This window comes from Neolamprologus brichardi, chromosome 20 (assembly GCF_056152115.1).
Source record: "Neolamprologus brichardi isolate AB-2024 chromosome 20, ASM5615211v1, whole genome shotgun sequence".
NCBI classification, from domain to species: domain Eukaryota; kingdom Metazoa; phylum Chordata; class Actinopteri; order Cichliformes; family Cichlidae; genus Neolamprologus; species Neolamprologus brichardi.
In genome coordinates, this window is record NC_142123.1 from 4,832,846 (window position 1) to 4,959,801 (window position 126,956).

The 126,956-nt window shown below is 41.0% G+C and overlaps 4 protein-coding genes across 5 annotated transcripts; all 4 read left to right on the top strand.

Annotated features, from left to right (window-relative positions):
* Positions 1-44,933: 44,933 nt before the first annotated feature.
* Positions 44,934-46,176, top strand: foxl2l (forkhead box L2-like). Its single transcript, XM_006785775.3, has one exon. The coding sequence runs from the start codon at positions 45,035-45,037 to the stop codon at positions 45,836-45,838; it is 804 nt and encodes a 267-aa protein (XP_006785838.2). The 5' UTR covers positions 44,934-45,034; the 3' UTR covers positions 45,839-46,176.
* An 864-nt stretch (positions 46,177-47,040) lies between these two features.
* tmem201 (transmembrane protein 201) lies at positions 47,041-60,112 on the top strand. Of its 2 annotated transcripts, XM_006785538.2 has the most exons (11): positions 47,041-47,229; positions 47,651-47,771; positions 47,874-48,068; positions 48,152-48,331; positions 49,212-49,576; positions 49,667-49,867; positions 55,139-55,335; positions 56,123-56,185; positions 56,312-56,602; positions 56,795-56,923; positions 58,320-60,112. In XM_006785538.2, exons 1-11 carry the CDS (start codon positions 47,102-47,104, stop codon positions 58,415-58,417), a joined length of 1,968 nt encoding a protein of 655 aa, XP_006785601.2. In that variant the 5' UTR covers positions 47,041-47,101; the 3' UTR covers positions 58,418-60,112. The 2 variants fall into 2 exon arrangements, with proteins under 2 accessions (XP_006785601.2, XP_087689479.1); XM_087833353.1 differs by having other exon boundaries at positions 56,123-56,602.
* A 6,705-nt stretch (positions 60,113-66,817) lies between these two features.
* On the top strand, positions 66,818-88,855 carry pik3cd (phosphatidylinositol-4,5-bisphosphate 3-kinase, catalytic subunit delta). Its single transcript, XM_087833695.1, has 23 exons — positions 66,818-67,091; positions 67,908-68,105; positions 68,823-69,051; positions 70,389-70,615; positions 70,930-71,106; positions 72,247-72,402; positions 72,874-72,963; positions 73,971-74,192; positions 78,153-78,249; positions 78,464-78,594; positions 78,915-78,965; positions 79,068-79,235; positions 80,331-80,452; positions 80,542-80,685; positions 80,801-80,900; positions 80,992-81,158; positions 83,123-83,232; positions 83,400-83,478; positions 83,571-83,738; positions 84,841-84,964; positions 85,156-85,301; positions 85,567-85,699; positions 85,786-88,855. The coding sequence occupies exons 2-23, from the start codon at positions 67,965-67,967 to the stop codon at positions 85,921-85,923; spliced, it is 3,120 nt and encodes a 1,039-aa protein (XP_087689821.1). The 5' UTR covers positions 66,818-67,091; positions 67,908-67,964; the 3' UTR covers positions 85,924-88,855.
* Positions 88,856-90,090: 1,235 nt separating this feature from the next.
* Positions 90,091-116,849, top strand: ctnnbip1 (catenin, beta interacting protein 1). Its single transcript, XM_087833354.1, has 4 exons — positions 90,091-90,232; positions 103,321-103,435; positions 103,940-104,030; positions 115,646-116,849. Exons 2-4 carry the CDS (start codon positions 103,340-103,342, stop codon positions 115,702-115,704), a joined length of 246 nt encoding a protein of 81 aa, XP_087689480.1. The 5' UTR covers positions 90,091-90,232; positions 103,321-103,339; the 3' UTR covers positions 115,705-116,849.
* Positions 116,850-126,956: the final 10,107 nt, after the last annotated feature.

Below are 126,956 nucleotides of genomic sequence, written 5' to 3' on the forward strand. Positions count from 1 at the left end.
GAGATGTATCGCTCCTGTAACACCTGTAACATTCAGCAGTCGCCTCATTGTTCTGACACACACAACAAAACTTTTGACTACACTACACACTAACTACAAAAGATTTGCGCTAAACGTCGAAAATCTCTCACATCTCAAAACACCGCCGTCACTCCTAAAACTTCCCCCTTCCTAAACAACTAAATGCCATGATGCCATATCATTTTTTGATTGGTGGACATGGTACATTTTTCCACCAATAGGAAAGGACGGGGGGGGGGGTTGTTTTGTTTTTGCTCACAGGCAGAGAGTGCTTTCCTTATAAAAAGCGTATTTACCGTTTCTTCCCGCAGTAAATATAAACAACGACAGTATTCAGGAAGAAAACCAAACATTGCATATTTTTATCATAACTCTGGTTTTATGTGGCCGATCAACACAATTTAAAAACTGGTATAAAGTCCACACTTTTTCCGTCAATTGTTCCGTCTGTCCTGCTCACATCTCCAATGGTTGTACACGTTGTCATTAACATGGCTTCACTCCACATCAGCCACGCCGCTTTGCTCTCTGTCAACAACGTTGATTAGCTGCGTATATACAAATGTGAATCGCATCATTGGCTGGACTATGGGATAAAGTGGCATCGTTCTAATCCCATACGGGAGCAGCCAGTCACTCACTGACTAACACTGCAAAACAGAATTGTTAAAGTTTTAATTTTAATTTCAATTCAGGTTAGATTTTTTTTTGTGAGCAACACAGATTTTCTGGGCGCAGAGACCGTGCCAACAGTGCGCAATTGCGCACGCGCGCAGTTTAGAGGGAACATTGACTATATCACAGAAATCATCGCAGTCATCATAGATGGTTAGAAATCTTTGCCATTTGAGTTTCTCCACAAGAGCACATTTGAGGGACTTTATAGATCTCTAAAGCTAAGAGGGAAGTATACTTTATGTTTATAAGTCTTCTTTAATGTAGCTAACAGTTAAAGATTAAGAGTATAAATATTCTAATTAGTATATTCACAAATTGTGAACAGAAAGTAATGAGCAAAATGTTCAAGCCACCCTCCATTTCTTTATATTTTGTGTAATTTTTAAAGTGGTCTTGAGCAACAGTTCTCGAGGTTTCTTTGGATGCTGGCTACTTTTTCCACTCATTTTCTGTCAAGTCTTTGCACCTGACCATTTTCAGAGGAATCTTCTTTGTTTGTTAAGCCTCTTAACACTGACCTATGAATTATTCAAGCATTAAAAGTCACTTAACTCAAGAGATGAAACAGTTTTGTTTCTGCACATTACAGATAACTTAGCAAAGAGCAACCTTTGAATTCTATCTTTAGGTATCTATGTAAAATGCTAAAGATAAAACAGTTTGACAGGCATAAAATAATATTTTTTTGCACCAAGAAGGTGATTACCAAAGCGCTTTGAGCCAAAGACCTTCGTGTGCAGCATGTTCTTAAAAAACATTAAACATTAGATAACACAACAGGTGGATGGTTAAAAGAAGAACCTGTCTGCAGCAGATTAACAGTAACAACAAAACTCATGTCCTGAGAAAGAGGGTGCAAGTCCAGCAAAGACCTGAAACTGTGGCTGTCAAGAAGACGTTCTTAAGAAAGAAAAAAAGCACAGGTATACCAAATTAAATAAGAACTGGACTGAAAATCAGTGGTCTTGGCAAATGTGTACAGTCACCTGTAAAACACTGTGGATGCGTTGTCATTTAAAAAAAGGCAGCCAACACCTAAAACGTCAGATGGCCACAGCCCGTTCGAAATCTCAGAACCTTCTTAAGCTCACTCAAACCTTTAGACACTACTTTGATCAACACAAAAGCCCAAAAGAATCACTGTAAACTCATTCTGATCATTGGATATCTAAATGTAACGATTCAATAGCAATTTTAAGGTAAGTTACAAAATCATCCGTATTTTAAGCTAAACGACCAGATGAAGAATGTCTCATTGCCTTCAGTTCACGATAACAGTTTAATACTCATATGGGTCATTCAGCATGATAACACTTAGTCTTTCACTTCAGTCATAAAGCAGAACTAAAACTCGAAATGCAGCATTTTATTTATTTAGTGCGATATTAACCTGAATACTTCTTCCAGCACTGATTGATAAAAGTGAGGACAAACTCATCTGAAGGTTTCCAAATCTGAGATGACAGCAGGACTTCAGCGGTGCTAGTTAGTGGTGTGAGGTTTCTGAAACAAGTGAAGCCAGAATCCCGACCAAAGCAGATCTAAGCTCGCAACTGAAAGGACACCTGCAGCTGCTGCATTCACCTCTCGCTTCGGGGAGGCGGATTTACAGAGTACTGAAAACACTGGCTGGATAGTTTATTATGGAATGTGATTAAAGCAAATATTAAAGAAGGAAGGTGTGTAAAAATATGGACCTGTGTCCTCTCAGATACCGCCAAGCAATGTTTAGGGATTTGCCAAGTTGAGATATTTCATGCGTATTGTTGCTGGGGATTTGTCCGGTCTGGGAGCGGCCAGATGTTTTTCTTTAACACCAACTAATTGTGCTGGTATTAAATCAGCTATTTCCCTCTTCAGCTATTCTGTGTTTGATGTATAACCACGACCGCAGGGTGCCTTATAAGAAGTCAGTATTTGAATAAATTAATATGAATCTGGAAATATTTCTCATGGCATTTCAGGCATGGGTGCATTTAGTCAAAGGCTTCAAAGCTGCATGTTTGCACCACAAATGTGAGGGAAAAGTGGTATTTTCATTTTATTCTTCCTTAATCTCATTACTCCCTTAGCTGTTTTCATACCTGCAGAAAGGAGGAAAAAAAAAACCCGAGATCAATTATATTTGCCTCACTTTTCAAGCGGCTTGTTGTCATTTTGCCATCTGCAGACCAGCATGTCCAGTACAATGTGGTGTATTCACTGAGCCTCTGTGGCTTTCTGAACAGAGAGAGAGAGACCCTTTTCTCTTGCTTCTCGCCCCAATTCAAGGCTTTCTTCTCCCTTTTAAGTGGGCTGTTGATGAGGTTAGTCTAATCAGATTAAGTCAACTCACATTGGTCTCCGCAGTTTGTTTTCCTTCCAAAGGCGTCCTGACATCTCCTATACTTTTTCTTTATCCTCCTCTTTGCACTTTTCATCCAGGCTTCCACCCCAAAAAAACCCCTTTCAGCAGAGGGCCCAATGGACTCTTTTATAAACAGCAGTTCCCCAATGATATAGGTTATTTAGAATGGGTCACTAGGCTGGAATACATGGGAAAGGCCTTTAAAGTTGTGCAGTGACGCATTTGGACATTTCCACCGGTGTCTGTGTGAATGCCAGAGATTAGGTAAACACAAAGCACCAAATCAAATTTTGGAAATCGCTGGAACCTTTAATTTGATTCCCGAATAAATGTTCGAGGGATGTTTTGTAAACTACAAAGCTAATGCAATCTCCACTTTTATCCTGACGCTCGTACTTGAGCAGCAGTTTCATGGCTAACTTGTTAAATGGTTTTTAAGTGAAATAAATAAGATCTGATTGTTTACATAGCTCCAGACGTGACAGTTGTACTCAGTGGATTTTAGCAAGAGATTAAATTACGATTACGGTTCACTGTTTCTACGGAAGAAAACATAGCCAACATTTGTGCTTCGTAAGAAAAGTGTTTGTTTTGTTCAGGATAATTTAGATTATAAAATAATGCACTAATAATACTGATGTGAATTCACAGTCATGTGTTGATTATTGTTAAAGTCCCTAAATAATTCATTAAGAATCGGAAGAGATCACTAAACTAAAAATTATTGCTTCACATCTACGAGGGCAAGGTATCATTTTTTGAGTGTGTAAAATCTCTGGAGTTGTTGTCAGCAGAGGGCCGTAACTTGATTCCCCTCACTAATAACAGGCTTACAAAGACAATGAGCACAATGAGGACAGAGGAGGTCTTTTCAGATGACTTCAGAAGCCCCCCTGCTAACACCCCACCTCTTAGAAAAGACGTGGTTGCCCACTGACTGAATGAGGAGGGGGCGTGGGGCTGTAGCACCATTTCAAGCTAATGGATCTGAGAGACTGTCCACATAATTACATTACAGCATTTCAGCAGGCCTTTGAGCTCTCCACACTTGCAGCTCCGGCACACCACGGCACTCCACTCACGGTCCCACAGTGGAATGCGCCATGACAGATATGGTCGTCCTGGGCGCTCTGGAACAAGGCTGCGCTCCATGGGACGGGCAACCCCCACCCCCCCCCTCCTCATCCCTCTGTATACAAGTTGTTGGATTTGAAGCAGAGGGTGGCTAGTGGAAGACAAAGGATCAAATGTGGGGGACAAAGAAAATGTAAAAAGTTGACTTGGTGTCTGCTTGAGTGCTACAGTTAGCACATTTTCCTGTTAACCTTTATTATTCTTACTTCATGTCTTTGCACACGACTAAAAAGAGAGAGTTTCTGATAAATACTGCAATACATGACTTTTTCACTGTTTTACTTTGGTTTTAGTTCACACTTTACCATTATGTTTGTCTTTTATGGTTTGCTTTCCTTTCATATTCATTGTAAGATACAAACACTTTTACTTCATGCAGTTATCAAAACTCTAGGTAAAAAATGAAGTTTTATGCACTTTATTAAAAAATTATTTAAAAAAAATGCTAGTTCCATCACAAACAACCAACACAAACACAGATGAATCAGGCATAAAATTAGCCTTTTTCACTCTTTAGGCTTAAATTGAGCTTGTGTCCAATCCATTCCAGCCAAACCAAACACAGCTACAAGGAGAACAGGATTTTTTTCACAGGCCACGGTGAATGCCACTGAATGAGTCGAACACACACAAACACAATGTGGAAAAGAGAACATTTGTTTGCTGCATTAACATACCGACTCTTCAGTCAGTTTTTGATTTATAAAGAACCTTTTTTTAACCTTCCCAGGCCAAATTATTCAAATTTAGACTGATGTTTTCTTAATTTGTGACCGAGAGCGTAATTTCCACACAAAAGTCAATGTCTATCTGTGACTGCAGACCAAGTGGAAAATCCCCCCAAACTAATAAAACACAAAAGCACCAATTTTGCGATTTCTCTTCCCATATTAGAAAGTGCTATTGATCTTTTTGTTCAGCTTTGTTGGATAAGGAAAATGCTTTGCTTTCTGGTTCGTCTTGGGAAAAAAAAAATTACTTCTTTTATGGTGGATCGAAATCAATGCAAATTAATCCTTTATTCATTTCCCTGTGAATAATTCGAGTCTTTGCACTTTTGTTTGGGGCCCGTGAGCTAAACAAAATCATAAGAAAGGTGCAGAATGCGAACGTTTATTGGGCAGTGGGAAAGAGAGATGACCCTGCTCATGGGTGACAAAGAATCCTTTATGGCGTTGGTGTGAACCCATGAAACAGGGGTATTCCACTCTGACTGACCAGCACCGCAGGAGTTCCAACATGTGCTGAAACGGTGCCCCCGTAAAACCAACTCTTTTTACGCACGCATAAAGGAGGAGACGCCTCAAAAAAAGCAATAATCTTCGCCCATTCTTGAGTGCACGCTCTGAGGGACAGGGGCTGTGTGGCAGCTTGACACTGACATATTCATTACGAATTACTTTAGGACTTCTTTTTTTTTTAAATGGAGAATTTTAGACATGCTTTATATATCCTCTTGGATTACTGAAATCCACTAACAACTTACCTTAAAGCGTGTCTGCAAAAATCCAAAGGTTTATTAAAAAATCTGGAGATGCAAAGCTTGAAGGAATTATGAAGCACAAGGCCTGATTTTCTGTGGGGAATCTTTTTTAGAGCCTGTGACGTAACCTACATAAGTGGCTGATGTCACTGCCAACATTCGTATCCAGGTCCAGGTGTTTTATATGGGGTGTCTCCCTTGACAGACTGCCCTCAAGTTTTTCCACTTAGATGTCATGGTTTACCTCATCTCATATGCCTCATATGGACACATATGCTTAAGTTGCAGTGTCAGAAAGGGTAGATGGCATATTTAACCTCCTAGGACCAGGCGTCCATATATTTATTATGTGGACGGGTTATTTAGACCAAAATACTCAATTTTGCTCTACAAGGGCCTGATATCCACTTACGAGGACATTATACTGCTACTGTTCTATTTAAAATTTTAAACGACTCATATGTGGCTCTCATTTTTCTTAGAAATAAAAATTAGGTAAAAAAAAACAAACAAACTGGTAATTGTTTGTTTTACATTCATCCGGTCCCAGTCAGCCCAAATATCAAAGAGAAATTAAAAATGCATGCCATGAAAGAGTTCGGGCCAACAAGTTGCTAGTGACCAAGTAAAGTATGAAGTACATTCAGACTCCTTAAATCTGGGACTCTCCACCATTTGACCCAAGAAGCTTCTCGGATGAGAGGTGAAACGTCTTCAAGCAACTTAAAGAAGTCCAGACGCTTTTCTTTCCAAGCTCCTTAGACTACGGTGACCTGGATGACTGAGAACCTTCACACACATCCAGACTCCTTCTGTGCCAAGAACGATTAAGTTAGGTGGCTGATATGTATTTACACGTAAATGTGTTAGTAACATCTCTTTGGATGTTTTCCCATTACTGTTTTCATGTCTGCTTAAAATAAAATATACCCTAAGCAGATATTGCAGCTTACTGCAAGTTACATTTCTGGGGAGGTGCACATTGTGCACAAGTTACGCTGTGGGGTTTCAGAGAGGTTTGCGGTCATGACGAAAACACAGCCACACTGTGAGTAATGGATGCAGATACAGGTTTTGCCAAGAAAGAAAAAAAATGCCTCCGTTATAAAAGATGATATCTGAGCTTCTGCTGAGTTGGTTTTCATTCTCCTTGTTTTAAAACTGTATGTAATGCTACAAAGTGAAATCTACAACTCAGCAGCCAGACCACCGACCAAAGCACCAAAAGTTTTCCCCTTACATCAGTCTTGGTGTCTTTGTTGTTGTACAAAAGACGAGATGGTGACAAACTACACTTTCGCTCTCTTTCCAGCAGTTTGAGAGCAGAAGATGCTGAATTTACAACGCTGGTTGATTTTAATGACAGATTTTATGTTGAGGCTATAAGCTCAGCACATTCCTGCACAAGGCCAGAGTTTAAACACAGAACGCACACCATTAAGGACAATCTGACGAGATATTATTCTTCCAGACTGAAATGGCACAGGGAGCTATTGTGTGGGCTGCTCATTGTTGAAGTCATCTGAATGCACCGCTGACTAGCATTCACAACGGCTGAAGCGGGGGCAGAGGGATTATCGCATCTCCATGTTTGTGGTCACCTCAAACATCATCCCATCATCAAAGTCCCCTTTACACCCCAAACATCGCCGCCCTTCTTTTTTCCCTGTGATGTGGAGACACCAACAGCACGTACCCTCCCTTTAAGCTTTATTTTGGGCCAAACACTGCAGAGGAGATGATTTGTGTCTTTGAAAGCACACGTTTCAATCACATCAAAAGCCCGGGAAACAAAAGTGGAGGCTGGCAGCATCAGACAAACACTCTCATTAGTCACTGCTTTCTCTTGTATATCGTCGAGGATGAAGGAGGGGTTGTTTACTCTGGAATATCTCATACTGTAAAGGCAAAGGGAACCTACCGCCTGGCCCATTCAGCCGGCGTGCAAACAAGTGGAACAGTGTGTGGTCAGTCACAATAAACACAGATCAAAGAGCACAAAATGCACTTCTGTTTCATAATGCACCCTGTGGCACAACCTTTTTCCTCGCATGGCCCTCACACTCGATCTTCCCACACTCATGTACAAACTCACCATTAATAAGGGCTGAAAAGTGTGATTTTCAGCTCTCACTCTGGTGTTCCTCATCCTTGTCCCATCCTCAGCCCCCTGCCTGGTGCTGACCCTGCCAGCAGACTCTTTCTGCCCCCCCTCCCCTCCACAGCCCCCTCCAACCCTGGGAAGAAGAGGCCCACACCAGCGCTAGAGCTGGGGCTCATTAGCAGCGCCCACCTGGAGGCTGGCTGGGGGCTGACAGAGAAGCGAGGCCTTGATCTGCTGGCTGTGAGCAGTGCTGTGGCACTCAGTAAGGACAGGACCACGTGCAGCGTGGTATACAAGCACAGGGAGCCATCAAATATATCCAGCGCTTCAACAGTCCTGAGCTGATCACATTTAATCTGTTTAATTGTTCAATCGGACAAAAAGGCACAGCGCTCTCTGTCAGGAGCACCGTTTCATAAGTTCTCTCACAGAGACAGAAAACGAAGAACTCCTTGTGTAGATTATGAAACTGTTTGCAAAACAAGTATGGACGTGGATACCCTTTGTGCATGTGTTCTTTGAACTCTAACCATCTTATCTTATCTGCCCTTCCCTCTTCATTCTTATTTACAAATCTGTTTGTTTGGGGAAGTTGTTTGCTATGGATGAGTATTTGTTATGACAGCTGTTGGGGTTAGGGGGAGTGATGCTGAGGTATGCTAGTGTGTAATTAACTGGTGTAAAACGAAGGTATGGAGCCCCTGCGGATCTGCTGTCCCTGCTCTGGGAGGGGGCACACAAAAGGATCCTACTGAAGGAACAGCAAGCCTCCCGAGTCATGCGGCTCCGGTCACACAAACTGCATCCAGAGATTCATGTCGCTGTCTGACAGCACAGCATCTAAACGACAGCATTTTAAGGGATGATGGTGGTTAGAAACATACAGCACTGTGCAAAGTGATGTACTAGCTTTTTTTTCTTTATCTGACCGCTGACTGACTTTCTCATATTGAGGTTGGGGCTCTAACTGGGCAATACCAGTTGTTGGGATCCTCATTCTTTGTGTTGCTGAAGATATTTCTTAATTTATATACGGGGTTATTATCATGCTGAGAAAAATAATTTAACACCAGTTAAATATCTGCATCCACGATATATATAAAAAACAAAACATATACACACAGACATGCATGAGTTTAGTTAGTGACGCTTTGTCTTGCTTCACAGTGCTGTGCAAAAGTCTTGAATCCCCACTCGTTCCTTTGTGAGAAGTGGCTGTTATCTCTGAACAAGTGGAGGACAAAAATAAGAGATGTCAGGCCTGGAAAAAAAAGTTTTTTGGTATGACAATGATCCCAAACACACTGCCAATGAAGTAAAAGCATACCTGTTAATAGAAGGAAAAAACACAGTCATGGATTGGGCTCCACAGCTCAGACCTCAACATTAGTGAAGCAGTGTGTGCTATCATCTTGACAGAGAACAGAACAAAAAGCAGCCAACAGCCAAAAAAGATCTTTGAATGTCCCTCAAGAAATTTGGAGAACTATTCCTGAAGACTTCTTAAATAAATTACAAGAAATCTCCCTAAGTGTCATGGGCTGGGTCGTGTGACCCAGTGTTTGAGTTTTATGTATTTTTGTATCCATTTTTGATCTAGTTAATTTCTAGGTGGCTATTTAGTCGTTCATTTCTTAGTTGTTTCTCTCATCTCCCCCTGTACTCAGTCTCCCTGATTCGTGCGTCTACCTGTCATGTTTCATGTCTGTGTGGTTATGTTCAGTTCATGTTCATTTATCTTCATGTCTCTGGGTTTCCTGTTTTATTTTGAAAGAGTCTGGTGTTCTTTGTTCACTGCATTTAGGTTTACTCTCCCCTGTGCTGTAATTATGTTTCATTCTAGTCAGCTGTGTCCTCATGTGTCTCCACTTCCCCTGATCACCTCATGCGTGTATTTAGTCCTCAGTCTTGCTGTGTTCAGTGTCGCGTCGTCTGTGTTCTCACCTCCATGTTTTCATGGTCAGTCTTTGCAGTGATCATCATCGTAGTCTCTGAGTCTTCTTAGTTTGTCACAGTATTAGTTTTCCCAGTTTAGTTATAGTCTAGTTTAGTCACGCTATCCCTGCTTTGTTTGTACACTTTGTCTTCAGCCGTAATAAAGGCTCGCTTTCTGTTAAGTTCACTCCCGTCTACTCACTTGTGTACGCACCTGGGTCCGTCACACACACCACCGCACGGCCTGTCTCCGCAGACCGTGACACTAAGAAAGTTTGGGCTGTGTTGAAGAATAAAGACAGTCATACAAAATATTGACTTTTAATCTCCTTAAAATTCTACAAACTCAATTTTTGCATTTTTTACTTTCTATATATCTTTCCACATTTTGCAACAAATCACTGCACCTATTTTGCATTTTATTAGCAAAATGTTAGAAAAGGACAGGTGACTCAAGACTTTTAGTCACACTACAAATGTTATTTGTTAGAGGACCCTTGTTGTTTGGTGAATGATGTTCTCAAACTGTTTTTTCCATGTTAATATGATTCATATGATCGAACATTTTTGACACATTTGTTATCATCAGCCAACCAAGATTTTAAAGTGTATCTGTAAGTGTTGAGCTGAACTAAATAGTAAAGTGGACATTGTGGTTTTGATTGGCCAGTAAATGGAAGGTGTGGCTCTAAGCCCCCCCCCCCAAACTCTATATTGTTTATCCTTGATACACTGTAACTGACTGTCTTTACACTCTTCCCTCTTTTTTTGTGATTGTGAAATTTTGGCAGTTACAGTGACATTTTGGTTTGTCAGATCAAAGAGGAATCTGAGGACTCTGGGTCGCTTCTGATGAACACGAACAATGGGTTGGTCGTGATGACTGGTAAATCTCAGTCACGGACCACCACATCAAGGACAATTAGCATTAGCTTGACTCTCCAGGCTCAGCCCTTAAGCAGGATGAAAAAAAGGTGACCTGCTGACTGAGCGCATTCCACCTGCAGCCTGCAGTTCAAAGGACTCCCATGATGATCACCCTCTGCACCTCACTGCTCCACTGCTATCCAGCCACAACTTACCCTGAGGCAAAGCTCACCCTCACTCCACACCACGGGTGATCCAATGCTTCGTCAACACCATTACAGCCCATTCATAGAACTGCTATGACCGCTACCTGCCAGCTCACTGCCTCAGGTGATGTTTGAATAGCTTCACTCCAGAATTAGCCACACCTCTCCCCCCCTCTTGAGAGAAGCAGCATATGGCCAGGGTGGATAAATTCCCCTACTGTTTCAAAAGGCGCTCATAAGCCTTCAGGGTGATCGGAACGTCACGCTCCTCTTTACTAGATTAAGTCTAATAATCTCCCAGTAACGAGACTTAAAATCCAGAGCGGTAAAACACTGGGCCCTGGGGTTCACTAGCACACAATGCATGCTGTTTTGCCTTTAACACTTTATTTTATGACTACAAGTAAGAGTATATGTTCCTCATCAACTTTCCCTTTATCCACGAGCAAAGAGGAGGATTTAGTGACAGTTGGCAGAGACGGTAACTACAATCTCAGGGGCATCCTAAAAATGTCTGCAAGGATCTAAACAGTGGTAAGAGGTTTAAAGTCACAGATATTTATATATGTGTTACACTGGGGTAAAAATACAGTATGTTGTCATGGAAATAGTATAGCAGAAAATGACGGTTTCTATGGTAGGAAAACCAAAGGATTGCTACAGCAAAGTGTTGAGTACACATGAAAAAAGCAAGATTAATTAATATCAAGCTTCTCGTGTTCCTTTTTCCTGATGTTGCTATCACTCAGTATTGCTACATTTATCACTTAGGCCATCTTCTTTTGCTTGTCCACCACTACTATGTCCTTTGGTTAGCCATCACCAGTTTGTCTCTCTTATCTGGAAATGCAACAGGATCTTTGCGCAGTCATTATCAACAAGGCCATAACTGACACAGATGTTTCTGTATACTATGTCGGCCACTTGGTTATGGCGTTCCATGTATGCTTTGCCTGCTAGCATCTTGCACCCTGCTGTAATGTGCTGGATTGTCTCAGGGGCATCTTTACCTGGGGTCTTGCCTGGTAGATCCCGGCCTCCATGGATCGTGTGCTCAGAGCTTGTTCCTTTGCTGCCATGATCAGTGCCTCTGTGCTGTCTTTCAGTCCAGCTTTGTTCAACCACTGGTTTCTGGATGTCCTCTATCTGCCAGCGGCGCATACATTCCCAGGTACTTGTAGCTGTCCCCAATGTCTGCAATGTTGATTTCTGGTAGTACAATCCTCTCTCTGTCTTTGTTACCATTCAACTACACGTCTTCAATCTGAACGACATTCCAATGGCATTGCTGTAGATCCTGATGGTCTAGATAAGTGAATCAATGTCTTGTTCACTTCTGGCATTCAGCTTGATGTCGTCCATGTAGAGTAGGTGTTTGACGATTGCTCCGTTCCATAGTCGGTATCTGTAGCCAGCCTTTTGAGACTTCTACATAATCAGAATGATTTCTTTCCCCATAAATAAATTGTATAATTTTTTTTTTTTTTTAAATGTGCAAATAAAAAAAAAATGTGCAAAAAAACTGACGTGCAAATTAAATTAAGTTTCAATGAACACTCAATTGTCAAAAAATACAATTTTCTGGCAATTATTTCATGTGAAGGAATTGCAGGTTTTTTTGTTTATTTGCTTATTTGTTTAGTTCCACTGTGGCTTCATTTTTCAGGCCTGGATGTGACTCTTGATTACGTAACACTCATTTTCTTGAGTGATTTTAGTCTTTAGCACAAACTGCATCGATGCCTCTACTGCATCGCAGATTAGCAAAAGCAATGTGAGCTGTAGTTGAGAAAATGTGTGTGTGTGTGTGTGTGTTTCACATTGTTTCTCATTACAAGTTAGAGTTATTGTTCCCCATTTGTGTAGTGCATTGTAAATTGATGCAACCTATAACCTGACAAACTTTTAATACAGTTTTTAAACCTTTTTTCTCTTGTACCAAAAAGTGCTGTGTGGCCTGTTTTTTCTTTTGTGGAAACTTTTAATAAAAGCGTGAGTCAAAAAGGCACCAGTGTAAAAGTTACCAGTTTCCAAAAGGACTCCCACTGGCCCGCTGATTAAGCAGATGCCTTCACTGGGTTACGGGACTGAGCGTCAGTCCCATCTCTTGCCCTCCAGGGAGTTTATTCATTCACTGTAATTCATGCTCAACAAGGACACTGCCCAGGTTGCTGCACCCTCTCTCCCTTGAGCTCATTTAATTTCGTCTGAAGCAGCGTGGAGGCAGGAAGGATCCCCGGAGACGGAAGATATTGGATCGCGAAGGTCGGCCTCAAAAACGAAATCCACCCTGATGACAAACCTCACCTTCTGTGATGTTTAATTGATCGCACATTAGCAGTTCAGACTTAACATGAACGAGTTTCTTCTGAAGATAGACATCAGCTGTTCGTCAAGAGCTTACTTAAGTTTCCAGAAGTGTTACAGTGTATCTGTTTGTTACAGGTTGAGCATCCTCTGTCTTGAATCGCTTGAACTAAAAGACTAAAGCCAATGTCAATAACTAGAAAACTAATAATATAGTTTACTTACATGATGACTAGTCACTAATATTTTCCAATTAATTTGTAAGTCACCCAGTCCGGATTGGGAACCCCTGAAATATGTATTTTTTTTTTTAGCTTTCATGCATTTATTAAGAAAAGAGCACAACATTTTTAATTATTTATACTAAATAATATCCAATGAAGACTGAGATGGAAAAACTGTCACCTTTCTCTTGTCTGTTGTTCCCTAACAGAGTGCTGGTCTCTGAAAGGCCCGATGCATAATAGCAAACAACCCTTAAACCCCACATGCATTTTATTGTTGCCAACTATTCCTGCTCATTCTTGCACTGTGTGCTGGCCAAAATTACCCAGTGTAATGCTATTTTTTTTTTTAATTTAAAAAGTTTGTTTGTGTGTTTTGGGGCATTTAAAAAAATATTAAAGATGTTGGCACAGTGGTTTAATACTTCTAGCCCCTCACTGAAAGCCAATCAAATAGAACCTGTGAATGAGGCTGAGGAGTCCCCATTGAACATATACGTAGCCACATCTGTTATAACACTCCAGATCTAGTTCAGTGTCCCCATCACATTAAAACAAGTGTGCTTTTATTACTTTAAAACACACGTGAAGACAATAGCATTCCAGCGTAGAGACAACCAAACCCTCCTCACCAAAAAAATGGACAGAAACAAGGTTTCCAGTTGGCTCGGTGGTGTCTCTTCCGACCTTATGCCAGACAGCCGACTGGAAATCCCAGGAATGCTAGACTGCTGCTCGATAGGAGACCATGTTCCACTTATTGGCTACTGGTGAGCAGAGCCACGGGGACAATGTCCGAGATGAATTCCCACACAATAGGAACAAGACATTTATGACTCTTCGGCCAGGGAAAAAATGAGAGGTTCACGCTTAGGCCGCTCAGGGCTCTTGCGCTCCCACTGACTCTCAGAGAGAGATGCTGCTCTCGGCTCACACCCCTCACATTTTTGGGCTGTGTCTGGAGGGCTGAAGAAAAGGTCTCCCCTGAATCCAACCACGCTGTCCCATTTGAGGTGATTTAAATGGCCTCTTATTGCATTTCTTCTCCATTGACTCTCCGCTGGCAGACCTGTCTTATGATGCCTTTAATTATTAGTTTCACCAGTGCTCATTACACAGGAGCCAGCAAAATTCTGGCGTGGTATTTCCCTGGCATGTAAAAAATAACTACTGAGGCAACCAAAATGAGAATATGAGTCTTACTTGCTCGTTGGCTTTTGAGCATCACTGAAAAGTGACTATTAGGAAGAAATGAGCAAGTTCAGAAATATGAAAACGTTTCATGTTTTAATTATGCAATATTATAATATGGAAAGCCAATTGTGTTAAAGTGAGGGCTGGATCAATAATGTTAACAAAGAATGAGCAGTTTCAGCATTTTTTTAATAAGCTGTGATGATTATTATGAGTATTATTAGTATATACTGCATATAGTCGTGCTTGTGTACTTTTCTCATTTTCCCAAAAGACATCATATAATAATAATAATAATTAAAATGATCTAACTATTAATTAAAATCAAACTAAATACAACAAAAGCAGGAAGTCATTGAGAACAATCTAAAAAAACTTGTTAGACAAAGCAGAAACAGAGGGCTGCTGGAGGTTTCTGCGCACTTAAAACTCCTGTTCAGGCTTTAACTAGCAAATAAAATTAATTTGACTTAATTTGTTGATTAAAATTGAATGATCACAATTTCAAACTACTCAGTCGGTGGTTAAATGCAACAGAAAAAAAGCATAGTAAAAACCAAAAACTAACCTAATACATTGTATATATTAAATGGCATCATATATACAACCAGGGCGACCAAATCTCAACAAACCAAGTGTGAGGCAGATGTTGTTTATTTTAGACAAACTATGAAATAACGTAATCTAGATCATCTAAATGTCTGAATTTTATTTCACTTTTTTAGTCTGGATGTATCCATAGATCAACATACTTCTTGTTTTTAGCCAGATCTGACAGTTTAAACCATTCTGATCCAATTATGAAACACATATAATGTGTCACTAACCAACACATATTCCATCCTGAAGGAAATATAAAAATAAAAAAGACAAAAACTCGGTTTCTCTGACTATACAGCCACTTCATTTTCTCTGTGGTAGTTTTCATCACATTTAGCCAAATCTGCAAATCTCGTGACTTTTTGGTGACTCTCCCAATGAGTATCAGACAGGCTGACCTTCATCTGACTATAACACAAAGCCTTCCCTTCATATGGACCGGGTAAAAGCCAGACGTGAGAAATGCAGGAAAACAAATGTGGGAGAGTGGGACAAGGAATAAAAAATGCTGTCCATATAAAGAAAGATATGTGGTCACTCTACACACACCACTCTGACAGAAAAGAAGGAACTTTAGGCAACGGCAACATGTTGCAAATACTAACATTATATAAATAAACCATTTATTGTTTCTTCAGATTATTTTTAATCTTAGATAGATGATGAGCCTCGATGTCTGACCTCAGAGGGATCCTTGCTTATGTTGCCTTACAGCCTTCAGGCCTGGAGTGCCACCTACTGGTGTCAAATCATAAAAGCATGAAAACATATCTGGAGTCAGCCGACCAGGTTATCCACACATACAATATGCATTATCTTGAAATGCCTGCAGTTGTTGCAGCAAACTTCATTCATCCTTTTTCTGGAAATGTGAGCAATTAGTTGCAAGAAATAATAAAAAGCATTTGCACGTTTATACCGCCAATTAGGAGCATAGGTACCAAGCTCTTTTCATGCATCCCCCACTGATAACCATTGTCACTTCAGCTTGTCCACTGCTATTTGAACCCCATATCCAGACCATTCCCAATTAGGCCCACCTTCCACTTTGAGGTTTACTTACTCCGATGAGTGAGAAAACGGTCTTTTTAAAAGTGGGCCCCTATTCTCTTGTTCACATGGGGAAGTTTACCCACATCTGTCTCCTCACCTAACCCCTGGAAGAGAGAGGGTCAGTGCCAAGGCCAGAGGTCAGTGCTTGTCCCTTTGTGAGCTAGAACCAACATGAACCCCAATCGAATACTGCGGTCAGCAGGAAACAGTGCCCGGTTGGTTTTTAGGGCCACGGATGTGTGAACCGAACAGGAGTTGTGCTTTGAGGTGGCTTGCTGCACGGAAGCGTTTGAAAGGGACTCTTTGGGTTTCTTAATTAAGTAAAGAACAAATAGCTGTCCTGCTTTGTTGCTTCTTTTCTGCGTCATCAATGGCCCGGACACAAATAGAGAAATAAAGCTGCAGTTTGAGAATTTGCAGGTGTGCACGGATGCGTGTGAAGTTACTGGAGGGACTCCCGCCATTCAAAAAAAAAAGAAAAAGAAAAGTTTATGTGGCACTCAAGGGGGAGGTCTGTGTGAGAACAGATCTAGTTAGGAGCGTCACAACAGATGTGACAAAACAGGCGGTCGGGTCAGGCCGGGCTGGCTGCACTGGCACAGCAGTATTCAGCCAGTATTCAAGGTGGGAAAAAAACAGCAGTCTCACTCCTTTCCCCTGGTACTCCCTCTTTCTCATGCTTGCGCTCTTTCACTCTTATCAGCAAGCCACCGTCCATAATTGACCTGATTCCCAGATTTCTGTTCCTCTGACCACCCTTGCCGTAGCATAAAAGTGGGCAGCATAGGTGGCAGAAGAGAGGCTGGCTGAAGGAAAAAGGAAAGTAAAAGAAAGTATTCTTCCAACATCTTGAAAGCAAAAAAGAAAAAGGAAAATCAGCATAATGACCGTGTTCTCCTGCCACACATTCACTCTCTCACACTGCATACACACTCTCTGTCCACGCGGGCCCTCCTCCTCCACACCCATCCACATCCAAATCTTGATTAACCTCCTCTCTCACTCCTCCTTTCCCACCCACTCACATTCACACATACACACGGACACAAAATGCCTCGGAGGGCCCCCTGACAGATGGGGTGAGGGGTTTCGGGGGGTTCCTCTGAACAAATGGCACCCTGGTTTAGTGTGGTGTTGTCAGGGTTTGAATTGATCCCCGGGACTACAGAGGCTTCTCTCTGCCAGCGTGTCACAATGGCAACAAGTGTGCAGAGCTGGGAGCAAGCTTGTACAGGCATGGGACCCATACCTCATGAATGATAGCTTAGCAAATGGCCCTCCTTTCACTGGCTTTCATTGTAGGGCCATCTCTCGTTCTCTTTCATACCCTACTCAAAAAAAACCCTTGCCCAGCTTTGTTAGTTTTATTGGGTTTGATTGGTTTGGGATTCTGAAACGTGTTGGTTTTTGTGCGATTTTGTATGTGTGAACTATGGAGCAGGGCGGAGTGGTATCTGTGTATATGGGTGTGTTCGGCCGAGGAGGGTGGGTGGGGGGTGCATTTTTGTACATTTTTGCTTGTTAAATTGATGGGTGCCGTGGTCTCACGACAGGGGCCGTGGAATGATGTAAAGCTATCTGTCACTGGCCCAAACCATTCAGTGTGATTCAGTTTTATATGAATGGCACTTCCTGGGAGGTCGGTAGGATTTTTCTTTCTTTTTTTTTGTCACTCAGCGAGGTAAACACCATGTGTGCAATTTTCACAGCTTACCATAAATTCAGATACACAGTGATGAGACTTTCACACAGTTATAACAATACGTCCTTTCTCGTCAGCTCGGCTCCCGCTTGAGAATCTTTGCGTCGGTTCTTCTGCAAGTCGCATCCAGTTTGTTCAGAAAGAGCCCACAATGCAGTGCATTTACTTTTGTGTCTTCAGCTCTAAAGTCATATATTTGTCTGTTATGGTCTCCTATATCAGCATAATGAGCGCCTGTCTCATCAGCAGATAAAGCCCGGCTGAAAGTGTGACCCCTCAGCTGACCCTGGGTAGCGGTTTACAGGCTCAGGAACAATCGTCCCATTGGCAGATAACATCGGCATCATCCCTCCAGGCTCATTTCATCACTGTCACTTCTCCTCTGTCTGGTTAATGTTTCACTAGTCCTCCATTTTTATTTTATTTTTTCTTTTGCTACTCAGCTTGCAGGAGAGGGGGAGATGGACCGGCAGCACAGGATGCTTGGTAATTCACAAAAGGAAAACAAAGGTTGATCGATTGATTGGTAAACAAGCAGGCCCCGGGAGCCCGGGCCTGCTTATCTTCCACATGTGGCATCTCCATCCGTCATACCTTATTATCAGAGCTGGGTCGAGAGGCTTGATGGGGATGATTACCACTACTTAAATGCCTACTTTCAAACCTTAAGACATTGCAAACATCAGGACAAAGTTTTAAACTTCCTCAAACATAGAATGGAAAATAATTTCTTAGTAGAAAGTATTTTTTTCCTGCTTCTTTGTGTGCACTCAAAAGAATATTTACGCCCAAAATGCTGACTTAAGTCACTGGATTACATGTAAAATTCCCATCTAATTTGTTACATAAGTAAAATAATAAATGTAATGGAATCTGATCAAATAAAAACTACTTGATTGGCAAACATGATGTTTAAATAAAGCATATTTTCCTTAATGATTTTTGTTAAATGAATAAAGTTTTTATTTTAAATATTTCATCTGCAGTTTAATCAAAGTTATTGCTTCATGCTAATGAGGGTCATTAATATTGTCATAATGAGGGTGGAATGAGGACCCACATATGTAAATGCAAGGGAAAAAAATAATAACCCTACAAAAATAAAAGTTCACAAAAAAGTGCTATGACGGAAATGCAAAGAGTATCACAAGAGACAGGAGTTAAATCCAGAATGAGGCACGAGACCTAATGAGGAGATAAGTAATAAATAATATTAATAGCAATAACAATTTTGGGGGGACTTTAATCAGCACTCTGCATATTACAAAGAATAAAGCTGCACATGAGAACTCTTTAATATTTTTTTAATTGCTTTTTATTGATATTATTGCATATATTTATTGAGCTTTTAAATCAGTTTGTCTTCCAGAAGGTTGAACAGCTCTTCAGTGTACAGATGCTGCAAGACAAAAAGGCAGCACTAGCAAGAAATGTAATGGATTACTATGTGTTTGGGAGGAAAGGTGTGGGTAAATGTGTTTTTGCGATTATTGTGAATAAAAGTGCTGATTTTATTCCAAGAGGAATCATGGTGTGGCACTCACTCACCTGTTTTGCTTTGTGTCCTTTCTTGTTCAGGTAAGCGTGTCCCTGGGGGTCTGAACCCAGTTTAAAGCTTCTGGGAGAGACACATATAATACGCAAAGTTATTCTGAGAAGCTAGGAAACACCCCGGGCCAAATGTATTGAACCACATGTAGTTCATCAGCAGCAGAAGTAGCTGTGCTCAAGCTGTATATTTTATAATAATCTGAAACTCATCTTCACCGTGAGTCCTACTGGACACTTTTGCTATCAACGTGTCTTCATGTTGCTGCTGAACAGCACCACAGACACGGGCTGCACAAAGGAAAAGCTACATATAAAACTAGATAGTACATAATTATGATCGGTACATGTTTTGGGGAAATCCACACAGCAGGATGTGACTGTAGGGAACAGTGTGTGTCAGCAAATTTTATTTTTCCCTTTTGTGTTTCATTTGCTTCGTAATTCAGTCCAGTGCACAAGAAACACTTTTTTTAATCAAAGAAAACTGTTTTGTTAGCCAAATAGGTTTTGTGAATGTAGCGAACTGAGAAAATCAAGTAACAATGTTTAAATCTGTCACGTGTCAAACTGAGTCCGTTTCTTCTTTTCTTTCTTTTTTTTAAAGAAATCATCTCCCTAGCCTTGAAAAAAATTGCACATTTGCAGATGTGAAATAAATGTGCAGAAATGATAGTTATTCATTATTTATTTATTTTTACTTTTTTTCCAGGCTGTAAAGCTGTGGATATGCAACTCATCCCTGCTGATAACCTAGTGGATCATGTCCACTTCAAACAAATACATCAGCGAGGGACCTTTTGATCTCTACAGGTCCATCAGCAGTCGCACTCTGGATATTTTGGGTTTCACAAAACATTTACCACATCTGTTGATTCGTTTGCAGTGGTTTCTGGTGCAGATCCTGCCGCTGCTGACTTTCTGTGAGATTGGATTGTCATTAGATTTGTTCTACACTCGTTCAATCAAAGGTAGTGGCAGCACGGAGTCACCTGACAAAAATGAGGTGAAACGCACCAAGACAGTTAGCCATGGTCATGTGACATGTAAGCGTCAATGCTGACAATCCCTAGTAATTCCCTACTGATCCTCACATGAAATGTTTGATAAATTTAAAAAAAGGTGGTCTACACCAAATCCTGCAGTGACTGTAGCCGATAGCTGCATAATGGTCATTTGTCACAGGCTTGATTATTAACACTTAACAAGGGAGTAGGAAACACAGGAGGACCAGTAACACGGAGGGAGGAATCAGACAGACAAGGAAACACTGAAGGAACAAAACTACCACAAGACTAGAACCCAAACTGATAAGGTAAAAGCAAAACTCTTCTTAATAATGCTAATGTCAAACTAAATCTCATATTCTACTAGAATAATAAAGGGATCCAAAGTTCACCAAATACAAAAATTAAACCTCACTATGACAAAGAACACCAAACATAAGCCAAGACTCAAATACATTATTTTATAATCCAAAAAAGAAAAAGATGAAAACCTCCAGGACCACATCCAAGGACCATGATAGTCACTGATGAGCAGCTCATATGGAACATGTGTATTTAATAAAAACAAAATGTGGGTCAAAATTAGATCTCCGTGGTTCTTTTTTATTTTATTTTATTTTTTGTAAATCAATCACCGCAGAATCACTCTTTTTTTTATAGGTGTAACACGAGTAACCTAAACTTCACATGTGACTGAGAATGTCTCATAGTGTCTTGGCCCCAGTAACTATATATAACTTAGATGATAAGAGGTGTTTATAATGTGGAATTACAACCAGCTCCAGGCTAAAGATCTGCTGAACTCGACTAAGAATTGTGTAACATTTTCACATTGTTATAATGTTCCATATTTATATGAATGATCAAAGTTAGTGAAAATAGCACACATCAAATAGACACGTATTGCACATTCTCTTGTAACACTGGAGCCAAGCTCTGGCTTCATCAAATACAGATGCCTGGATGATCAACTTGACAATATGTGTGTGCAAAAGCACGTCTGAAAGCAGTAAAAGAACCTCTGTGATTGAACAGATCTGACACTGTTAGGCGTTGGTTGTGCAAAAACTACTAATAACATCTACGCTGGCAGCTAAAAGAAAAACTTAAGTTTGAGATACAGTCCCAGGATCTATGAGTGATATGTAATGGTTGCCTTTCATCTGTTTAACAAGCAGGCCCCACCCCAGGCTATGGTCCGGGTCAGAGAGTAAAGATAGTCATCTCTTACATACCCAGGTGTCAGGATGGTGTAACCCTCCCTTTACTCTTTTTGTGCTCTCCCCTGCATAGCAATGAGAAGTAAATTGCAATATGTTTGAACTGTCGATGTGGGCGAGCGAGGATTGTTGAGGAGGTGAGGTCTGCATATTAAGAAAACACGGAGCGAGAACAGGCATCTGAAAAGACCTTTGAAAGAGAATCAATTAATTTTCATTTACCTCCATTAGCACTGGGCTGGGATTTGCATCTGTGAACCCATTGCCAAACTGGCAGTGGTCTTTTTAGCTGAGGGAGAGGGCCACATTAAGCTAATGATGGGGGGCAGAGGCAGAGACAAAGGGCTGTATGCGTGGGAGGGCAGGCCTGGCCGTCCCCTTCTCTCATTAGCACCTCAGTGCCCTGCACTGCTGTCACATGGTGAGCCCTCACAGGCAGATCATTAACCGCTAGCTTGAATGTGAATCTTACATAGACTGAGAATTTTTTTTAAAAAGGGGGAAAAACAGAGTGTTCTCAACTACTGAGCACCAGAGGTTTTATGGTTTGGTTTGTGGTTCTTTCTGCAATCATATGTGCTGTATTGAACATATTATGCACAGAAGCCAGCGATGCAACAATAAAATTTGGATCTATGTAATCATACGCACTGTTTCAAGACTGCTGCAGTTACTTCAATGCTTTCTGTGTGCAAAATAAAAAAATAACCTTGTGTCATTTTATTAAAAGGGACATCTGAGTCAGATATATGGTTTGAAGTGAAAGTGAGGCATCATTAATCAATAATGTGGAAATCTGGAAAATGGTAGTTGCTGACATTGAAGAAAGTGAGTGATTAAAATGTCACAAATCTGCATATACACTTAAAAATATTCTTCACACTCAAATATGAAGCAATAACTTTGAGTAAAAGGCAACTGAAATATATCAAATCAAGGTTTAATTCATTAAAAGTATGTAATGAAAATTACATTTACAATTTTATGTAATATTTTATGTAATTAAATTGTTTAGAGTCAGCATGCTGGGCAGAATTTCAATTACACAACTAAAAAAAGACAATTCCAGCATTTTAATAATTCCATGACTGCCGTGGAAATAAAAAGTATCTTAACTGAGCGTGTTGATATTCTTCAGAAATACCTTATAGCATGCAGACATGCACCACAAACATGACGTTTACAAAAGGCTTTTTGAAAGTAAGTGATCGGAGCAGCAGTAGGTGACAGTAAAGCGATGCTGTAAGGGTGGATGCCTGCGGAGGAGGGTCATCTTTGCAACACCGCTGCGCAGGGCCTTGCCTCCACGTGCTGGGAGGAACCCAGACAGTATGAAATTGAGCGGAAAGCATGAGCAGAGAAGAGGATGAAAGGAAAAATGGGAGAAGGGAGCAGACAGGGTCACAGATGTGACATTACATTAACAATAGGAATGGCAGGGGTGAAAGTGTGCAGACAAGCAAAGCTGTCTCGCAGCTGCTTGCTTTACCTGTCTATTAAAAGGGAACATATTTCTTCCCTTCTTTGCAGGGAGAAACATATTTATTAGCCCTGAAGGGTCGGTGGGTGGGTGGGGGAGGCTTTTATAGCTGTTTGATTGTTAGACAGAAGCCAATAAACTTTTCATTTTGCATACATATCAAGTATTCTATTAGGGCAGAATGCATATAAGTATTAGTCATTAACAGATTTGTGAGCAAATTAATGTTAAGGAAAAAAAAACTCGACATTTGGATGGACCTCTACCCAGAGTTTTAAGATATTTATGAGCACACGGTGATACATTAAAAGCTCAGACAGATATTGAAGTGACCTCGAGCCCTTTCCTGTACTCAGGCAGCCCCGTTCTGAAACAAAGCAGACATGACCAGAGGAGAGGGGGAGAAATCAGATGGCTTAATTGTTCCTTGACAATTAGGCCATCACTCAAGAGAACACTGAGAAACCCAGCAAAAGTAGCAAAAAGGAGGAGGGGACTGAAGAAAGGGATGAAAGAAGAGGGCTCTAAAACACCCACTGAGTGAGAGGGAGTGAGAGGGAAAGAGGGAGAGGGCCCGGCTATTGAGGACCCGACAGGGCAAAAAGGAGCAAAAAGCAATTTACAATACTGTACAATGCTGTTCTGCACCATTAAGTGGCATGGAGGGCAGGGCTGGGACAATGGGCTTCTGTCCCCAAGGAGAAGGCCAGCCGCTCCAGAGGAGTCCTCCTTTTCAACCCATATGTCTGTGGGTGCCTCACAGGATGCTCCTCCTGCCATGGCCGCATGCTCAGCATCTGGACACATAAGGTCCACCGTCTCTCTGCAGTGACCGGTGCAGCGCTGGGGAGGGCAGCAGGGTTTCCCCGGTAACATAGTAGTGATACACAAGGATTCAGGGCAGCACTCGAGAGATTAAGGAAAGGAAGTACTTCTAGTCCGATTGTATTGGATTTAGAGCCAGAAAAATCACACCGCAAACACCAAACACGGATGAATCCCATGGCAATGACAAGCTCGGCTTATTAAAAAAGAACGTCGCCTACACAGTGACAAAACACGAGTAATAAAGTTTTCTAAAGCGCTGCAGATGAAAGGCATCAGAGTGTGGATAACAAAGTTCCTAACTGCAAAACCCTTGGACATCATCTCTGATTTCTTCGTTTTTTCAGGGTGCTCCTTCACACGTGTTTGTAACACATTTATTTGCATCAGTGTCACAGTTGGACAGTTTATAAAAGGACCACTCGCACCAAAGCTTTTGTCCAAAAAAAGAAGTGTTTTTTTCAAGGAAAAATCCAATTGCTTCTAAACAAAAGCAGATGCATGTCTAAACCATTTACGTTACTTTAGCTAGTGTATTTTCCTTCATGCCCAAAGCAACTGTGACTCCTGTCTCCTTTGGATTGGTGACAAAGAGCTGTCAGAGTGATAGATTATGAAGCTGCTGCCTGAAATTCAAACAAGGAGCCTGCCTTAACTCCTGTCCACCCTTAAACAGACCCACAAAACCCCCTCCAAAGGAGAAAAATATAAGCAGAACGACCACAAGAGAAAAGAAGTTGGGGGCGAGCCTGGAGAAGAAGAATCTTAACAAGTGTTTACCCTCTTTCTGTTGCCAGGCTGTGGAGCAATAACCTACCGTAGCGAAAGGCAGTGCCTGATCCAGGAAGAAAGGCTTCAGTCTGCGGGGTCAGGGGTCACTAACTCCACCATTGTGTCTGACAGGGCAAGCACACTCCAGCTTTTCTCCAGCTTTGAAAGACCCATGATGGGGGTGGAAAGATAGGCCTGAAAACACTGGGTCAGGACCGGGGACTTTATGGTAGATGAGGAAGAAAGATTCGGACCCCAAAGGTTAAATGAAGAGCGAAAGGGCCCTTCTGTCCAATTACCGAGGGACAAATGCTCTTCGCGACCCATCGGGGTCAAAGTTCAGCTGAGCCATTGGCAGAGGCACACTCTGGTGTTTTGTGGACCAGATGAGATGAACCTCCACTGTGTTTATCTAAGTGACACCCTGACCGATGGTAAAAGCATAAATAATCAGGGTGGTGAGGGGTGATCTGCCACTTAGCAGAATTAATTTATAGTCCAGTACTTTGTGGCAACACTCGGCCGCACTGTGGAGCAATTCATGCAAAGGCTCTCGCAACTCTTTCACAGACAACATGAGTAAAAATATTCAAGAGGAAATTTGAAGCGAGGAATGCCAAGAATGAGGATATTCGGCTGATAAGTAACAGAGTGCATAATATATGCTGAGATTTAACCGCGGAAAATAGAAAAAGGGGGCACATTAATGAAAAAGCCATCCCACCCCTCCCCTTCGTCGAGCACTCAGTCAACCCAGTCAATAGTTCTCCTAATCATGTGCCCATCTCAGTCTCGGGCGGCACTTGTGGTGTTAATACCTGCTGATACAAAGGCCCAGTGGAGCAGCACGGTGAGAGCGCCCCATATCCGGAGATGACTGGATTAGAGTGTTTGAGAACCTGTGGGCCGCTGTGGATTAAGTCTGTGAGTTTAATCATTTACATTTGTTAGGTTAACAAGCACGGTACAGTCATAAAATGTATTCAAGTACCGTTCTGTAATTTCCTTTTTATACTTCCTTAAACCTGAAAACAGTACGTTTCGTGAGAGTGATAGAAAGATCAACTCTGTGACTGAACCCTTTATTGATTCAATTAAATACAGGACATTCATTAGAAAGCAGAATTGAATCTGTGGTCATACAAATGCCCGGATGCCCTGGCAGTGCTGGGTAGTTTACGTCTGATTTTGCAAAATCTCTAGAGGATCCAGAATGAACCTGAGAACAATCCATCAAAGGCCTGAGATGCGGCCACCTGGAACACACTGAGAACTATGAAAGCTTTAAATCCCTTCCTCTGCAGAATCCATTTAGCATGGCTTTGCCACACTCGCAGGGGGGTGCTTCGGCTGGATACCAGGCGCGGTACTGCTAGGATAAATTATGCATCCAGTGTTTGTGTGTGTAATTCCTCACTTGTGTTTTCTGTGTGTGTGACTGTGGGTTTGTGTCGTGAATGTAGAGGATTTTCCCCCCTCTGAGTCTCCGCACTGCAGGTCCTCTCCATCCCTCATGAGCCAGCATAAGCTTGTTGGACACACATCGGAGCGGTGAAGGGGAGTTACTGGGAGTGAGCCTGGCTCCCAGGGTCTTACAGGCCCTTAGAAGGAGTGGGATGACCTATAATCAGGGATCAGGAGTCCGAGCTGCAGCTGGAAGCCCACAGGAGCACTGACTATGGCCAAGGCCCCCAGGTCATACTACCAGCTGGGCTGTCCACCTTGAGCCACTTCACTGAGGCAGACTTAGGCCGGATGAAGTGCTCAGTGCAGGCATGAGGTGTACTTTTATTACAGAGTCTTAACATTCATCTGCAAAGTCTTCATCTGCATCGTCTGAACGACATCAGCAGCATGTTGTACCAGCAGTCTCACTCGCTTCCACCTAAATCTCTCCTTTTTTCCTTCTTTTTTGCCTTTTTGACCCCTCACATCTGAAACTTAAGGATCAAAAACAATAAGTCAAGTGTTCTGGCACTGACTGGTGGAAAACTTTTGGGTGAACTTGCTTTCATTGTTATCGCTACTGAAGGTAGTGCCAAGATGGAATGATGAGATGTCAAACTGAATGACGTTAAATGCTGAAAGCTTCTCTGCTTGGGGTCAGTGCATTTGCCAACACTGAATTCTCAAGGACTCAGTGCACTGAAAGGGGTACTCCATTTGTTTAACACTGGACATCTTTACCATATTTATATTTAATATTAATATTAGATTCATGCAACAAAGAATGATCCAAATCAAATGTGCAGATGACAGTTTTAAACTCTTTTTTTTATCATATAACCCTGAAAAAAGATCATACATTTTCCATGTTAATCTTCCTAAATGCCCGGTTTTCTCTGGAAAACTTCTTCCAGGATTTCACAAGATGTTAAACTGTTGTTCACAGCTAAAAAAAAAAAAAAAAAAAAAAAAGAGGAAAAGGACAAAAAATTAATCACCCTTTCAACCTTAAACATAAAGTCACATAAAGTGCAGTGAAAAGGTTTTGGTCATATGTCGAAGTTGCTTTTAATCATATTTTTAAAAAACGCATTCATAAGCTAATTTTGAATTTGATGACAGCAGCAAGTCTTAAAAAAATTGGGACATGGCCATGTTTAACACGGTGTGGCATCCTCACTTCTTTCAACAACGGTCTGCAAAACATCTGGGAACTGAGGAGACCAGCTGCTGGAGGAAAGTTGTCCCATTCTTTTCTGATATTGGATTGTAGCTGCTAAACACTGCTGGGTTTCTTTGTTGCATTTTACATTTCATGATGTGCCAAATTCTTTTGGTTAGTGAAAAGTCTGGACTGCAGGCACTGGGACGCTTCTGCGACAAAGTCATGCTGTTGTAATAGATGCTGGTTGCAGTTTAGCATTGTCTTGTTGAAATATGCAAGGCCTTTCCTGCAAAATGCATCATCTGGATGGGAGCATATGTTGCTTTAAAACCTGTATACACCTGTCAGCATTGATTGGTGTCCTTCTAGATGTGCAAGCTGCCAGTTCCACAGGGACTAATCCATAGTCCCCCATACCATTAGAGATGCAGACTTTAGGACTGAGTGATGCTAACAAGCCAGATGTACCCTCTCCACTTTAGTTTAGAGGAGGAGCCATGCTTGCGCCCAAAAATGAATTTTAAATTTCAGTTGGTCTGAACACAGAACCGTTTTCCACTTTTCCTCAGTCTATTATAAATGAGCCTTGACCGAGAGAAGACGTACAGCCCGATATCACTGTGTTGGTGTTGTGCATGTAATTTGACAGTGAGCCTAACTTTATAATATATTTATTTCTTTATTATATTGCATAAATTGACAAAGAAGTATCACCAGTTGATCCAGAAGAGAGTTTTGTATGAACTCTTTTCCCCACGTTGCAAAGCTATGACATCACAACACTGCGAAAAGTCAGTTCCAATGATGACCCTGACCAACATGATACTGCAGGAACAACACCGACATACTGATATCAGATATACCGTTCACAGGATTATTTTTGGAAGTGTTCTTGACCCCATGCACTGATTTACATGACAAAATCATGCTGTGCTTCCTGTTATGTACTGATAAGATATTCAAAGTCTTTCCAATTTTAATGTTGAGAAACACTGTTCTGAAATAATCCCATCTTCACTACTGAAAAACTTTCTCTAAGATGCTCTTTTAACGGAGAGATCACTTAACATCAATGGATCCTCTGTAGGGGTCGTCAAGAGCCCCAAATTTCTTGGTATTCACCTGGCGGAGAACCTCTCCTGATCCCTTAACACCAGCTCCATAACTAAGAATTGCCAACAGCGTCTCTACTTCTGAGCTGAGAAAAGCCCATCTCCCAACACCCATTCTCGCTACCTTCTACAGAGGGACTATTGAAAGCATCCTGAGCAGCTGCATCACTGTCTGGTATGGTAACTACACCGTATTGAATCACAATACCCTACAATGGATAGTGAGAACAGCTGAGAAGATCATTGGAGCATCTCTTCCCTCCATCACAGACACCTATTGCACCAGCTGCATCTGTAAAGCCACCAGCATTGTGAAGGACCCCACGCACCCCTCACACACACTCTTCACCCTGCTGCCTTCTGGCGAGAACTACCAGAACATTCTGGCCCTCACTGCCAGACTGCAAAACCTTCTTCCCCCAAGCCGTCTGACTCCTGAACACTCAGTGACTGGACTGACACACACACACACACACACATACCTTCGTACATGTCACAACCTCAAACACTTATCTGCACAATTTCAAACATACACACACACACACACACACACACACACACACACACACACACACCTTCATTTTGCACTTTTTGCACAATGCTCAATTTTTTTTTGCACAACCCACTGTCATTGTTGCACTCTTGTGTCTGCACTGTCTTTGTTTTTTTGCAATTTATGCAATTTTTGCACACTTGCACTTACATACTCTTGTGTTGATTGTCTGTTATATGTTGCACCATGGTCTTAGAGGAACGTTGTCTCACTTTACTGTGTACTGTAACACTGCACGTGGTTGGAATGACAATAAAGCCACTTGACTGACTTGACTTGACAGATAGCTGATCATCTTACTGACCTGTTTCCAGTTTACCTAATTTGCAAACTACTCCTCCAGGTCCAACATTTTTTTTGTGATATGTGACTGACATGAAATTCAAAATCAGCTAATATTTTTCATGAAGTTTTCTATGCCTGTTTTCTATGTTCTGTTGTGAATAAGATTCATGTTTATGAGATTTGCAAATCACTGCACTGTGTTTTTGTTTACACTTCAAACAGTGTCCCAACATTTTTGGAATTGGTGTTGTCCACAAATTTAATGGATTTTTGCTCATTATCAGAAAGAAACATTTTGTAATTTGTCCTGTCTCCACAGTCTACTTTTACTCTTTGGTTTCCATATTTATTATATTATTTTATTATACAATTATTATATCATTCAAGACAAAGATACAAAGATTAACATACACTTGCCCACTGGGAGCATGGGAATAGCTGGTTTCACACATGAACTCCAGACAATGTCGAAAGAATCAGGTCGACACCCTGTCTGCAGACGGCCTTTCTTACGTGCAAAACACAACAGGAGATTCTCTGCTTCTAAAACGGTCTCACTACTGGAAATTTTTGTGTGGGAGTTGCCTCAGTGGGAGGCGTGCAGAAAGCAACACACAGGGACAATTTGCTTGTTCTGAATTCACGGGACTATTACCTCCTCTGTTCTCACAAGCACAATCGGACATCACGCTGACTCTGCAATGGGGAGCTGGCAGGTTAAAGACCATTTAATGCCCAATTTGACTACACTGGACATTAGAAAACTATGCTATGGACACACACACACACAGACAGGCAACCACGATACACTCTCCTGCCACCTAGGGGAATGCAACCCCCTCCCCTCTGTCACCCACCATGAGGATTAGCCCCCTGCCCCCACCTCCCTGTGCACTACCATCCCCACTTGCCCTATTATCATATTTGATCCACACTCACCCCGCTTTACTTATTTCACCCTCCAATATACACCACCAGCAAGGCATGCCCCCTTTTCTTTGGCCACTCTTAGGGAGAAGAAGAGGAGGATGAAGAGGCAGGGGCTTTCATGGGGAACAATCTGCCAGGGAGACGAAGAATGAGCGGGCACTCAATTAAGGGCTGCCCATTGAGACTGCGGAGTGAGCCTGAATGTGGGCCCCTCCAAAGGAATGGAGTCCCATGAATAGATTGTGGGCCTTCATGAAATATTAAAGAGCGGACGGATTTCCCACAATATTTGTACACCTCCCTTTGTGGGGATTTCTCCCTCCATTGAGCCTGAAACTGTTAACACATCCGCTCTGAAGCACGGCCCGCAGACTGTGCTGAAGAGCCCCACGGTCCAAGCATCAAACCCTCCCCACCTTTAACTCTTTCTCTCTTTCCCCTTTACCACATTTGTCTCTTTCCCTTTGTCTTTCTTTCCCCATCTCTCACTTTTGCTTTCTTTCTTCCATAGCCTTGCCCATGAGATATTCATGGAGGGGATTACAGCAGTTTTAATCACCACCTGTTCTCGCTCCAGCACTGTGTTGTGGCATGCCAGGCCAAGAAGCAAGCACCCCTCCAGTATTAAAGGGTCACGGTGCTAACTGGTGACCCCTGTCTCCACTAACACAAGCCTGACGGTGAAAGCCAGACGGCTAACAACTCTCAGCATTTCTTATCTCAAAAATACCCACAAATAAGTGTGCGGGAAACGCAAAACTCAAAGGTGCAAAATATCAAATAAGGTGTCTTCAGCTGACCTTAATCAGTCATTATTGTATAAGACACCAACTTACTGCAATGCAACTCAGCAAAAGTTAGATTCTCCTGCATACACACACTCTCTGTCTCTCTCACACACACACACACACACACACACACACACACACACACACACACACACACACACACACACACACACACAGGGATCAGGTTGAGTGGAGCTGTATAGAGAGTGAGAGCTATGTGGTTAAGTAGGTGGTTAAAGCTGCCATTAGCATCAGAATGACCACATATTCTGCCATGAGTCAACATTAGTTTGTGTCAGAATTGAGGGGTTGAGGACAGGCCAGCGACTCTCACTGACAAGGGTACTTTGTTCATAGTTTGATTCATGGGGCTTAGATGATTTGTAAATGTGTGAAAGTGTAAATGAGGATGTTACTGTTGCCCAGGTTTTTGGGTTGGTTGTGGGGGGTGGGGGTATATTAGTGACTAGGACACTTCAGGCGATTATGACCTGATAATATTTGTTCATATCTGACCTCTTGCACACACTTTTAATTTTCTAAATATTTTACAGGTTAAGCATTCAACATGAAGGCCTGTTGAGTAGCTTCATCCAAGTAAAACACTCTACCGGAAAATGCTAAAAGCAAGCAAGGCATCCATGCTTCTCCAGCTCTTTCCTGCTTGAAAGCCGACCAGGAGCAACCCTTGAAATCCTTTTCTGGACTGAGCAATTTCTGTAATATCTCAGGCCTGCTTATAGAACAAAATGACTGAGTGTGCTTTACTCTTGGAAGAATCCAGAAACTATTCTAATGGTCATCAAACCAACTATTTATTGCTACATACTGTCAAAACTTGTCCTTAAGGGTACTGGGGAGGTCGTCAGATGTTGTTTTTATGGGGGAAAGATCTAGAATAGACTGCACCGCCATCCAATACGCATACCACATACCAGCTCTTTTTGGATGAGATAGTTTTGTCTTTAATTTTGCTTACAAAGAATTGCCCCAAAAGGCTTTAAAAAAGGAGAGCACGATGGTGTGGTGAATAGTCCTGGGTTTGAGTCCACCAGCTAGCCCTCTACCCCATCCAATCTGGGTACTCCGGCTGCCCAACCATAATCAAAAGATATGTTAGACTAATTGGCAATGCTAAATCTGCCATAGGTATGAATGTGAGGGGTTGCCTGGCTTTTTCTCTGCTGGGTGTATCCTGCCTCTCACTCTATGACAGCTGGGATGAACTCCAGCTCCATGCAGCCCCGAACTGGACGAGCCAAAGAAAATGAATGGATGAAGTTCTGATTTCAAACGTTGCCCTCGATAGCACACAAATTGGTGTCTCTAGAAACATTTAGAGCTTCTTGACCACTTCTTGTAGCTCTTTGGGTCCAAATGATGTTGGTGTTATTTTAAATAACTCTTCCCTGATGGACATTTCCACATTTAATATGTCATAGAATAGAAGAAAAGTTGTAAATCAAACAGGTAATGAATTTATCCTACTTATTTTCAGATTTTTGTACATACACGTGAATACAACAGTGCAGTTGTTATTATTATAAATACACCCTGTGGTCTCCCTTCTGTGCTTTATCCTAAAGTAAGAGCTCTAAGAAAGACCATCTGTATTGGAGATGTGACAGAACTCTAATAGACAGATTCAAAATCTGTTTAAGTAAAAGTATGGCCTGATATCGTTAGAAGTAAATAAAACAAGAAGCTTTCTTTTTTGATGGTTTGTTTTTGTTTTGGAATAATCTGGATGAAATGACCTTATGAGCAACTTGTCTGTGTTCATCCAAAAGTTTAACTCTCCAGGTTAAACTTCACTATAGAGCGTGTTGTCGCACTAGACTGCTGCCCACTCCAGCAGAGACCCAGCTGTGGAGCGCATTGGAGAGTAGGCCGCTTGGTCTGGCCTCCATATGCTAGGGTCTGGGGTCCAGGCTGTCAGCGTAGCTCCAGCACATGGAGGGCTGTTGGGGGTGTTGTGAGGTTGTGTGTGGTGGTCGGGGGGGGCTGCCGTTCCACCAGCATTGTACCATGAGGACAAGAGCTGAGCACTACCCAGCAGGAGAGTTGGGGGGGTTTCTAAAGAGAGATCAACTGGAGCTCCTTTTCTCACACCCAGCTCACTTTGCCCTGCTCTGCGTCTCCTCCCTTTCGTTCCTCAGCAGATTGATACACTGGCTGAAATGTAATTTTCTTGTGTGTCTCATATGAAACTGCGTTCCTCTGCTTGCTTCGCCTTCCCACCCACTCATCTGACCGATTCTCGAAGGGGAATTGAGCTGCTTTGTTTCTCAGGCATCTTGTCTACATCTACATCAAAGTCAGTCGTGAGAAGATGGTTAAAAAAATAAAAGAAAGAAAAGGAGTAGGGGGCCAGGGACGAGACAAATCTCTTTGGCTTTCCCTCCACACAATGGTTCTCATTTGAATTTCCCCATATATTGCTGATCACCAGTCTGAATGGTGCCCCTGATGAAGTGTTGTTTTTGTGGTTCCACACACGAATTCCAAAAACCCCAGGGATACATTTTCCTCTTTTTGTCTTTGCCTTCAAAGTTATTTGGAACGGGACGTGATGGAATGAAGAAATGAGAGGTCAACAGGTCCAAACGCTCGATGCTGCTTACCAAACTTCTCATCATGTCAAAGAGCATTTAAACTGACTGCAAACGAAACTAAACAAATTTCAATCAATCAGACTTTGACATTTTGTTTTAATGAACTTTCTGACGGGTTACACCTACAGGCAATCCATGCATGAAGCTCCATCCTGTCTACATCTTTATTTTTGATGACTGAAGTTAGTATTTTCATAAACCTGAAAATGCATCAGCTTATGCCGCAGTCACTTGTTTGAAGCCTGTGAAGATATATTCCAGCATTATTTCTCTGTTTATCTTAGTCTGCTATTTAATATAATATTATCTCATTTTAATTTTAAGAGGCTGTGTAGGTAAGCTTAAGATATTATATAGCATTAGTGATTCTTGGCTCAGTTTAATATATATATATCACTTCACAGTGTAAAGGTATCCGCACATTCATTATCCTTAAGTACCGGGAGGTGTCACCCAATTTCACGTTGCAGGCTTGAACGCGTCACTCTGCTGCCCCCTGCTGTCAGAACGTAGAAGAACCGTGGAGGTGGATATTTTTTTGATGTCATGTATCAGTATCTACATTACAGGCTTTGCCGTGACTGATATACACGTATGCATCTGCAATCTTCTGAATAAATGGCACGCCTAAATTTTTTATTCTTAGGTTTTCCTTTTTTTGGTTTGCATCTTATTTATTTGGTTATTTACAACCATAACTCAAAAAATGCTGGGACTCTAGCAAAGATGTACAAAAGAAACTAAATGCAATTATTTGCATATGTTATAAACCCATATTTTCTTCAGAAAGAACATTAAAAGCTTATTAAGTATTTAAAATGAGATAATGTAAAATTTTTAGATGATTGATGGGGCAGTGCCATGTTTACCACTGTGTAACATCCTCTCTTCTAACAGCAGCCCATTAACATCCAGGAACTGAGGAGACCAGCTGCTGGACGTCTGGGAGAGGAATGTTGTCCCAGTTTTGTCTGATACGAAATCCTAGCTGTTCATAAGTCCTGGGTTTTCTTTGTTGCATGTTTTGTTTCATGATTTTTAATTTGCTTTTCATGAGTGCAAGCAGGTCGGTTCATTACCCAGACTCTTCCATGAAGGATTATGTGTTTTAACATTATCATGCTGAAATAAGCACGACACTGTCTAAATGACACATCTGGATGTTCCTTCCCGCTTTAAGATTTCCAAGTTTCAATTGGTTTGAACACAGAACAGTTTTTCACTTTGCCTGAATTTATTTTAAATGAGCTTTGGCCCAGAAGCTGTGGATGTCACAGTGAACCGTGTTCACAGAATTATTTCTGGAAGTCTTCCTGGGCCTGTATAGTGATCTCTATGACAGAATCATGACCATTTATAATGCAGAGTTGCCTGAGGGCCTGAAGATCACAGGCATAAAATACTGATTTTCGAACATGACCCTTGTCATGACCCCCATGAGAGAAATGTCTCCAGATTTTCTGAATCTCTTTTGATGAATTTCTTTTGATGACACTATGCACAGCAGACAGAGACATATTAAAGATCTTAATAATTTTACATTATTTGAACATTATTCTGAAATAGTTTCATAATTTGTGGAGACGGCTTTTTGCAGAATGATGAAGTTCTGCCCATATTTACTTCTGGGAAGCTCAGAAGTCCTTTATCCAGTCATGTTACTGACCTGTTGCCAGTTAGCCTAAATATTTGCACATTTTTCCCCCAGTTATCTCTTTTTAAGACAACTTACCCTTCTACAGTCCCAACTTTCTTGGAATTGGGGTTGTAATTTAATGCTGTTCTAATTTTATTATTTTCATCCTGTGGATCGGTAAACGCTTTTTAAAGATGGAAATAACTTTTTTTGTGTAAACTTTATTGTTTATTAGATTGTGGTTATTACTTTTCTGTAAACTGACCCAAAACACTGAGTATGGTGAACTTTGGGTGATGATGATAGAAATTTTTCCTACTCGTTTATGTTAGTGTAAGCACTTTTGTGACACCTCTACTGTAATTTGGTATAATTCTGCATGCATATTTGTCTTCTCCTTTTCAGCCGTCCAGTGAAAAAGCTGCACTCATCAGTGAAAGCATTTGTAATGGTTATGGCTAAGAAAAGGAATTTTAAAGTCCACATCTGTTTTGGTGTCATGTGTGCAATGTATTGATCCATACAGGTACTATATTTGTATTTTAACTACAAGCTACAAGTGTGAACTTTAGAAGCAATCAGCTCATGTGATAACCGTGACAGGGTTATAGGGTTAGCAATATCTCTGGTCCAAAATTCAGCCAGTCCATGAACATTTTTGTGGTTGACTGGGTTTCTGCACACACCAAGAGTTTGATCTAGATACTATAAGTTGAGGCATTTACACTACAACGTGTGCTTATTTTCTATAAACAGAGAGTACCATTAAAGAGACAATTCCTGATTTGGTTTAGTGCTTCCAAAAAAAAAGACCTTAAAAAGATCAAAGAGCCAGCTCACTTGAAACAGAGGTGTCAGTCTCACTTTGCACTTGACACTGTCCTGGATGAGGGTTGAGGACAGGCTGGCGTGCAGTCTGGTCTTTGTTATAACAAGCACTGTGTCTTGACAAGACCTACACATCTGTATTCACAGCCAGTATGCATAAAAGAGAGTGTGTGACATTTTACTTTACCTTTAACTGAAACCAGTTCAGGTGTAAGGCCAAACTGGAACAAAGGTCCTTTCTTTTTCTTATTTTAAATTCAATCAATAATATTAAAAGTTTTTAAAATAAATTAAAAGCTTGTTTTCAGAAGGAAAAAAAACTACATAAGATATTCATTTGTATGGGATAATTGTGGTTTAAATATTGCGTCACTGATGGCTTCTAGATTCTGAGGTAGGTTCTGGGGTAGTTCTACATATTATTTTGATCATGTCGTTTCCTCTTTAGTTCACCCAACTTAAATGCTGGTTTAAGCTGTGTTTATACCTTACATTTCCATTCTGCAATTTTGCAGACAACTGAGAAGTCAGCTGTTTGGTAGTCAACTGGTTACATGGTATGCTACATAAATGCATCCTTCAAGAGTTAAGTCTTGCCTGACACTTCAATAATAGTTTACTCCCTTGTTTTTGTTTTTATTTTATACTGTACAAGCAATCAAAGCAAAAGACAATAAGCAAAATAACCCAAAATTGGGGGAAAAAATCTGCCTCAGCTTGCTCACAGTAATCTGTCCACACGATGGCGAAGGAGAGTAAGAAAGGGATAACGAATGCCTGTTGGTGTGTGCCAGGACCAGGTTTTTAAAGGTTTTTAAAGCAGAAAACGTGGATCATGTGCACATCCAACCGAGCTGAGACATATGGAGAATTACTCTTCTTTCTTTTTCAAATATGTGTTTAAAATGTATGTTAAAAAAAAGGTGAAATGGTCATTTGTATTACATTTCCTGTACGTGCTGCAATCCTGTCTTTAAGAATGTGTGTTAATTGTTTAGGAATGTACTATCTTAAGTTGATCTCCTGTTTGTACAGCAGGTAGAGGTGAAATTGAGCAAAGAAGAAGAAGAAGAAGAAGAAGAAGAAGAAGAGAATACATTTTAATTGCAAAAAAGGACAACTAAGGTAATGCACAAGAGCGCTAAGAGGACTAAAGCACAGGGAAAAATGACAAAGTATTTTCATGTGGGAACATGCTTAGTGATCATTCAACCATGGCTAGAATCTGGCAGTGTCCTTATCACATAAGTGAGATCGAACTTCAATCACTCATCTCATGCCAATGAGGAAGAGCACTGAGTCAGGCAGAAATAATTTATCATTGAGATGTTATGATCTTTGCTTTTATTTTTTTATTGGTCTTATGTAGTCATAGCTCTTCTGTGGAAAGGGAAAAAAAAGGGAAGAAAAGGTGAGTGTACTGTAGCAAAAACAGCTTCAAACCAGGAGCGCACATGTGGCAGCAGGCTAATCTAGAAAACAAGAAAGAAAACAAGTCAAACAGGACAGTTGTCAGTTTGATTTAGTCCAGTACTTTTTAGGTAAGATACTAACAAGTTCCTGTAGATGACTGATTCCATCCCTGTTTGAAATTCAGTGGTTTGAAAAGTCAAGTGCAAGCTGAACACTAACTATACGACTGTAAGACTATTTAATGCTACACTGAGGCTTTTAGCCTCATCCCAGTGACAAAGGAGTTTCCACTTTCAATCTGTCATTGAGGTATTCATGTTGACTTTGTCTTGGCAGAGTTCTTATTGTAATATCTGACAGGAGGGTTCAACAAGGTTAATTTAGCCTTGATGCATTCTCAATCATCCAGGAAAGGAAATCTCCAAAAGTTGATTCTGTTCATCTGGACGTAGCGTTTTGTGGGAGAAACGTTTCGTCACTCATCCAAGTGACTTCTTCAGTCTCAGCTGACTGCAGGTTTCCCCAAATCTTATAAACAGTACATTTGCATAATGACTGAAACCAGCCCACTGAGGGAACAATGGGCTGGGACGTCAGAAACCTGCAGTCAGCTGAGACTGAAGAAGTCACTTGGATGAGTGACGAAACGTTTCTCCCACAAAACGCTACGTCCAGATGAACAGAATCAACTTTTGGAGAAGGTTAATTTAGCTGTAGACCTGAAGCCAAGGGATACAAACGACAAAGAAAATGTGAAAGAAATTTGCCAGATTACCTGCCAGAGTAAATCATGGATTTAAATATATGTATATGTTTAACAACCAAGAGCACTGGCATTCACTTATACCTCAGTAGTGTTGGTTGGAGTTGGGAGTGGTTTGCTGGAGATGTGGGCTGCAGGACCAGACTGGCACAGGGCTGGCTGTCGGGCAGTCATGTAGAACCCAACAGAGCAATGTACTCTGGGAGGTGGTACAGGTCAGTGGTAGTGTGAACTGAACGGGGAAGTGGTGTAACCCGTCTGAGAGCACGCCACTCCTAGTGTGAGAATGCAGCCAAAAAGCAATAGCAGACAAGCGAACGACATGATGGTAATTATCACCTGTCATGTGACACATACAGCCATTCTGTAAACACAGAGGATTATCAGTGTTTCACGTGGTATTACATTTGTGATTTAGCACTGTTGAATCTGATTAGTTTTGAAAAAATGTGGACTTTTTGGTTTGTTTGAGAGCCAACATTGTCTGGTCTGTCACTACCAGAGCAAAGTCAGGCATCTTGTAATCCGCGGATTAGGAAGGTCTGGGAGTGGTGCCTGAAATGACTACTGTAAGTAAAGGAGCAGGCTGCGGTTTACCATATGTGCTTGTGTTCAGACAGAAGCCTCAACACATGCAGTTATTTCCTTTCATCACTGATGCACCTTTGCAGGTGCCCCAATGACAAGTCACTTCCAAACTGCTCTTCCCACTGTACTCAAATATAGACATGCGTAACACTCATTATTTTCTCCACACAGTTTAGCGGTCAGCCCCTTGTGCTGTGTTATGGTTATGAATTACTCACAAGTCAGTTATTAATGGAAACTAAAGCTATTTGGTTTTCTCATTTTTTAAATGAAATCATATATAGCGTGTCAACTCTGAAGAGCATCAGCTTAAACATTTTAAATTTTGTCTTTTCTCAGAGGGTGACAGGTAATAATCAGAAAAGAAAAAGCACACGTGTGAATTAATGAATTGGTTTGGGGGCATGGTCTTCACCTAGCTCACTGTCACTCTGTCAGCACTGACAGCCAGAGCGATCGTTAATGCGAGTAACATCTGTGTTTTTCCTACTATTGCAAACCAAAAATATCAGGTGTGAAAAAGGGGTCTGCTGTGCAGGGTTATCTAGGCAATGCATAGCCCAAAGCAAATTCATTCTCGTGCATTGATGGTTAAAGTATGTAAAAATGAATGAATAGTGATGGCAGCATGAGAAGTGTAGTGGTGGGAAAACGTGGGTAACTGAACATCACTCATCTCACTTATAAACGTCAGAGTATCGTGTTTCACAAACCTGAGCAGGTTCAGACCTTTTTTAGTCTCTTAGCACATACAGCATTGTACTGTGTGTCAATCACTCTTTATACCCATGTCAGCATACAGGAAGAACAGGAGGAAAGGTGTTGAGCCACCTGATCTGTTACGAGAGTTTGGTTTTCTGGACTAGTACAGTTCTGTAGCCACTGTCTATGCATAAAAGGTATTCATGGTATGACTGCAGGGGAGTTCCTGATTGTAGCAAGGTGAAAAGTCTCTGTTTTTCTTTCAAGTACCTGTCCTGGCAGCTGGTACAGTAGCTTGCCAAAAACCGGTGTTGCAGAAGCATTCTACAGAGCAATGCTTCGATGTAAAAGTGCTCCGACCACTTTACTGCTTTGACTTTTCTTTATTGTTGCATTGCTGATCTCCAGGAAAGAGGTTTCAAGCACAAATGAGAAAGACTAGCTTTTCTTAGATTGTTAAAATATGCATCTTATTTATATTACAAAACTTTAACTCCTCTCAGTGAGCTTACAGACTAATCAATCAAATTACAGTTTACATCCATATTGGTCTGGACTCGTATACAGTTGTGGTCAGAAGTTTTCAGATAGTCATCATGGGCATGGATTTTTTGGTGATTTGTAGGTTTTAATAACTTAATTGAACTCTTCTTTTATGAGAGTGGAAAGATTGTACATGATACAACTTTAGTGACTTTAGAAAACAAGAACTGGGTGAAAAGGTTTTGAATTTATTTTGGACTTTCTCTAATCCACGCAGGATGAAAAGTATACTAATACTGGGTTAAATGTTCCTTAGTAAGTTACACATTGACTCTGACACATTTGGCACCCATCAACAAGCTTCTTGTATAACGCTCGCTTGATATTTGACTATTCTTCTTGGAATAATTGGTAGAGTTGATTTAAATTAGTTGGTTTGTTGGCATGGATTCTGCTTTTAGGCAAATTTTAGACAGAAGTGACGCTGAGGCTTTGGGAAGGGCCATACATCCAGCAAAATTAGAAATATGATCAGTCTGTCCTTCTGTTCCTCAAATCATTATGTCACAATTAAATTTGCCTTTGGGAAATAGCTAGTCACTTTATCCTATTAGACATTTGTGTGGAATTTTGACATAAAAAGCAGCGCGTAGCTTGAACCAATCCCACAGGGCAAGAGTACTAAGTGCCACCATTGCACACGTTCATATCTGGGGTCAATTTAGAATTTAACTCACGCTAACTGTGGAAAAAAGTTCCTGGAGAGAACATGGAAATTCCACACAGAAAAACCCCAGACTGTTAGTAGATTTGAACTCAGGACCTTCTTGCGTTTGGGCAACAGTGCTAACTACTACATTACCATGCTGCACGTAGCATGGAAATGTGTTTCATGGTGGTCACAGTAACCTTCATCTATTACCACCGAATTCAAACCAGTTCATCCTCGATTTCATTTCTCACATATTTAAAGAAATTCTGTCGTGGGTTAGATGAAATATCAGGGTCATGAGAATGGAATAGACCGTAGGAAAACATAATAATAAAATAAATGGAAAAGATTTCTTTTGGACTTCATTGAATCTGCTTAGTTGCTTTCCATCCTAAAGTAATGCTTCCGCACCCATACGTGAATGGTACATTAATGATGGTATTATTTATTATAGGGTGGCTTTCTCTGGTGTCTCCGCTTTGAGTGCTAGGTGTGTGACTGTCCTGCCTACGGTGTGGAGTGGTAGGAGCAGTGGGGAGAGGTTTCTGGTGGTTTTCCTCTGTGCTGGTCAGTGTGTGATACTGGTCTAGGTGTGGAAAAGGCCTGCTGTGTGTGACCAGCCCCACCATGTGTGGCTCATTGTGAGTAGCTCTTAACTGAGCAGTGGTTTTCCTTAAGTGTCGGTGGCCTCCATTATTTTGTTTGGCCTGCCTAGTTATTGCTAATAGTCTTTTTCTGTTGAAGCCTTATAGTTGTTTTCTTTGTTGAAGTGGTCACCATCTCTTTGGGTTGGCCTGTCTGATTTATCATTAAAGCAGCGTTGCTGTCTCTTTTTGTTGTTACTGTTTATATGAATATTGAGTTAATTGATTATAATAAAGATATATTTTGTGTAACATAGCTGTTACTACTTTGTTGACTGATGCATGTATTTATTGTTTATTAGAAAGTCATCATAGTAAAAGTTGCTGAATTGGCTTACAGGAAGACGTTATCTAACACCCCAACAAACTCTTAATATCTATTTGTATCTTCAAGAGAGCTGAATTGTGAAAAAGTGAAAGTACTCTGCACAGGGATCATAATCTATTGTGAAACACCAACACTTTAAATGAAGAAGTATGGTTGGAACAGACTGCAACAATCTCATTTTAAAGTCAACTTCAGCATACTACTTTAAATCTGAAGGCTGTTTAACACTTGCAAACATGTTTGCAGTTCTCTGGTGCAGGCTTAAATCATTTTTGCCTCTGTTATTGTTCTGGGTCAGAACTGAGAGTAGTGTTCATGATCTTTGTTTTTGGCAGTTTTGTTGCATTCTTCTTTAGTCTCAGATAGTTTCAGGTACACAGATTGTGTTTAGCCTGGCGCCTGTCTTCACTCATGTAACATCAGGAAGTAAATCTATCTTTTTCTCTGAGAAAATGCACAGTAGGCAATCTAATTTCCTTTTGACGTTTTTACATCTCTGCCCAGGGCACAATAATTATTTTTTCCATTACTCCATTCTGTTGACACCTCAAAATTGCCTTCAGGGGATTTCTTTAATTTTGTCAAAAAAATATATGATTAAGCTACTTTCACAGAGCCCTGAATTTTTCTACACATTTCTGAATATGCATATGCAATAATGAAAGTCTGTATGATGTCAGATTAAAGCTACGGTCAAACTGAGTAGCGAGCAGCTAACATTCTGGTTTAGTCACTGCTTGTGAGTCATGCCTGTTATCTCCTCCGCAATATATCCGTGCAGCTACCTTGCCTAAACTACAAGGAGTATTTCCAACACTGAAAATGCATCTGAAAAACATTACTTCCAGGTGTGAGAAAAACTGAGAAAAACTGATAACGGTGTAGAATATTCTAAGCTGATTTTTCCTGAATTGCAAGAAGTTCATGTGTTTGGCTGGCATCAGTGGTTAAACATCAAATTCATTATGACCACACAAAACACATGATCATTACACAAGAACTCACACATATTATTATTATTATTATTATTATTATTATTATTATTATTATTATTATTATTATTATTATTATTATTATTATTATTATTATTATTATTATTATCAATGGTAGTAGTAATAGTAGTAGTTTTACTATTTTGCTTCTGGGGATCCCGACTGTTGTCATTCTTTAAGCAATAGTTTTCCAGTGGCAGGCCTAAAAAAACAGCAGATTAACAGTATCTGAAAGTCATGTCCTTAACAGCTAAAAATAGGTCTAGCAAAGACCTGATACATGAGCTATATCTGACCCTTCATTTAATCCCTTTACTGTTCACTAAAAATCCATCAGAAATAGTTTTAGTGGAAGGGTGGCTGTCAAAAAGACAAAAGGCTTTGGTATGCCAAATTACACAAGAACTGGACTAAAAATCAGTAGCAACATGTCTTATGGTGTGATTAATCTAAATTTAAAACTTCTGGCTCAAATTATCATCAACGCGTACTGAGGAGGTCGGGAGAGAAACACAACAGCAAGTTTCTAAAGGCGTCTTTAAAACAGGGTGGAGGCTCTGTCAGTGGTTTTGGAGTCGTGTCAAAACTGATGAAAATATAAATGAAGAAAAGTCAGATTTTGATGCACCATGCAGTACTATCTGAAAAGCTTCTGATCGACATCGACCTCATATTTCAGCACCGAAATTACCCCAAAGTCATTGCCACTGCAGTTAAAGCAAACCTGGTTCAAAAACACAACAGAAGTCTATCAAACCTCAAAATCATTAAAGCAATGTGGAATCATCCCAACAGAGAACAGAACAAAGAAGAGAACTAATGAAATATCCCTTAAGAAACCTGGAGAACTACTTGTTTAGAGTACTTCAAGAAATTACAAGAAACCTTGCCTAAGAGAGTTCAGACTTTGTTGAATGCTTTTTAGAAATATACAAACTCTGTTTTTCCCCCTTTGAAACTGTATTTCCATGTATGTTTTCACATGATTAAATAAATCACTGCACCTTTTTAACATTTTCCAAGTAAACTATTAAAAAATAAGTGTGGACCATTGCACAGAAGACAATCTATTGCACTCATATTTGATCACGTACATGCAAACTATCTAGTGGTGCAAAATGTCGTTTACAGTATATGGTGCCCTGACCTGCAGACTTGCTCAGTGTAATACATATTTTCATAACTTTTAATAGAAAACTTCAGATGTGTTGTGTTTATATGCACTATGAGAATTAAAAGCACATTTTAGACAGTATAAATAATCAAAATATTATATGAGGAGTGTACTTAACTTTATTAAACAAATATAATGGTGAAAGCACCATTCATTAAATATTAATAGATTTACAGTGACAACAGAAGCCAACTGAAATACCCTCAAATCCTCTGCAAACACATACTAGTTTTCTTTCCACTGGTTGCTCTCCTATTGAGATCAGTGTTTCCCTATCAGTTCAGGGGAGACAGACTGTCTGGTGAGAGTAGGCGATCATTATCTGCTGTCCTCAGCGGACAGACAGGCCTGCTGTTCATGCCTCACTGTATGTGGGTGGTATGCTGAGCTCTGATACCTGTGCTGCTAGTACCTCTGTGCCTGTAGCAACATTAGGAGCTGGAAAGCCCCAACCACCACGTGTCTCAGAGCTGAAACAATGTGTAAAACTGTAAAAAGGCAGCTGCCTGTAACAGATCACAGATCAATGCAAATGTGTGCACGTTTGTGCTGTTGTTAAGACTTATTTTAATAGTACATTTTGTCATTATTGTGCACGCAGATATGTGATATTTCACAGCATGCTTTAACGTCTTCTACAAGTTCAAATAAAATGGTAAAACTATGTGAAGAGCATTGCTTTTAGCAAAATGTCATATATAAACAGCTTTCTTGAGTTGTTAGTTTAGGGAAGATCAAATCTACAGTTTAATATTACATATGTTTTCCCACCTGTTGCCTTTCCTGAGGTTGTGGAGATCCGATGTAGATAAGATTTTAGGATTGCTGTGTGTTAGAACATTACTTGTCACTCACGTAAACTCAGTACACCTAAATAAGTCTTTGATCGCCCTGCTTCAAAAGGGGGAATATTTTTTGACTGCAGTTAAAACACAGCCTCTTGACCCCTGCTTCAACCTAAACAGCCTCCACGGTTTCACACACAACGGCATAAACAGTGTGAGAAACCCGGTGAGATCAAAGCTGGCAACAACAGCTGCGCGGTACCTGTGGGAGGAGTGTGTGTATGTGTCCGTGTGCACCTGCAGACACAATCATAGAGCTGCCTTGCTTACCGGGCAGATAGCAGTCGCAGCCGGACCCACAAACAAACCGATAGCTTACCTGAGTCATGGATGCAGAGGAGAAGCCCCCCCAAGGTGCGCAGATCCTGGATATCGGCTCAAACTCTTGTGAGCCTAAAGGTGCGCAGGAGACCGGACAGCTGGAGAAGCCGCCGTATTCATACGTGGCTCTCATCGCCATGGCCATCAAGGACAGCGACAACAAGAGACAGACTCTGAGCGGGATCTATCAGTATATAGTGTCCAAGTTCCCCTACTACGAGAGGAACAAGAAAGGCTGGCAAAACAGCATAAGACACAATTTGTCTCTCAACGAGTGCTTCGTCAAGGTGCCCAGGGACAGCGGAGGGGACAGAAAGGGCAACTACTGGATGCTGGACCCCGCATTTGAGGACATGTTTGAGAAGGGAAACTACCGACGGCGGAGGAGGGTGCGGAGACCCTACAGACCCCCGAGTGTGCCTTACCTGGGCGGGAATCCCGTGGAGTACTCTGAGTCGCTCTACCTGCAGCCTTACGTGAGCAGCTCCTGGAGCGTGTGCCAGCCCGGCTCGACCCCACCGACGGGATATGCGTCAGCTACGGTCAGCACGGGACACTGCCGCAGCGTGTCCCCGGGCACCACCATGACCTCCTACTGCACCCCTCCTCCCCACTTTCACCATCCTCACTACGGCGCTTACCGCCGCCACCCGCCCGTGCTGGTCCCCCACAACGGGTATCCTTACGGCGGGGTGACCCAACCAATGAGCCCGGATGGAGGCACCGTTTCCGTGGCTTGCAGCTACCAGCAGTTCACCTCCTACGGCAGGCCAGCGGACCCAGCCCTGGCCTATTTAATGGACCAGTAGGACTTTTGAGTTATTCTGTGCTTTGATGGCAAGTTCACATCTGAGTTCGCCTCTCACCATTTCAGTTCGGCTGTCACTGGTTTGTCAGGTACTTGGTTTAGTTTGGTAGTTTCATATGACTGTTATAAATAATGCTGTTGATGATTTTGTTTGTATAGATTTTATACAGATTTTTTATAAAGTTTGGGTTTTTTGTAAGAATTACAGACGGCAGGTCTACCATATACCATGTCATTTTACTTCAAACTTGCCCCCATCAAGTGTAAACGGCAGGAAGACAGCTGATCTAAGTCTGAGGTTTGAGGTTTGCATTTTTATTTTGTAATTTTTTTTTTACTGCGGGTTATAGGCTTACAAATAAGCAAACTTTTGTTCTTTTTCTCAGTTTTTTTATATTGGTATATAATTTTGAATAGGCCTGTACGTTTGCTGTAACGTTATTTATTTGTTTTCTCCGGATTTATCCAAATGTGTGAGCTGCTATAAAAGATGAATGACATTCAAGCACTGACCCGTTTTCTCATTCGATTGTGAATGTTTGTTTGATGTAAAATACATCACGTTTGTTCAAATAAAGTTATTTTTGCATCAGAAACTCCACCCTCTCCAATTTGTTATCATTATTATTCATTTATTCATGATGATTATTATTATTATTATTGTAGAACACTTGATACATTTTAAGCGAGGCTACCTGAAAATGCAGGTTTTAAAATGGATATTAGCTGTAATATTTCACAGATTTGTATGCTTTATTTAAACTGTTTCTAAGTATTGAAGGTTTTTACTTGTGTAAAGTGATGGAAACTTTTACAAGCGGAAGTACTTTGATACTGAGGAAATATAGGAAAACCTGATATTTCTAAGAAAAGTTCGGAAGCCAATAACAATAACAGTTAATAATGTTTTATGTCCCGAACAGGCTTTTAATCTGGGTTAATGCCCTGTCCCGCATTCCAACACGATCATTGCATGTATCCTCTGCACAGCTATTTACTTACCGTCGAGGAAAAACATACTTAGTTTCTTTCACTTTTAATTTGTTTTACTTTAATAAACACCGCCACCAAAATGTGTTATTTGGCGCAAATGAAAAGCAGCATCGTAAGCGTTAGAGTGGACAGCAAGGATTTAATGAACCCTATTGGAACGCGTCCAGGTGTTTACGTACTTTCCGTTTCCGTTACAGGGGCGTGAACAAAAGGAATCGTTTGCCGCGTGCGCGCTCGCGCCGTGTTTTCCAATCTTAAAACACTACGTTTAATGTTTTTGCGAAAAAAGATGGAGACGCTTAGCAAGCTTCTGCTGGAATACCCCGAATTAATGTACAGCGGAGTCGGAGCTACGGCGTTTGTCGCCGGCGGAGCGCTCATATATAAAATTGCCACCAGGTAACTTCTCCGACTTCTGGCACCGCAGCGGTGTGTTTGTAGCTAACGCTACATTTACGCTAGCACAAGTTAATGTGTGTGGAATAAAAGAAACACACCAGTTGATTTTTAATTGTGACATTAAAGAAATAATGCTTCCTGTCCTGCTCCTATTGCTCCTCTGGAGAGATTTGTGTATTGACGCTAGCCCGGGCGCTCACTTTAAGAGCAGCTGTGCCGCTAACTAACTTGATGCTTCGCAGTTTTGTGAGTCCAACTTTAGCTAACCCTGTTTGATGTTTACAGTTAGTATTTATAATGTCACGTGACATCAATACAACGGGCATATTCAGATGTCTCAGGCTAGGTTAAGTATTTTTGCATAACTGAACAGCAGCGGTTGCCACTGAATAACACGCTGGATTTACCTTGTTGCTTACAGAAAGAAGCCCACCTATGCAAGTGTTAACTGCTGGTTCTGTAATCAGAACACAGTTGTGCCCTATGGGAACAGGAACTGCTGGGATTGCCCCAATTGTGACCAGTACAATGGCTTCCAGGAGGTAAGTATTATACACTATGTAACAGCTTAAAAAAATGTTTCTTAAATGTGGTAATTCTTTTTCTCTAACGCATATACATTTTTTTAAACTGTCTGTTTTCAGAATGGGGACTACAACAAGCCCATTCCTGCTCAGTACATGGAGCATCTAAATCATGGCATATCTGGAAGCCTTCCTTCATCAGAGACACCTAAGACTCTGCAGTGGGTCAACTGTCAGATGCTGCTTTGCCGGAAGTGTAATAACAACCAGTCTGCAAAGATCAAACAGCTGGCCTCATATATCCCGAGGGATGATGTATGCACTTTCTGTCACATCATAGTATTGCCCAACATGCTGTTCTGAAGAATAACACCAAATGTTGTTTCTTTCTCCCGTAGGAGAACTACGATGAGGAAATTGAAGCCTACAAGCACCACCTGGAGCAGACTTATAAGTTATGCAGGCCATGTCAGACAGCAGTGGAGTACTACATTAAATATCAGAACCGTCAGCTTCGTACGGTGCTTCTTAATAATCAGCTGCGGCGCACCCGGGAGTCAGACATGGGCTTTGTAAAGGTCAGTGCAACCCGATCTCACCCATTCCCAATCCCGCATCTCACCCAGTCAGGCAAATATTGTGAATTATTTAATAAAAATAAAAAAAATCACATATAAAAGACACTAAATGACCAAATGCTGTAGCATGCAGGGTGTTTGACCTTTAGCCAGATACTAAATAACATGATTATTTTAGCTGAGACAAGCAGGAAACTGCCTTAATTGTAACTTTTTTTCTGTGATACCATCTTGTTGCTTTTTCATGTTTAACATAATTTGTTAATCTTGAAATGTAAGAGGGAAACTTTCATCCTTTTGCTCTTTGTTGTTACACCTAATGACATAATGCCTTATCAGTAGCTACTTAGTGTGCATTCGGATCCTCTTTGACCTACTCAAACAAAATAGTCAAGTGTTCAAACAGTGACGTGATCCACAGGTTTCTTGTTTTCATGGGTCTGCTGATAAGGATTAGCGCTTTGACACAATCAAGTCCTGCTTTTCAGCGTTTAAAGTGATTAATCAATTGTTACCGCTTCTGCTCCAGTGTGATCTGTGACGTTAGACGTCATGTCTAATTTCAGGTTGTGTGAGGATACGAGTGAACGATATTTAACCACTGCTGTGGCTTTAATGAAATGCATTAAACTTTGACTTTCTTATTCACACTAGTGATTCATTAAAGTGGTGCAGTCCTGTTACCCGTTTCTTGGTAAAACACTGAACTATAACTATAAGTGCTTTCAGTTCGTTTAATTGGCATTCAGACCCCTGTTGTAGACTTTATTAACACTATGTTGACATTGTATGCTATTAATTTCAGTATGCTGTGAAAATGTCACAATAACGGCCTGTTTCTTTTGTTTTCTTTGTTTGGTTTGTTTTTTCCCTCCTGCAGAGTGCCCAGTCCCTGTCCTCTCCCATGGGAGTCGTACTCTTGCGGGCCCTTGCCTTCCTAATATGTGCTTTCCTTGCTGCCACAATTTTCTGTGAATTGCCAGACCAGCCTTTGTCACCTGATGGCTCGCAGACATTAAGTGGTGGGGTTGTTCCTCCAAAGCCTCAAGTCCACAATGAGTCTACCCACACTGATAACAGCAGCAGAGTGTTGCCTGTGTGGCAGAGTCTCCTGGAGCTGATCCCAGACAAGGCCATAGAAAATGCCGAGCTTGCGTGGCAGCATGGGAAGGACAACCAGCTGGCTGTAGTCTCTGTTGGCCTGTTAACTTGTCTCACTGGTATCTTCTTAGCTGGACCTGGAAGGTAAGCAGCCACCATTTTATTTGCCTTTGGCTTGCTGTTTGTAGTTCCCAGTTGAATTAAAACCAAAAAACAAATCTTGCTGCATTTCAGGTTGAGGAGAATTGATGCTGTAGCCTCTGTCCTGTGGTTCTTCATCCTGTGCCTCTACATGGTCGAGAGCTACATGACCGATGCCTTGAGCTGGATGTACACAACGAAGCTTGTTGGCGTCTCCCTCTGTTGCCTCGTCAGCTTTGCTGCTGCCGTGGCAACTCGTAAACCGCTGGGCGCACGGAGAGCCAGATACCGAAGGTCAGAACCTGAGCAGTAATGTTCACATTGTATTTGAAACCGTGGATTATACAAAAACATGTCGTCTTTCCATGAATGCTTCCCATTCATAAGCATCGGATCGAAAAGCATCAATCTAACAAGTGTTATTGGTGTATTTTTAATGTTGTCATTTCTTTTCATTTCTGTCACTGTCCGTTTTTAAACCTTCAATCTTCCAGCTCTGTGTGAGAATGACTGTGATGTTCTGACATGTGAATGATAATCTCCAGATATGGCACACGACCTGAAGCTAGTCCCTTCTCCTTACCTTAGCCACACAGCCATGTGCTGAGCAAGTGCTTGATGCATCAATTTTTGGTAGTTAAAACAATTTTGCATCAGATAATATTGTTACCTCATAGTAGTGATTTGTCCTCCTGCTTTGAATAATTGTTATTGTCATTGTTTTTTATCTATTCACTGAGAGAAGCAATGAGGAAACATTTCATTAATCATAATATCATAAAGGTATTATTCATAAGCTTACTCTAATTATTATCAGTTATAAAGTCCTAAGAAGGTTAACAAGTAAACTTTACAGGACCTTCTGACATTTCAACCTATTGGTGTTCTCTATTCAAATGACTGATTATGTATTTAGCATCATTATTACTGCACCATATATGTGAAAAAAATGATGTTTAAATAAGCTAATTTTTGCAACCAGTATATTGGGTTGTTAACATTTTTGGTTTTAGCTACTATTAACTGTGCTTTACACTTCACTAGATTGTTTAAAGGTGTTTTGAATGTACTCGTTTAACACTGTTAAAGCTGTGGGGCTTCTAACTACAACTCACTGCATGAAATACTAATTTGTGTAAACACTTTATACCACACATAAGATGTGGTATTTGCGTAATCACACTCTTTCTCTATCGCTTTACATCACCTACAGTTTTTATTGGCGTTGGATATTTTCTAATGCAGCCTGTTCTGGTGTTTTTACCTCATGTCATTGGCAGCACCAGGAGGTGACGTGGAGCATGATGTGTAGTGATGTTAGCTGACAGAAAATTTGCATGCCTGCAAAATCTGCAAATTTTAATCGACATTTACTATTGAAGTTTATTTATTCATTTATTTATTTATTTTACAATGGTTTAAGTATTTAGCTGCCCGAGTTTGTTATTCCCAAATTCTGCAGTTTTTCTCCTGTCTCCATTATTATTGTGACCTTGTACCCTTTTGATTTACTTTTAGAACATTCAGTATTCGTCTAAAGTTGCATGATCTTGACTTTAAGCAATTTTTGCAAATACACATTTTCTTTGAAGAGTATCATGCAGAATTGGCCAATATTTGGCCTTGCAGTGGCATTAGTTCACCTTGAGACAGTAGCATGAAGTTTCTCAGTGTACTTGGCAGATACATTGTTTGTTTCTTAAAGCTTCTTTGAGAACTTGTATCAGTTCTTCTGTAGATTCCCTTTGTTACTTGTCTCACTTAACACTGAGTCCAGCATTGAAATCAGTGCTCTCCGGTGGTTATTCATTCATCAGCAGGGCTCCTTGCATTGTCTTGAGTTTTAGATACTCTTACTGGTCACTTCATTACTTACTGATTGCTAGTACCAGTTGGACCCCCTTTTGCCTTCAGAACCATGTTAATTCTTCAAAACAGATTTAAGAGGTGCCGGAAACTTTCCTCAGAGATTTTGGTCCATATTGATATGATAACATCACACAATCTCCCGTTTCTCCTCATCCCAAAGGTACTCTATTGGATTGAGCTCTGGTGACTATGGAGGTCATTTGAGTGCAGTGAACTCTGCGTCATGTTCAAGAAACAAGTTTGAGATTATTTGAACTTTTTGACGTGGTCCGTTAAGATGGCGACACTGGTCATAAAGGGATTGACATCCAGCATAAAATCTTGGCCAAATCAAACATGCAGATCATGAACACATTTAGTATTAGGCCTTTTTCCATTACTTCCTACTCGACTTGGCACGGCTCGTTTTCCATTACTAAAGAGTACCAGCTATTATGGGTGAGGTCGTTATAGCAACGCGGTGGAACATCCCATGACATCATTTATATGCGACATAACGATGTGAATACCTGCTGCTCGGCCTGTGGCTTTTTGTCAGGCTTCTGGGACCATGGTGTTGTTTCTCTGTCGTTTCCCTTGTTTCCAGGTTACAAAAATGGCGGTTTTCAATTTCGTGAAGGAGATGCTCTCCTGACTCATCATGTGACACCACTGACTAGCTGATCAGTGGTATGCAGTCTGTTGAAATCACATTTTCAGATCGCCTCAGAACCCTGGTCGCTTGGAATACTGGTCAAGTAGGTGCCAAATAAAGTGAGCCCATGCGAATCGTAGCCTCAGTTTATGGTTCTTAGCTGTTGGAGATCAGAGATGCTGTAGCCCATCTGCTTCAAGGTTCAGTGGGTTTTGCATTCAGAGATGCTCTTCTACATACCTTGGTTTCAACAAATTGTTGTTTTGGTCACTGCTCCCTTCCTATCAGCTTGAAGAATTATGGTCATTGATCTCTGATTTCTGGGGTTCAACAAAGCTTTTTCACCCAGAGACCTGGTGCTCACTGGGCATTTTCTCTTTTTCACACCATTCTCTGTAATGGTTATATTGGAATATCCCAGTATATTAGCAGTTTCTGAAATACCCAGACTGTTGAACAGGTTTGTGTGTGTGTGTATCCGGCTGTATGTTTGGGCTCATTGTGACATCGAGGAATGATCAGAGCCCATCAGAGGCCTCACTGATGGTGCAGCATGATAAAGATCTGCATATGCAAAGTGTTCAAAGGTTTTGGAGAGTATTTATGTGTACTTCTTTGTGTCATATTTTTATGCTTATAGCTGTGGGCTCAAAACTCAAGTTCAAAATAGCCTGTAGGTGACTACCTGACAGGTACTTGGCTCGTTTCAGCATTTGAGGTATCTTGTGTAAGCATCAGTTCCTGGTTTCCCCCCCCGTTTCATTTTTAATCGGTGCTCCACTCAGCAACATCTTGTAGTCTTTTCTCAGGATTAATCCTAAATTGTCCTGCACAAACTCTAAATGAGGCGATTTACAGCTAAAACGACGACCTTACAGCACTCACAACTGTATTAGCTTCCATTATAACTAATGCTACCTTTGCCAGTATTTTAACAAGTTGATATGTGATAAACACTAATGACCGTTTGAAGTGCACGTGCTAACATTTCATCTAACTTGTTTATTTGAGTTTCATAGTTATGTTTTACTTTTGTTGGATTGTGTTGGATGTAGGGGTTATTTATTTTACTCTAGTGTGAGAAGGTGTTACAAAATAATGGGAGACAACGTGCATAGATTGCGATTGCTCGTCAGTTTTGGAGTGTTGTAACTGTGGGTTTAAACTGTGTTGCACTGTTCTGTTGACAGATTTATGTTGTCAAAACAGCGCCTGTGGTGTAGTACACTTCACATGCTTTGAGTCTAAGATGGTAGATGATTGATCAAGTTATGAACCTGTGTGACTTTTCACACCTGATATACATCAAAAAAAGCCACAATGCAATGCTGTATAGTGCCGCAGTTTAAAAAAAAAAAAAAAGTCAAACTGGCTGTTTATACTGTGACGTTAATTGCTAATAACTTGAAGGCTTTTTTTGTTTTGTTTTTTAAACTGCCACATGTGACAAACTGCATCTTAAACTCAAAAGTAACGTTCATCACAGAACAAAACAAGCTGTATTGGTTAGAGTTGTGTGACGTACAGGGTGTATCAAAAAGAACCATCCCGAATTCAAAGCGCTTTAATCCTGCAGCCGTTCACCGATAACGGCCAAAGCGCATACCGTGGCCCCAGACATGCTCATACAAATATGAGAGTTTGACTATCGTTTGGACATGTGCCATGTGTCCCGAGGGGGACACATTAAGGACCACATTGTATGTAAAACCTTTTATATTCAGCCATGTAGTTTAAAATTTACCGCAAGCTTTTATGTCCAATATTTAAAACAATAAATAAATAAATTAAAAGTGAATGATTTCGTCTTGCTACACCCTGTATTTGGACCATTGTGTGTACTAAGGGTAAGAAAAAAAGTATTTTTACCTTTTGGTTTGTAAGCTACAGGTTTAAAATGTGTTGTTTCTGCCAAAGTTTTACATACTCTGCCCAAAAGTTTGTTTGCTTTAAGCCACAGTTTGCATGTTTTTTAAATGATATTTGCATAATGTCTGGTTTGAGTGTTTCTATTTCTGCGTGTTATTATTTTTTTAGAACTCCTGTTTCTACCTGATGAGCTGTATGACTGTAGACCTCTTTGTGCCAAGTGTCTAGCTCTAGAAGCACTATGTTCAAAGTGTTAACTGTAGGTTTAAGCTACTATATGTGACAAATTATTGTACTTCATTATTATACTACTGTTACTATTTATCCCAAGTATGTTTATCTAATTATTTTAGTAGCGTCTGTTGGAGAAACACTTGGTAGTTTTTAAAAAAGGACCCATTATTATGCTAAATCTTGATACTTTTTTACAGTTTATCACAGTTTGATCACCGACGATGTGTTTATATATTCTGTAACAGCCTCAGAAAGGAGCTCCATCCCTGCTCAAAGGTTTCCTGCAACATGCTCGATGAAACACTTTGCGTTTTGGGTGCTTAAATGGTTCATTTGGGTATCTTGCTTTTCATGATGTGCTCCATTTCGGAGGCTTTGTGGTAATGCTTGCTGTACATGGAATATAATAAACGACTGATAAAAGGAAATGTCTTCTGCTTGTTTTTCCACCAGCATCCTGTCTCCTTCTGCATGTCTCTTTCCAGTCTGTAAAACTTTGTTACTCAACTTTGGAGGCAGTGGAAATAATCAGAAGTGACCTGATTATACAAAGAAGCTTTATGTCGCTGCTCTGTGTGGACCCATGAGTGTGTGAAGCGTTTCTCTCGTCTCTCCCCGTCAGCTGCTGCGTGCTGTCACACAGCTGCTGCAGTGTTTCAGCGACAGCCTTGTCGTAGCCTGCCTCCATTAGTGCTGACATTAAAGGGTTGTCAGAGCTCATTTCTAACTTTGTCCCCAGTTTTCTTCTCGTACTTGGTCTTTAAATCAGCATATATTTAATTGTGGTAAGCAGGTAAAATTCTTAATTGCGTTTACACTATTTGCTCTATCAGTACCCAATTTCCCCTCCTCAGAAGTATTATGTTAGACTTTCTATATGTAAGTATTTGTATGTTTTTGCTGCTATGTTACAACTTTAATTTCAGGTAGTAGACCATTCGGTTGCTCTTGTGTTGCAGATACCTTGCAGGAAGCTCCACAGTCCCTCCTTTGACCGATGTGGCGGACACTTTCATCCCCACTCCACCCCCTAACCTCTCCCAGCTCATCAACCGCCACCACGGTCGTCACGAGCGGAAGGCTTCCCCCTCCTCTCTGCCCGGGCGTCTCAACAGAGCCCTGTGCCTCGGCACCATGCCCTCCCTCACCAGGACAGGTAGCGCGGGATGTTTTCCCTTTCAGTTTGTGCTCGTGCTGACAGATATTTCTGTGTAATCCTTCTAATGGCTTGTTGACGTTTATCTGCGGTCTAACGGCTCACAAAATAACATTTCAGCAAAGGGAACCGACACATTTGTGCAAATTAATCATGTAGCTTCAGGTGTAGGTTGGGCTTAGTATTTGGAATTGTTTGTTTTTATAGTCAGTTACACTGTAGCACTTTGCATGCTCATGAGGTTTCTAATTACGTAGCTCCGTTTTTATGGAATATCACCTGAAATATTGCCTCTGTTTACACAAACATATCTAAAGTATCGCATTTCTTACCAAGAGGTCATTTAGGTCGTTTATGCTGAAGTGTTTGCATAAATATACATTATTTTTTTAGACACTATGCAATGGATGGAGTTTCTAACAGGATTTTTCAGAAATCTCTGGCACATCTGTGCTTAAATTTCTCAGTTTTATTTCAAATGCAAACATTAAAAAATGTGTGTTTGCAGTGTAAAGCGTATGTTTTTAGGAGCAGTCGTGGTCCTACAGTAGGCGGCCCATTTGCAGCTGCTTAATCTGACAGATTTGTCACTAATTATTTACTAGTATTGCAGATTTTTAGTGTGAAGACTATCGATTTTTCTTTGAATGTGATAAAGTAAAACCTGATCCTCAGCATGAAGTTGTGTAGTTTTAGGTTTATGAGAAATGCTGATGCAGATTTAAGTAAAAACATCAGTTTGTGGTTGTGGTGAAAAGTTTTATTTATTTATTTTTTTAATTTTCAGATTCTGGTTACCTGTTTAGTGGAAGCAGACCGGCCTCACAGTACAAAGATTCACAATCTTCAGGTATTGAAAGTCCTGGCGATTCTGTGGCCTCTGTTCAGTTTTTCATTGTAAGCAACAGCTCGGTGCTTTTTTCACTAAGATGTTGCTTAGTGAAAACATTTTTCACCGCTCTCTTTTTTGGCACAGACTACTTTTCGCTCAAGTCTGGGAGCCGCCCATCATCCCCGGGTCCCTCCCCAGCTCCTTCGGTAGCTGGTTCTGTTACATCCAGTTCAGGTTCTGCCAGACAACGGCGTCCCCTCATCAGCCCCGCTCGTCTCAACATTGGTGGCCAGAGACTCCGGCTTTTCTCAGCAGAGCCAGAACCCACGCTCATGTTCCCACCCGCGTCTCCATCACATTTCCTGTCTGAGCCGACCCCTTCGGTTTACAGCGGCTGCTTTTCACCCGATGTGTCACCCTTTCAAAGTCAAAATGGCAAGTATACATAAGGCTGACTGTTATAGGAAGACTTCTGGCAATATTTCTTATTTTGTTTGTCTGTTATTCCTGAAACTACCACCAGGTGGCAATATAAACTTTTTTTTTTTTAATGAAACAAATCAACTTGTGAACATGTTTAGATGGTTTGGTTTGTGGTTTAATGATTTTACTTGATTGGCCTTGCAGATTTGAGCTCCTTGTTAAGAGACGATAGTGTGATTGAAGAGGAAGAGAAGCGAAGCAGCTCCTCAGGATCTTCTGCTTGCCTGGTCGGTACTACAACTCAGTGTCCAGAGGGCAGGCGTTCTCCAAAAGGTAAGCAGTTTGATTTCAACCCTGCAGGGAGATGGATGTATCTATGTCAGAAAATTTAATATTTGTATCATGCCTGTTGGCTAACTGGGTTTTAAAAGATCTCAGTCTGCTTGGGCTGATACATCAGAATGTATGTGTGTATCATTTGAAGCTGCTTTTGATCTCTGCAGATCTCTACAGTGACTGCAAACAGATTTCTTCTTAAAGCAATTTCAGTTTAAGTGACGGGAACTAATGCAGCACCCCATGTATGAGGGACAGAATATTAAGAACACTGCTACCACACAGCTACCTGTGGGCTTCATTAAAATCAATTCAATGAACTTGATTGTAGTTTCTGTTAGGGCTGCTCAATTAATCGAATTTTAATCTCGATTACGATCTGGGCTTTCAACGATCATTAAAAATGACTGAGCCGATTATTAGCCCCTCCCTTGTGCTTTACTCTCGCGCTGCTCCATGTGGCAAATCGAGCGCACCTCTCTGCATTTCGAACACGTGTCACAACAATTAAGAGCAGCGGTCCCCAACCTTTTTTGCGCCACGGACCGGTTTATGCCCGACAATATTTTCATGGACCGGCCTTTAAGGTGTCGCGGATAAATACAACAAAATAAAACTAGTACCGGTACCAAAAAAAAGAAAATTTATTCATAACACACGTGAAAAGACCCAGGAAAACAGAGTAAACGATAAAAACGATAACAAAATAACGCTGAAAACCGATAAAAACCCTGAAAACTATACATTTCACACCTGAGCCTCAACTCTCGCAGCCCGGTACCAAACGACTCACGGACCGGTACCGGTCCGAGGCCCGGGGGTTGGGGACCGCTGATTAAGAGGATCTGAGGGAAGCTCGGAAAGCTAAGCAGAAGTTATTTGGAGAGGAGAGTGACTGCTGTTGGTTGAAAAGAGGTAAAAAAAACTTCAGTGGTGTGGAAACATTATGGGTTCGTGGAGTCAGACGTGGATCAAGTAGACACAGTGTGTAAACTTTGCTACAGTGTCGTAGCTGCACCACAGAGCAACACTGCAAAGTTCACTAAACATAGATGTTTACATTTTTCATTTATTTTTTATATTGCAAACATTTGCACTGTTATCAGTATTTGCACACTATTTTATATCATTGTTTGACAATCTTTAAAGTCATTATTCAATACATTGTTATTGTTAAATAAATATCGTCAAATAATCGAGATCTCAATTTCAGTGAAAATAATCGTGATTATCATTTTTGCCATAATCGAGCAGCCCTAGTTTCTGTAACTTCTTCTCTATTTGTTCTGATTTAAAGGGGGGAAAGTATTTTGTGACGCAGACACAAAATGTAAAAGCAGATGAGGTGGTTTGATGATAGAGCTCATGGCTCACGTTTGCCTTTTCTCTCCAGATTTTGCGAAGCGTCTCATATGGCCGGGGCTTCTGTTTGCAAGCCTGACTGCCAACCTGTTCTTCGGCTGCCTCTACTTGTACAACAACTGGAGATGAGTGTCGACAGAGGAGCTGCTAGCCCGTACAGAGCAAGTGTGCCTCTGGCCCCTTGACTAACCTGTTGTTCCTGCGCAACGAGAGGACATACAGCAGTGCAAGAAAATATCACCTCTCTGGTGCTTTACCTACTGTTTGCCGATGCAAATTGCAGATGTCAGAAGAACTGTGCAGTAAAATCAGATCTTATATTTGTGAGTCATTAGTGCTCAAACGTGAAATGGGTTTTGTTTTTGCCTTTTGATCACTGCTCCTCTTACACAAAGACAGGTGCAAATGATAAGAAGGAGCAAAAAACAAAAAAAAGATGAAATTGCACTGATGGCTTTTTAAAACCTGCGCTGTGAATTGTGCAATAAACATGTACTGTTCAGTCGACGCTGCTTGGGCACAAAGTCGCGTCTTACCTACTTACACTGATCGAGTGCATTACCTCCCTCAACTGAACATCGCTGGATCTCTACAGCAGCCAGAAACTGGTAAATGTTAAGCGACATGTTTTCTTGTGGTTTAGTTTTTGTTTTATTGGCATTTGTACTGGTGCCATTACATGTCAGCTGAGGAAAGTAAAAAGTGGTGCTCCGTTATTGTTGGCCTATTTAGGGTCAAAATAATTCCTAACATTTCCATCTCATAAACATTTCTCAGCAGTTCACTACAAAAAGGGTTCTCACCAAAGCGATTCAGTTTCGGTTCTTTCTTACTGTAAAGCTATTCATAAGCAAGTTTGTAAGTGTGACAGCTCCTAAGGTCAAGTGTGGTTTAAAAATAAAAATAAAACATTTCCAGTATATGGAAGAAATCATGTTTGCTGTCTCCCTCAGTCTGCACAAGCAAGCCGCAGAGAGGGAAGTTTTCCTGCCAACTCAGCTGTGAACTAATTTATGTTACTTTTGTTATTACTCATAGTCAAGCATGTACGTTATTACAGATTGGAAATATTTTTGCACTTGTTTTTCTGAATTGGCGGACGTGTTCTACTTTACGCGATTTAAAAAATTGTTTGAAATGGAGAGCACGGATGTTTGATTGTTATTTGTGTGCATGTTAATCAGCCGATTCTCAGAAAACTTGTACATTTTTAGACTCGCAAGCTGCAATTTTGCATGTGATGCAAAACAAAAATCGTATGAAATTTGGAAAGATTTTGTTCTGTTCAGGTGATTTTTGAATTATTAAGTGAGTAATTTGACTTTGTTGCAATATTAAGTTTACTTATTGGTTTATGCAAAGTTACTTTGAACCAAAGTTATAAATTATTACATTTGTCTGGCAATAGTTGTAGAAAACTATCAATGGACGGCTTTCTAATGATTTATGGTATTCATTTTAATCATTCAGTGTTGTATGCAGATGTTTGTGCTTGATTTTTTTTTTTTTTTTTTTTCCTGACTCTGAATCGACTCATTCATTGAAAAAGTATGAAATGTGCTAAAATCTTGATGCTTTCTTAAATCCCAGTTCATTTTCTCTGGAATGGACAAGCTATCATTATTTTATTCACTTGAAAGTCAGTTTGTTTGAACATGTATTTGAACTTAACTGTTTTGTTTCGCAGCCTACGTCATCAGTTTTTAAAATCAGAGGTTGTCTAGTTGTTATTCCCTTGTACTAAGCAACACATTTGATCTGTAATTGTGGAACAACAGTGGTTTCATGTGGACCTGTGCTTTTTTTTTTTTTTTGCTTTTTTTTTTTTAAATAAATAAACAAAATTCTTTCCCTAATTACCGCTGTGTAATTACACCTGCTCTATCAAAACAGATGTTACAAAGTATTGCCAAAAGAAATTAGCTCATCTGCTCATCTTCACACACACATATGAACTTGAGTGACGTGCCATTCTCAATCCATAGGAAAAGCTTTCCATAAAGTTTAGGAGTGTGTTATAGGAATTTTTGACGTTGGATGAGAAAGCCCGGCTCGCTGCCTTCACGTCAATTCATCTCAAAGGTGTTGTGTCGGGTTGGGGTCAGGACTCTGTGCAAGCCAGTCAAGTTCTTCCACCAGACTTGCTCATCTGTGTCTTTATAGACCTTGCTTTGTGCAGTAACGGCGGTCATGTTGGAATAGGAAGGGGCATCTCCAAACCTTTCCACAGTTTGAGAAAATATTCTGCATACCTAGCTGCTCCATTTTATACACATGTGGCCATGAAAGTGATTGAAACACTTGTGTTCAGTGTGCTTCCAAATGTTGTGCCTTAAGCTCGCCCCCTTCTGGCACCATTAGGCATTGTCCGAGTCTTTAAATATTCTGATCTCTGGCCCACCTCAGCAAACTGAAGCTTGCACTGAAGTGTTAAAGATAATCATATGTTTTAAGGGTTGCTATGGCAATGAAAAGCTGAATTTACACAGCTGATGAGAGATTAACCGTAAGTGGACTGCAGGCAGCTGTCAAGGGTGAAGGAAAGAGTCTTGTAGGAAGGAAACGTCGATTTTATAGCCACAAATTCACTCCACTATAACCATGATGGGTCTCCTCCATGGGTTGGGATCTTTTGTTTTTGAGGTAAATGTGTGTACCCTTACATTATAGAGCCACTATATACTTCTTTTCATCAGAACATTTTCTTTTTATTAGTTCTAAAAAGGCTTTAGGTATAAAAACAATTATTTATGACTAAATAATACCATAAGTCATGCCATTATATCTTTCTGACCTATCATGGGTAACTTTATGACTCTTTCTAAAATAACTTGCACATAATAACAACGTGAATTATGTTTGCGCTCTGATCTTAATGTGTTGTTTTCTTGTCCAAAGTTCAGAAATGAGAAATCTTCATATCTCATTATTCATCAGTTCTGTGTAAGGCTTTATTTCCTTCCCTTTAAGCCCTGAGCTGTACTCCTCCACTTTTTTTTCCTCCACTTTCATTGCAAGTTAAGTTTTGATGTTATTTTTGGTTCTTCCTTTTTCCAGAGAATGGACGACCCATTCTGCGTTAACGTCAGATAAGTTAAGTTATTTTGTTTTTTCCTCTCTGCACATCATCTCACATCTTCATTAATCGCATTATCACCTTAAGGAAGGGAGCCTAAGCTTAACACTGAGTCATTGTTTAGAATAAATGGTGAAATACGGCAAATGTTAACAGCAAACGTGTTCGAGATTGCTTATTGCACCCTCTGTAACAACCATGACTCTACAAACCTGAATGCTGAATTAATCAAATTAAATTGTGCAAACTTGTTTCAAATGTTTTAAGTGATATTTTCTCCTTTTTGAATTTTAGAAATTCAATATTTTTTGATTAACTTCAACCATTTTGCATTGAAGTTGGCATCACTCACAAGTACATTTTCACTCTACTTACTGAACGAGCGAGAGGAAAGCAATCGACATGAACCCTCTAAAGCAGGGACCAGACTCCAATCTGGACGCCAGTGATCAGTTATAGTACACCAAAATAAATAAGTTATAGATTTCTGTAATTTTAAACATTTACTTCTTAAAATTTAAGCCAAAAGAGATGTTTTGACAGATATCTTTGTGTTGTAATAGCACTTCATTTTCTAAATAACATATCTCAAAGTGGGTCATATATGACCCGTGATATGAAAGGAGTTTAACCTCCCTGCACCACTGTCTATGTTCACTTTTTTTTAAACAAACACAAAACTACCCACAACATTTTTTTATTTCAATTCATCATTTGTAAGTCATGCTTTCTTAATCCCGTGGAAAACATGAATGAAAGTAATATATTTTTCATTGAGCTGATTTCATCATTTTAAATCCAATCAAAAGCTCCATGCAGAAGCAAGTCAACATATTTAAACTGAAACACTGGAAGTTTGTTATGCTGACTTGATCACTAATTATGTGCTGATGTTCTGCAGATATGATGCTTAAAATGAGACGCAGCACTGCAGTTTAAGTAAGGCGGAGGTGATGAGAATCGCATTACATTTGCAGTTTTTGAATATTTTTGGAAGAGTGAAATATTTTCACCAGCTGAGATGAAGAATCGGGTGATCCCTGCGGTTAGTAAGATTAATAATCTGGGAAACAGATGACTCAAATGTCTGCACAACAGTGTCATTGCCAGTTCTTCCACTTGGAGCTAAAATGTTTAGCTTTTCCATCTAGAGCAGAATCTGACTGGTTGCATTAGATCAGACACTTTTAGAAATAAATGCATTTCTTTGAGTCACTGTAATTATATTGAGACATTTTGTAGATTTAGGAAATGAAACTTCTATAAATTACTAAAATCTAATTTTAGTTACTAATGCTGCTGTTTTTCTCCCGTGACACAGCACTTCTCTGGACTTATATTAATTGCAAAGCACCGGACTGGCTGTGCAGCTGTCCTATACATGGCACGCCAATTGTTTGTAGGGGTCTGCGAGTTACCCTACAGTGCCTGACAGAACATTTTCAGTCAGCAAGAGCAGTTTCTCATCCTCTTTGCTGGAATCCCCTGTGCACTCCCTCAAAGATTAATCTTAGGTCCAATCCTTTCACAGCACGCTTCCTCTTTTTCAGATCATTCAGACACAAAGCATGAATTTCACGGCAAAGGGTGTGAAATACATGCATCAAAAGCCCCCTTGAAACTGCAGGTGGGGCTAACCGAGTGAAAAATACTAAACTAAACTAAACCGAATAGATATGTTTGCATCCAAAGAACAAGAAGATGAGTTTCCTGATGCTATTGTGCTTACCTTTATTTAATTCAATCCAATTTGGATCCTGTTTTATTCTTGATAACTAAAAAAAGTGCTATCATGAGCTATGCTGCCTTTGTTTGTACTTGCTGCTTATATATCTGCCTAATAAACTGTAGTATAATATTCTACAATAAGCTATAATAAGTGATTGATGTCCAGTTATTTACTAATCAGTATCTCTCAACTATTCCCTACCCCCAAATAATGTTATTATAATATTTGGAATAAAATTCCAGCTGTAATTAAAAAAAAATGTACTACTAGCTATAGTAACCATGTGCACATAATATAGTATTTTGGCTTTTTTTCTGTCTTTTTTTCTGCTTCTATTTTTTAATATATCTCTAATTGACCTTTTCTTCCTGTGCCTTGTGCTGCTGTAACAAGTGAATTGGCTAAAGAGGAATCAGATCTGTTACCATTAATTTTATACTGTTATGTGTCATCTTTGATGCTGTATGTTTTTATATTTATTTGTTGTTATGTGTTTTCTTCTTGTACTGTGAATTTTCATGTTGTAATTTTACATATTGCTGTCTGAACCATACTGCTGTACACTGTCTGATTTGTGTTAACTTTCCTATTTATTTTTTTGCTCTGACCTGGCAGGTGAAAAGTGGCATGTTGCTCATTAATATGCACTGTTCCCTTTAAATAAATCAACTGAATTAAAATGTATATACAAAATACAACACCCTTAATGTAAGGTTTCCTCTTCTTTCCGCTTCTTTTTAAAATGTTTTACTCAACTATTGCAACCAAACTGGGCTCATCTTCAAATCTCTTCTCATCTCTTACTCAATTTTAGTTCCACAAAAACTACATTGGGTGTCTGGAGAAGTCACGAAACTCACAGGTAGCATTTAAATCTCTTTTCATCTGTGTCTGATCTCACGTGAGATGATCTTTAAGGGCAGCAGCAGAGTTTTGGCTGCACACTGTAAAAGCATTTGGGGAATCGTATGAGTCAAAGTGATGCAAAGAAGCTCTGAGTATCGTGACTAGACGGCGAACAACGTGCTTTAACGTGGGTGAACTCAAAACCAAATGTGCTAAATTATGCCAGCTGGAAAACACGACTCCTTTTCAGCACATTTTATTACATTTGAATCACATCTAGGTGATAGACTTCTCTAGTGGATTGAAAAAAAAGAAGAAAACTTTCATTTTCTACCTGAATGTGAAACTGGTGGGGATTTCTGTCACATAAATGAGCCAAACCGATGTTAAACAGCGGCTTTCTCTGAACCACAGAAATGGGGACCTGATAGTACTGACAAGCCACCTTGCTCTGTCGTATATTACACAACCCATTAAGAAAGAAGGTCGAAGGGACAATAAGAGAAAAAGCATATGAATAAAAAAAGAAGCGCGAGCTCTTAAGAACGCACAGACAGGAAGTCAAGACCCTTTTCCTGATGCACCACAGAACTGTGGGTAAGCTTAAAGACGGTAAACAAGGCACACACGTCTGATCACGTGATCAAACTACATGTGTTTATATGATGACTGTAAAAGTTTCCTGTCTAAACTTTGTTGGTGTTTTTTTTTTTTTATTGTGCCATGTGTTGGACTGCCTGATTAACGGCTATACTTTCAGTTTTATCGAAACTGTAACTCCAATGCTTTCTTAATTTGAGTTTAATCTTGAGTTGCCATCAGATTCGAGATGAATAGCGCATTTATCAGGCAGCTACGAGATTCATCTCTGCAGCTTGTTTACTGTCGAGGGGTTTTTCTGGCTCGTAGTTGAAAAATAGTTCCGTTCGGGGCAAAGGGTGGGAAGCATTCATGCTTTCAGTCTGCCGATCTGGCCAAACAGTTTCTCTTCTGCACAATCACTTCCTGTTTTTTTGTTGTTTTTTTGTTGTTTTTTTACCAGCTGGTCTGAGGTGAACTCACAAACACATATCTGTGTGTGTTCTCTAAGCTACAGAATCTTGTAGCTCTTGAGTGCTCAAGACAGTAGCCTCTCATTAAACAGGAAGCCAACGTATCTAGCAGCACCAGACCACAACTCAGAAATATCAACACCTGCAACCCAAACTGAACAAACACAACTGAGATCATCTATTTATTTGCATGTTATGTGACTTGCTAAGAAAAAAGTCTGGCACAGAATTCAGAGAAAAGAAAAACCTGTTTTGTCTGTTTGCTAACGTTAGTTAGTGAACAGTTGTAAAGTCACGCTGCTGTTGTTGTTGTTGGCCCCTGCATTTCCCCTTTCTATGGTAGTACAACCGCCGTGGTTCGGGATCCACTTCCACGATGAGCGCGGTGTCTTTGTTCACTGATTGTGGTAAAGCTTAAGTACAAATAGTCTTAAACAGATATAAGAAAACAGGAAGGCAGGCTTCCCAGCAAGATTTTCACTTTGACAGAAGACGGCAACATTTTAAGAAGAAGAAAGAAATTGTCTGAAGAAACACGATTAATTTTGTTATTTAAGATGTTTGACTGGCTGCCAGCTGGAATCTACTGTCTTTCCTTCCCCACAAAATATCTGCTTCTTTACATTTATTTGCAGCTATAAATTCAGACATAAATAACTGGGAATGTACTGAATTAAACTCTGTGTGAATTCCAAAAACTAAAAGCCTCGTCTGATCTATTTTGGCTCATGAAACTCGCAAAAGTGGAAGGAAATCAAAAGAGGAAATAACCTACTTTAATTTATCTTTGTTCATTTAATAAATTACTTATGTTTTATTACTCTCACTGACGGGTTGGCAAAGCTATAATTTGATGATGTTGCCAAATCAAGAGGCAAAATTATGATCTATAGGTCTAATCTATAGATTTATTACATGAATAACTGGTTAATTAGTTTGTCTATAGAATAAGTGAGACTGTTTTTTTCTCCTTAAAGCCAAAAAGGTTGCATTGGACTCCTCTTTAACGTCTATACCATCATTGAAATTAAAGCATCAGCTTACAAACTATGTCCTTATTACTCAAAAATATGCCTCGTTCATGTCACTCATTCATAAAATGAAACAAGCCAAATGTTGCATCCCTCACAAGATTTTCAAATATTTCCCCTCAGGAGGGGAGGGGAGGGGGGGGGAATCGTTTTGTGGATCCACATTGTGGTATTGCTACTTTGAAAGATTTCCACCACTACCGCTACCTTCCAAATCCCACGTTGCCTTTGTAGTCACGTGTGACAACGCGTTGTAATATATATATATATATATATATATATATATAGATAGATAGATAGATAGATAGATAGATATATATAGAGATATATAGTTTACCATCGACTCGGTGACGTACTGAGTCCTCCTCTTATTTAACATCGAGAGAATTATTAAACATCTCTTTCATCACAGGCTTTTACTCACGCAGGTGCTCCCCTGCTGCCTGTATACGGAAATTAAATCAGCGTTAATAGCGTGAAAGTTCCAGAAAGTGACTCACTTTTCAGACACCAAACATGCCCTCATACCTGCTTGTTACTAATTCGGCTTCTACTTAAATTCTTATAAATTGGTTTTAGCTAATTGTTTCATTCTTTAGCTTAAAATATTTTTTTAAAGTCTCCTACATACATCACCTAAGACAGGAGGAGGGCGGGAGGTGGAGAGCGCGGTGTACTTTCACTTCGCGCAAACTTTTGGCGGACGGTCCCTTGGCTCGCGCGCAGAGAGAGAGAGAGAGAGCGAGAGAGCTGGTGAGGCAGCGCGCAGCCGCTCATCCGTCAGGGTCAGCGCAACATCAGCGCCTGACTGACTGACAGCGCACAGCACCGAGGCAGGGAGGCACTCCACTGCTTCTCAGGAGCCGTACGAGCGCTCGGATTTACAGCCCCTCACCCTGCTCATCTCCTCCTTACGGATAGATCCTGCAGCCGCCGGATCTGAGCGACCCACGTCTCCGTGATGTTCCGTCTTCCATCTTCACTGCGATAAAAAAACAACAAAAAGAAGAAGACGGGGGGAAAAAGGGGGAAAAGCCATGAAGAGATGACCGGGTTGTAGAGCTGACAGGCAAGTGTGTGCGCTAACAGGTTGGCAAGGCTTTCGCCATGACACAAGTTTTACTGACAACGGCGCAGCGTCACGTTTGCGTGTTGGATTGGATGCGCCGTATCTTTTTATTTCCATTCTAGCCTTTCATTTCAAAATATACAGATATATCACAGCGTATCTGACATCCATCCGGTCCCGTGAGCTTCATTTTAAAAGCTTAACATTTATTTATTTATCATTGTTTAGGCTGTGGGCACAAGTCAGCCTACATCTGTTATTCACATGCAGCGCACACAGCGCAAGTTTCCTCTTACCAAAGAAAATCAATAGTGTAGAATTACTTTACGTTGCAAACCCTACTTGTTCTCGTTGCACACACACTTCGTTACATTTGCGGGAAGCAGAAGCACATTTTCATTTTTCTGATTTGCATTTTATTCATCAGATGTACCAGAAAGCTGAAGTTTCTTTAAGCGCCGTTTCACCTGATTTGACCCTTGAATATTTCCTTCTGATCATTAAAGGCAGAACTGCACGTAGTAAAAGTGATAGAAGCACTCAGGTCGTCTTAATCTTTATATATATATATCTACATCTGTGTGCTCTTATATCACCATCAGGAGGAAGGGGATCAGGTGCAGGCCAGGTCCTTCAATAAGCTACCATTCATTCATGTTATTCACAACCTGCACATCCTCTTCCTTTTTCAGCTACAACCTCTTAAAGATGCATTATCCAGTGTTTTGGGAACAAACAGCAGACAGCTCATGCAGGGACACTTGTTAATAGTGGAAACATATTAACCCCGGCTGTGCTTGCTCTGTGTGTGGACAGCCGGCTCGTGTTCTGGTGAGCAGCAGAGGAGCTGGCAGTAAATGAGAGGCCGTCACCATGCCCCCAGGGAAGTATGGGATGCAGGAGGAGTGGGAGAAGGAGGGGGACCAGGCGATCAACATGGACTTCCTGCTGCCTACTGGGATCTTCCTCAAATTCCCCGTGTCTCGAAACGACACCATCAAAAACATCAAAAAGGTACAGTGTCCCTCCCACCCCAACCCAACGCTCACATGCATCGGCATCTGCTTTTAAAAGGGTCTCTGAAACCTCAACTCCTCACTGATACGTCATGTGTAATGTAATCGCACGTTGCGTCTATTATTAGAGAGCACTGTATTTCCAGGAGACTGTAATTGATTGACTGCAGCATAACAGCTCAGACGCTCAGACTGCAAAATCTTGTTGTCAGTCACAATAATACGCTTTTAAACAAATTGGTTGACTTAATGTTTTCTTCAGACATTAAACTAATTAAAACGCAGCCCCCGCTCAGACAATGCTCCCCGGTTCTGATGCTTCCGACAGAGAGGGAGCTTGCAGCTTTCCTCCCTGGGAAACACAGCCAGCACTCTGCCGAAGCAGATCTGCTGTTAAAATGTGAACGTGCTGCTGAACGGGCCAACACTTCTGCCACTTCGGGCTGTTTGATTTAGCTGCTATTAGGATGATTAAAAGATGAAATGGCCCTCCAGTCACTGCTAATTCACTAGGAATTTTAGGAAAGCTTTAGAAACAATGATTTTCTTGCTTTATTTCAGCTCATTAGATTAATCAGAGGATCATTTGCTTTTGTTTTAATTTTGAAAACAGTAACTGGACAGTCTTGGTTTTTTTTCTCATGAAAACTGGGCACGGCGGGTCATCAGAACTGGGGCTCTCGTGTTCATTTATCCCTCTTGTGTCTTATTTCAGATGGTTTGGAAAAATGCGAGAAGTGAGGCCCTGTTCTGTGGACTCGGCGATCCTGATGGATACGTCTTCACCTGCATCAACGAGACGGCGGAAAGGGAAGAGCTGGAGGAAGAATCGAGGCGCATAAGTGATGTGCGGCCCTTCATGTGTGTTCTGAGGCTGGTGGCGAGGGAGGGCGACCGGGTGGAGAAACTCACCAACGCCCAAATCAGCCTGTTAATTGGCAAAGGTGGGCCTCTGCAGTGTCTATAGAGGGGTTTTTTTTGTTTGTTTTTTTGTTGTTTGCTTTTAAGGGTTTGTGGTACTGTTCTATGAGATTAAATCAGTCATGATTACAGAGAAGAGTCATTAAGCTACAGAGATATTCCAGTCTGGCTCGAGTCCCCTGAATTGCTGCCCAGTCTACTAGATTTCTCAGAGTCAGACAGAACAAGTGACTGTATGCATTTAAAAAAAGAGAAATGAAATGAGAGTTTGTGACTTGCAACACTCATCCTGATAACGTCTTAATGTTTGCACAGCAGCTTTGATCTCATCCACTTGTTACCATTACTGTGGCTCTGTTATGTTCTTAGTGCCACAAAAAATGTCTTCTTTTGCTCAGTTGTTGATCCAGACCCCTGCAACAAGCGCCACAGCACACTTACAGCATGAGAACTGATGAAAAGTTGCTGTGGTTGTAGTTTTGAAGCCTTGGTTTGGAGAGTTAAAATGCTGATTGGAACAAAAGTATTCATATTTTTCTGAGACTAGAAAGTTAGCAGAATAACACTTTGCTCAAAAGGAGGAACGATTAACAAAAAAGCATTTTCTTTCTGAGTTACCGTATATCCAGGATGCTAATCTTCTTTTTTTTTTTTACAAGTAAAGCAGGTTGCTGACTAGCTATAAGCCAAGAATGTCAAATATAAAGCCTAGGGGCCAAAATCTGACCAGCAGAGATTTCAATCTTGCCCGCTTCACAGCTTTGAAAAATGTGAAGGTTTAAATTTGAGATATAGGTTTTACAGCCATTGCCGTTCATATTACACAAAAGTAATCATTAAATGACAGAAGCCTTCTTGTTTTTTCACTGCTGTAGGAATTTCTGGTTTTTACAGTAGGTTCACAGTAATTAAAAATAATTATTCTGTGAATTAACCAAAGATACTGTAAGCTAATGTAGCTAACCTGAAAAAGTAGGGCTCGGCTAGGCTAACTAGCTAAAGCTAATTTATTTGTTTAGCAATCCCCCCCTCTATTCTCATGTATTCTGAATATATTATGAGTGTAATGATAATTATTCTTTAGATAGTTATAATATGATTCCACTCATATTTTACGTGTAATTAACTTTTGAAAATTTCAGGGATAAAGTTTTCAAATATACAGACGTAAAGCTAAACGTGGCTAATAGCATTGTTACATTTTAGCCTATGTTTCTTATAGATTTAGTCAGTGAAAATTTGCTATTCTGATGGCATAATTTCTTTTCTGTGTTTTCTTTATTCATCTGAAAGTTTTTCGTGTTTCAGTTAATTAAATGATAAGCTAAGTTCTCCTTTTACTTTTTAACCAACTTTCCAGGTCTGCATGAGTTTGAAGCTCAGAAGAATGACGAGGTAATTGAGTTTCGGACCAAGATGAGGGCGTTTTGCGAAGAAAAGGCTCAAGATCGACAGAGTCTGCCCTGGCAGAAGTGGATGGAGTACAGCTTCCCATGTGAACTGGAGCCATGCCGCTCCCTGCCGCAGAGCCTCAAGTCAAAAAACAGCAAGAAGATCTTCATTAATGTCAAGTTTGAGGCTTCTGACGTGAGTTCATCAGTTGTTGTTTTCATGAGTCATACAGTCCAGTTTGTTCAAACTAATCAAATCTAATGTTCTGGTATGATGGGGCAGCAGGGAACCCGCAAAAAGCAAAGTAGCTTTGATTGGAAAAACTGTGGTTCCACCTTGTGCAGACACATTGTGGAGGTGATTTTAAGTAAATGTGATCACCTTTGGAAAGCCCCCTCCCACACCATAAACACTACCTTCAAAACAACACTCAGGAACAAGCAGCAATTTTATGATTTTCTGTAAAGCCGTACTCTTTATTTGAATGATGTTGTTTGTTGCTCTTACAGGAAAGCTTCATGCTACAGCAGGACCCTCATGACCTCCCCTTGGCTCTGATGAAGAGCGCTCTGAAGAAGAAGGCTACCGTTTTCCGCTTAATGCGACAGGAACCTGAAGACTACACCTTACAGGTCAACGGGAGATGGGATTTCATCTATGGGAAACACCCACTGTGTCAGTTCAAAGTGAGTTGATCGAATAAAATAAACTCTTGGAGCAGAAAATTGTGTGAAAATGCAGCATATTAAAATTTTTTTTACTTTATCACTTTAATTATTTCCCTTTTTTCACAGTTGGTTTTGTTGGTTTAATGACTCAGTCACATTTTTGTACATTATAAGTGTTTCAATACAACTGATGTTAAAAAAAAATGAATGTGTTTGGCAAAAGCTTTCTTATACTGGGTTGGAACAAGGCAAGTTTTTCCCCAAATTCTGGACTGGAAATTTTAGATGTTCGTATTGTGGCTTAGAGGCAAGTCCTGTGTAGGTTTGTCAAATTTTATTTTGGGTTTGTGTTTTTGTTGGATGATAATTCCCAAGAGTCCAATTTTCTTTCAGGCTCATTTTCTGCCATGATAGCTTTTGTATTTCGCTTCTAGACGTGTTGCAGAGAGGCATAAAAACGTGCTAACAAATAATCAGCACAGATGTCATTTTTCTTTCTGTTTTGCCACAAAGAAGTGTTTCAGAGGGCAACTAGGGGCCTTTATCCTCCTCGTTCCTGTGGACATGTGCTAGACTCAGTATGAACTATTCTACCTAATTTATTTCATATCAGCGTCCGTCTTTAAAAAAAAAAATACACATGCTCTTTGACATATTAACCCACAGCGCCTTTAAGATGAAGGTTTATCTATTTATTCACAAACTGAAAAACGAACTGTGAAAAGTTGGACTTTCTCTGCTGATCTTTGTTGAAACTGTGAATTACATTCTCTATATTCTAGACGAGTTGTTGTTTTCTCTGTGAATGTGTGCGAGTTTCTGTTTAGTGTCGTTTGTCTGCGTTCAGCCTGTGCAGGTGGGTCCATAATAACTGAAATGACTGTCAGTTAGGAGTAGGCTAAGTCAAGATTTTGGTGGCCGGAGACTCCACTGTTGATTTTGAAACTCCAACTACCTGCAGGGTTGACTCATATCTGTATAGCAGCCCTGCAGAAAGGAACTGCATCCATCCACACATAATGAGATTTGAGCTGCATTAACCTACAGCAAATGAACAGCCTTCAGGAGCTAACCAGCGCTATCAGAACACTGGGAAATATCTGTGGGTGAACTGACTGATGGCTGTGCCAGTAAATCGTCTGTTGTCTCTCTCCTCAGTACATCTTCTCGTGCTTGAGAAATTGCCAGAACCCCCACCTCACCATGGTGCACTACTCCACCGTCACCAAATGTCAAGAGGAGCAGGGCAGAATGTGCAGCCAGGTGTACAAGAGTCGCTCCTTATCCAGACCTCCTCCTCTGCCACTGAAGAAGGTGAGAGGTCAGGCGGTAGCTGTCGTTCATTAAAAGAGGAGCACGTGCTCTTTTTTTCCCCCCCTTTTCTCTTTTCTCGCAGTTGTTACTCGACTAGCCTGCGGACTTTGGCACACATGAAATAAGTCACGCAGCTCGGTGTAGATAATTTACATCTGACGGCTTGTCTTTCATTTGCTATAGTTGCGCATGCAGCGTACGTTGGAACTGCTTCAGCATAATAAAAACCATCGTTTTATAATGTTTTGAAACTTTTATCTGAAGCTCATCAGATAAGCAGCTAAAAATCTTTTGGCAGTTTTCTTCAGTTAGAAAGCCCCCCCCCAACTTTCTTTTGAAAGTAGATGTTACTTTGCGTCTACCCTCTTTTCATTTTTTTGAGTTGTTGCCAAACAGGAAATTGGAGCAACTGTGTGAATGCAAGGCAGTGAGAAATTAAATTCCCTTTTTTCCTCTGACTTCTTCCTACAGCAAAACACCTCCTCTCTGTGGTCCATCAATGAGCCTTTCCACATTCACCTGGTGCAAGGCAAACGAGTCAATGCAGACGAGGGAATGAAGGTCGGTGTGGTTTCGCGTGGGTTTTCTCTCACTTTGCTGCTCAATGAAATGTGGCATTCACTTGTTTACCAATATCTCAATTTCAGTTGTAGGAACAGCGGGGCTGACATGTAAATGACAAGGGGGGGTCACATGGTACAGACCACACATTTCCCATAATTCATCAAGGCGGTTGGTTAAAACTTCAAAACAGGAAGTGGGGAGTGTCTATCTGGTTTTTACGTCTCATTCTGAGGCCTAGATTCTAAGAAAAAAGACAGACTACATGCTCTCCCTCTTTCGCTTTCAAATGCACTTCTTTTTTTGAAGGCGTTGCATGTTACTATTGCAGACGGGCTCCTGACCTATCTCAAAATTTGACAACTGTCAGTGAGCGTACGAGAACAGCCAAAGGATGTGGAAACATCCGCTGATACTCCATGCTCGCCCTTCCGTGTCAGAAGAAAGAGTGAAAGAAAGAGTGGGAACTCTGTTAATGTGTGTCTGCCTTTGTAATTCTGTTTCATAACTAACTACATTACTGTTTGGATGGGTTATTAAGCGCAAGTGCACTCCTCGGTGCTGCTGCCTTAGAGCATCATGACTCATGACTAATTTTTCCTGCCGCATAATTATCAGTCATGTCTGTGGATGGCAGGCAGAGGTTTGAAAACACAACCCCTGGAGGGAAGGGGGGAAATCAGCTCATATATTTTGTAAATGTTAATTCGGACTATCTTGATTTGGCGAAAGGCAGGAGCTTAATGGTCGTGCAGTATTAAATTACGTCTCTGGCGGTTGTTTTTTCATTTGTGTCTGACTCTGCACGGAGACCTGTTTGCGCTTACGAATGTGTAAACTCTTTGACTCATAGCTCGAATTACACAGGAAACTCTGAATCATCTCGTGAAGTCTGTAAATCTTCCACAAACAATCACCTTCACACTAAAGTGCTAAAGTCTTCGGCTTCCAAACCACATGTCTTGCCTCCATCTAATCACTACTGTGTATCTGTGGTTCCCCTGCAGCTTGTAGTGCAGGCTGGTCTGTTCCATGGCAGCGAGCTGCTCTGTAAGGTGGTGACGAGCTCGGAGGTGACAGTGAGCTCCGAGCCGCTGTGGAATCAAAAGCTGGAGTTCGACATAAACGTGGCCGACCTGCCCCGCATGAGCCGCCTGTGTTTCGCGCTCTACGGCGTCATTGAGAAGACCAAGAAGCCCCGGGGCACCAAAAAGAAGAACAAGAAAGCGGTGAGTGTGTCAGTAACTTGTGGTGCTTTTGGGGTCTCGGCGTACTACTCGTTCGATTGAGCAGGCCAGTGTTTTGGGCTGGTGGTGTGAATTTGTTCGCAAGCACAAACAGATCTGTTTCCTCTCTTGTGTGTAGTGCGTGTAGCTTCTGTGTGGGTCTGTTGTTTCTGCTGCGTCGGGTTGTGCAAGTGTGCTTAGTGGCAAGGCTGCGGTTAACACTTCATCCGCTTCAGCCCTTTTATCTGCACATCGGTCCAAGGAAGGAAGGAATTGGCTAACATTTTCAAGGAATTCTAAATTCATCTTCACAGCCCTCATCTCTCTCTCTCACACACACACACACACATATATATATACACTTAGCGTTTAACCTTCTAAATTTACATGCTCGCTGACAGCTTAGAGGGGGAGGGGGATTAAGACATTACAAAGCAATTTTATCTACAGCAGGGCTTTGCAACATGTTGTTGATTAACAAGCATGAATTCAGAAAAGCCAACGAAGAGAAAGGCACAACAAAAGTGCACACATTAAATCCATGTAGCTGGATTTACACCTGCACCTCTTCTAGTTGTTTTAACAATTGTTCAGCTGCATTTTCAAAGGTTTATTCTGCTGTAAGGGCTGCAGCAGAAGACAAACGCTCTCTTTGATTGACTCTTTGCTAGTATATCGCATTACGACAAAAATTGAATGAGTGGAGGAGTGCACTAATGGGCCACGCAAACGGCTACATTTTTTTAAAGATATATATCAAACTGAGGATTAAAGACCTACTTCCCACTGATGTTTTAGGCAAACAAACACAACACAGGATATATATATATATATATATATATATATATATATATATATATATATATATATATACACACACGTGCGCCTACAACATTATGCATGACAGACAGCCTTTATATATAGCTTTGCATACATTTATACATGGCTGGCAAAGCATGCAAAAATGATGGGAAATTACATTTTAAAGAGTGGAGCACATAGTAATAATGGTGATAATATAAAAAGCATTGTAATCGTTTGCACAAAGCTTTACCGCTTATGATGAAGTTTTATTTCTAAACAAAAAAAATCAGAATAATTTGTGGTTTAACACTAAGATGAGCACATAATTGTTTAGCTACAGCTCCATCATTGAAAATAATTAGTTTTGACTATGAAGTATGTGCAGTGTTGGGAAGGTTACTTTTAAAATGTATTCCATTACAGAATACAGAATACATGCCCCAAAATGTATTCTGTAACGTATTCCGTTACGTTACTCAATGAGAGTAACGTATTCTGAATACTTTGGATTACTTAATATATTATCATGCTGTTTACAACTACATGAATGTACTATTGCTGTGATTTATTACTGTTACTGAAGGTCCGCGGCTCCAAACCGTAGTAAAGGGACCTCTGGCTAATACGGTGGGTTCTGTGTCGGCTCGTAGCCGAAAACTAGCTTAACTCTGTTGTCTGGGTCAACTTTGCTAGCAGAGACAGAGAGAGGCGTTGAAAGGCTGCTCCAACAGAACTTATTGTTTTTGGAGGAAACCACGAACACGGTGTACAGTCGAGTCTTAATAGCTTACTTACAGCTGGGCTCGTCAGGCTCTCTTCTTGGCTGCAGTGGTTATTATCATATTTACATGCTTCCAGCTCCCGTTTTTGCTCGATGACAGCTCGTACTTTTCCTTTTTCTCCCTCCCTCGCTCAACGACACATAACGGGTACAGCAGTCCATTCTCCCTGCAGCACGGACTACACTGCCTATGATGCTACATTCTTTAGAGCTATACCGGTAGCATTCTGCCTATTAGCTTAGCACAACAACAACAGGCGCTCTCTCACCCAGGAAACACGCAGAGAGAGCGTCACCCTGTAACCATGGCAACCGTAACGCTGCTACCTGGAACAACAGAACGTAGCTGTCAAACAAAACCCAAACAGTCCTGACCCGCCACAATATGAAACAGGGAAGTACCGCCGTGTAATCCATTTATTTCAACAAAGTAACTGTATTCTAAATACCACCTTTTTAAACGGTAACTGTAACGGAATACAGTTACTCATATTTTGTATTTTAAATACGTAACGGCGGTACATGTATTCCGTTACTCCCCAACACTGAGTATGTGATACGAGGGCGACACTTCAGTGTAATTGTTAAACTGAAAAATTAAGGCTGATCAGGACACCTGAAGGTCTGCGAGGCAAACACTCCAAGAAAGAGTCATTTGTTTGCCAAAATCCAGTCAGCAACTGAACGCTGGTTTAGCTGACTGGGTTCAGCAGGACATTTTGTAGGACAAGTATTTTGTTTGGCTAATGCAAAAAGTTCAGATCTGCCCAGAATCCAATTACAGTGTGTCTTCCCCTGTGTCCTGACACAAGGAAGGCCCAAAAATATAGTTTAAAAAAAGCACAAAATGTAGATACTAATGACAATAACACCTGATCTGACATTAATGCACCAATTATCTTTAAAACATTTATTACATTAACTGCTGAATCAGTCATTCAACTGACAGAAATTCACGAGCAGCTACTAATTATTAGTAATTTAAGAGAATTTATGCTTTTCTTTTCTATATAACAAGACGTTTCCAGCAGAGAGAGATTTTTAAACTTTTAACCTGAGGGGAAAAAACATGCTTTTGATAAAATAAATTAATTAATTGACACTGATGCCATACACATTTCTGTTTATGGTCAAAATGACAAATATTTGTTAAAAAAGCTCCACTCGGTATGTTACTAGCAAACAAATTAAGCGCTTTGAAGATGCGATTTAAAGATGAAACTGATTTAATCAGCGGTTTAATCTGTTTAAAAGCTTTACCTCTCATTTTATTAATACATGCAAAATTTAATATGTTACTTTAACTATAAGCAAGTTGGATTAAAGGGCTTCAGCAGCTTCTTCTTTTATGTCATATAAATGAATATAAAATATGTCCTGTTCAGGACGGTGCACAGCTGCTACAGTGGTGGCAGTACACTCAAATACCACATTTGAAAGAGCCCCCACAAACCTCCCCTGTATACAACGAAAGGTACAGTGAACAAGAACAACAAATTCCCCTTTTACTGTAGTCGCAGTATCTTCTGTTTTGAAGCGACGCAGCAGCTGTGCGCTTGAGTTTGTGCAGACCTCCAAAACATGTAGCCCAGGTGTGTTTTATGGCCATTAAGACCACTTCTGCTTTCTGAGCCACTTCTCTCTTTGTTTGCCTGGAAGAGAAGTCCTGCAGCCAGACGGCAGAAAGGCAGGCGGAAGTTGAGCTATTTTAGCCGCTCTTGTTTATGTGCACCGCCTTTTTCTCTTCTTTTTTTTTTTTAACTTGAATGTGTTAACTGTGTTTTTGTTGTTTTTAACACACCGAAATAATGGAAGTCATTTTTCTACTGATTTCCTGGAACCCAAATTCCCTTTTTAGAGAACTTTAGAAGTTATAAATACAAACGAATCACTCTCCTAACGTTTTATTGTCATGTTTTTGGAGGCGGTTGTAAGTCTAACGGTGAATTAAATTAAATATACCAAAATCAAGGATCAGAGTGTTTATTGCAATTAGAATATTAAAGTTTTGAATTCAAGTGAAGCTTTAAAATAAAGCACATGTTGGGCAGGAGATGGTTAATTATTCAAAGCATTTTAGATTAAAGAATAAAAAAGCTTTGCCTTTAGAGAATCTTGATTTTAATTTTTCATGATGCAAAAAAAAAAAGAAAAAGATTTCCCAGTCAAACGTTTTTATCTTCAGAGAGGAAAAGAGCTTGAAATATAAAAGATTTTTATTGCCCAAGTATTGCACATGATTTTATTACAACTGAGGAAACATAATTCAGCTCAGAGGTTCGTTTTCCTCTGTACATCTTTTACATTCTCAGTTTTAAACCATTTCCAAGATCCTCAAGTTTGAAGATGGTGTGTGAAGTGAAACTTTGTCATTTCAGGATTGTCCAATAGCCTGGGTGAACACCATGGTGTTTGACTACAAGGACCAGCTGAAGACTGGGGAGTTCCACTTATCCACATGGCCGTCTGTTCCTGGTACTTTTCAGCCTTGCCTCTTCTTACATTTTCCTCCTCTTCAAAAAATAAAAAAAACACCTCCTCCACAACACTTTGAAGCACACAGAGAGCTTCTGAAATGCCCGGAGTGACACGTCTTACCACCCAAATCACACATAGTGACACATTTTGAAGAAGAAGATTCCACCAAATGGAACATTTCATCATTTCATATATGATATTTTTATCACAGATGAGAAAAGTGACCTGCTGAACCCGATGGGAACTGTTGAGAAGAACCCTAACGTGGACAGCGCCGCTGAGCTTCTCATTCATTTCCCCAACATCCGGCCACACCCCCTCTACTACCCTCCACTTGAAAAGGTACTATCTCCCAAAAGACTACACAAAAAAAGTTACAATTAAAACAAAAAAGGTGAACTAACGTGAAGTACAGTGTAAAATTTTATTAAATTTAATGGAATATAGTTAAATGAAATTTATAGGATTTGTATACATTCAGTTTATACCAAAAAAACATTTTCTTTAATGATGAACTATTTGAATAAGTCATTTTATGATTTTATGTATTTCATTTTAATTTTACACAGAATTATTGTTTCATGTTTATTGAGGCTGAAGTACATATTTGGATCTTTGTTTGATGACAGTCAGTTCAATCAATAATCCTCATGTGTTGTCAGATATGTGACATGGAGAGGAACGGTGATCTAAGTTTAGCCACTAAAGACGAGGTAGGACTCACATGTGACAAATTTTTCATAGTTAGAATTTTTGTTTTGTTTTTAAAGCAGAAAATTTAATAACTTTGTGTGTGGATCATGTGCTCTCTGTAGCACTCTAAGCTCAAACAAATCATGGACAACAAAAACTACACCGAGTTTTTCGAGGACGAGAAAGAGCTCCTGTGGAAGCTCCGCACCGAAGTCCGCGATCATTATCCTGAAAGTCTGTCCAAGCTCCTCCTCATCACCAAGTGGAATAAGCGTGAGGATGTAGTTCAGGTACGAGTAAAGCGTTATTTATTCTTTGTATTTTTCACTGATGTCTGTAAGTCGATCTGGAGATGTAAAACCTTTTGTTTCAGATGATTGGCTTAGCTTTAAGGGTTAAATTGGCCAAAATTTCAAACAAGGAGTGAACGAATCAGAAAAAAGCTCAAAGAAGTCAAATTTTTCATCTGAAATGATAGTCTATATAGGATTATTGATTAAAACTGGGAGAAATACTATGTAGTGTAGATAAGTGTGTATCTGTGTGTGTGAGTGAAGGGTCTATAATTCTTTACAGTTACACATATCCATATCAGTATGTATTCTTAGTTTTTTATATACAGACAACTAATATGTCTGGGGGCGATCGTGGCTCAAGAGTTGGGAGTTCGCCTTGTAATTGGAAGGTTGCCGGTTCGAGCCCCGGCTTGGACAGTCTCGGTCGTTGTGTCCTTGGGCAAGACACTTCACCCGTTGCCTACTGGTGGTGGTCAGAGGGCCCGGTGGCGCCAGTGTCCGGCAGCCTCGCCTCTGTCAGTGCGCCCCAGGGTGGCTGTGGTTACAATGTTGCCATCACCAGTGTGTGAATGTGTGTGTGAATGTATGGATGACTGGACGTGTAAAGCGCTTTGGGATCCTTAGGGACTAGTAAAGCGCTATACAAATACAGGCCATTTAATAGTTTATATTGGGTGTTTTATTTTGTTTTAGCAAACGTCCATGAATGCCAGCGGTACTTCATTATTTTACACTTTCAAAATAAAGTTCTATCTATAGAAAACAGGCAACCACGAGCTCTGATCTATGTAATATAATATTTATTTATAATATTATGTTGGATATATTTACCAACCACAGAGGTCTTGCAGTAAACCTTTGTTGTAACAAGAGCAAGAAAATATGTGACTTTACAGGTTTTTGGAGCTTCAAAACTAAGGAATGTTTTATTTTTTATAGTGAATCATGCAAAATTATAGTAATGTCATTGCCGCTTAAAGAAATATCGAGTTGTGAATTAACATCAGCAGCCTGCTTTAATCTTCAAATTGTCAAAATCACCTTGATTTTTCTCATCATGTTAGAAAATAATTATTGGATTCTCCTCAGATGGTGAATTTACTGAGGAACTGGCCAGACGTCCCTGCCATCCACGCCTTGGAGCTCTTAGACTACAGTTTTCCCGACCCAGCGGTTCGTTCCTTCACTATCAGATGCCTCAGAAAGCTCAGGTACACACACATCTGTTTCAGAAGCTTACAGTGCCAGGCATGCTGTGTTGTGACTGTTAACCGCATAAGCCACATTTCTCTGCACACAGTGATGATGAGCTGCTTCATTATCTAATCCAGCTGGTCCAGGTCCTGAAGTACGAGTCCTACCTGGACTGCGACCTTACCACTTTCTTGTTAGAGCGTGCACTGTCCAACAGGAGGATCGGACATTTTCTGTTTTGGCATCTCAGGTGAGTGAGAAGGGGCTAGCTTTAAAAAATACAAGCTAGTTAGAAAAAAGGGAGCAGAAAGAAAAACAAGATCGAGTCAGCTTTTTGTTTGACTGGAGATTTGTGTCTATTGTAGGTCAGAGACTCATGTGGCATCTGTGGGTTTGCGCTTTGGCCTGATTCTCGAGGCCTACTGCAGGGGAAATATCCATCACATCAAGCTCTTAACCAAACAGGTAATCACCTCCTGATTCTTACTCACCTTCGCTTTGATCTTGTGTGTTTTGAACTGATTCTCAGTCTCTTTGTTAACTCTCACACACGCAGAATGAGGCTCTGGGCAAAATGAAGGCCCTGAGTGACTTTGTCAAGTTGGGCTCCCAGAAGGTGACGGCAGAGGACCTGAAGCAGTGTATCAGACAAGAGTCTTACCTGGAGGCCCTGTCAGACCTTCTGTCACCACTCAACCCGAGCATCATCCTCTCTGAGATCTGGTTAGTGGCCCAGACAAACACACAAATGCAAACGCACACAAGAGAGCATAATTGTTTTATGCATTATTGTCCTCCTTATTGGATTTTGCAAAGGCCACTTTGGCTCCTTTTCTGGCTTTACTGAATAAAAAAAAAAAAACATTTAAGTGGTACATGGAGAAATTAACTCTTCGGTTGATTCAGGATCGCAGCAACTTACTCTCATTTCTCCCTCCTACAAACATACAGTGGGGCAAAAAAGTATTTAGTCAGCCACCGATTGTGCAAGTTCCCCCACTTAAAATGATGACAGAGGTCAGTAATTTGCACCAGAGGTACACTTCAACTGTGAGAGACAGAATGTGAAAAAAAAATCCATGAATTCACATGGTAGGATTTGTAAAGAATTTATTCGTAAATCAGGGTGGAAAATAAGTATTTGGTCACCTCAAACAAGGAAAATCCCTGGCTCTCACAGACCTGTAACGTCTTCTGTAAGAAGCTTTTCTGTCCCCCACTCGTTACCTGTATGAATGGCACCTGTTTGACCTCATCATCTGTATAAAAGACACCTGTCCACAGCCTCAACCAGTCAGACTCCAAACTCCGCCATGGCCAAGACCAAAGAGCTTTCGAAGGACACCAGGAAAAGAATTGTAGACCTGCACCAGACTGGGAAGAGTGAATCTACAATAGGCAAGCAGCTTGGTGTGAAAAAATCAACTGTGGGAGCAATCATCAGAAAATGGAAGACATACAAGACCACTGATAATCTCCCTCGATCTGGGGCTCCACGCAAGATCTCATCCCGTGGGGTCAAAATGATCATGAGAACGGTGAGCAAAGATCCCAGAACCACACGGGGGGACCTGGTGAATGACCTGCAGAGAGCTGGGACCAAAGTAACAAAGGTCACCATCAGTAACACACTACAACGGCAGGGAATCAAATCCCGCAGTGCCAGACGTGTTCCGCTGCTGAAGCCAGTGCATGTCCAGGCCCGTCTGAAGTTTGCCAGAGAGCACATGGATGATACAGCAGAGGATTGGGAGAATGTCATGTGGTCAGATGAAACCAAAGTAGAACTTTTTGGTATAAACTCAACTCGTCGTGTTTGGAGGAAGAAGAATACTGAGTTGCATCCCAAGAACACCATACCTACTGTGAAGCATGGGGGTGGAAACATCATGCTATGGGGCTGTTTTTCTGCCAAGGGGACAGGACGACTGATCCGTGTTAAGGACAGAATGAATGGGGCCAAGTATCGTGAGATTTTGAGCCAAAACCTCCTTCCATCAGTGAGAACTTTGAAGATGAAACGAGGCTGGGTCTTCCAACATGACAATGATCCAAAACACACCGCCCGGGCAACAAAGGAGTGGCTCCGTAAGAAGCATTTGAAAGTCCTGGAGTGGCCTAGCCAGTCTCCAGACCTCAACCCCATAGAAAATCTGTGGCGGGAGTTGAAAGTCCGTGTTGCTCGGCGACAGCCCCAAAACATCACTGCTCTTGAGAAGATCTGCATGGAGGAATGGGCCAAAATACCAGCTACTGTGTGTGCAAACCTGGTAAAGACCTATAGTAAACGTTTGACCTCTGTTATTGCCAACAAAGGTTATGTTACAAAGTATTGAGTTGTATTTTTGTTATTGACCAAATACTTATTTTCCACCCTGATTTACGAATAAATTCTTTACAAATCCTACCATGTGAATTCATGGATTTTTTTTTTCACATTCTGTCTCTCACAGTTGAAGTGTACCTCTGGTGCAAATTACTGACCTCTGTCATCATTTTAAGTGGGGGAACTTGCACAATCGGTGGCTGACTAAATACTTTTTTGCCCCACTGTATGAGCGCATTGTCAGTGTCGTCCTGGACAAAAAAAAATCTTTTTTATACAACAGCTCACAAAGGATATCAGTTATTGAGCAAAAATATATGTACAAGGATGAAATTTAACATGAGCGTTTTTGCTGTGACAGTACTGATAGATGCAGATTTATGGACTCCAAGATGAAGCCACTTTGGCTGATGTTCAAGAATCCCGCAGTTGAAGGAGACATGGTGGGCATTATCTTCAAAAATGGAGATGGTAAGAGACAAGAAGGTCGAACGTGCCTTTTTCAAGGTGCCTGGTTTAGTTTAAGGGCTGGTTTGCAAATTCAAATCTGCTGGGAAGATAAAAACTGTGGGTTTGGAACGAGTCATGCAAGAGACAAGTTAGGATTAGATATATCAATTTCTCCTTGTCACCTTTAGACCTTCGACAAGACATGCTGACCCTGCAGATGATCCAGCTCATGGAGAATCTGTGGAAGAAAGAAGGTCTGGATCTCAGGTAGGAGCTGGTTCTTACAGCAATTGCCTCTTGTGCACGGGGAAATCTTGTCCGCCAGCCGTAACGCTGTTCATTTTTTTTGGCAAACACAGGATGATCCCGTACGGCTGCCTGTCGACCGGGAACAAAATGGGGCTCATCGAGGTTGTGAAGAACTCTGACACAATTGCCAACATCCAGCGTAACAGCAGCAACAGCGCCGCTACCGCTGCCTTCAACAAGGACGCCTTGCTTAACTGGCTCAAATCGAAGAATCCCGAGTGAGTACGATGAACTCTGGCACAATGGCAACTCTCAGAAGCTCTCAGATTGTTATCTTATTTGGTGTAGACACTCTGTAGAGGTGATGACCCTATTTAACCTCAAAAAGCAAAGCAAATTAGGTGCATTATACACACAGCCAAGCATGACATAAAACCACCAGTGGGGCGAGCTAATCCGCATATGCACCCTTTTCCCCCCATAAACCTCCCTCAGGTTGTTGTGGGGACTTCCCCAAGTCCTCCTAGGACAGCGCCGACTTGTCTGGTGTCAAGAAAGAAGTTTTTCAATTTGAAATTCGCGATAACATCATGTGAATTTTCCTAAGCGGCATCTCATCATTTCATCGACTCCTCTTGATTTTAGCACAAAGTAGCCGCGTATATTGAGCCACAGATGGGTATTGATATTTTTTAAGTAAAACAATAATATTTTTGCGATTAATTATCCATTTTTGTTCATGTGGAAAAGAAGGGGGAGGGGAAGGACAGAAAATAAGACTTAAGAATATGAAAAAAAGGGTGTTTAAGGCACACAAGCCTTCATCCTATTCCCAGTCCCATTCAGGAAAACTTGCATAGTTTGATATAAATATTTCACTTCTTGTGAGCAGTGAACAGTAAAGTGTTTTTTCCTTGTAGCATTTTAAAACCGGATAGAGCAGCACAAAGTACCCCGGCTGGCTGCATCTTTAGCAGCATAAAATGAGAGTAGATTTTTATTTGATGCCAGACAGTCTGAAGGTCTTGTCTATTCTAAAAGCTCCTTTAAGAAGTAATGAATAATCCTCTGTACTTCACGTTGGTGTGTCCAGGCTGATGGCCCCACAGAATACAAAGATAATTAGCCCGGACACTGCAGCGCGAGAAAATTAGTACAAAAAACACAATGAACCCTCCGCACGTCTAGGCTGCGTTAATCAGCCACAGGAACTCCTCTTTGAACATTTCATACGCTCTGTCGCCGATGACACTCTGCTTCATGGCTGTGTTTGTGTAATGCAGGCTGATATAGGAAATATAAGAGAAGTGTGAAAGCACTGTAAGAACACAACTCGCTCACGTTCTGCTTCCTCGTTTCTGTGACCTTTCATGTCACCAGGGACAAACTTGATCAAGCGATAGAGGAGTTCACGCTGTCCTGCGCTGGCTACTGTGTAGCTACTTACGTCTTGGGCATTGGAGATCGTCACAATGACAACATCATGATCAGGGAAACTGGACAGGTAAGAGTTACTGCACGTTTGAATCTCAGCAAAATTATGTTGCGGATTGATGTGTAATGTTTTTGGTTGGAGTTGGTAAAAAAAAAAGTGCTTTGTAATAGTCTAATAATTTTTTGGTGAAACATGCTGGAGTCAAATTGTTTAGGTCAGTTTGGGAGACGTAGTGGCTAAAGTGAGACTTTGCTTTTTAGCTGTTCCACATTGATTTTGGGCACTTCCTGGGCAACTTCAAGCGGAAACTGGGGATCAACAGGGAGCGCGTGCCTTTTATCCTGACGTATGACTTTGTCCACGTGATCCAGCAAGGACGAACAAACAACAGTGAGAAATTTGAGAGGTACAATAAAAACATGTAACTCTAACACACGTACATAGTTATAGTTATAGACGGTGGCACAATGGTGCAGTGGCAAGCACTGTCCTCTTGGAGCCTTTCTGTGTGGAGTCTGTGTTGTCTGTCTTGGCTCTAATAGACCGTGTACCCTGGCATAGGAACCAGGCACCTTGTGACCCTGAATTGAATAAGCAGTAAAGGATGGATGGATTGTTCTGGGGTTCTGCTAACTTATGAAACGTGCTTGTTTTTGCATCTTTTGCATCAGGTTCAGGGAGTACTGTGAGCGGGCCTATAAGATCTTGTGTCGGAACGGGACGCTGTTTGTCAACCTCTTCGCCATGATGAAGGCAGCGGGGCTACCTGAACTCACGTCCTTCAAAGACATACAGTATCTAAAGGTACGCCACAGTTATGATGTAGCAGTTCATGATTATGTGGAGAATGACAACAATGTTAATAATTAGTGGTTTCTTGTTTTTAAAAGGACTCTTTAGCGCTGGGCAAAACAGAGGACGAGGCGCTGAAGAACTTCAAAGTAAAGTTCAACGAAGCCTTGCGGGAAAGCTGGAAGACCAAGGTCAACTGGATGATGCACTCACTGGCCAAAGATAATAGACCATGAAGAACACTGAACCAATGAAACATGAGGCCCAGCGAAATACATGGATTTTTAACTTATACACATAAACACAGTCGAATATTTTACTTGACAGAAGGAATTCAAAGACTGAAAAGCTCTTTAGCAAACGTTTACATCTCAGTGGCCTGTATGTGGTAAATAACAACTAAGCAGAGGCTTCCAAAGATAATGAGATAATCCTGGAGCATCACTTCCACACACACAAGTATTTTCACAGTGAAGAAAATCCATCGCACTCATCCTCCTCCCATATATCAGTGGAATGTCTTTGCCACGAGGAGCATTTCAACCCAGAGAATAAACCTGTTTTTGATTTGCTGAAATTGCTACTTGAAAACCACCTGCTCATGCAAAGTGTCATGAATCACCGAAACAGAAAGTTCATCTCATCGACTGCATTACTCAACAGGGAGCAAGCTGCAAACTAACTTTATGATGACTTGAGGCTGTGTTCGGCAGGGAACAGCAGTTTCACCTCAAGACTTTCGTACGGTTTACAACCCACGATAGCTGTTATGAGGTTATTTCCTCTCATTTCAACTGTATCTTTGCAAAAACGTGTCTTTTTTTAAAAAATATATATATTATCATTATTGTATTTTTATTTAACTGTGGTAACTACTTAATGAGTGCTGATGTACTTGTTAGGTCGCAAAGGATATTTCAAAAAGAGGTTATGCTTTTTGTTGTTCTAACATTGTTGTCTAATGTTGCCTTGAAGAAGAATATGTGCCAATACACATGAAGCATTTTATAGTATAGTCTAAGAAAATGTAGGACTTTTATTTTGAAAACATGACTGTGTACCAGGCTGTGTGTACCTATAGCTAAAGGTACCCTGATACTACTCTTATTTTAAGAAATACACTTACTTGCCTTTTAGCTTAAGTGAGATTTGAGTATACTAGGTTTATCCTATCCATTTTAGGGTACTAGGGAAGGTGGAGCTAATATTATGTGGTATTGAGAAAGGGGCGGGGTAATGTCCCTCCTCGCATCCATGGACATCTATGGACAATTTTGGATGATCGGTTAATCAAACAAGCATATCTTTGGACCGTGGGAGGAAAGACCTCACAGGGATACGCACAGGAGAGAAAGACTAGCTGCTTTGCTTTAACTATGCTAAGCTAAGCAGACTGTCTGCTGACTCCAGCGTCATATTTAAAAGACACCATGAAAGTGTAATCAGTTTTATTTTAGATTATAAAAGTTACAATTCTATTTTATTTTTCTATTCCCTTTTTCTCGAGAAATATACGATTTTTTTTATGCGCAAGGCAAAGATCTCATATATGTTTGGTGAAAAGAACAGAAAAAAAAGCTTCAGCAGGTCCCAGAATAAGACAATCCGTAGACTCATGTAAGCCATAGACTTGTGGATGTTTTTCTCAAAATGCAGTATTGATGTCATGCCTTCTTTGAAAGTGTAAACCTGGACTAGGTCTATGATCTTAGAAAGAGCAGTACGCATCTGTGAGTGTGTGTGTCTGTGTGTGTGTTCTCTAATATTTAAATATGCACTTAAACTGTGATCTCCATTGCATTTTTTAATGGGTGTACAAGGTGCCATGAGGGCGATTTCATGCTTGCAGTGTCAAGCACAACCACACTTTGACATATCTGATGCTGTAAAATATGGTGTTTATTTAAAGTGAGCTCGTATGCTGTGTCATTTCATTTTGTGGTGCATTCGCATTACTTTACATGCTGTATGTCATTCCGTAAGTCGTGCAGGGTCCACTTGAATGAAAGAAAATAATGTGCTATTTATAGCCTCTTTTATTTTTGCAAAACGGTTTAAAAGGTCTCTACTTTTTGTACAAGTCTCTGTACAGTTAGAGCAAGTGTAGGTGTAGATTACACAGCATGAGGATTTAAGGTACCTTAAACTACTGAGCGATTCACTGTGGAACAGACCTAAAATACAGCTCGCCAGTGTCCTTCAATGTGGGCTCCACTAAGCACTGCATGTTTAAGTCAGGAAAAATGAATTAATGGGCTACTCTTTGTTGTGTGTTTTTTTTATTTTGCAAATTGTAAAGTATATTGCTGAATCAGTTTCAGGCTCTGCCCTGATCGACATGCGTGCAGCTAAAAATTATGAGATGCAGTATAGACTTTTCTCTGCATCCTGTTTTTACTTATGCTTCAGTTGTTATGAGGAGGTAAACACGATGTCAGTAAACAGAGTGTAAAGGGAGAACTTTCTAGAATCAAGCCATTTGTTAGCTGAATGTTACGCTCGTTTTTGCAACTTCAAATAGGCAGATTGATTCGAAAAAGGCCAAATCCACCAAAGTCACCCCCATGTTCCACTTCTCCCTAAATATTCATCAGCATTTCAAGTCTGAGGGACTTGCTTATCTCCAACTATTCTTTAGGTCATATCAGTCTGGTGTGCAACACCACTACAAAAATAAATTACTAGTTTCAGTACCTCCTTATACACAGTAGCCCCCTTGTTTATTAGAAACATTCGCAGTTTAGCTTCCATATTTGAGGAAGTGGCAATAAAGTGATTTGTGATAATGTACAGTGGTTTTTGCAGATGTGATAAAGTCCAACAAATGTGTCCGCATCTGTTTATTGTTTTGGTGTAGATGTTGGTCACAGATATTGCAGTCTGGCCTGATTATCTGTATTAAGTATGAGTATGTTGTGGAAGCTATGTAAAACCATGACTGCTTTTTTGTGTTTTTCTCTCTTACTTGATCATATTTCATCGAAATATTTGAGAGTGGTAAAGCAGTATCAACTTTTCTATTCAATTGGCTAATAAGTTTCTTGCAGGAATGTCTTTTTGAAAAGTAAGAATCTGAATTGATGGTTGTTTTTTTGTTTTGTTTTTCAACAAAAACATTTGAAAATTATATTTTTCATTGGACATCAATTAAAAGTGCTACAAAACTAACTGAGTGGTTCTTTGCAAAAGAATTTTGTGAGCTTTCTCTTAAATCAGGAGTGTCACATTCAGTTTTGCTTATAGGGCATATATGGCCCAATTTCACCGCAACAGAAGTAAAAACCTTTGCATGTAATGAACAATCCAGACACAAAACAGGTGATGGACAGCCTGAGGTATCTTATTGAAAAACTATTACACACGGAAGTGACTCGGAGATGTGTGACGGTGAGTCTCATTTAAAAACATATTACAACATAATCCCTGCCTGTTTGACCCAGGTGACTCCTTTTTTTACTTTTATTTTTATTAGTATTATTTTTCTTTTTAACTTTTTAATATAGTTATAATTATAACTAATTATAATCACAATCTATAAAAGCTATACTTGTGTAGATATAAGTATAGCTATATAAAGCTATAAGGTTCCAACTTGTAGTTAGAGACTCATTTATACTTTAATAGCCATATGTATGATGATAATATGTTATATGATAATACTAACAAAAAAGAAGATGACGATGACAATGGAAAGAGGAAATAGGATGATGATGATAATGATGGCTATTAGTATTTTGTTATTTTATAATGGTTATGATTATTGTTATTAACTACGTTTAATTTATTTCTTCTTCTCTCTCTCTTGAGCCAAAAACTAACAAAAGTAATGCCTGTGTTCAGCTTTTACGCACCACACATCAAACACACCTTCAACATTATCCTGTGTCTTTGTTTTTTTTATTTGAATGTATGTTATTTGTATTTAAATGCACAGTTTGTCTGTCTTGTCCTAATTTGTCCTGTTGTTTTGTTAGTGTAGTATTGAAAAAAAGAGTCTACACCACAGTTAACCTCCAAAATAAAAATTAATAAATAAATAAAATTAAACAAAATAATTTTAAAAATAAATAATCAATAAATAAATAATTTTATGCTCACAAACTCACATGAATGTAATTTAACTTGAGTTTATAGACCTAAACGAATATATTCTTTTACAATTTATGATTCCTTTAACTTATGAAGAGCTAGAAATACCTTCTGTACATTCTCACTACTTTGTATTAATTCCGGCATCACCTTATTTATTTCTTTAAAAAGACCAGCCATACAGAGATCCGAATTTACCCTTTGGTGACCCGGCTGTCGGACCCAGACCACGTTTCACGGCTCAGACTCCACTGATGAGTGTGCAATGATGGCTGAGCCGGTGGCGCCCCTGGTGGCCGGCAGGAGTACCGGGGAGCCAGCAGGAGAGTCGCTGCGTTGAGTCAGTTCGCCGTAGCTCTGCCGACTGGAGGGATGTGACCCCGGAACAGGACGCCCTCCTACAACAACACACCATTCAAACAGAGCACAGAAGAAAGTAAACCTGGACCAGGAGGGGTAAGCACAATCTCCAGTTTTCTTACGAGGGAAACGTTGTCAGGGGGTTTAGGAACGATGCGTGTGCTCGAATCCCAGCGTTTGCACCTCTGGCGGAGCAGCGATACCTGGATGGTGTTTGCACCCATAGGAACTTCATTCAGGCTTTTGTCTGGGGCATGCTAGCGAGCTAGCTTGGTTGGTTAGCATCGCCCGCTTTGCCAGTGTGTAGCGCCTGGTTGTTGTTTTCCTTTTTGGTGGAGACTAAATGAAGCGGGTGTTTACGTTAAAACAAAAGCCACTCGGAAGTTAAAGAAACGAGTGTGGTCCGTACGTTTTTCCTTCCCGTGAAGGATATAGCTTAAGACCCGCATCGAAAACGGACTGAGGCTCGCCGCTTGCTAGCGAGAGCGCTGCTACAGTTTGAACAGTCTGCGTCCCGCAGCATGACAACGGAACCAGTCCACGGTCATGCGTGCCCACCTCTTAGAGAAACAGCTGTTTTTATTTCACTCTGGGCTTCCGGGCATTTCTGTTGCTTTATTCACATTTGGGGAAGATTTAAGAAGACTTGTAAATGACCCTGCGATATCGTAGCTGTTTGAATCACTTGCGCTCACGCTCATGATGTTCACAATATTGTTCATAACGTGTCTCAGATAACGACTCCTTCTGTTTCCTGCTGGAAATTCCATGCGGTGCACAGTACATTTGTCCCAGTCCCCAAACACCCACCCAAAGGCAATGCTTGGGCTTGGAGTTTAAAATTTAAACATGAAGCTCCACCAAAGCTTTTTTGGCCACTTTCTTGTGTTCAAGTTTGCTTTTCACATAACCCACAAGGCTGCTTTTCTATTTTTGGATGGTCTCACCCATGGATGCATTGTGCCACACCGTCAGTTACCCATGTCTGCTTACACCACCACCTCCTCCTCCTACATGTCAGAAAGCTGACAATTCCTAGAGTGGCAAAGCTGGCACCCTATTGGGAGCAGGGCATTGATGAGTGTGGGTGTTGGGGTTCTGCCACATTGGCAAGCACACTTGAAATCTCCTGACGAATACCAGTCACGGACCGCAGTAATGTAAAGCCTGCCTTAGTTTGCACATTCTCCTAGCTGTCTGGATTTCTCAGAGAGATTAGGACCACTGGCCTCCTCGTGCTCGCTGCTCTTCAGCCTCCTCGAGCCCTGAGGGGACCTCATCAGCTGCCTGCCAGCAGAGTTAGGGAGGCAATGCTGTTTTATCTCATGACTGCTTGCTCTGTGTTTGGCACAGCACTTGTCATCCTGTCAGCATTAACCAGGCCACGTAGTAGACTTTTGTGGATTGACACCGCAACACTAGAACTGCTTGCGTCTACTCGTGGCTTACACGCCCAGTCTCATTCCCAGTGAACACCAGATTTGATTTTTTTAAAGAATTGGACTTAAAAACACTGTTTTATGGAAGTCAAGAGATATGCTCATGTCTGTCTGTTCTATTGTTCCAAGCACATAGATCTCATAAATCAGAATTTAGTGCCCTGACTTTAATGGTGGTTCTTTTGAAAATCTTGCAGCCAGTGCCCTCGAGGGACCAGCTTAAGGCAGCAGCTTCCGTTTCAACTTGACAAGCTTGACAAGTTCTGTGATCGTAAAAAAATAAATAAAATTATTTATTTTGTAATATGGTACAGTCTGTGGGAAAAGTGGCTTTATCGAATTTGACGTAAGAAGACAAAACTGCAGAATCAAGTCGTGTGAATTTTAATGTAAAATGTTTCTGCAAAAAACTTTTTTAAAAAAAAAAAATTCAAAGGAAAGCCGTGACATTACAGATGTAAATTTGCAATTAAATTCGGAACCATCTAGGAGGGAAAAAGTGAAGTCGGGATAGACGTAAAGAATTAGCTGAAGAATAGTTGAATACACGGAGAAGCCCTGCTAAAGCTTGAACACTTGGGCAGGGTTGAGTTCATGCCTCACATGGTGACAACAAGACATGACCTACTTATCAATCATGTTTCCACAAACTAGTTCACGGCCATTGTCCCCCATTTACTGTCACCATTGTTGGGAACATTGTACATATGAAGAGGTGACAGCATGCAGACAGACACAAAGTTCAAGTCGGAGCCTTTCAGCTTGTTGTGTCGGGACCTCGATCTGCCCGTTCGATAGGGATTCAATTCTCTGGGTGTCAAGTAGACTTCCTTATGTGGGATTTTTGGCTATGACAATTTCAAATTTTCACATAACAAGGCCCGAAAACTCTTACTTTAATTTAACTTTAATATTTAATCATCTCAGTACATGCTGCATCCCTGTTGTGTTAGTATAGAATTCGCAAAACTGATAAGATTGGGCTAAATTTGCTAAACTACAGTGTTGAATGGCAACATTGTGCCGTCCTAATTCCAGTCGGCTAGTTTTAATACACGCAATGACCCATTGGTAGAAAAGAGCATGTGTTCGTAAATGTGTGTACCTGCAGCAGCACAGCTGCTGTGCAGAACCAGGCCAGGTTGTTGGCAGCTCAGCTGGCAGCCACACTGAGCTTACTTAGGTTTCTCACACATTTGCTCGGGATGTTGCAGCAGCCCGTGACTCCATTCAAGTTATTTTACCGTCTCGGCTTTTCCTCCCCCAGTTTAAGCTGTTGACCTCTCAAGAGCCCTGTGCAGTTGAGTTCTGCTGGCCAGAGGAATTTGATTTGTAAATCAGATGTCATGCATCATGTGAGCAGCTGATTGCAGAGCCAGTAACAGTGGCAGCCTCCGCCCTGCTTGACCCTCAGCAAATGTGAAGACCTATCACATTGCATCCTGTAATCCCTGGCAGCAGACCCTCATTGCACTGTTAGGCCAGGCCAGAGTCCTGAAATGGTCTTGAGAAGTTTATGTTTCTCAGAGACACTAATGGGCACCAGCACACACATAATCACAATTCAACACAAAATATTCAGCCTGCGAGCAATAGGCCTGTCTCTATTTTTAAAGTGGCATTTTAAGAGATGTGGCACTGCAATGACATTTGAATCAAGCATAATCCCATTTGCTGGAGTGGTAGCAATCTTTAACTGTGCACTTTTAGCAAACATTGGTGACAGTAGTCATTTTAAAGTAAGGCCTTTGCTTGTTATTTCCATCTTGGCAAGTATGACACTAGTGTCCCACGTTTCACCCTGATAACAGGAGAAAACGCACTGATGAAAATAGCAGTACAATGTGATCTGTCATTCTGGTTTTTTTTATGTGCAGACACTAGTGGAAACAATAATTGCCTCCATGTTTTTAAAAAGTGTATATATAATGTTAGTGGTGCACTGCAGCCTCACAGCAAGAAGGTTTCTGGTTCTCGAATCACGTTTGCATGTTCACTCTGTGCCTGTTAGGTTTTCCTCCCACAGTCCAAAGACATGTCTATTAGGTTAATTGGTGATCCTGAGCTGAATGTTGATGCGAGGTAGATAAAAAGCTTAAAATGTGTAAAATACTGAAGGAATGCATGATTTGAGTACATATTTCATAACACGTTGAACTACACAGTCGAACGTGAGATTTATTTTCCTGCACATTTATCATAACTTGATTTAAATTTTAATCTGAAAAAGTATTCATAGAGACCTTTTACTAATCCAACCAAATATGAGCTCAGGTGGGCGATAAAGCCCAACAGTTATATCATAATTTTTCAAGGAAATTTGCAATAATGATATTTCTGATTTTATTGATGTTTACAGCTTGCAGGCAACAACATTTATTAGTGCAAACAAAATCGTTCTTTTGAAATGAGACAGACTACATAATTCAAAGTGTGAATCTGCTGAAACAATAGCATTAGCATTATGGTGCACCAGTAGGGCAGCAAGGACAATATAGTCACATATTAAAGCTGAAATTAAAAATATTTCCTACCTGATATTTTTCTCTGTTTGACCAGCTGCTTGAAGCCCTCCTTTTCCGCAATGCAACCCCATCAGTAATTTCCCTCCAATGTTTGCTCTTCCTGTTGCATGGAGTGCACTTAGCCGGCACTCCGGGGATGCTCGGTTGAGTCATTTGTTTACTTTTGGGTTGCACATCAGCAGCTGCTAGCATCTCTTCACACACCTTCGTAGCCTGGTTTTACACGACTGTGTTTTTCTTTTGCTTTGAGTGGTGAAACAAATTTGTTGTTTCCACGTTTAGCGCAAATAGTTTTGTGGGTACTAAATAGTCATCGGAGGCTGGCGTGCAGCTCCTGCTGTCAAAAACAGGATCTGGCCTTGTCTGATTGTTGTGTGCACTAGATAACGTAAACACTTTACATGTTTAATATATTATCAATTGATGTAATATGACACTGTTTTGTCAGTTTTCTGCCTGTACTGTCATGGATGGTATGTTGTGGCACAGCCCTAGTATGACTTACTGCAGAAGTCAGAGATACTTAGTCTCTTACCACGTGCAATCAGGGCAGGGCATCAGATGCCATCTCAGTACTTTTGTTCATGTACAGTGGGGCAAAAAAGTATTTAGTCAGCCACCGATTGTGCAAGTTTCCCCACTTAAAATGATGACAGAGGTCAGTAATTTGCACCAGAGGTACACTTCAACTGTGAGAGACAGAATGTGAAAAAAAAATCCATGAATTCACATGGTAGGATTTGTAAAGAATTTATTCGTAAATCAGGGTGGAAAATAAGTATTTGGTCAATAACAAAAATACAACTCAATACTTTGTAACATAACCTTTGTTGGCAATAACAGAGGTCAAACGTTTACTATAGGTCTTTACCAGGTTTGCACACACAGTAGCTGGTATTTTGGCCCATTCCTCCATGCAGATCTTCTCAAGAGCAGTGATGTTTTGGGGCTGTCGCCGAGCAACACAGACTTTCAACTCCCGCCACAGATTTTCTATGGGGTTGAGGTCTGGAGACTGGCTAGGCCACTCCAGGACTTTCAAATGCTTCTTACGGAGCCACTCCTTTGTTGCCCGGGCGGTGTGTTTTGGATCATTGTCATGTTGGAAGACCCAGCCTCGTTTCATCTTCAAAGTTCTCACTGATGGAAGGAGGTTTTGGCTCAAAATCTCACGATACTTGGCCCCATTCATTCTGTCCTTAACACGGATCAGTCGTCCTGTCCCCCTGGCAGAAAAACAGCCCCATAGCATGATGTTTCCACCCCCATGCTTCACAGTAGGTATGGTGTTCTTGGGATGCAACTCAGTATTCTTCTTCCTCCAAACACGACGAGTTGAGTTTATACCAAAAAGTTCTACTTTGGTTTCATCTGACCACATGACATTCTCCCAATCCTCTGCTGTATCATCCATGTGCTCTCTGGCAAACTTCAGACGGGCCTGGACATGCACTGGCTTCAGCAGCGAAACACGTCTGGCACTGCGGGATTTGATTCCCTGCCGTTGTAGTGTGTTACTGATGGTGACCTTTGTTACTTTGGTCCCAGCTCTCTGCAGGTCATTCACCAGGTCCCCCCGTGTGGTTCTGGGATCTTTGCTCACCGTTCTCATGATCATTTTGACCCCACGGGATGAGATCTTGCGTGGAGCCCCAGATCGAGGGAGATTATCAGTGGTCTTGTATGTCTTCCATTTTCTGATGATTGCTCCCACAGTTGATTTTTTCACACCAAGCTGCTTGCCTATTGTAGATTCACTCTTCCCAGTCTGGTGCAGGTCTACAATTCTTTTCCTGGTGTCCTTCGAAAGCTCTTTGGTCTTGGCCATGGCGGAGTTTGGAGTCTGACTGGTTGAGGCTGTGGACAGGTGTCTTTTATACAGATGATGAGGTCAAACAGGTGCCATTCATACAGGTAACGAGTGGGGGACAGAAAAGCTTCTTACAGAAGACGTTACAGGTCTGTGAGAGCCAGGGATTTTCCTTGTTTGAGGTGACCAAATACTTATTTTCCACCCTGATTTACGAATAAATTCTTTACAAATCCTACCATGTGAATTCATGGATTTTTTTTTCACATTCTGTCTCTCACAGTTGAAGTGTACCTCTGGTGCAAATTACTGACCTCTGTCATCATTTTAAGTGGGGGAACTTGCACAATCGGTGGCTGACTAAATACTTTTTTGCCCCACTGTATAGGCCGATCTTCAGTTTAAGCTAAACCTCATCTATGTTACACCCTGATACCTGTAAATGGGGAGTACCCATTAAATCTGTTTATTTTATTGAAAAGGGACAATGCACTTTAATTGTTAATGACCATTTAGGTACATCATATAAATGGGCCAGATGTATGCCAATCATTACACCAGCATAAATATCCCACAATGCAATGCAGTAGTACATGAAAGAAATTGCTAGACAGAGATTAAGGCAACTGAGATCTAAGTCAGTAGCTCTTCCTTTGAAGTGTTTAAATATATGCTTTCACTTTGTTAGGCATAATATATTTTTAAAAATGTTCCTAATCTTTACTTGGTTAATCTTAAACGAGGTTGGGTTACCATGGCAACATATCTCCAGCCAGTTCTCAAGTAGTAATGTGAATGTACTAAGTAGTGCACCCATAGAAATGTATGCTAATAGTAATTCACAGGACAGGCTGAACAATGGCACATAGCTTGGGATTTCAGATGCAATGCCACATTAATCAAAGACATCAAAGAACTTAGACTGCGACAAACTGTTGTGTATGCCCACGCCATGCTGCATAACTGCCCTTGTTATTTGAAGGTTTAAAAGTCATAAATTATAGAGGGTTGAACTGAAATTGTTAAAATGAGCACTGTAAAGATACACACTCAGTACAACTGGAAATTTTAGTCCATTTATAGGTCAGTCATGGACAAAAAAACCTCTTAAAAATCCATAAAATAGAGACAAAAACACGATAAAATTCCAGGCATTCTCGTTTTTAGACTCTTTAGTTTAGTTTCGGTGATGATTTAGTTTAGCTCCACTGCCTAGAGGGGCTCAGAGAGCCTGATGTCTCAGCTCAGCCCAACAAGACAACACTGACAAAAGCACAACACAGGCAGAGAGGGGGGAGATTATAGCTAGATCAGCACAAAAGAAACCCTTTGATTATGTCTGGAATATTAGCCGTATGTGTCTGGGGCTGGCTGAGTATCCCTCGAGGGATTAGCTTTGAGCCAGCCCACCTCTAGAACCTAACCTCGGGAACATACAAAGGAGTCTGACAGGATCCTTATTGTGATCCTTGAAAGGATTTGAGATGTTACACAGCAGAGCACACCAGAATATTGCTAGCATGATCCTAGTAGGCAGCAAATATCACTATGCCTAACCATGTTTATATTCAGAGCATTTCAGCAGAGCAGGAGACAGTTTTTCTCCTAATATTACATCTTTAATGTCTGAATCTTTTACATACATATACAATCATTATGAAGTTTTTTGTTTTAAATGTTATGCCTTATTGTGCTGATTAAAACTATCAACTTTTGAAGGCATGTTATTTAGTGGTAGACACCAGATGTGTTGTCTACTCATGAATCACAAAGTTAATGTTGAGATCACAGCAGTTGACTTTCCTTCAAAATAAGAAGATTTAGGTGAGCTAGCAGCTAGCGATGGTCGGACTCCAGTGCTCCTATTTACAGTGTAGAAAATCTGGTCAAAGAGGCGTTGCTGAAACTTGGAAACAAAGCCTTTGCGAGAAAAACCAGGATGTGGAAAAATAATGATAGACACTCTGGACAGATGAGTCAGAAGTTTAAAATATTTGGTTCTAAATTTATGGTAGAAGAAGAGCTAAGAGCACTACAACAGGCAGCGCTGAAGAATATAGGTTCTTGAAGGTTTGGGTCTGATTTTTTTGGCAAAGAATTGATCAGAATTAGTGGCAAATGCAGTTGTTGTGCTGGACTGTAAGGAGGAAATCAGTCAAGAAGCCAAAAGTCCAATTTGCCAGTCCTAAGCTCCTCTGCTTTGAACATGAGCTTGGGATAGTGACAGAAAGAAAGAGCAAGCATTGAGTTTCTGCTGTAACGTTGGCTGGCATAAGTGTTACAGAGCATGTGAAGTACTCAGGCATCCAGAGTGAGCTCAGAGTAGACCTACTGTTCATAAGTCTGATCCAGATGCCTCCTGGATGATATTGTTAGTGGTTTTCTGTGCATGTTCTGAAAAACCAGAGTAGAACAACCTGCAGGTTTTTATCTATCACGATTGATGGGTTTTATTGACGCCCAAATTAATTTGTGCAGTGTGATAGCAATCCTGAGCATGTAGTCAGATTCATGAAGATTTGGCAACGAGAAGAGCCGACAACAGATGGCATGGCCCCCATGGAGCCCCCAGCATCAAGGAGTCATTCTGAGATAACATAAAGAGGCAAGATGGACTAAATCCACAGAAAAGCTGCAGCAGGCACTCTAGGAAACACGTAATGACCTTCGTGCGAAGGACCTTTCAAAGATTGATGCTGTTAGAGGCATAAGGTGGTCACATCTCACTTAGCAATAATGTAAGTTTTGCACTGTGCATGAAGTCACTGATTGAAGTTTGATGTGGCTTTTTTATTTGTCAGATATGTAAAAGTAAACCCTGCATGAAATAAACATGATTGTTTGGACACGTATTGTTATATGCTTTGAAAATCATCTCAAACTGGACTTTACCCTACGCTGGTTGGTTGTCTGTTTTATTTTGAACATGTAAATAAAATAAAATACATTGTACACAGTAAAATTAAAAGGGAAAAAACATTAATTTGGCATTGATATCTTAGTGTTTATCAATTTAAAATTAGACAATATACATATAGAACTACATATTCTGTTTTCTGCTCTCCCTCTGTCACAAATTGTTACCTGTTATTTAAGCTTAGTTTAGCCTTCACTGAGAGCATCTACAGCAGGGGTGTCAAACTCAAATACACAGTGGGCCAAAATTCAAAACTGGAACAAAGTCGCGGGCTAACATTAATATTTATTAAAGAAAAAAAAATCTTCCTCTACATATAAGAATGAATCTTTTCTTATGGACTCAAACAAGTTTTGCTGAAAAACTGAATATGGAACAAGCAAAGTTTAATACTAAACAATATATATATTAGCTGTATAATACCAGTAGACCAGCTCTAATAGTAATTTGGTATGGCTTCGCGGGCCAAATGTAATTAGGCTGCGGGCCAAAGTTTGACACCTATGATCTACAGAGTACATGTGAATTATTGCTGGGTAATTATCAACGTGGCTGGAAAATCAGTTTGTTTAGTAGGATTGCATGTGTGAAACTACTCGATCCATAAGCATCTTCACAGCGTTAATTACAGCGTTGTACATTTTGTTCCGGTTCAGTTTGTACCAAAGTTGTATTTATTTTATTTTATCTCTGTAGCTGCTCTGCTGCCCAAAATAGTCATCTGTGAATTAATCCTTCTGCTCTCTACCAGCCAGGAGAAGCAAGGATGAAATCCACAGAAGATTCCTTTTTAAGTGACTCTCAAACACATTATGATAATGTAAAAAATATCTCTGATCGTCCTGATTTACATTTTCCACATTGTTTCTAATTTCTGTCGAAATTGTCCTTATGGGACTATGCGGCATGTTTGTTCTTCTTACAGCAGATATTGCTGTGAATGTGAGATAAAATAAAATCATTTCAGGCTGATAAAAATACAAATTGCAACTCTCTAAACAGTAGTGAGGCCGGGTAGACACGGTGCTAAATATGGACAGTTTTTAAACTTCAAAAGGAAACATCAGAGGATCTGAAATGCCTCAGTCATGAAAGCAGTAGGCCTATTTATACAGATGGTGAATTTTGAATATGTCGGTCCAGCAGCAGGAGGGGAAAATGGTTACATTGTCACATCTCAAAATATGACAGACAACTGATGGGTCTTTGTTCCATCATCATTTCACCCTTCATAGATCTCAAGACAACACTTTTTGGCAATTAGTCTAATGTTTCACTTCAGACGCTCTCCTCATCCTCTACTCTTTATCTAGTCGTATTCAATGACTGTCATATTCCCAGTGTGCAGGCAGATCGGAGCTCCTGAGTTTCATTCATTCTTCATGCTGCTCGTCTACGTGCTGGTAGGTCTCTTTCCGGGAGTCTCAGCTCTTGCGTTTGTCTGAGGTTAGGTGCTCGGAGAAGTGATCAAACGTGTCACTGCTGCTGATCTAAAGACACTGACACCTCCCCGGCACCCTCTACCAACATCCTCCCTCCATCGCTACCCCCATCCGAATAAATTCACACAAGATCACCGCCAATCCCCTGAAGGTTTACTGAGCAACTGAACTGATGCTGGCAAGCTCGTCTCAGTCTTTTCATGTCTTTCTTGCTTTGAGTCTTCTGGAGCAGCTCTCCAATTAAGCTACAGCTGATGCTCAGGTTGAAGGGAATAACTAATGTATTTATCTGCTCCTCGTTCGGCGTCCTGCTACTTCCTTTAGCTGACAAGGAGACGTCAAGTACTAGCTACTTGCAGTAAACAGTCACCAAAGATTGCTATAATTACAAAGTGCCAGAAGCATGGTCTCCAGCTGCTCTGATCTGGATGATTCCACATGCTCACAGTGGCAAACGCTAGCCAGTGGCCTACGGTACCCCATTCATCCTCTTTCCCCTGGGCTCTGGAAAGGGGGAACAGCAAGCCAGCTCCTCAATTAAATATAACCCTACATCAAACGGCTTGTCAACATGCATTAGTGGTCCTTTGTATAGATAAGAGGCCAAAATAAATAGCAAGTGCTATCATAGTCACTGTGGCTCTTATGAAATATTCTCAGAAGAACAAATCCTGCCATGCATGCTGATATTTTCTCTCTATTAAATCTTTTTTTCCTCACATAATTTATCCTTTTTAATGATTTATTTTGCTATTTTGTGTGAATTGTTCCTCTTGTGTGTTTAGCCTTTGTGGTTAAATTCAGGGTTGATATGAAGACGTGCTGTATGCTTGTCTGGTTGGTGCGGCATAAAAGAGATCTAATGTGACAGCAGCGACCTTGGCGTGTGTGTGTGTGTCATATCACAGCAGAACCTTTTCCTGTCACACACATTGGATTTGGCAGCTCCTTTTATCACCTTCTTTTTGCTCCCGGTTTTTTTCCCCCCTTTGCCTGTTTTTCGCATCTCTGCAGACTGACAGTGAAAATAGGTCATTAGTTAGATGGAGAATAAGAGATGGAAACAGGCAGGGGCGAGCTCTGTGTAAAAAGTGCCGTGCAATATTAATGATGCTGCAAAGAGCCAAACCTGCACTTTAACTATACGAAGTAGTCTGGAAGTACTGGAAGACTGTGGGTGTGGCTGTCCGATATATATATATCTATATATCAGAACTGCCTTATTTTTTTGTGGCAAAGCAAACAAGGTGCTCAAAGATTTTTGGTTCATGTTGATATGATGACACAGTGACAGTGACTGTGGAGGCCATGTGAGTACAGTGAATTCACTGTCACGTTCAAGAAACCAGTTTGAAATGATTTAAGCTTTGTGAACTGTGGTCATGAAGGGTTGGACATTGTCATGAACAAAACTCAGGTAGGCTGTTGAGCCTAAGATCCTTGATTATATTCTGTTTTGACACAGACATCTGAACATATGTTTGCCCAGTAGTCCTTCCTGTTATACTTTAAAATCTGCGGCCTGTTGTGGATATATATTTGATACATTGTTATCTAAATTTTAATCAAAATGCTCAGTAGAAAGATCATGATGGACAATGCTGATGAAATTTACATAAATCGTACCCAACCAGACCGACCAATGCAATAAGTACAATGAAGGCCAAGGTGTGACACAAAAATATTCTCCACACCATTACAGCACCACCTGCCTGGAAAGTAGGGGTGTGGAAAAAAATCGATACTGTGTAGTATCGTGATATTTTGTTTGCTAATAATGTATCGATACAGGGACAGCAGAAATCGATATTTTGTTACAAAAAAGGTTTTTGTGCTCTGACTTCAGAGCATGTTGATCCTTTTTCTGAGCAAGAATCCTGACATTCCTTCACTGTCCAAATGTGTTTAACTTTTTTTTGGCAGCAATAAACATGACAGTTTACTTATTTTAATTTAAGACATTTTATTTTAATTAAGTTTAAAACTTTTTTATTTAATGTAAAATTATATTTTGTTTTAATTTACTTTCAAATTCTTCAGTTGCTGAATTGGCTGCATAGTTTTCATAAACTGCATAGTTCAGAATAGCTATAATTGTACCAGATGGTTGCGTTCAGTTAAGTTGGACTAGACTGTAATACAAACCGTTCAGTTTGTCAACAATAAAACTGAAATGAGAGAAAGACTGAGTGTGAGACTTTGATATTAGAGAAAATGAATATTGATAAAGTTTACCTTTATGTACAGAATCTGAATATCGCAAAATATTTTTAAAAATTGCAATAATATCGTATCGTGCGTTAAGTATTGTGATAATATCGTATCGTGGGATGTATGGTGATTCCCACCTCTACTGGAAAGCAGGATGGATCCATGCTTTTGTGTTGTTTGTGACAGTTTATGACTCTACCTTCCAGATGTTGCAGCAGAAATTGAGGTTCATCAGATCAGGCAGCATTTTTCCAATCTTCTGTTGTCCAATTTTGGTGAAATGAAGCTTCAGTTTCTTGTTTTAGCTCACAGGAGTGGCACCAGGTGTGGTCTTCTGCTGCTGTTTATTCTCACCTGCTTTAAGATTGGAGGTGTTACACTAACAAAGATGCCCTTCGACATACCTTGACCATAGCTTTTGAAAAGTGGTTGTTTGAGTTACTGTTGTCTTCCTGTTAGTTTGAAGCAGTCTGGCCATTCTCATCAAAACGGCCCAGAGAACTGCCACTAACTGGATATTTTCTCTTTCACTGACCGTTTTCTGTAAACTCGAGAGAGGATCAAGTGGGGAAATTCCAGTAGATCAGTCAATTTGTGTCTTTAGTTTGGTCAGGTTGAATTTCTCTGTAATTGTGACGTCTTGGTAATATCCACTATCATGCAGAATAACACAACTGCTGAAGATACTTGTTGAAATGGTCTAATCTTTATTGCCTAATCACTCTTTGAGCTTGGCTCTTGTCACACTGTGTCACTGAAACAACCCAATTGTCTCATATCAATACTTGTGTAACTGATTTTCACAGATCTTGTGTAATGCTGATGTGTTTGTGTGTCCAGAGCCACAGGAGCAGGGGGGATGAACCGCGAGGAGGCCCCGGGAAAGTCTCCTGAAGACATGTACATCCAACAGAAAGTGCGGGTCCTGCTCATGCTCAAGAAAATGGGATCAAATGTAAGGAGACACACTGATTACCACAAAACTTTGCCATTTGAAGTTTCAGATTTAGGCACGCACGGCTCATGCACACTGTGGTTATTGCTTTAGTTGGCAAAGACACACATTATAATAACCTGAAATCCATTCCCTAGCCAAACCTTCAACTGATCTGTGCAGTTTGCACAGGTCATCACCTAATAATGATGTTGTTAGATTGAAGCAACAACAGAAGATAGTCCTCAGTGACTCAGTTTATGTGGCACACATTTTGTTTGTTCAAGCAACGTGTGCTAAAGGAGCAGAGAGAAGAAAAACAAAGCAATTTCTTTGAAATAATTAATGTTAAAAATCAAAATATTTTGGATCTAAATTGCCTCATAGCTGTTTCTGGGAGAATTGCTATGTTTCATTAATCAGCATGTTGAACAGAAGTATTTGACTTAGTCTTTGAGGTCAGTATTTCAATTTGTTTTTACTTTTTTTGTGATTTTTAATGTCACTTTGTTCACTCCTCTTCAGCTTACGCCGAGTGAAGAGGCTTTTCTCCGAAATTACGCAGGTGTGGTCCACAGTCAGATGAGCCAGCTACCGCAGCACAACATAGACCAGGGTAAGGCTGTGACACATGCACACACACACACACAGTTTAACAGTTTAATACTTGTTTATGTAGTTGCGAAATACGTTCATGTGAAAAAGTTTTCTCAGCACTTCATGCTGTTCTGTGAAAAAACGAACTACGTCCTTACTGCTTCCATAGAAATTAAGTAGAAATTAAGAGGGCAAGTAGCCACTAGGTGCTGATAAACAAAAGCACTTTATTAAATGATTATAAAATCAGATCTGTTTGTCAGTTTGCATTAATTTAGGTCTGGAGCATTAGGTGTTTAACACACTGCCGCACTCTTCCCTGGAAGAATGTCTCACTAAATTCACCCCAAGGTCAGACTGTGCAATACAGAGAGAAATTGCAAAATATCCAAGAGCTACACATCAGACTCTGCAGGCCTCGGTTAGCATGCTAAATGTTGATGTTCATGGCATTACAATTAGAATAACACTAAACAATTATGGCTAGAAGGGTTGCCAGCAGAAGGCCTCTTCTCTCTAAAAAGGCTTGCAACACTGCATCTGAAGAAACCACAGGACTTCAGGAACAATGTCCTTTGGACAGATGAGACCAAAATGCAGATGTTGGTACTCTAGAGTCAAATGCGAGGCCATATCCCTGACAGCTGAAGCTTGGCCCCCACCGGGTCATTCAACGGGACAATGTGTTGCAATGACCCAGACGAAGTCCAGACTTCACCCACATTGAAAAGTAGTGCCAGGGCCTTAGGAGAGCTGTATATGAATGAACTGAAGGAACTGTGTAAAGAAGAGTGGGCCAAAATCCCTCCACAATGATGTGAGAGACTGATGAAGTCATACAGAAAATAATGACTTAAGTTAATGATGCTGAAGGTGGTTCTACAAGCTACTGAACCATGTGGTGTGCTTAGTTTTTCATAGGACTGCAGAAAGATGGTTTTGGCACGCCCCAGTAAGTTTTATCCAGGGTGAAAAGAAAATCACTGTTATTGTAAAAAGACACATTTTTAACTATCTTTGTTTATCAAATGTCAGCGAAATTAATAGAGATGAGGTACCAGCCTCATATTCAACCCCCAAAGGCTCAAAAACCCTGTTGTACTCCTATTTTGCATATCAGTATAGTTCTAATTTTCATAGTTTTTTGTGAATGTGTACAAATCAAAGGTGTTTATGGCAGCGTGCTATTGCTAAACGTGTATAAAACATTAGCCCACAGACACCACCCTTAGAGGAAAAAATGCCCGACCAAAAACGAGGGGAAAATCCCTTCACACACATCATCCTTTACAGTCTGCACCCCAGCAGGCCGAACGGGTTCGCTGACTGTGCACAGGAGGCCGACTCAGCAGCCCACCAGCACTGCGAGATTACTCACACTGCAAACAGCATGACTGTCTGGAAACAAGTGACTCATCCTCAGCTTAAGCACATCACTAGTTGCTCCTCTGCTTTACTTAATGGATAATATTTTGATGTTTTCTCTGTAAATCTCTCTTCATTACAGCTGTAACCTTACAAATGCTGGTCATGCCTTGTCAAGACAGCAGAGGATGCTGTTGAGCTTTCTAAACCTGCCTGTGGTGCTCCTGAGCTTAATCCACCTGAGGGCGCTATATTTAACAAAATGGTATATGTGAAAAGGCACTGCAGTTAAAAAAGCAGCAGCATTGTTATTTTATTTAATTATTTGTGAGTAGACTTTAGCTCAGTCCAAAAACACATCTGCGAGCTCGGAGTCCCGCTGTCCTCTTGTGGTGAACCTGCTGGGGCTCCGGTCTTGCTTTGCCCTTTATGATATTGGGTTCCCCAGGGGAGCTTCCAGCTTGGAAAATTGGCGTTGATGCTTCACCCAGAGGGAAGTGTTAGGTGTCCTTGTCTGCGTCCTTGCTCTGTGGGGAAACAATCATGTTTGAATTTAGAAATATCACATTTTCTGCGTCGAAGGGATTAGGCTGTGATTATATAAGGTGTTGAGTAAGGTGCGGGTAAAAGGTACGACATGCTGTGCCGCGCCGCGCCGCCGAAGTACACTGACATTTTGTTAATCGCGCCCTCACTGTGCAGTGTGGGACGCGACATTGAATTTTTAATACGGGTCATTGCATCACTGATGATGTGTATTTCATTATTAGACTGCGTTCCTTCATCAGGCAGCAGAATATAAAGAACTGCAGCAGACAGGACGTATGATCGGCACCCGAATGGGAGATCAGTACTGGTTTGAAGTCATTAATTTATGATGTACATTTTTCTTTTTTTAACTGCAGCCTAGCTGTCAGTTTATGCTGCTGTGCTGGCCGCCTCTCACTCCATGCAAAGTCTTTGCTTTGTCAATAAAGCTAGGAAGAGTCTCATCAATTATGGAGGAATATGGCGCTCCAAGTCTGCATTATACATCACAGAAACGGACACATTTAGTGTCATTTGGCGGCGTGCCACTTCCTCGGTGTGCCAGTGGATAATTTGTGGTCTGCACTATGTCTGAGGTATTGTGATTAAGCATCGTGCAGATTGCTGAGAGTTAATCTGTTTTAAATATTGAGCGCTGTGCTGAAGGACAGCGGTTTGTAGGGATCAGCACACGTGGGATCTTTTCAGTTGGTGTGAAGAGAAAGTCCAGTATTTGATCTCATTTACACTTGGTAATTGGGGAGTAAAAAAAGATGAAAGGAAGTATATTTGTTGCCTGGTAGTGAGTCACACAGCAAGCTGATAAACATAGGTAATTATGCTAATTTTATTCATACACTTTGAGGAAAGGCTGTTTGCACTAGAATGTATTTGAATGTGTATTTCTGCTGCTAGACAAATTCTCAACACCTGTACCGAGAGGTTTGACTCATGCTGTACTCTATCTAGTTTGCACTGCTCACACTTCATTATAACGACAGGAGACTTTTTCCCTCATCCCGCCGGATGAACCAGCAGAACTGTCTGTACCAGCGAGCCATCACACGGTGCAGCAGCCAGACACACACCTCAAGGCAACTGGTGTTTGTCTTTCTCATACTGCATTATCGGAATACAGACACCACACAATTATCAGTTATCGATATTATCGCAATACTTCACTCACAATATGATATTGTTGTTTTTCACATTTTGTGATATGCTTAGCTTTGCAATTTGTAGCCTTTTATTATTTCAAGTTAAACTTATGAATATCTTTTTTATCCATTAAGATAAAGTTATCTTCAGTTGTTTGCGGTTTTCTTTGGTTGCTAAATGAGATTGGCAAGGATGTCAACACTGTTACTAAAATGTTGCCATAAGTGAGGGTGGGTCAAGCTGGCAGTTGCATCTCCATAAACTTCTGGTTAATCTCTGCAGCAGATGCTGAAACTACAGCTTTAATTATTATTCACTTCGTACTACTTCAGGGGTTGATATTGATAACGTTTTATTAATACCAGCATCATGATCATGTTGAATTATAGGCCTCATTTTTTTCAATCTCCTTATTGAGTTTTTCTGTCTGGGGAAAAATTGGTCTGCCCATGTTCTCAGCGTCGCGAACGGGTGACACGGTCATCAATACTGGTACACTTTCTAAACTGGGACTGGTTTGTGAGTCTGTGAAACGCAGCGTAGTTTGACCATGCTGACGCAGGATGCTCTGATACCAGCACCCTCAAGGGGTGTCAGCATGGAGCAATAGTGTCACCAGGGCTCGCAAAATTTCAAAATCCCTGGTAGCCCTTCGGGCAGGGACTCTTCAGTTTTTGGTAGCCCAAAATAAATTTAAGTAGCCCGAATAAAAAAGAGAGCAATTTTTTGATTGATGTTTTGTTTCCGTTACAATATTATACATTAAAGTATAATATTGTAAAGGAAACAAAACATTAATTGTATAAAAATTACAATCATCAACTCAAATACTTGGTTCTAATTGAACAGAAATTTCTATGAACTTGTAAGAACTGTGTAGGACATGAATCAGTCTGTGTCATATTCTGAATTTGAAATTTCCACTGAAGTCACAGGTAAGAGGCAAGTGGAACCAAGATCTAGGCCATTTGCTTTTTGAAGTTTGCAAAGACTGCTAAATTGTACCAGTGGTAGTTCACTCTTTGCAACATAGTACGCTGTTTTAAACAGATTTTTCAGGTTTATTTTTAGTATGTTATTTGCAATCGGTGTTTGTTCTGGGAAAGATATTGCAGACTGAGCAATAATGCTTGCATTTCTCATGGGTTCTAATGGGGGCCTTTCTTAAAATGACTGGTCCCAGTAACAAAGGCGCTTGTCGACTCAGAAATCGAGGGAAAACCAACAACACAACCGGCAGAACATTATGTTATTTACACGGCTGGACATAAGTGGTCCACATGTGCGCATTCGCTGTCAAAATAAGACTCGCACCAGATAAAAAGTTTCAACGCGGGTTTGCGTCCATATAAAAGGCTGTTTTTGTCCGCTAGAGTGGGATTTTCACAGCACATTCTGCACCACATCTCAGTGCGTTCATCATTTGTTTGAAGCCAGCTCACCTCCTGCAACCACTGTACGAGAATACGCGCTTCTTTTGTGGTTCTGACTCCTTCTGACATTTCTTTGGAGGTGGAGGAACACCAAAGTAATTGCTTAAAGGAGCTTCTTCGACATCTTTAAGAGTTCTAAACAAATGTCTGTCCTCCTCCAGAAAATCCTATGTACGCAAACACGCGTTGCAACTTCTTATCTTGTGCGCGTTTTTTATTTTGACAGCGAATGCGCACCTGCGGACCACTTATGTGCACCCCTGGTTATTTAGCTCGTCATATTGCAGCCACAGAAATTCTTTTGTCCATGAAACCATAAAGCTGCACTTTCTTTTTGCCTTATAGTCTGATTTGTCATAATTTTTCCGTTTTGTGGTAAGCTTCTCTTTGGCTGTCACTTCTTCACGCTGACCTGTCTTATTTGGCTCAGCAGAACTAAAATATATATCCTGCTGCTTTTACACACGCACTTACATAACGCTCAGCGATTCTCTGCGCGATCAACCTCTCACATGTTTAAGCTGCGGGAGATTTCACTTGTCATGTTTGCATAGTAAGCTAACGATTGATAAGACGATGTCAGAGGAATTGGTGCGCAAATTATCATCACTCACCAATCAGTGCTGTCACTCTCTATACACAGTTCACGCGATTGCAAAGTGAAAGCAAAAAACAAGCGCAAATTCAAACGCGATTTCAATATGTCACATATTGACAGTGGCTCACCGATGCCAATGACATAATTACCCAGCTACATTTCCGAAAGAATGCAAAAGCATTGACATAGATTTTTCCTTCCCACGATAGCCCGACGGACAGGGCAGAGATAGATTTTGGTAGCCCGACTGGAAAAATCGCTAGCCCCGGGACGTCGGGCTAGCGATTTTGCGAGCCCTGGTCACACATGGCGTCACTGATCAGGTGGTGGGGTGCTTAGAGGGCGCTGCGTGCACAGTGGAGTGTGTAGTAGTGAAAATGTCCTCTGATGTTATTCGAAATCAAGGTTAGGTTGTCTGCAAGACATCTCCTAAGGTGTAGCTCTACTGATGTGACTGATGGATAACATTAGGGTTGCTGTCTGCTTAGCACGTTCTGGTGCAAAAATGATGTGCAGCAGAGAAGTGTTCAGGCTTCCTCGTGTCGAGTGGACTGAGTGGGAATGTAGCTCACACGGGACTCATTTTCTCAGACTCTGCTCAACTAGCAGATTTTTTTTTTACTGGTTCTTCCTTGTGGGGGGAAAAAAACAACCAAACAAAAAACAATAGAAAATCAGCTTTCTGCCACTCATATTTCTTGTAAGAGTATGGGTCACTGGATTTGCATTTCAGATCGTTTTAATTGGCTGATTAGCATACATGCAAATACAGAATTTTGTTTTGCGATTTTAATCAGGCCAAAGAGGAATTTTCTGCCGAAGGCTCCGTAGCTGAGACGGGGTTTTTTTTTTCCACACAGCTTTTTTCTGTGATGCCTTAATGAAGTTGTTTTTTTTAATCTGCATAGAAGGATAATAAGCTGTGCTTAAATGCTGTTACCATGTTTGGCATTGAAGTGAGAAATCCTGAAGTTGTGTTTTTTGGCGCTCCCTTTGAGTGTTAATTGCCACTTTTTGACTAATACTGAACAATAACTGTGTCTATTTAAAAGCGAATTAACACGTTATGATGCAGAGACCTCGTTGACACACTAGTTGACGCGCAGTATGGGAAATACAGTGGTGTTTTGTAATAGGGCTTTTTATTCCTCCTCTTTAGCTCTTTTATCCACAGCTTTCTGTAATTGGCGTCATGTCACTTTAAACAATACGGTTTGTCAAAACCGCTCATAAAGGCAGCAGTCTCGGGGCTTGTTATCCTTTCTGATTTGACGAGGGAAGTTTATTCCTCCCAGAAGGATGCTGCATGGCCTGAACAATAGAGGTGGAGGAGGAGTGGGGTTGCCATGGCAACCTCAGATGTCCCAGGAAAGCTGACCTTCCCTTCTGGGCCTCGGTGGTGTTGTGACGTGCTACACTGGTAGGAGTGGAGCAGGTGTCATGAAAGGGCCAGGCTGGGGTGCTAATTACACAGCCTGGCTGTGATATTCGGGTCTCTTTCTGTCTGTCTCATCCATTCATTCACCGCAGCCATGTTTGATCAATATATTCAGACCAGGTCAGAGCACTGAGCAAACCCCCTCCCCCCGCTTTGTTTGGCTTCTTGGCTTGGCCATAGCCGTATTGATCCTGGCTTTATCCGATTCCTCACTGCAGCATGAGTCTGCTGCCCAGCACTCAGATTTATTAAGTACCACGTCTGCCTCAGTTTCTCCTTATATCTCTATTCCAAATCTGCCAGTAGGTGTGTTAGAGTATGTCTGAAAGAACTGCTTTATGATCTCCTTAACCAAAACTGATTTTTAGTTATTTTCTCTAAAAACAAATGTTGTTACAAACAGATTAAATCTATCTGTACAGCCTTGTTTATAAAGGATAGCATTAAAATAGTCTTTTTTATTTTTAAACCACAAAGTTGTTGAGCTTTATTATCTTGTTTAAAACGACAGTTTAAAATTATGTTGTTGTAATAATTACTAAGCAGTAAGAAGTGCAGGGCTCTGAGCTGACAGACCCACTGTGTTTGGTAAATATTTTGAGCTGGACCACACACACTTCCCCGCTGTGTGTCACGCTCCTTAACTCGCCCCTGCTGTTGTTGAGTTTGGGGGGATGATGGGTGTCCCACGCCTTTATCCCCTGGCCTGACCCCGCACAGATTGTGACCTGAAGTGTTGCTGGTGCTTCCTCGCTGCTACACTAGAGTCATCATGTAGAGGCTGGAGACACTCTCGGGAGTGCAGCTTGGCGCCTTTGACATCAAACAAACTTCTTTTTGGGTTAATTCACAGTTTTCTCGTCCTCTGAGGTTTTTCTGCAAGCCTGTGTGTTTTGCAGTTAATCCCAGGCAACCACATTTTGATTTGTAGTCTCAGAGAAGCGAAGAAAGGCTGCTTGCTTATGAATATGTTCATGTGAACGCATTAATGTTCTTATTTTGTTTCTTTTGGTGGGCTGAGCACATTTACTGTCGCTGTATTCATATAATCCACCATCCGGTGTTGTGCCGCTCTCGTGTGGCGAGGAAGGAGCCAGTGTGAGGTGGGCGGGGGAGCAGGAGGGAGAAAGGGGGCTGGACGCAGAGCTGCAACGAAACAGACCGAAAGCTTTTTGCTCATAGGCCGCAACGGCAGTGATGCAGTCTTGATTTTTATCTGTCGCTAGGCAACAGTGTTGAGGGACCTGACGTTTCCATTTTGTTGGCTAGAGTATATGTGTGTGTGTGTGTGTGTGTGTGTGTGTGTGTGTGTGTGTGTGTGTGTGTGTGTGGCAGGGCAAAGTGCTCAGATAAAGCCCTTCCATCCATCTGTGGAAGTATTTGGAGAAACTATCGGCTGCTTTCTTCTGCCCGAGTTGCTCAGAGCGTGAACCGCCCGCTACACAATAACGAACTCCCATCACACAAAATAATTCAGGCAGGCGTTTATTCTGATGAATGGCTGTTATTACACGCTGCTGCACCAAAACATGATCCGTGCTATTCAGCAGAGGTGTAATTCAGGTCGACTCTCCTATTGTGTGGTATTACATAATTGTCTCTTTTTCAAGCACCATTTATCCCCACGTGGTGTCTCAGAGCAGATGAGGTTTGTTTTATGAGCTGAAGTCAAGCAGCATGTTTCTGATACTGTTTTTTCTTTCTTGTAGTCTCTTTGGGGTAAGCCAGGGAGCTCCCGTGGGAGGGGGAGCTTGAAAGATCATATTAACCCTCCACCCCCCTCAAAAAAGTCTTGATCTCATCAAGCTCCAGGATGACCTGAATGCGCTATAGAAAGATGCAAATTCTTTTCCCAGAGCGATAGCAAATTAAAAACAAAATTCTGGTTTTTTGGAGGGTCTGTGCCGTCTGATGAGGAGGGTCCGCCCTTTGTGCCAAATACATGTGAAGGCTCACAGTCCCTGGCCTACTTTCATATCTCCATAATAATTAAATCTAACACGCACTTCAGGGCTGAAGAGAAGAAAGGCTTTTTATAGCAGGCACACACGAGGTGCTGATAGATTCTTCTTAACCATTTGAAAAGGTGTGGAGCTCGGTGTTAATGAGATTTCTTAGATGTTGCTTATTAGATGGTTTTTATGTCATCACATGCTCATGCGTACTGTAGATGTAGACTCTTGCACCTTGCTATCGTTTTTCTCCTCTCATCGTTGAGGTAGTTTTTTTAATTTAAGGTTTTGGGAGACATTAATGAGGTCTCCCACGTCGTTCTCAAATGAATCAGGTTGGGACATTATCTTCCGCTAAGCTTTTTCACATGTAACACGCAACAGTAGGCTAGAAATACTCTATTTAGCTTAGATGAGGGTGCTGCCTGCTTAGAGCTTGCATAAGGGAGGACACATGACCCCCAGTCACTCGTTGTGATTTAGCTAAGCCACTGTATTATCACATGGGTGCAAATCAGCCTCTCCGGCATTACTCTGACTTGAAGAGCTGGCGGAGGAAATGGCCATTGACATCCTATCCAGCAACAGTTATGCAGTGGTGCAAAAGTACTTGATAGTCATGTGACAAAGAAAAGACAGCGTCTTAAAAAACACAAAATCTAATAATAATAAACGGGTATCTGCACCTCGAGAAGTAGCAGAGGGTTTGGAAGTTTGCTGTTTCTGCAGCATTCAGGTGTGTGTTAGCATGATGGAGGAGGAAAGCCATCAGTCGTGATCTTAGAGAAGCAATAGTTGCTGGTCCAACAATCTGGGGAGGGTTATGAGGCCATTGCCAAACAATCATTGCCAGTGTGCATCCCAGCCAATTCACCCCAAGGTCAGAAAAACAAAACAACAAAATAAACCCAAGAGTTTCATCTCAGCTTCTGCAGGCCTGAGTTCGCATGTTAAATGTAAATATAGCTTGTCTGGAAGCTTTGTCAGGAGAAAACCGCTTCTCTTGGGTTTGCAAAGTTGCACATTGAGAACAATAACCTTCAGAGATGCAAGACCAAAGTGGAGATGTTTGGTTATAACACGCAGTAACACATTTGCAGAACACCATTTGCCTGCATCATTTCAGCACAAACAAGTCTAACCAACTGTCACCGCAGTGGTGGGGACGATGATTTGCACTTGTTTTGCAGCCTGTATAAGTATTTAGAGTCAAATGAGAGTCTGTCTGACAGCTGAAGCCCACACTGCCTCATGCAGCAGGACAATGAATCGAGCAAAGCAAAGCATCTGTAAGAAAAACTGAAAAAGAAAAGAATTAACATCTTGCAGCGGTCCAGTCAAAGTCCTGACCTCAGCCTGATTGAAATGCTGTGGGGGGGGGGACCTTAAGAGAGCTGTGCATGAATGAATGCAAACACACATCAATGAACTGAAGCAATGATGTGAAGAAGTTGTGTTGTCCTGTATGTAAAACCTTAAAATTAAAAGAGGGAGAGTACTTCCTTTTTGACAACTAGATATTTTCTTCTTTGTTTAAACTCTGAATGCCGGAGTGCTTAATGTGAGAGAACAGCTGAATATATGAGGCACTGAATTACCTTTGTATATTTTATTTAATGTTATGTAAACAGAAGTGGAAAATGTATATCCACTTATGAGAGTAAAAAAACACTCTCAGTGGGTGTGTGTCCAAATCACTTGACAAATTGCAGTTGGCAGCAGACTAATGAAAGATTTCTTGTTAAGCAGAAGCCAGCTGAGAAAGTCCTTTTTGTGTAGCTGGCAGGATTCATTAGTTGACTCGACACAAATGAGGCTGTAATTATCGGTTGGTCCTCATTAAGGTGGCAAAATGAAACGAGCACAGAAAGAATAAAGGAAATGGTAAACACTGATAGTTTTTCCACGAATTGGAAATCTGCTGGATTCTCACACAGTTTACTGGCAGACACACTTGTACTACAGCAGAGGACACTGACTGGTGCTGAAGCCTCAGATTTAAGTGTTATCGTTGCAGAGCAGGATGCAGGAGGTCAGTGAGCCACTCAGGGTGTTGCAGTATCTCCAGTCAGAGTGCTGTGGTTTCAGATTGAGGAGGGTGGGTTCCCACAGTAGGTGATACATATATGGCGATACACGAAATTACCTGCATGCACCAAAAGGATTTTCACGGCAGGGTATTCCCCTTCGGCTTTATAGTCACAGCCGACAGGATTTACAGGATACCGACGGGATCCTAGGACCTGTGGAAAACTTGTGTGGCTTCACACTTTGAACTCGAACTTGTTTTGGGTTTTCCGATAGCTCAAAACATGTGGAAGACTGACTGGGATAGATGCATGTAGCTAGAAGAATGCAAATTGATCCCTCACGGCAGAGAGCGGCCTTGTTTTTGTGCATGCGGCCCAACAAATGTTTCGCAGACTTGACTTTTTTGTAAATGCATCAGGTAACTTTCATAAGTCTCTGCCCAAGGCCTCTCAAAACTTTCATGACTGGCGCAAAAGTTCCTTAGTATTTCTGTATGGTTGTGTTTGCACTTACTGCTTCTGTGCCGAGTCCAATATTTAGACCGACTCTAAGAAAAGGCAACAACACGTTTCCTGTTAGTCCGAAAAGTAAATAGTTTCTTTTAACAGCTTATCTTCTGAAGCTGGAAGTAAAGTTTCCTTCCCAGTTGATAATAAAATCCTTACCTTTTTTGGTTTTCCATCATGTCCTGTCCGGGTGGCTACTAGAGGTGGGAAATATAGTCTCAAAACGATATCCCGGAATAAAGGAAATTTACGATAATGATATTTCTGACAGTCTGAAAAAGAAAAACAAAATAGCTTTTTATCGATGCTTGCAGCTTGTGCAGGCGGCAGCATTTATTAGTGCGAACAAAACGAAGGGCATTTTCCATCCTTTTCCGATGTGCTGTTGTCACTGATGACATACTACCTCATTCAAAGTGTGTATCTATTGCCACAAGGGCCCAGCAGCAGCAGCATTACAGTGCAACAGTAGAGACACGGCATAAGTCAAATGTAAGCGCACAAGTAGTAGTGTTTATTTATTTATTTTTTATCCTTTCTATCGTACTTTATCGATCGACGCTGGTGTTAGATAAAAAGCACGTCACATTAAAAGTCTGTATTTGTGTCTCACGTTGATTCTCAGGTGCAGAGGATGTGGTGATGGCGTTCTCACGGTCAGAGACGGAGGATCGACGACAGTGACCCTGGCTCCCGCGCCCCTCGCCCCACCCACCTCACCCCCAATCCCTCCCTGCACGTGATCCACACCACCTTTAATCTCCACAAACACGACCCCTGCTGAGCTCAGGAGAGGAGGTGAAGGGAGGACGCCTGAGAGGGACAGAAGAGGACGGAAAGAGACGGGGCGGGGGCTGCCTCACCCTCCACCCGGCCTTTTCCACCCCTCGACTCCTCCTCGTACAAGTCGGCGCACCATTACCTGAGATGCACTCAAGTGTGGGTCACTGCGGGCTGAAGCTTTGGCACCAAGGCAGTCAGTGAAAACACTCCGATCGTGTGGATGATTATCATTGGGTTTTTTGTTTTTTTAGGAGGGTTTGGATGTGTATCGTTCTGTTTGTATTGAGACTTCTTTTTTTTTTAGCAGTGTTACATGTTGTATCTGCTGTCGCTGGTAGAATTGACCAGCGGGCTGACCGAAGCAAAGAGAATTATAGTTTTGGTCAAGCAGCGAGAGCGATGATTGATGAGTGTTAGACGAGAGATTTCGATTATTTCTGCTTGAAGTTGTTTTTGGTTTAGCTGTTGTGTTATAAAGGCTTTTGTTTGCTTTCCACCAGGGGCCTCATTTATAAACATGAAAAATGCAAAATGCTCTACAGATACAGATGTTAACTCGACGCTGCATTTCTGGAAATACAGTAAAATACGTTGAACCCCATCAACAGGACAAAAAAAAGACATATATTATTTTGTAGTTCTGCGGAGACGTAAACATTCCCATTAGTGGAGTTTCCGTGTAATTTGGTAAACATCCATCCATCCTTGAATTTTTCTGCCACTTATCCACGTCCAGCTCAAAGGGAAGGCACTCTGTGCTTAGATGCTCAGACCTCCCTCCCCCATAGCAGCTGCCTCCAACTCTCCTACAGGGACACTGAGGCTTTGCCGAGCCAGCGGAGAAGATGTTATCTCTCCTAGATGGACATGCCCGTAACATCTCACCTATAGGAAACCAAGTGCTCTGGACCACCTCAGCTAGCTAGTTTTAGATGGAGGTGATAGCAGGGTTACTGTGAACTCCTCCCGGGTGATTGAGCTCCTCAGACTATCTGTTACTCTGCTTGTCTTTCTCAGGAAGCTCGTTTTAGCCACTTGTGTCTGTGGGCTCAAGCGCAAAACTGTGCATGAAGTTGGGAACATAGATTCAGTGTAGACCACGCCAGCCCATGTGTTAATCTCCCGCTACCTTCTTCCCTTCCTTTGGAAACTCTTCCACTAGACGCATCAACTCATTTCCATCCCAGAGTTGGCACCCCATCCTTTTCTGCCAGACAACCACGCCAGATTTGGAGGTGTGGATTTTTAAATTCGCCCCTTAATACCGCACACGGAAATGTCATCAGCTAAAAGAAGTAAGCCACAGTGATATCTAACCCACACCTGCTCTCCTTCATCAGATTAACCCAGAATGTTTTCAAAAACAAGTATGACTTGAGATCTCCGGAATTTTCCGTGTGGCTTGCATGAATACTAGTACGATCAGCTGATTGATGTGTGTAGTAACACTCTCAGCAGGCCCGTCATTAATCATTCATCTTTGACTACATGGGTTAGCAGGCTCACGGCATGACCAGCGGGGTCTATGTAAATGAAAATCTAAACGTTTCTCTTTTTCTTTTATTTCTTTGTGAAGTCCATGGATCGGTTTATAAATGAGGCCCCGCTTGTTCTTTCTGCCGCTTAGTTTTCGACCCGCAGGCCGTAAAAGAGAGAGGGAAGAGTTAAAAACACTACCAGACGTAATCACATCAATCATGAAACACAAGTATGCACGTTCACCCCAGACGTGACATGTAAAACATTTTTTTTTAATTGTACAGATAGTTGGGAAATAGGAAACATGAATTAAGTGTGCCAATTGTTTGACTTTTTTATTTCTTTATTTTTTAAGTTGTAAGATGAAATTGAGAGTTAGGAAGGAAACAGGCTGTAGTTGTAATTTATTGCTTACTGAGTCGACAGCCGGCTCTTCAAACACACCATTAAAGGTGGGAGAACCACGAGTCGCTCTGTAACGTCATCAACCATCAGTGGCTCTTTGCTCACACTAAAGTCACAAACTCTAATTTTTAACTACCTGTAACTAAAGACATGGCGCCAAACACGAGAAGTGCGTGCGATACTCGGAGAATTTAAAAACCTTTCCGCTTCCTTTTGCTTCAGCTGACTTTCAGAAAGGTAACGCAAAGCGGTGCGTTTCTAAATCCTCGGGAGTATGTTTCTGACTGTACTGTATCTATTGCACTATTATCAGTGGGATATTTGCAAAAAAAAATACATTTTGATATTTAGCACAGAGTCTGTTTGGTTCAGTGGATTTGAGAACAAAAAAAACTTTGTAAACACGTTTTTATCCTGTCAGTGTTTAAAAATATAAATAAATCTTGTTAATTGACACGACTGGAATAGCTAAGCTGATAACACCGGACATGCTTTTATTTTCTAGTGAACTGCTCAGTATTAAATGTGTTTAAGTACAGTTTGTTAACTTGTATAACTTAAAATAACTGTAATGTTTCGACGCCGAGCATGTCTGCCTCGTGGCTTTTAATGTTCATTCAGCCGAGGATCTTCAAAGCCTTGCCACAATGACCATTGTTTGTACATTCTTGATGTTTGTGGAAGCTACTAGCTCTTTTAAAAATGTTTCTGGAGCAAGAAAAACCAACAACAACTAAAAAGATTATCTCTTTTTTTTATGGGTAAGTGTTATCCAAGTGTTATATCCTGTTGGCAATAACTTCTATTTGAATGTCCTCAATCATCGCAATGTAAAAGGCCAACACAAGAAATTTGTCTTTAGGTTGACTTTTATTTTGAAACTTTTTTTTTTTTTTGTCTATGCATTGATTTGTTTTCTTTGTTTTGTTCTCTCTGAGGTGTCTTACTGTACTTTTTTGCCTATCAGGGTTGTTCTGCAGCCTTTTATTCGAGTTGTGAGTGAATGTCAGTTTGTGCGAATCATTAAACTTTCAGCATGCTGTTGAGTTGAGACTAGGACTGTGCGTCTTTTTACTGTGATGACCTGACGATGGCTAAATTGTCTTCTTTTTTTAATGTATGTGTGTTGCCTTTGTTTTGTTTTTTTTCCCCCTCTCAAGTCGATGTTAATTAGTTGGTTTCGTTTTGTATGGCTGCTGACCATGTCTTGACTCAATGCTTCCAAATCCTATACCAACTGAACAATTAAAGAACTTTTAAACGGTGAAAACGTCTTCCTCTCATTTCTTTCCATTAAAGTCGATCAGACTCAAAGAAACCTTCAGGTGAGGCCAGATCCAGGGAACAAAAGCCTTCTGGAGTCATAATAAGGGCAAAATCACAGCTGTTTGTGTTCAGCTTATCTGCCTTAGAAAGAGAATTCCCCTTTTGTTCCTGTTGATAAGTGAAAAATGTAGTTTGTAGACCAAACCAAGGGGCCATATTTGATCAAATCTGAATTTTAAGACACTGATCTCAAAACTTGAGCTGCAGCAATAGACATATCTACTGTGACATCTCCCACTGGTTTTGTACTCTACAATTTTGAAGTGTCAAGGTTTTATTTTTATCTTTGTTTATGCTACAGATACACTAGGGACAAGAGTGGTTGGAGACCACAACACAACTAATAATTATTGCATCCATGTACAATGAACTCACAATCTGCTGCATTTGAAATGGTTCCTTTGAAGATGGGGACGGGATCTCCAACCACTGGCCATAAAATGTCATTGAGACTGAAACAAGCCTGCTCGCAGTTTGCAAGTGAATTGGTACAGGCTGACAATTACCTGCAGTCTGTTTGTGATTTTATAGCAATTAACTGTGATAAATCGCAGGCTCTATACTCAGAAATTCACATTAAACAGAAATTCCTCCACAAATAGTGACATAGGTGCTACAGGATGGCAATTTATTTGCAGCTGTTTATATATAGGTATGTAGTCTAGAGTACAACCAGTTGAGTCAAAGAGATGTGGTGCAGACTGACTCAGATTGACTGCAACTTGTTGGAAACCTGGCTGCGTTTATAAACTTGACAGCAATTACTTGCAAATCTTCATAAATCTGTGTGTGAGCGATGGCAGTCAGTTCAGTTCGGACAGCAACCATGTTGCCTTTCTCCAGGTCACACATGCAATCACTTTGTGATCGAAAGGCAACTGGTTGCCTAGAGGTTGAGAATGCAACCAGTTAGGTAGTGCAAGCATTTGCACTCTGTCGTCAAATGTGGGAAAACTTTGCAACCCCTTGTTCTTCCTAGTTGCAAGGAAGGAGTGTCCTATGTTTAATCTACTGTGAGGAAACCATGAACAAGCTGCATCTATAAACAGGTGCAACACAGAGATGTAGGATTAGAGCTGAATATCACAAAAAACACCATCGTTCTGCTTTTTTGTTCCAGGCTGTAGTTTTGCTTTTAAGTGGCATTCACACAGCAAGCAACGCACTCATCACACGTGACTTCGTAGCTAACAGTTGGTCACCAGCCGACCAGAGCCGATCGGGCTCTTGTTGCATTCCCAGCAACCATCTAATGTGTTTTGTACCCGCTCACGTGTCAGCGATATTCTTCACCCTCATTGGCAGTCGTTTCAATCGCTCACCTCAAATTTGAGAAAAGTTTGACCTGCCCAGTTTGCTTTGCCAGTTATTTCCCTTGTCGTTGCTGAATGTCACTGAGTTTTCATGGTCACTGCTTCGAGTGTACGACTCCTTAAAGTTTGGCATTTTAACACTGGGGTGTAAGGGGAGTGACTCACTTTTGGAGGCAGCCTGTAGTGTTTGGCACTTCTTTGTTGGCTTACTTTTTCTAAATTGTCTCCAAAACAAGCAGGTAACTGTTTCCCACATACATCACAGTGATCTACAGGCAAACAAAACATGAAGCCAGAATGGATTTCCTTGAATTGCCACTTAATCCTCGATCCAACAACAAGTAAACCTGCATAGACAAACATGTTAAAATGCCAAATTCTGCAGCTTAAAATACATGTTTTTAGCCTGGGACAAAAACCTGCTCTCTAAAGCTAATTTACCCCTTCATATCAATAAGGCCAGGGTAGGAGAAAGTATAAACCACCAATTTAAACTTAAGGCTTAAAGAAGAGATGTGACTGACTGGCTGGTGAATGTCGGCTGTAGCTGAGAAGTGATCACCAGGACTCACCTCCTTCAATCAAGTAACTAAAGTGAACCTCCACATGATGTTTGTGGTGTTTTTAGTGGGATTGCCTTAATGCTACTTACAAACCACCTGTGAAATCCAGTTTTGGTCCAGTTTGTTATTAGTCTGATGATGGTCGCTTAAGAAATTAACACAGCAGCAGCCAAAATGGTACCAACGAGGCTTCAATGAGGTTTCACAAATGACTGATGTGGCAGCGATTGTGCCCAACCACTCTGGGACCAACATGGAACCACAAAAGAAGGTTTCAGATAGTTTTACCTTCATTTAATTATTAGATTTATGAGCCTACCCATAAAAACTTTTAACAACCGTCCTTTGAAATGACACACTTTGCACTGGCTTCTTTCCAAATGAAAAAAAAAACTTTGAAGCTTTCTCGTTTACCTCATTATCTAGGAATAACCAACCACAGCACTGTGCAATTCCCTGTCGGCTTTTCATTGAGGCAGATGTTTAAATTACCGGGGGCGCTACTTGGTCGCCAAGTGGAAGAAGGGATTCCCTCTTTTTTTTTCCTCTGCTAATGATGAACATCTGTTTACTGTTCCCATACCTTTATCAGCTCTGGGGATAACATGCCAGCTGCTGTAGATGTCTTTTAACTGTAACTGGACCGAGGTATAGTGTGCACATTATAAACTTGCATGTTTTTTTAAAAACAATTTTGCATATCCACACGGGGAAACATTTTTTGTCCATCAGTTATTTTTAACACAGCCTCTCAGACAAACAGGGGAACATCAGTGCCCGACTCCCATCTGCCAGCATGTGAGAGGACTTCTCCCTCCCCGGCAGCATAAGCTCCCACTCTCACTGTACACGTGAGCGCTGACGTTGTGTTTATCTGATGTCAGGCAGATCAGACCCAGAGCTCGGCGCACAGCAGCTGATCTGTGCGCCAACCAGCTGATAACTGCCACCGGCACAATCGCATTGCATTACGCAACTCTGCATCTGTGTGTGTGTGTGTGTGCAGCGCTCATCATCATGATGTTTATATACTGCGGACAGCTGTTTAAGAAACGTTTCAACTGTGTGATGCGCAGTCACATCAGTGCTTGTGAATTTAAGTTCTTTAAAATATGAAATAAGTTTGAAATTATGGTTTTTCTTAAAGCAGTGCCTGTCGTTGCATTATAAGGAAGCGCTCTCTGGAATATTCAGAAATATTCACGTTTAATTTTTCTTTGTTCTTTTTAAACGTACTTTAAGAAGTTTGGTGTGCATGTGTCACGTTTTGACTAATAAACCATGAAGTTGACTTTGAAGGTCTTGGTGGACAAAAGCCAGCAAGACAGGTTGTCTGAGGCCCGCTTGCAGTCCCACTTACACACAAGTATACTGAAGTTTAATTCTTCTGATTTCAGTGTTTCAAGAAAGAAGAAAATGAAGATGAGGGAAAGAGCTGCTGAAGTTAGGTTAGGCTAGCAGAGAGGTGACGATCAGTGAGCAGCAGTATGGCTTCATGCAGAGAAAAAGAACTACTGATGTGATGTTTGATTTGAGAGTGTTGATGCAGAAGTATCGAGAAGGTCAGATGATAACATCCCGAGACAGGAACTATGGTATTGCATGGGGAGGTCGGGAGTGGCGGAGAAGTGTGTGAGGGTGGTGCAGGACAAATGTGAGGACAGAGAGACAATGATGAGTTGCACGGCAGGAGTGACAGATGGGTTCAAGTTGGGAGCAAGAATACAACAAGGACAGGTTGAGTTTAAATACCTGGGGTCAGCTACCCAAAGTAACAGACAGGTGAAGAAGAGAGTGCAGGCGGGTTGTAGTAGGTGGAGATGAGCGTCAGGGATGATTTGTGAAAGAAGGAGAGCAGTAAGGGAACATATTAAAGATGGTAGTGAGAGCTGTTGTGCTGTTTGGTTTGAAGACGGTGACGCTGACAGAAAGAGACGAGGTGTTGCCGGACGTGGCCGAGCTGCACGATCTGATATCCTCGTGTTGGTGTTGTTCCCAGATCATCATACTAAAGGTTGTTCCAGGATCAACATTGCAAGTGACCAATCAGAATGTTGTGATGTCATACTTTTGCGACTTCGGGAAAAACTGGCGTAAAACAAAAAACTGTACTTAAGCTGCGAGAAACCACCTTTGTCCATTGATCAACGGACCCTAACCCTGACCCTAACCCTTTAATAAACACTAAGCAGAATTGATATTGTCCTTGCAACATTGGAATTTCATAAATGCACGAATGGGTTGGTGCGCAAAAGAATAACGTCACAATAATGTGATTGGTCACTTGCAATGTTGAACCTGGAACAACATTTTCATGATGATCTGGGAACAACACCAACACGACGATATCAGATCATCCAGCCGAGCTAAAGATGCTCAGATTTTCTTTGGGAGAGATCAGAATGGACAAGATTAAAATGAGCACATCAGAGGGAAAGCTCAGGTTGAGCAATTTGGAGGCAAAGCTAGAGAGGCAAGGTGAGGGGGCATAGTGGATACTGGACCAAGGATGCTTATTATGGAGCTGCCAGGCAAGAGGAAAAGAGGAAGGACACAGAGGAGGTTTGTGGATGTAGTTAAGGAGGACATGCAGAGAGTTGATGTGACTGAGGAGGGATGGGGTGAAATAAAGGAAGATGATCTGCTATGGCAGAGGGAGAAGTTTAAGAGGACGAATGTAGGGTAGGGGTAGTTTATCTGCCTAGCATGTAATCAATTTGTAAACACGACTGTAAGAAAAGAAAAAAAATGCCTATGACATTCAGGAGTTCAGTATTTTTATTAACCTATCTAAAAAATTAATTATAAGATTTGATTATAGAAGATATGAACTTCTCAGTAGGTCTCCATCGATGTCTTGAGCAGTTTGGACTGCAGCTGTGGGGGAGTGTCATTGCCATTATGGAGCAAGGTTTGGGCAAGGACGCAAGCTTTCCCAGCAGTGACAGAACTTTATATTGTAATGAGAAGATTAATGTCATTCGCTTCACTTGTCAGTTGTTTTAATTTTGTGGTTGATCGGTGTGCAATTGAAAATATAAGTACTTTTTCTTTTTCTTTTTTTTCCGGTAACAGTGGGTCCTTGGACTCCTGACAGCATTCTGAAAATTTTACCAGAGTTTAAAGTCAGCATTATTGAAAGTAAGAAACTTTAAAGCCACATGACTCTCTGACCGGCACTCCACCCCCATACGTTTGAGGGGGAAGGATATAATTTTATGGGACAAATGAATGTGATCAGCTCCGACTTTCATCTTCAAAGCGAAAAGCGAGTTGAAAGCGTGGCAGCTCCAGGAGCGAGGGAGGTGACGCTCCTTCCCACCTTGTGACTCAACACATCGGGCAAAGCCAAGAGTATCCAGAGAAGAGAGAGGGAGAGGCAGGCAAAGAGGGGCACATGTGGAGTAATGCAGCACTGCACAGTCACTCACGGGCATACACAAAGCTCTGCAGATACACACTCCCTAAACCTCATGACTAATAGATGAGATTTGCTCCCAGTTTCTTCTACTTGCAGCACCTCATGCTCGCTTCACGGAGAGAAACGAAACAGGTTTTCTGCATCAGATGCTCCGCTGATAAGACAACTTTGATCATTCTTGCGCTCGTCCGCAGCATGACTGTTACATACAGAAACGCATATTTCTATGAAGAAAATACAAGGCAGGTTTATTTGTGTTCTTCAAAGCGAGCTTTCCCCGAAAACATCAAAGGCTTTTTCAGCGAGATGAAAGAGATGCGAGCCAGCATAAAAGACATCCTAACTGGCAGGGCTGGGTTATTTTAAGAGTAAAATAAAATGAAAGCGAAAATAGAATCAGCTCCTTAAAATAATGAAATTTAGCTGGTAGTTGCAGTGCAGTGCAAGATATGCAAAAAATAGGCCCGAGTTTAATTGAACAAAATGCAGTGACAAGCAGAAAAGTCTACATACCTGATGATTAGGGATGGGTACCGGTATGACATAAACGGTAGTAACCAGACCGAAAAGCAGCACGGGCCCAGGTACATACGTTCTTTTAGAGCAGAGCTACAGATTAAAAATGCCCGAGGCGAAGCGGTCAAAGTCTGGCTGTACTTCACAGCAAAAGATGCAAACTCAGCAGCCTGCAACAAGTGCTTTAAGGTGATACTGTGCAAAGGAGGTAACACCTCGAATCTGACGACGAACCTGGCGACGTATAGCATTTTGTTAAAAGCCGAGAAATGCTCCGTATTTGATAGCTTGCTGCAAGACCTCACACTGTGCACATTTACTGCGCGTGGGTTGCCTGTTATCAGTCCCAGAGTTAGCAACATCCCCCAAAAACCCGAAGAGTAGAGTCCTGGCCCCTAGCCCTGCCGGTGTAGCAGAAATGATGACGGATGATGATGATGGCAGCAGCAGCCGTTCTTCTCTGCGTGAGTAGCTTAATGTTGTTCGTGTGTAATTTACGTTGAGTACGCTAACCATGTTATTAAATTAATGCATGTAAGGTGAACTAGCAAACACCGTCATTGTAAGAGCCAATTAAAGGTTAATTTTATTGGTACTGGTAAAATGATTAGAGGAGAAATATACATGTTTGATGTTAAGAATATAATTTCTAGTTAATTTCAAAATACTGTTTTGTTAAAGGTATAGAATATAGAAGTGCGACATTCTAATGCGCTTTTTAGTATTTTGGGCTTCCGGCACACTGTAATTACGTAGTTGGGGAGTCGGATAAGCTGGAAGCAACACAGTTTTTTGAACGAGTCTTGCCATTGTAAATGAAAAGTTTCAATAAACATCTTTTTTGCAAGAAAAGTACCTGGACTTGCTCGCGTTTCAAATGCATGTTGCCGGACTGACTCCTAAAGGTGGTACAGAAGAGTGAAATAGAGACGGAGTGCCGCTACTACAGTCATAATTACATGCGGCTGTCTTCTTGTTTAATGGCAGATACTCCTTTCACCCTGGCCAAAAAGGCTAAAATGACCAAAGAAAAAGTGGAAAACAGCTAAACATAAGAGGTTTTTGGACAAAGTTTGTTTTTTCCATTGTTTAAGCACTGCTTCCAGCCAAGAGTGATGCCATAAATCCCCTATAGCTGCAGAAAAGGCTAACATTGTTATCTTTTTACAAAAAAACAGCTGAACATGAGAGGTTTTTGCACCAATTTTATTTTGGTTCTATGTTGGTGATGCATAAAACTGACTACAGGTCCATCCACATCCAGCAATAATGCTGCTTCTCCTTTTAGTTAAGTAGCCATGTCACATGACCTGAGCCTGGGACGAGCCAATCAGAAAGATGCTTTTTAAAAAAGTTAGTGAAAAGATCTGTGAACTGGACTGATGTGACTCCCTTTTCTGCAGCAACAACAATGGTTACAATTGTTTCCTTAAGTCTTTTTGAAGCACCTTTATTTCTCAGCTACCCTTAAAGTTAATACTGAAGCAGCTTCATGTGGATAAAAGGTTTAGGCTTGAGTCCATACTTACCACAAACCTTCTGGCTCATTTTGGAGTCTGCAAAATGTCTTTGGTGCACAATTGTCTCAGTTTTATCTGTTTTACTCGTCATGACTTTCTCCAGAGCTCGATAAAGCGCGAGCTCCCCACAGCTCATGACCGCACATGAATTAAGGATAGAGCTGGGCTGCTACTGTAACTGTGCTGCAGATACAAATACAAAACTTGAAGCATTACTTTAAACATAATATCAGTTGACAACAGATCCACCCACATCCAACAATAACAACTGGAGGAAATGACTTTGGATGGTTTGGGGATTTGCTTTTCTTTCAGCGCTGTCATCACGTCAAAGGTTCACTTTTAGTTCACCTACAGCTGTCTTGGACATGCAGATGTGCATACAGCCTCGCAGCTTTGCCAGTATGGCTGTGAACTCCTGTCTTACTGTTATCCTACACACATTAACCCTCTTAATACCTGCTGAAAACTCATGTAACTCTATACCCCTGTGGGGTGTAGAATAATCTCCTTCCATTGTGTGAGACTATGTGAGAAAACATGACAGATTCTCACATGAATCTGTCATGTTTTATATATTATGTACTTGAAGCTTAATAAAAAAAATAAA

Coding starts and splice junctions, on each gene's coding strand:
- foxl2l (XM_006785775.3), top strand. CDS start 45,035: ATGGATGCAGAGGAGAAGCCCCCCCAAGGTGCGCAGATCCTGGATATC.
- tmem201 (XM_087833353.1), top strand. CDS start 47,102: ATGTTTTTGCGAAAAAAGATGGAGACGCTTAGCAAGCTTCTGCTGGAA. Junction 47,230..47,650: donor ATATATAAAATTGCCACCAG/GTAACTTCTCCG, acceptor TGTTGCTTACAG/AAAGAAGCCCACCTATGCAA. Junction 56,924..58,319: donor GGGCAGGCGTTCTCCAAAAG/GTAAGCAGTTTG, acceptor TTTTCTCTCCAG/ATTTTGCGAAGCGTCTCATA.
- pik3cd (XM_087833695.1), top strand. CDS start 67,965: ATGCCCCCAGGGAAGTATGGGATGCAGGAGGAGTGGGAGAAGGAGGGG. Junction 80,901..80,991: donor TCAAGCTCTTAACCAAACAG/GTAATCACCTCC, acceptor TCACACACGCAG/AATGAGGCTCTGGGCAAAAT. Junction 83,739..84,840: donor CTCAAATCGAAGAATCCCGA/GTGAGTACGATG, acceptor TCATGTCACCAG/GGACAAACTTGATCAAGCGA.
- ctnnbip1 (XM_087833354.1), top strand. CDS start 103,340: ATGAACCGCGAGGAGGCCCCGGGAAAGTCTCCTGAAGACATGTACATC. Junction 103,436..103,939: donor TCAAGAAAATGGGATCAAAT/GTAAGGAGACAC, acceptor ACTCCTCTTCAG/CTTACGCCGAGTGAAGAGGC. Junction 104,031..115,645: donor GCAGCACAACATAGACCAGG/GTAAGGCTGTGA, acceptor GTTGATTCTCAG/GTGCAGAGGATGTGGTGATG.